At 44.8% G+C, this 144,179-nt stretch overlaps 2 protein-coding genes across 3 annotated transcripts in view; both read left to right on the forward strand.

The window, feature by feature from the left end:
* The first annotated feature begins 17,357 nt into the window (after positions 1–17,357).
* On the forward strand, positions 17,358–82,633 carry TRH (thyrotropin releasing hormone). 2 transcript variants are annotated; one of them, XM_082265471.1, is made up of 3 exons: positions 17,358–17,473; positions 73,508–73,705; positions 81,490–82,632. In XM_082265471.1, the coding sequence occupies exons 2-3, from the start codon at positions 73,513–73,515 to the stop codon at positions 82,029–82,031; spliced, it is 735 nt and encodes a 244-aa protein (XP_082121597.1). In that variant the 5' UTR covers positions 17,358–17,473; positions 73,508–73,512; the 3' UTR covers positions 82,032–82,632. The 2 variants fall into 2 exon arrangements, with proteins under 2 accessions (XP_082121597.1, XP_082121598.1); XM_082265472.1 differs by lacking the exon at positions 17,358–17,473 and adding an exon at positions 61,261–61,386 and having other exon boundaries at positions 81,490–82,633.
* A 48,378-nt stretch (positions 82,634–131,011) lies between these two features.
* RBSN (rabenosyn, RAB effector) overlaps positions 131,012–144,179 on the forward strand; it is a 38,070-nt gene continuing 24,902 nt past the window's right edge. Inside the window, exons 1-3 of the mRNA XM_082266643.1 lie at positions 131,012–131,075; positions 140,715–140,942; positions 143,322–143,465. Coding sequence (XP_082122769.1) covers positions 140,780–140,942; positions 143,322–143,465 — 307 coding nt within the window. The 5' untranslated portion in view covers positions 131,012–131,075; positions 140,715–140,779. The remainder of the gene's footprint in view (positions 131,076–140,714; positions 140,943–143,321; positions 143,466–144,179) is intronic.

Raw genomic sequence — 144,179 nt, forward strand, 5'->3', positions numbered from 1 at the left:
TTGTTTCCAGCAAATTGGAAGAATAAACCTGTAGCGGAGTAGCAGTATGATCCACGATATCTTCACTTGTAGTCAGACACAGCATACAATAATCCTGGTAGCGTATAATATTCCCAACCCTCCAATAACCAGACGACACATAGCTTGGTGGTCAAAACTAGACTGCTTTGTTTATTGAAAAACACAGGGATCTACACTCAGCCAAAACCCCTCCCTCTTCGAGACATTCCACACACAAAGCTGAACATCCCATAATAACCTTATTCTGCCAGACAGAAACAATAGGACAATAGAAGGCAAGTATTTAACAATAACAAACCCCCACCCATCTCCTGAGGGACACTGCTCAGACATATGATAGTCCCAAGTGAAAGAGTTCTCACTCTCTCCACATAAACCACACTCCAAACACTTGGTTCTTAAAGGTATACACATGCAATAAACATAATGCATATACGAAGGACAATATACAGTGGCTGTGTTTGCCACAAAACCATAGACCATTGTTTTCAACCACTCCTCGGCTGTCTCTCTGTGTAGCGAACCCACCCAAGGGGTCACCCACACCCGCTACCAAGCCAACCCCTTACAGTATATATATGAAATGTCCTTTATCCATGTACATATATGAACTAACTGATTTATATATACATGTATGTAGTTGCTAAAACCAAAGAAGTTATGTAATAAACATGTTATAATGTAATTTCTATTTACTTACTGGTCATTTGCTTCATGCAAAGTCCCAAATATCCCACCTCCTTCATTGTCCAGACCAGGGATGGAGGTACTTGTCTCACATGTATGTCATATAAAGTCCCACTAACCTTTTTCTACACATAAAATGCAGTGACCCGGCGATCGTCCCGATGGAATATATAATTACCACTATTACCACTTCCTCTTTAATTGATAGACTGTGTTTAGTTTGTTTTTTTTAATATAGAGCCAATCACAAATGAGCGCACTGTGCAGCCTCTTGTGACCCTCCTTTTCAGAGGAGACGTTACAAAACAAACAATGAGAAATTCAGGAGGATTCGGAGTCCTCCAAGGATTCTCCTCCTGTTTATGAATATTCTACAGATCCTCGCAGAGAGAGCGCAAAACCCGCCACAGTCCTCCAAATTGAGAAGCGTTCGCATTCCGCTCAGAGAGCCCCCCGGAGACGGACGCCACCTCATTACTACAAATAACGTTCGATGCACAGAAACCAGATTTGCAGATTTTCTATCTGGCTGGAATGTCATTAAAGAAATGCCTGTACATTGAATCACAGATCGGAGCCGCTCTCTCCTGCCATGAATACTCATGCCTGGGAGTCCCCCTAGTGTCACTGCGGGTTATTAAAGCTTCATATTGTAGGTGTGGGAGGGACGGGATTGACTTTGTTTTTGGTCTCCTGTCACCGGTCCCCACTGACTGGAGGGTGGCTTGGATACTTGGTTCTATAGCTATATGTGAGGAGAGAAGTACTGAGAGTCAGAGAGGGGGAGGGGAAGTCTGTGCGGCTCCCCTGTACACCTGGATAGGAGGGGCGGCGGGGGCAGCATGTAGAGAAATCACTGTCCTCCTTTTTCCTCCTGTAGCTCCAGGAGGAAAATGGAGGAGATTGGTTCCTCTGTATGCTGCCCCCGCCACTCCTCCTATCCAGTTCACTTGTGTTCTGCTGTCTATGGGCCCCTGTGTGCTCCCCTGCCCCCCCCCCCCACTGGGCTCCCTCCCCTCTGCTGCAGGGGATGTGTCACAATAGAGAACCAGGAAGGGGTCGGTAAATATGTAATTTACCAGCTCCTTCCTTTTCTGAATGGACAGAGTCATAGTCAGTGACATTGTAAAAAAATAAAATGATAAAAAATAATACAATTAAAATGCCAAAAAATAAAAACGACTGACACCAGTGGGTGAACTTCCAGGATCGCAAAGGTCACACTTGCAACCGGGCCCTGACATTCCACAACCGTGGGGAGGCCCCAAGATGGCAGAAAGGCGGCCCACTGCAGAACTTGTGAAAGGGTCCCGCTGCGGGACCATAATAAAGGGCCCCGCAACGAGATTATCACGTACCTGGTGGAGATCAAGCTGTAGAGGGGGCTTCTCTTGCACCTCCTGTCCAACACCCCTGGTAGAGATAGAGTGGCACGAGGGCCGGTATAGCAGGTGGTGCCTGGACAGGAGACTGATGGCTGTGGATCACCGGATGAGCACCTGGAACTGGAACTCTGTGATGCTGGATGAGAAGGCAGGAGCGAAGCCAGAACTCAAGCCAAGGAGTCATCAACAGCTGGGCAGCGCAGGTACAGGAACGTGAGACGGAAGCAGTGTCAGGATACAAGCCGAAGACGGTACACAATCTGGCAGCGAGGTACAAAGGCATAAAGACAGGAGCAGGGTCAAACACAGGCCGGGGTCACAGGTAGACAGGCAGAAATCCAAAGGAGAGTCAAGGGTAAGCCGGGTCAGTACGGGTAATCCAGAAGCAGGTCAGGGCACAGGTAAACAGGAACACGCTGAAAGACCACTCAGAAATGTGCTCCTGTCACTGCTCAGCTTAAATAGGCCGTTTGGCGCCAAATGCGTGCGCGCGTTCGTGTACGCCCATGCGCACACGCACATTTCTTCCAGTAATGTGCCTGGGCATGCGCACCAACGCCTGTTTGGGTCCAGCTGAACGTCTCTTACAGAGAGTAAAGGGCCCCATGATCAGCGGGAAGAGCTCCAGGCTTGAAGGGAAGGGGCCCCGGCCAGGGGACCGGGGGCCCTTCATGGTTTCTTGCACCAGGGCCCTGAAGGTTCTAGTTACAACCTCTGGGTAAATTACATAGATCTTTCTAATGGATTCAACAGCCTTTCATTGGAAACATGCATGCAACTTCCCTACATTGAAAGGTAATAGTTACCCGTCAGAGAACAATTTGCATTTTTTTTTTTTCAATGAATGGACGAGCCCTCTGATTGGATGAATGGGATGGCCAGGGAGGTGATTTCATAATCTCCAACTCATCTAATAGGAAAATGCTTTGCATTCATTGAGAAAAATGTTCTCCGGAGGGTGGCTGTGCTGAGTGGGCGACCCCTTGTGGTTACTATGCAGCAGGGAAGACACTGGGCACTGGACCCAGAAGACTGCAATGACCACAGTGATTCCACGCCTCCACAGCGGTCCCGCAGGTATGGAACATGACTGCTGACATTTATCCAAGCTGGTACAATGTAACTCTGCAATACAAACCATACCTGGAGTTCAGCTTTAATCTTTTGTGTGAAGGCAGCCACTTGTCAGAGATCCTTATCGTCTCCTCGATCAGGGCCAGATTTACACCTTGGGGGGCCCAGGGCACTTCAGGTCAGGGGGCACTTCATACACTGAGTCGGTTTACATTCTCAATGACAGTCTCGCATTTTCAAAATGAAACAATATACCAGTTCAGAGTAAAACCTTTTACAGATGACAGCTGGCAAAAGTATTACTTTCCAAGATACATTTAGTAAAAGAACATATTCTTTATGTTATTATTATTTTAATTCTTTATTTTTTAATATTTATATCATTTTTTTATATATTGTTTTTTTATTTTTTATTTTATAGAAAGGGGCCCCTTCTGTCAGAGGTCCCAGGGCAGTTGCCCCAAAGTAAATCTTTTTACAGATGACGGCTGGCAAAAGTATTACTCAAGTAATACTCAACACTCAATACTCAAGTATTACCCAATATACTTTTAGTAAAAGAACCTTTTTTTTTATAAATTATTATTTTTTTTATTTTATTTTTTTACCATTTCTACAATTTTTTATATTGTTTTATATATATTATTTTTTTGTATAGAAAGTGGCCCCTTCTGTCAAGGGAGCAAAGGGCAGTTGCCCCTTTTGTCCCCTTAAAATTCCAGCACAGTCCTCGATCTGACGTTTTATATTCATATATACGGGATGGAGACGGGGGGGGGGGGGGCAGAGGGAGAGGAAATTGAGATGGAGAGAGAGAAGCGAGAGCGATGGATGAGAGAGAGAAGGAGGGGAATATTGGGAAAGAAACTGACAAGGAGGGAAAGTAAGGTGGAAAGGGGAGAGAGGGGAAGGGAAAAAACTGGAGATATTAGTGAGATATTTAGAGAAACCAGTAATAGGGGGGATGGGAAAAAAAAAGGAGAGAGACAGGTAGGGAAACTAAACAGGAGGCTAAGGTGGAGACTAGAGAAAGAGAGAGAGTCAAGGGAAATAGAGAGATAGAAAGGAGAGAGCGAGTGAATGAGACTAATAGGGAGAGTTAAAGAGAGAGAGAGTGAAAGAGAGGGAGAGTGAAGGAGAGAGAGAGTGAAGGAGATGGAGAGTGAAGGAGAGGGAAAGTGAATGAGAGGGAGAGTGAAGGGGGGGGGGGAAGAGGAGGAGAGTAAAGGAGAGGGAGAGAGAAGGAGAAGAAGAGTGAAAGAGAGGGAGAGTGAAAGAGAGGGAGAGTGAAAGAGAGGAAGAGTGAAGGTGAGGGTGAGTGAAGGAGAGGGAGAGTGAAGGAGAGGGAAGAAGAGGAAGAGTAAAGGAGAGGAAGAGTAAAGGAGACGGAGAGTAAAGGAGAGGAGGGTTGAAGGAGAGGGAGAGTCCTGGAGAGGGAGAGAGAAGGAGAGGGAGAGTGAAAGAGAGGGATACTGAAGGAGAGAGAGAGTGAAAATGAGGGAGAGTGAAGGAGAGAGAGAGTGAAGGAAAGGGAGAGTGAAAGGGAGGGAGAGTGAAGGAGAGGGGGGAGTGAAAGGGAGGGAGAGTGAAGGAGGAGGAGAGTGAAAGAGAGGGGATTAAAGGTGAGGGGGGTGTGGGAGGGAGAGTGAAGAAGAGGGAGAATGAAAGAGGGATACTGAAGGAGAGGGAGAGTAAAAGTGAGGGAGAGTGAAAAAGAGGGAGAGTGAAGTAAAAGGAGAGAGGGAGAGTAAAGAAGAGGGGGGAGTAAAAGAGAGGGAGAGTGAAGGAGAGAGAGTGAAAAGGGGGAGAGTGAAGGAGAGAGAGAGAGAGTAAAGAAGAGGGAGAGTGAAGAAGGGGGGAGAGTGAAAGAGAGGGAGAGTGAAGGAGAGGGAGAGTGATAGAGAGGGAGCGTGAAGGACAGGGAGAGTGAAAGAGAGTGAGAGTGAAGGAGAGGGAGAGTGAGGGAGAGTAAAGGAAAGGGGGGGAAAGAGGGAGAGAATGAAGGGGAGGGAGAGTGAAAGAGATGGAGAGTGATTGAGAGAGAGAGTGAAAGAGAGGGGGAAGGAAGGAGAGGGAGAGTAAAAAGAGGAGGTGTGAAGGAGAGGGAGAGTGAAGAAAAAGGAGAGTGAAAGAGAGAGAGAGTGAAGTAGAGGGGGGGGGTGAAAGAGAGGGAAAGTGAAAAGGGGGAGAGTGAAGGAGAGGAGAGTGAAAGAGAGGGAGAGTGAAGGGGAGGGAGACTGAAAGAGAGGTAGAGTGAAACAGAGGGTAAGTGAAGGAGAGGGAGAGTGAAGGAGGGGGAGAGTGAAGGAGAGGGAGAGTGAAGAAGGGGAAGAGTAATGAGACGGAGAGTAAAGTACAGGGGGGTTTGAAGGAGAGGAGGAGTGCCGGAGAAGGAGAGAGAAGGAGAGGGAGAGTGAAAGAGAGGGATACTGAAGGAGGGGGAGAGTGAAAGTGAGGAAGAGTGAAAGTGAGGAAGAGTGAAAAAGAGGGAGAGTGAAGCAGAGTGAGAGTGAAGGAAAGGGAGAGTGAAGGGGAGGGAGACTGAAAGAGAGGGAGAGTGAAGGAGAGGGAGAGTGAAGGAGAGGGGGATTGAAGGAGAGGGAGAGTGAAGGAGAGTGAAGAAGGGGAAGAGTAAAGGAGAGGGAGAGTAAAGGAGACGGAGAGTAAAGGAGAGGGGGATTGAAGGAGAGGAGGAGTGCCAGAGATGGAGAGAGAAGGAGAGGGAGAGTGAAAGAGAGGGATACTGAAGGAGGGGGAGAGTGAAAGTGAAAGAGAGTGAAGGAGAGGGAGAGTGAAAGAGAGAATGAAGGAAAGGGAGAGTGAAAGAGAGGGAGAGTGAAGGAGAGGGGGATTGAAGGAGAGGGAGAGTGAAGGAGAGGGAGAGTGAAGGAGAGTGAAGAAGGGGAAGAGTAAAGGAGAGGGAGAGTAAAGGAGACGGAGAGTAAAGGAGAGGGCGATTGAAGGAGAGGGGGTGTGCCGGAGACAGAGAGAGAAGGAGACGAAGAGTGAAAGAGAGGGATACTGAAGGAGGGGGAGAGTGAAAGTGAGATTGAGTGAAAAAGAGGGAGAGTGAAGGAGAGGGAGAGTGAAAGAGAGAGAGAGTGAAGGAAAGGGAGAGTGAAAGAGAGGGAGAGTGAAGGAGAGGGGGGAGAGAAAGAGAGGGAAAGTGAAGGAGAGTGAAAAGGGGAAGAGTGAAGGAGAGGAGAGTGAAAGAGAGGGAGAGTGAAGGAGGGGGAAGTGAAGGAAAGGGAGCATGAGAGAGAGAGAGAGAGTGAAAGAGAGGGGGGAGTGAAGGGGAGGGTGGGCGAAAGATGAGGGAGAGTGAAGGAGAGGGAGAGTGAAAAGGGGGAGAGTGAAGGAGAGGAGAGTGAAGGAGGGGGGTGTGAAAAGGGGAAGAGTAAAGGAGAGGGAGAGTGAAAAGCGGGAGAGTGAAAGAGGGAGAAAGTGAAGGAGAGGGAGAGCGAAAGAGAGGGAGAGTAAAAGAGAGGGAGAGTGAAGGAGAGGGAGAGTGAAGGAGAGGGGGGGTGAAAGAGAAGGGAGTGAAGGGAGGGAAAGTGAAGGAGAGGGGGGGTGAAAGAGGGGGAGAATGAAGGGGAGGGAGAGTGAAAGAGAGGGGGGAGTGAAAGAGAGAGAGGGGGAGTGAAGGAGAGGCAGAGTGAAAGAGAGGGAGAGTGAAGGAAAGAGAGAGAGGGGGAGTGAAAGAGAGGGGGAGTGAAGGAGAGGGAGAGTGAAAGAGAGGCAGAGTGAAAGAGAGGTAGAGTGAAGGAAAGAGAGAGAGTGAAAGAGAGGGAGAGTGAAAAAAAGAGGGAGAGTGAAGGAGAGGGGGAGGGAAAAGGGGAAGAGTGAAGGAGAGGAGAGTGAAGGAGGGGGAGAGTGAAAGAGAGGGAGAGTGAAAGAGAGTGAAGGAGAGGGAGAGTGAAAGAGAGGAAGAATGAAGGAAGGAGAGGGAGGGAGAGAGAGAGAGAGAGAAAGAGAGTGAAAGAGAGGGGGAGTGGAGAAGAGGGAGAGTGAAAGAGAGGGAGAGTGAAGGAGAGGAGAGTGAAAGAGAAGGAGAGTAAAGGTGAGGGAGAGTAAAGGAGAGGGAGAGTGAAGGGAAGGGATAATGAAAGGGAGGGAGAGTGAAGGAGGGGGAGAGTGAGGCCGAGGGAGAGTGAAGGACAGGGAGAGTGAAAGAGAGGGAAATTGAAGGAGAGGGGGAGTGAATGAGATGGAGAGTGAAGGAGAGGGATGGTGAAAGAGAGGGAGAGTGAAAGAGAGGGAGAGTGAAAGATAGAGAGAGTGAAGGAGAGTAAAAGAGAGGGAAAGTAAACGAGAGGAAGAGTGAAATAGAGGGAGAGTGAACGAGAGGGAGAGTGAAAGAGAGGGAGAGTGAAGGAAAGGGAGAGTAATGAAGAGGGAGAGTGAAGGAGAGAGAGGGAAAAAGAAGAAGAGTGACGGAGAGGGAGAGTGAAAGAGAGGGAGAGTTAAACAAAGGGGGAGTGAAAGAGAGGGAGAGTGAAACAGAGGGGGAGTGAAGGAGAAGGGGAGTGAAGGAGAGTGGAAGTGAAGGAGAGGGAGAGTGAAGGAGAGGGGGATTGAAGGAGAGGGGGAGTGAAGGAGAGGGAGAGTGAAGGAAAGGGAGAGTAATGAACAGGGAGAGTGAAGGAGAGAGAGGGAAAAATAAGAAGAGTGAAGGAGAGGGAGGGAGAGTGAAACAGAGGGGGAGTGAAAGAGAGGGAGAGTGAAACAGAGGGGGAGTGAATGAGAAGGGGAGTGAAGGAGAGTGGAAGTGAAGTAGAGGGAGAGTGAAGGAGAGGGGGATTGAAGGAGAGGGGGGCTGAAGGAGAGGGAGAGTGAAGGAGAGTGAAGGAGGGAGAGAGGGAAGGAGAGGGAGAGTGAAGGAGAGGGAGAGTGAAGGAGGGGGAGAGTGAAGGAGAGTGAAGGAGAGGGAGCGTGAAGGAGAGTGAAGGAGGGGGGAGTGAAGGAGGAGGAGAGTGAAGGAAAGGGAGAGTGAAAGAGAGGGAGAGTGAAGAAGAGGGAGAGTGAAGAAGAGCGAGAGTGAAAAAGAGGGAGAGTGAAGGAGAGGAAGAGTGAGAGAGAGTAAAAAAGAGAGAGAGTGAAGGAGATGGAGCATGAAAGAGAGAGAGAGTGAAGGAAAGGGAGAGTTTAAGAGAGGTAGAGTGAAGGATAGGGAGAGAGTGAAAGAGAGGGAGAGTGAAGGAGAGGGGGGAGTGAAAGAGAGGGAGAGTGAAGGCGAGGGAGAGTGAAAGAGAGGGAGAGTAAAGAAGAGGGAGAGTGAAGAAGAGGGAGAGTGAAGGCAAGGGAAAGTGAAAAACGGAGAGTGAAGGAGGGGGAAAGTGAAGGAGAGGGAGATTAAAGGAGAGGGAGAGTGAAGGAGAGGGATGGTAAAGGAGAGGGGGAGTGAAGGAGAGGAAGAGTGAAAGAAAGGGATACTGAAGGAGAGGGAGAGTGAAAGAGAGGGAGAGTGAAGGAGAGGGGGGAGTGAAACAGAGGGAGAATGAAGGATAAGCAGAGTGAAAGAGAGGGAAAGTGAAGGAGAAGGAGAGGGGGAGTGAAGGAGAGGGGGAGTGAAGGAGAAGGAGAGTGAAGGAGAGCAGGGCCGGTGCTACACTATTTTACACCCTAGGCAAGACCAGCTACTTGCGCCCCCCTCCCCAAATAAATAAAAAGGGAAGGGGTTAAAAATTGTCATATCCAGTGACCCTGATCTGATGGTTCCTCCATGTAATGCTGTTATACCCAGGGACCCCCATATTCCTCCATGTCACACCTGGGGACCCTGATGTCCCCCTATATCACACCCTATATCACACCCAGGGACCCTAATGTTTTTCCATGTCACATCCTGGGACCCCAATATTCCTCCATGTAATGCTATCATACCCAATGACCCCGATGTTCCACCATGTCACACCCAGGGACCCCTGTGTTCCTCCATGTCATGCTGTCATACTCAGTGAACCCAATGTTCCTCTATGTCACACCAGGAGCCCCTGATGTTCCTCCATGTCACACCTGGGGACCCTGATATTCTTCCATGTCACACCTGGGGACCTCAATCCCCCATGGCACACCCAGGGATCCCAATTCCTCATTGCACACCTGGTGACCCCAAACCCCTGTTACACTCTTGACCCCTATCCCCCATGTCGCACCTGGTGACGCCGATTCCCCATGGCACACCTGGTGACCCTGATTCTCTTTCACACCAGGGATTCTCCATGTCACACCCAGGGACCCTGATCCCCTGTTCTGGGGACACTTACTGGGCAGTATGAAGAGAGTGGCCCGCACTATGCCCGCCTTGACCATGATCCTGCTGATTCCTTCTTGCAGGATGCTCCTCTCCTGGACCACAGTGCTCACCACAGCTTCAACCGGCTCCTGGTGGAGGGAGAAGCAGCAGTCAGAGAGCTCCACACATCCTTCATCACCAACCTCCTTAGACCATTCCGGTGCCTTGTCTCTTCTGCTCCAGTAAAGGTGCCGCCCTCCAGTGCCGAGCACCGGCTCAGGTTCAGCTGTCCTCAGCTCCCTGCTTAATACCGACCCAGGGAAATGAACAGCTGCCCACCAGCTCAGTGTAGAGAGTCACTTTCTGCCCAGGGTTTATGCCACTCAGCTCCAGACAAAAGGATCATCATGCAGGCAGCACTCCGGTGGGCTCCCTTCCCTTCTTCATGGATGCGCCCCTAGGTGGCAATGCGCCCTAGGCGGCTGCCTAGTTTGCCTAGTGGAAGCACCGGCCCTGAAGGAGAGGGAGAGTGAAGGAGAGAGGGATTGGAGGGGATAGTGAATGGAAGAGAAAGGTGGAGAGCGGAGAGGGTGCAAATGAGAAGAGTATTTATAGTTACAAAGTGAGGGAAATAGAGAGGTGAGTGTAAGAGAGTGAGATTGTCAGAATGCTGAATGGAAGAGACAGATGAAGAGAGGAGAGAGAGAGAGCTACGGAAAAAGTCTTTCTCTTCCAGCTACCTGACAGATCCAGCTTCAGGAGAACAGCATGTGCTTTTTGCCCTCCCTATCCCAGGGATTCGGCATGCCAAGCCTGTAGATGAACTCAGGGGCGGGTCTTTCTCTGCACTTTCGAAATCAGCAGGATTTATCCCTTGGGATCGTTAAGGAATTCCCTAGCACATGATGAGGTCAATGTTTTCTGTTATCAATTCAACTTGTACTTGTAATTCTTTATTGGTCCCAGCTACTGTACCTGTGTTATGACCACTTTCATTTTGATAGTCCTCCACATTCCCTGAGCGTCCCATACCTTAGCTATGAGGCTTACATTTGTTTTACTTTTAACTGTTATTTGTGTACTTTGCTGAAAACTTTAAATAAAGAATTAAAAAAAGAGAGCGGTAAGTGAAAGAGAGGGAGATTGGCAGGATACTGAATGGAAGATAAAGGTGGAGAGCAGAGAGAGGAAGATAAAGAGATATGGGAACGGAATGAAAGAGAGGAAGATTGGTAGGATACTGAATGGAAGAGAAAGGTGGAGAATGGAGATAGAGGAAAAGAGAGAAGTAGTTACATTGTTACATAGTAAGGAAAACAGAGAGGTGCAGGAAAGAGAGGGAGAAATGCGCAGGATACTGAATGGAGGAGAAGAATGGAGAGTGGAGACAGTGATAGAGAGAGGGATACAGAGAGAGAGAAAGAGAGAGGGATACGAAGAGAGAGGACGAGAGAGGGATATGGAGAGAGGGGAAGAGAGAGGGATACGGGGAGAGGGGAAGAGAGAGGGATACGGGGAGAGAGGAAGAGAGAGGGATACGAAGAGAGAGGACGAGAGAGGGATATGGAGAGAGGGGAAGAGAGAGGGATACGGGGAGAGAGGACGAGAGAGGGATATGGAGAGAGGGGAAGAGAGAGGGATAAGGGGAGAGAGGAAGAGAGAGGGATACGGAGAGAGAGAAAGAGCGAAGACATGGAAAGAGAGAGAGAAAAAGAGAGGGATATAGAGAGAGGGGAAGAGAGAGGGATATGGAGAGAGAGAAAGAGAAAGGGATTGGTAGAATGATAGAGAGAAAGGGACATGGAGAGAGAGAGAAAGAGAGAGGGATATGGATAGAGAGGAAGAGAGAGGGATACGGGGAGAGAGGAAGAGACAGGGATATGGAAAGAAAGAACGAGAGAGGGACATGGAGAGAGGGGAAGAGAGAGGGATATGGAGAGAGAGGCATACAGAGAGAGAGAAAGGGATACGGGGAGAGAGAGAAAGAGAGAGGGAACGGGGAGAGGGAAAGAGAGAGGGATACGGGGAGAGAGAAAAAGAAAGGGATATGGGGAGGGAGAAAGAGAGGGATATGGAGAGAGAAGGGATGAGAGAGATATGGAGAGAGAGGCATAGAGAGAGAGAGAGAAAGAGAGAGGGATATGGAGAGAGAGGAAGAGACAGCGATATAGAGAAAAGGAACAAGAGAGGGACATGGAGAGAGGGGAGGAGAGAGGGATGTGGAGAGAGGGGAAGAAAGAGGAATATAGAGAGAGGAAGAGAGAGGGATACTGAGAGAGAGAAATAGAGAGGAATATGGAGAGAGAGGAGAAGAGAGAAGGATACAGAGAGAGAGGCTTACAGAGAGAGGATACAGAGAGAAAAAAGAGAGAGGACGGAGAGAGAGGAAGAGACAGAGATATAGAGAGAAAGAACGAGAGAGGAATATGGAGAGAGGGGAAGAGAGAGGGATACAGAGAGAGACGGATAGAGAAAGAGATATGAAGAGAGGGATACAGAGAGAGGGGAAGAGAGGAATACAGAGAGAGAGAGAGGGATATGGAGAGAGGGCAAGAGAGGGATATGAAAAGAGGAGAAGAGAGAGGGATAAAGAGAGAGGGATACGGAGAGAGACGGAGAGAGGGATACCGAGAAAGGGAGAAGAGGAATACGGAGGGAGTGGAATACAGAGAGAGGGGAAGAGAGAGGGATACGGAGAGAGGGAAAGAGAGGGATATGGAGAATGGGGAAGAGAGAGGGATATGGGGAGAGAGGAAGACACAGGGATATAGAGAGAAAGAACGAGAGAGGTACACGGAGAGAGGGGAAGAGAGAGGGATACAGAGAGATAGAGAAAGAAAAAGGGATATGGGGAGAGAGAAAGAGAGAGGGATACGGAGAGAGAGGAAGAGAGAGGGATACAGAGAGAAAAAAAGAGAGAGGGATATGAGGAGAGAGAAAGAGAGAGGGATATAGGGAGGGAGAAAGAGAGAGGGATATGGAGAGAGAATGGACGAAAGAGGGATATGGAGAGAGAGAGAGGCATACAGAGAGAGAGATACAGAGAGAGAGGAAGAGACAGGGATATAGAGAGAAAAAACGAGAAAGGGATATGGAGAGAGGGAAAGAGAGAGGGATGTGGACAGAGGGGAAGAGAGAGGGATATAGAGAGAGAGGAAGAGAGGGATACGGAGAGAGAAAGAGAGAGGGATACAGAGAAAGAGGAAAAGAGAGGGATACGGAGAGAAAGGGGAAGAGAGAGGGATACGGAGAGAGAGGCATACATAGAGAGGGATACGGAGAGAGGTATACAGAGAGAGGGAAAGAGAGAGGGATACGGAGAGAGAAAGAGACCGGGATATAGAGAGGAAGAACGAGAGAGGGATATGGAGAGTGTGAAAGAGAGAGGGATATAGAGAGAGAGGCACATATAGAGAGAGGAAGAGAGAGAGAGATACGGAGAGAGACGGAAAGAGAGAGGGATACGGAGAGAGGGGAAGAGAGGAATACGGAGAGAGAGGGATACAGAGAGAGGGAAACGAAGAGAGGGATAAAGAGAGAGGGAAACGAAGAGAGGGCAAGAGAGGGATATGAAGAGAGAGGGATATAGAGAGAGAGGAAGAGAGAGGGATACGGAGAGAGATGGAAAGAGAGAGGGATACGAAGAGAGGGGAAGAGAGGAATATGGAGGGAGAGGAATACAGAGAGAGGGGAAGAGAGAGGGATACAGGGAGAGGGAAAGAGAGGGATTTGGAGATAGGGGAAGAGAGAGGAATATAGAGAGAGAGGAATAGAGAGGGATACAGGGAGATAGGAAGAGAGAGGGATACAGAGAGAGAGGCTTACAGAGAAAGGGATACAGGGAGAAAAAAGAGAGAGGGATACAGAGAGAGAGGAAGAGACTGAGATATAGAGAGAAAGAACAAGAGAGGGATTTGGAGAGAGGGGAAGAGAGAGGGATACAGAGAAAGAGGAAGAAAGAGGCATATGGAGAGAAAGGGGAAGAGAGAGGAATACGGAGAGAGAGGCATACATAAAGAGGGATACGGAGAGAGGCATACAGAGAGAGGGAAAGAGAGAGGGATACAGAGAGAGAAAGAGACAGGGATATAGAGAGGAAGAACGAGAGAGGGATATGGGGAGAGTGGAAGAGAGAGGAATATAGAGAGAGAGGGATACGGAGAGAGACGGAAAGAGAGAGGGATACGGAGAGAGGGGAAGAGAGGAATAAGGAGAGAGAGGTATACAGAGAGAGGGAAACGTAGAGAGGGCAAGAGAGGGATATGAAGAGAGGGAAAGAGAAAGGGATATAGAAAGAGGGGAAGAGAGAGGGATACAGAGAGAGGGAAAGAGAGGGATTTGGAGCTAGAGGAAGAGAAAGGGATATAGAGAGAGAGGAAGAGAGAGGGATACGGATAGAGAGGGTAAGAGAGGGATACGGAGAGAGAGGAAGAGAGGGATACAGAGAGAGGGGAATAGAGGGATAGAGAGAGAGAGGGATACAGAGAGAGGGGAAGAAAGAGGGATACAGGGAGAGGGGAAGATAGGGATATGGAGAAAGGGGAAGAGAGAGGGATATGGAGAGAGGGGAAGAGAGGGATATGGAGAGAGAGAAAGAGAGAGGGATACGGAGAGAGAGAAAGAGAGAATGATACGAAGAGAGAAAGAGAGAGTGATATGAAGAAAGGGGAAGAGAGAGGGATACGGAGAGAGACGGGAAGAGAGAGGGATATGGAGAGAGGGGAAGAGAGAGGGATATGGAGAGAGGGGAATAGAGAGGGATATGGACAGAGAGGGGAAGAGAGGGATACGGAGAGAGAGGGGAAGAGAGGGATATGGAGAGAGAGGGGAAGAGAGGGATACGGAGAGAGCGGGGAAGAGAGGGATACCGAGAGAGAGGGATACAGAAAGAGGGGAAGAAAGAGGGATACTAAGAGAGGGGAAGAGAGAGGGATATGGAGAGAGGGGAAGAGAGGGATATGGAGAGAGAAGTAGTTGCATTGTTACATAGGGGTTGATTTACTAAAACTTGAGAGAGCAAAATCTGGTGCCGCTCTGCATAGGATCCAATCAGCTTCCAGATTTTTTTGTCTAAACTTAACTGAACAAGCTGAAGTTAGAAGCTGATTGGCTACTATGCACAGATGCACCAGATTTTGCACTCTTCAGTTTTAGTAAATCAACCCCATAGTTAGGGAAACAGAGAGTTGCATGAAAGAGAGGGGAATTGGCAAGTATACTGAATGGAAGAGAAAGTTGGAGTGTGAAGAGGGTGGAAGCGAGAGAGATACAGAAACACAGAGGTGAGTGAGAAATGAAGGAGCAGAAAGAAGCAGAGAGTAAACAGGAGAGAAACAAATAGAGAAAAATAGAAGAGCTGAGTGAGAGAGGAAAAGAGAAGCAAGAATAGGGAGATATAAGCTACCCACAGACAGTCAGTTATGTAACAATATCCATATTGTATACAGCCCATTCCGCTGCTATGGGGCCAGGGGTAGGAGGGGGCCCCCCATTAGGGAGACTGTTCAGAAAAAATAAATTCTGATGTTTCTAGTGTAGAAGAGCTTTTAAACCTCAGATCTTACTTTTCTTGTGTGAAGTTGTAGCAATGTAGACCTTACAGGTCCATGGTGGGTCTACCTTCGGCGGCTAGAGAACTCACTTAAGCAGCAGAGGTTGGTGCTGTAGGAACACATTTCATCCTCCTCCATTCTTAATTCCTTTTCTTGCAAATTTATGGCATAAGGTCGAAGAGTACATAAACTCTAAGAAAAGGAGTGATTTTTCTCCCTTATGGGCTGTCAAATATACCATTATAAGTGTTTGTTATATCAGATTAACCACTTAAGCCCCGGAAGATTTTACCCCCATTCCGACCAGGGTTTTTTTTGCGATTCGGCACTGCGTGACTTTAACGGAAAATTGCGCGGTCATGCGACGCTGTACCTAAACTAATTTGACGTCCTTTTTTTCCCACAAACAGAGCTTTCTTTTGGTGGTATTTGATCACCTGTGCGATTTTTACTTTTTGCGCTATAAACAAAGATAGAGCGTCAATTTTGCAAAAATAACAATATTTTTCACATTTTTTTATATGAAATTCCCCAAAAAAATGTAAAAATCAAAATTTTTTTAACATTTTAGGCCAATTTGTTTTATGCTACATATGTTTGGTAAAAAAAAATCGCAAAAAGCGTATTTTGATTGGTTTGCGCAAAAGTTATTGCGTTTACTAACTAAGGGAAAGATTTCTGTCATTTTTGGTGTTTTTTTTTTTAACGCGTAATGGCTGCGATCTGCGATTTTTTTTGCGGTACTGCGACATTGGGGCAGACAGATCGGACCCTTGACTGACATTTTTGACACTTTTGGGGTTACCAGTGACATTACTGCAATAATCAGTGCTATATATATGCACTGTTACTGCAAAATGACACTGGCAGGGAAGGGGTTAACTTTATTGGGGAAGGAGTGGTTAAGTGTGTCCCTAGGGGCGTGCTTCTAACTGTGATTGGACATGGCTACTGGTGTAGGAACAGTGATCAACGGTCCTACATAGTAGAACCGTATGATCACTATTCCTACCCAGGGGAGAATGAGAGGTGGCTTGTTTACATTAGCCGCCTGCCTTTCTCCCTCTCCACCGACGATCGCCGGGTCCGCCGGTCACACGCACGGACTTCCTAGGGAACGAGCCGGGGTGGGCGCGCGCCTCCGCGGGCGCGCGCTCGCCCGCTATTGGCTGACAAGCAAGTGACAGGCAAGTGACGTACCCATACGTCACTTTGCCTGGCCGGGGCTGACCGCCGCAGTATATGTACTTGCGGCGGTCGGCAACCGGTTAACAAATGCAAAAAAAAACGTGTTGATCCTGCCAGAATTCTTGTGAGCTGATAACTTCCTGTGCTGTCCTCTTATGAGTTAGAAATAAGAAGCAGCCAAGATTACTTCCATGCAGTTTGCAAGTGTGAACAGGTATTAAAGTCTACTGTATGTGTACCAAATATTCCGGTTTGCTAGAAGTATCTTCTAGATTGTAAGCTCTAACGAGCAGGGCCCTCTAGTTCCTCCTGTATTGTAACTGTATTGTTTTCCCTCACATTGTAAAGCGCTGCGCAAACTGTTGGCGCTATATAAATCCTGTATAATAATAATAATAATGTAAGAGTGTATAGCAGAGTGCAGAGGGTTAATTCAGAGGTTTCAGCACTCTTATTATTTAGTATTATTCCCTGCTGTCTTTGTAGACTACAAAACACCTCCCCAATGTTACTGAGATGAGGTGAGAGGGGTACTCTATAGACTTGCCTTAGGGTGACAACATTACTTCTGCATTGATACACCACAGTGAGTGTTGTCACTCTAGGACAGGAAGTGTGTTACTCGCAGGATCACCAGGTGAAAATAAAGGGAAGAAAACTCAAAAAAGAAAACCCATGCAGCCACCACATCTAAGGTTTGGCAATATATTACATTTTTGTTCTTGGGTTTAGATTCCCTTTTAACAAACTACATTTAGATCCATATTGTACATAGAATATGTAAACTGAAATCTGATTGAATGGTTGCTATGAGTTATACTATTTTGCATATCTTCATTGTTCATTGCTTTGCCTCATTAAATAATCGTCCCATAGAAAAAGAAATATATAATTCATTACAGGGCGAGGGTCTTCTCTGCATTATGACTGAGATTTTATTAGGCGAGGCAGTAATAGAACCCAGTGTTCCCAATGTTCAATATTACTCTTATGAGCCCTTTATTAGCTCTGTCATTGGGTTGCGTCATTTTTTTAAGCAAAAAAACTCAGTTCAGATTTCTGGTTACCAAATATATAATCTGGAGCAGAAGAGGTTAATGTGGATTTATTTAGAGTCTGCTTTTCTGACATCAAACATATAGAGAAGAAAGATGAAGACGTACCCCAAATTACATCAGAGGCAGCTTCATCATTGGGCCAGCGGAGGTATAAATAGGGGAGGCAGGAGGCTGGAATAGCACAGAGGAGCCAGCATAGCCACCACTGCTCACAGCCTGTCCCTGACTACTGGAGCCAACTGTCTGCAGAAGAGCAGAGCCTGCACCACCCAGGTAATACCCCCCCCCCCCCACTATCTCCCTCACCCCCCACCTGACACAGCATCACCTGTCTGTGACTATTCCCTGCCTGCAGATAACAATACAAGAGACTCTGTACAAGCTGGGGAGGGGGAGACTGAGAGATCCGTACCAGATCACACGTTACAGTCAGGGGACTTGTCACTGTGTACTGGAGCCATGTATTCCTGTGTAGTGTGTGTGTGTGTGTGTGTGTGTTCCACTGGATCATAACTAGAGAAGATATTATACTGCAAGAAGAAAGAATGCAGGAAAGGCAAGAAGAGTGATTAAAGTGATAGAGATAGATAGATAGATGAGAAAGAAAGAAAGAAAGAAAGAAAGAAAGAAAGAAAGAAAGAAAGAAAGAAAGAAAGAAAGAAAGAAAGAAAGAAAGAAAGAAAGAAAGAAAGAAAGAAAGAAAAAGAAGACATTCTGTATTTATGTTTTTGCTAATGAAAAATGTGCTAACCAACAAAAATGAAGAAAGAAAGAAAGAAAGAAAGAAAGAAAGAAAGAAAGAAAGAAAGAAAGAAAGAAAGAAAGAAAGAAAGAAAGAAAGAAAGAAAGAAAGAAAGAAAGAAAGAAAGAAAGAAAGAAAGAAAATAAAAATAGATGACATTCTGTATTTATGATTTTGCTAAAGAAAAACGTGTTAACCAACAAAAATAGTAAGAAAGAAAGACAGAAAGAAAGAAAGAAAGAAAGAAAGAAAGAAAGAAAGAAAGAAAGAAAGAAAGAAAGAAAGAATGCAAGAAAAAGATGACATTCTGTATTTATGATTTTGCTAAAGAAAAATGTGTTAACCAACAAAAATAGAAAGAAAGAAAGAAAGAGAGAAAGAAAGAAAGAAAGAAAGAAAGAAAGAAAGAAAGAAAGAAAGAAAGAAAGAAAGAAAGAAAGAAAGAAAGAAAGAAAGAAAGAAAGAAAGAAAGATGACATTCTGTATTTATGATTTTGCTAAAGAAAAATCTGTTAACAAAGAAAGAAAGAAAGAAAGAAAGAAAGAAAGAAAGAAAGAAAGAAAGAAAGAAAGAAAGAAAGAAAGAAAGAAAAGATGACATTCTGTATTTATGATTTTTCTAAAGAAAAATGTGTTAACCAACAAAAATAGATAGATAGATAGATAGATAGATAGATAGATAGATAGATAGATAGATAGATAGATAGATAGATAGATAGATAGATAGATAGATAGATAGATAGATAGATAGATAGATAGATAGATAGATAGATAGATAGATAGATAGATAGATAGATAGATAGATAGATAAGGTTTGAAGATAGATAGATAGATAGATAGATAGATAGATAGATAGATAGATAGATAGATAGATAGATAGATAGATAGATAGATAGATAGATAGATAGATAGATAGATAGATAGATAGATAGATAGATAGATAGATAATGGATAGATAGATAGATAGATAGATAGATAGATAGATAGATAGATAGATAGATAGATAGATAGATAGATAGATAGATAGATAGAAGAATAAATAGATATAGATAAAGAGAGAGAGATGGATAGATAGAATGATGGAATCTTTTCAAAGGAAACTTGCTGAGAATTAATTACACTTAGAACGTTGTTGTCGATTAAAAATAAACATTCGATTCCAGAATTTCCTTAATCTGACAGTAAAATTCTAACTAGAGAAAAAGAAATGTTTCACTCTCTGTATAATTGGCATTCTGTACCCCGGGTATCACACAATTACATGGATTTATCATATATGAAAATCCTTCTTCATTTGTTTTGGATGAACTCTGTCGCTGTAACGCGGCTCCGCAGAACAATGCAGCGAGGGGGGATTATATAACCGTGTGGAGGGATTACTAACTTTCAGACATAGTTTGTTCAAAGAAATGACAGGACGATGCAGAAGTGATATAGATACATAGTTATTGGTATTCATATTATTATTATAATAAAGTGAAAACCTCCATATACAGAACTGATCCAGAGAAAGGCTAAAGAAACGCTAAATGCATGCTCCAATTTTCTTCACTTGGGAAAGAAAAATCCTTGGTGGTCACCAAAGGCAAACAAATATTCCCTAGATCTACAATGTCTGATGTTATTACTTATAAATGTTACTAGTCACTTATATTCTCTGCATTTAGAAACACATCCAACTTATTTTTTCAAAACAATCAACTGAGCCTGGCTAGAACTACCGGTAGTTCCTGAGGGCAGAACCTTAGTTGATCCAGAGCAAGCCATTACCACTAACCAGTCCAATCTGCTCTTATCATCCTAGCGTCCTTCTAAACCCCTATTGGCAGATGGAAACATCACTTAATTAACATTCTTCTATACAATATAAAGCTGTGTAACTAAGCGTCCAATGTTATCCTAAACGGCTAGAACTAGTTCTTGTAGAAGACAATTCCATATTTTCACAGCTCTTTTTATTGCTGGAGATCTAAGGTCATCATAATTTTTAGTAGCCTCTATATTTTGCAGTTTTGCTTTGACTCTTTTAGGTCACTTTGCAGTAAAGCAAGGAAGCAGAAACCCCTGCAGTATATTAATGTGCTTTACTAAACAAGAATGTACATACAAACTACTTACAATTATAGGAAAACAATACAACACATACAAGGGTTGACTTAATAAAGGTGAATAGACTGTGCACTTTTCAAAGTGCCGTTGCACTCTGCAAATGCAGTAGCTCCAAAGCTTAGTAAATTACCGTATATACTCGAGTATAAGCCAAGTTTTTCAGCATGTTTTTTCATGCTGAAAATGCCCCCCTCGGCTTATACTCGAGTCACTGGCTTCACTGTCTCCGACGTGTCACTGCGCATGTGCCGCATGCCCGGGAATACCTGAACGTGTTCGGGCTTTCCCGAGCATCGGCGGCGCATTTGCGGTGACGTATTGGCGCCGGGCGGCGCGATTTTTAAATCGAAGGCGCCTCTCCGTCAGGTAAGTGAGACTCCTCCACAGCCCCTGCATTTCCTCATGCAGTGCTGCGGGCATGGTACAGGACATTCTCCTGTACCATGCCCGCAGCACTGCATCTCCTGTGCCATGCCTGTACATACTGTGCCATGCCTGTACTTACTGTGCCATGCCTGTACATACTGTGCCATGCCTGTAGTTACTGTGCCATGCCTATACCATCACCTGTGCTATGCCTATACCATCACCTGTGCCATGCCTATACCATATCCTGTACCATGACCTGTGCCATGCCTGTACCATGACCTGTGCCATGCCTGTACCATGATCTGTGACATGCCTGTACCATGACCTGTGACATGCCTGTACCATGACCTGTGCCATGCCTATACCATCACCTGTACCATCACCTGTGCCATGCCCTTACCATCACCTGTGCAATGCCTATACTATGACCTGCGCCATCTCCTGTACCATGCCCGCAGCCCCTGTTTTGTGTCTCGTGGTGGTCCAGTTGGGTCCAGTAGCTGCTTCATTTCCCACCCTAGGCTTATACTCGAGTCAATACGTTTTCCCTCTTTTTCGTGGTAAAATTAGGGGTCTTGGCTTATATTCGGGTCGACTTATACTCGAGTATATACGGTATGTAAAGCTTCACTTTGCAAAGTATAGCTAACAGCTAGTAACAGTTTTTTGGCTTGCACATGAATGGATGATGGAAGTCAGCAGAGCTTCTGCCTATTTACTAAGCTATGGAGCAACTGCACCTGCAGAGTGCAACTGCACTTTGCAAAGTGCATAGTCTATTTGGCTTTAGTAAATCAACCCCACAGAGTACTACAAATATGCATGCAATACACATGCCCATGCTACCTAAACATTCCAGCAAATGAGCAATGATATTGGTCTGTATGCAATAGGGATACAGTAAAAAGTTACTTAGCTTGGGTTATAGTACACAATTTCCGTAACAAACAACACTCTAGGCTCTACTCAAGCGATTGCAGGAAACCAGGTGCTCTCATAGTGTAGATTTAGTGTCACCCCCAGGTGAAGTTCCTTCTTTGCTGAAGTCCCCTTTGGCACAGATGTTTCTTCTTAGTTCTTCTTATGACAATGGAGCCCCATTGGCTTACACTTAATGATTTTGACAAAACAGAAAGTAGAAATATGTAATATATAGAAACAGAGTAAGAAAAAGATTCTGCTCAGTTTGATGTTTTTTATACTTCATGTATACAGAGGGGCAAAAACAAGTTCTGATTTAAGTTAGTCTTTCTCAACCGTTCAAGTCAGCTAGTAATTACTATATCCACAGCTCAGAATTCACTAGCATGAACAGTGAGCTGACATAAGAAATAATAAAAGAATAAAGAAAGTGGCATACTTAGCATATTCGACAAGCCACCCTATATGACAAACGTATTTTCAGTAGTAACAATGAAACAAAAAAAGCAATCGCTTGCCCAAAAGAGAAATTAAAAAAAAATGCATTGTTCCCCTGGTTGTCATCGGAAAAATGCCCCCTTACATTAATGGTCAGTGGAGTGCCCCTTACATTTTCAATCATCACTGGAGAAGGACCCATGTAGCTTGGTTGTCAGTAGGAGAAAGACCACCTTAAATTGATGGTCATTTGGAGAAGGTCCCTCTTACACTGATGGTCAGTAAGAAAAGGATCCCTTTACATTGGTGGTCAACGTGAAGAATGTCCCTTAAATTGGTGGTCAGTGGAAAGAATGCTCTTTACATTGATGGTTAGTGCGAAGAAGACTCTTTACACTGATGATCAGTGGGAAGATTGTTCTTTACATTGGTGGTCAGTGGGAAGAATGCTCTCTACATTGGAGGTCAATGGGAAGAACAGCCCCCACATTAATGGTCTGGGGGAAGAATGTTGCTTACATTGGTGGTTAGTGGGAAGAATGCTCTTTGCAGTGGTGGTCAGCAGGAAGAATGCTCCTTACGATGATGATCAATGTGAAGAATGCCCACTACATTGATGGTCTTTAGCAAGAATGTCCCTTACATTGGAGGTCAACGGGAAGAACTCCCCCTACATTATTGGTCTGTGGGAAAAATGTTTCCTACATTGGTGGTTAGTGGGAGGAATGCTCCTTACATTGGTGGCCAGTGAAAAGAATGCATTCTTACATTGGTGGTCAATTGGAAAAATGCTTCCTTACATTGGTGGTCAGTGGAGAAGGGCCCCCTCTAGATTGGTGGTCAGTGGGAGAAAGACCACCATACATTTATGGCCAATGGGAAGAATGCCTTTTACACTGGTGGTCGGTGGCAAAGATGCTCCCTTTATGGAGAGCTAAAAAGAACATTAAATGCTATTGGCGAAAGGCAGAAACAGTTCATTGCTCAAGGAACCCCTAGCAACTTTGGAGGAACTTTAGGGTACCACAAATCCTTGGTTGAGAAAGGTTGTTCTAGGAGAAAGACCACCTTACATTAATGTTCATTGGGAGAAGGGCCCATTTACACTAATGGTCAGTGGGAAGAATGTTCCTTACATTGATGTTCAGTGGGAAGAATGCCTCTTACATTGGTGGTCAGTGGGAAGAATGCCTCTTAAATTGGTGGTTTGTGGTAAGAATGCCCCTTACATTGGTGGTCCAAGGGAAGGATGCTTTCTTTACAGATATCTAAAAAGAGCATTGGTTTCAGCCGTAGCATATCTAAAGAGAAAAAAGAAGTAATTGCTCAGGGAGTCCCAAACAACCTCTGGAAGAACTCCAGGTTGGGAAAAGTTGGTCGAGGAGAAAGACCACCTTAAATTGATGGTCAATGGGAGAAAAGCCCTTTTACACTAATAGTGAATGGCAAGAATGCCTCTTGCGTAGTAAGGATGCTTCCTTTGTTGTTCAGTCGCTTAGTCGTGTCCGACTCTTCGTGACCTCATGAACCATAGCGCACCAGGCTTTTCTGTCCTCCACTGCCTCCCGGAGCTTGCTTAACTTCATGTTCATTGTTTCGATGATGCTATCTATCCATCTTGTTTTCAGTCGTCCTCTTCTCCTTTTTCCTTCCATGTTTCCCAGCACCAGGGTCTTTTCCAATGAGTCCTCTCTTCGCATAGATATCTGCTTCCTTTACAGACATCTAAAAACATCATAAGAGTTGTGGTAACGTACCAGAAAGGCAAAAACAGATAATTGCTCAAGGAACCCTGAACAAATTTTGCAGGAAACCACAGAACCCTGGTTGGGAAAGGCTGGTCGGGGGATAGTTTTATTAGGTAGTTTTAGTTGACGAAGCTAATTTACTAAAGGAATAGAAATTGCCCAACAAGGAAAAGCTGATTTCACTCCAGTCATTCAATCACTAGCACACAAAAGTGCTGTTCTTTTTATTTCTCTTTCACGTGATTGGATTTATAGAGTGAACACAGCTTTATCTTTACTAAGCTAGGGGAACATACTGTATGCTGTTAAGTTAACAATCTCCATCTCTTTAGAAAATCAACCCGATGTCTGCCTACCCATTCCACTTTTATATTTTATAGATAAACATGACGGATGACACCACACATTGCCACGTGAATGAGCACGGGAACCTCTGCAACAATTGTTTTAATAATTTATTATGCACCTTATTGTGATCTATAGTTCTATATATCCAATATAAATTATATTCCTTTGCTTAATAGATACGATCATTAACCACTTGCCGACCGCCGCACGACTATTTACTGCGGTGGTCAGTCGCTCCTGGGCAAACCGACGTAGGACTACGTCGCTCGCCCAGGAGCTTGCAGGGGGCAAGCGCGCGCCACCGGAGGCGCGCTCCCACCCCGCTCATTCCCTGACATCCCCGCACGAGTGACCGGCGGCTCCGATGTCCATCGGCCACTCGCGATCTCCCGCTGGAGAGGGAGAAAGGCAGACGCCTAATGTAAACACAGCCGTCTGTCATTCTCCCTGAAGCAACTGCAGAGACTATACGATCCTGCTATGTAGGATCGTATGTCTCTGTGGTTACATCACAAGCCACGCCCCCCCACAGTTCGAATCACGCCCCTAGGGATACATTTAACCCACTGATCACCAATACAGTTAACCCCTTCCCTGCCAGTGTCATTTTTACAGTAACAGTGCATATTTATAGCACTGATTACTGTAGCAATGTCACTGGTACTCCCAAAAGTGTCAAAAATGTCAGTCAGGGGTCTGATCTGTCCGCCGCAATGTCGCAGTCCCGCAAAAAAAAATTGCAGATCGCCGCCATTACTACTAAAAAAAAAACAATAAAAATGACGTAAATCTTTCCCGTAGTAAGTAAACGCAATAACTTTTGCTCAAACCAATCAAAATACGCTTATTGCGATTTTTTTTTTACCAAAAATATTTAACAGAAAACAAATTGGCCTAAAATGTTAAAAAAAATTTCATTTTTACATTTTTTTTGAGAATTTCATATAAAAAAAATGTGAAACATATTGCTATTTTTTCAAAATTGTCGCTCTTTTTTTGTTTATAGCGCAAAAAATAAAAATCGCACAGGTGATCAAATACCACCAAAAGAAAGCTCTGTTTGTGGCCAAAAAAAGGACATCAATTTTATTTGGGTACAGCATCGCACGACCGCGCAATTGTCCGTTAAAATCACGCAGTGCCGAATCCCAAAATAGGCCCTGGTCTTTGAGCAGCCAAATCCTCCGGGGCTTAAGTGGTAAACCTAGAATAAATTTCCAAATTCACATGATCTATGCATGGCTCTATAAAAACAAATGACATGACAGATACGATTGGGTTTCGTAGAGGTGTGGGTTAAAGTATTTCTAGCTATGAGAAGGGAATATTTTTTGTATAAATATGTTAGAATATGTTCAAAATATCTGCGAACAACAACCATTGTTTTTAACATTTTTTGTGAAAAAATAATGAATGACAAAAAAATGGATGAAAGGACATATAGTTTTCAGTGCCTATTGTCCTGCTGGGAGGTTTTGGGTGTAGATCCACCAGAGTAAATGCACTGGAGATTGAGAAAATGTTTTTTTTTTATATACCTTTTTACTCAATTCGTTTAACATACTATTAAATCATCTGTGCTAAAAAATGAATGGCATGTACTTTGCCTTTAAACGCATGTGAGTGTCGCTGCCTTTAAATGCATGTGAGTGTCGCTGCCTTTAAACACATGTGAGTGTCGCTGCCTTTAAACGCATGTGAGTGTCGCTGCCTTTAAACACATGTGAGTGTCACTGCCTTTAAGCGCATGTGAGTGTCGCTGTTGTGCAAGTCTCAATCCTTCTGTTCCAATGAGATCAGATGTCGTCTGTATTTTCTGTGACAGTTGAGCAAGGCTGGGAACCCAGGTGGGAAAGATCAACAAATGGAGTCTGTGAGATCTAATGGGTGATTAATAGCGGTTCTCATCTACCCAAAAATTGAATAAAAGTTTTGGGTAAATTAACCCTTTTCACGCTGGATTAGAGTTCATCTGTCCTCTGCCTGCCCTAAATAAAAAGTCCTACATCTCCGAATGGTGCCCAGGCTTATTTGACCGCATGGTCCATACACAGAGATGAACAGAACATGCAGTAATGCTGCCATTGCTGATCTCCTTCTCAAAATGCATGTTGCTCCTCTGGCTTCCATGCAAGGCCAACAGAATAGGAGGCTATTGGCAAAAAAGTCGCACATCTCGGAATGGTGTCAGGGCTTATTTGATCTCATGGTCCATAGACTGGACAGAGATGGAGAGAACATGCAGTAATGCTGCCATTGCTGATCTCCTTCTCAAAATTCATGTTGCTCCTCTGGCTTCCATACAAGGCCAGCAGAATAGGAGGCTATTGACAAAAAGTACCACATCTCTGAATGGTGTCAGGGCCTATTTGACCTCATGGTCCATACACTGGACAGAGATTGAGAGAACATGCAGTAATGCTGCCATTGCTGATCTCCTATTTAAAATGCATGTTGCTCCTCTGGCTTCCATGCAAGGCCAACAGAATAGGAGGCTATTGGCAAAAAAGTCACACATCTCGGAATGGTGTCAGGGCTTATTTGACCTCATGGTCCATACACTGGACAGAGATGGAGAGAACATGCAGTAATGCTGCCATTGCTGATCTCCTTCTCAAAATGCATGTTGCTCCTCTGGCTTCCATACAAGACCAGCAGAATAGGAGGAAAAGGAAAAAGGAAAAGAAAAGCTGTGCAAACAGTAAGAACTCAATACAATTATACCTATGAAGGTTCCTATTTATCCAGGTCATGAAACACATAGTAGTAGTTTGGCACATTGGGCTGGACTTAGTGCAGGGACAAGGTCATCTAGAGCCCAGGGCAGTGCTGTATCTTTGCCTAGGCCAACAAGGCCCAGGCCTAGGGCAGTACTTTGCAGGGGGGCAGAAAAAAAGCTGCACCACGCACAAGGAAAAAAAAAACAGCCTCCTTCCGCCTCACGCACTTAAAAGGGTCCCTGCCGGCTTGCGATACACATTTAGTACAGTGCCAGTCTTACAGGGCGAATTGGGCTGGAGGGCAGGGTCCAGGAGGCAAATCAGTCTGGCACCCCCATAAAGTGGTCACACTGTTACCTCCTGGTATGATATGGTATGGTATGATGATGGGCACTGATGAGGCTGACCTTATGGGAACTGATGAAGCTACACTGATGGGCACTGATAGACTTTGGTTGTGGTCTGTGGTTTACAGATGACAGGGCGGGTCATAAAAAGGAAGAGGTGTGGCCTTTACAGGAAGGGGTGCATCATATTTAAATTAGGGGGTGCACAAGTTTAGTCAGGCCTAGGGCAGCCCAAAACCTAAATACACCACTGGCCCAGGGCAAACATGAAATTGCGCCCCCCGCCCCACCCCTCACAAGATTCATGCTTACCCCCTAAGCATAAATTGCTTACCCCCTAGGCATAAATTGCCCCCAGTACAAATCCGGCCCCCTACTGAAAATACCTCCTTCCCAAATCTTTGCCCCCCCAGCTAAAATACTCTTTCCCTATATGCCCCCAGCACATATTCCCTCCCCCCAAAACAAAATGTCCCCCTCCTAGAACAAACACCCCAAATGTTCTCTCTGAGTACGATTCATCTCCCCCCCCACTCCAAATCCCCCCTCAGCACAAATCCCCCCCCCAATTCCTAATCCTAGCACGAATCCCTCCCCCTAAAAGTTTCCCTCCTGGCACAGATACCCCCCAATCATGCATAATTACACAAATCCCCCACCCACCCAAAAAAAAAATTCCCCTCCTAGCACAAATATCTTCCCCACTCTACCATGTCACCGTTTCTAGCACAAATCCCCCAAATCCCCCCTCCTAGAACAAACCCTGTTCCCCCCTCCCAACACCAATTCCCCCAAATCACCACTCCTACCAAACTTTCCTATATTTCCCCTCTTAGGACCAATATTACTCTCAATTTCCTCCTCCTAACCCAAATCCCCTCCCCACTATCTCCTCGTGGTGCCCCCCATCTCACATGACACCACAGTGCCCAGGGCAACCGACCCCCCTGCCCACCCCTTGTCCCGGCCCTGGCTGGATTTGTTCTGTAATGTTGCTCCCCTAAGCCACTTCCCCAGTTCCAATAAGTGTTAGAAACATACCCCTGCAAGGCAGAAGAGGCACTCACCTTGGGCGCCGTGCTGCCAAAAATTTTAGCCAGGGTAGGAGCCTCTTCTGCTTTTGTGTCACATGGCCATCTCCTGCACTCTGCAGGACTAAGGGGTCAAACTCATAGCTGAGTCCTGCAGATTACGCGGGGAGATCTCCTTGCATAACCAACACCCCTCCTCTGTCATTTTGACATTTGCCAGCTCAGTATCAGGAATGATAAACTGAACACAGGAACGCATGAGCAATAAACTGTCACAGAGCTCCAAAGAGTACACAGGTGGAGCCAGGACCAGGACAAGGGTTGGGCAGGAGGGGCGGCTGCCCTGGGCACAATTTTTTATTGCACGGATGTGGGTGCTCTAACACTTACCCTAAGGAAAGGGTGGGTGCAGTTTGGCATCTTTGCCCTGGGCGCTGGATGGCCTTGTCCCGGCACTGGGTGGAGCCGCAATATCCCTGTATCCTCCAGTCCACTTTGTGACATAAATGTGGCAAGATTCCTCTCCACCGTGGTATGTATGAGGTTGGGTAACTTACCAAAAAAGAGTGGGTCTTGTATGCCTTATTCCAGACTAATGCGTTTCGTCACTTCTGGTGACGTCATCTCTGATCTCCACAAAGTGGACTGGATAATACCTACACTGAGCACCCGCGCCTTGAATATATTGGATGAGCTTATTTGCACAAGGAATATCTCTTTGAACTTTGTCACTACAGTCACTTTATTTGGACTTGATTTAACCATTTGAGTCACGTGCACTTTTTCATTAAGGCTTCACAGTTGGTATATTATTTCTTATTATTTTGCACTATTATATTGGAGTATTTTACCTATTGAGGGAATTGATGTGCATATATTAACCCACCATCACGCACAATTTTATAATTTTATACAGCCACAACTATTGTTTACACTGCATAGGTTTTAAGGGTTGTATTAACATTTAGCAAGCGCTGTAGGTAGCTTTGATAGAAGGTTACTATTGATATTTCTCCATTACCATTCTATAGCTGCTGCTTCTCAATTTTAATTTTAATTACCCTATTTTATACTATTATATTATCACCTCCACATACCATCAGGCGCGGGGAATATACCTTTTGGCATATTTTTAAAGTCTTATTTGCATTGTCTATTATTGCTTACCTTAGTCGAAGTCCACCCAACTCATGTATGTTCCTTCAGAGCTACTGACAGTATCTAGTTATATGATTGATTTTGTTCTTTACCACATTATCTGTATAATATTGCTCATCTGTTTCTTTTTATGTTTAAAAATTCAATAAAAACATTGATAGAGAAATTTCTGGTCTCGGGGAACCCCTGCTAAAAATTAAAAATCTACAACTCATGACACATTAGTGTGACAGTCAGTGGGAAGAATGCTCCTTACTCTTCTCATCATTGGGAAGAATTACCCCCTTACAGATAGCTAAAAGGAAAAATGGTGTCATTGGAAACTTATCTGAGAGGCAGAAAGTGTCCATTGCTCAAGGAACCCCTAGCAACCTCAGGAGGAACCCTAAGGTTCAATGGAACCCTGGTTGAGAAACCCTACTCCAGAGGTTGGTAGGGGTTCCTTGAGCAATGAGAAATTTCTGCCCCTGAGATAAGTTCCCACTGACCCCATTCATTTTAGCTATCTGTAAGGGGGTAATTCTTCCCAATGACCACAAGTGTAAGGAGCATTCTTCCCACTGACCATCACACATTTCTGGTCTCTGGGAACCCCTGTTAAAAATTACAAATCTACAACTCATGACACATTAGTGTGACAGTTAGTGGGAAGAATGCTCCTTACTCTTGTCATTATTGGGAAGAATTACCCCCTTACAGATAGCTAAAAGGAACAATGGGGGTCATTGGAAACTTATCTGAGAGGCAGAAATTGCCCATTGCTCAAGGAACCCCTAGCAACCTCAGGAGGAACCCTAGAGTTCCACGTAACCCTGGTAGGGAATCCATGCTCCAGAGGTTGGTAGGGGTTCCTTCAGCAATGAGCAATTTCTGCCCCTCAGATAAGTTCCCACTGACCCCATTCATTTTAGCTATCTGTAAGGGGGTAATTCTTCCCAATGACCACAAGTGTAAGGAGCATTCTTCCCACTGACCATCACACATTTCTGGTCTCGGGGGAACCCCTGCCAAAAATTACAAATCTACAACTCATGACACATTAGTGTGACAGTTAGTGGGAAGAATGCTCCTTACTCTTGTCATCATTGGGAATAAATACCCCCCTTACAGATAGCTAAAATGAACAATGGGGGTCATTGGAAACTTATCTGAGAGGCAGAAATTGCCCATTGCTCAAGGAACCCTAGCAACCTCAGGAAGAACCCTGGTTAAGAAACCCTGCTCCAGAGGTTTGTAGGGGTTCCTTGAGCAATGAGCAATTTCTGCCCCTCGGATAAGTTCCCACTGACCCCATTCATTTTAGCTATGTGTAAGGGGGTAATTCTTCCCAATGACCATAAGTGTAAGGAGCATTCTTCCCACTGACAATCACGCTAATGTACCAAGAGATGTAGATATAGTCATTTTCAGCAGGGGTTCCCTGAGACTAGAAAGTTATTTCAAAGGTTCCTCTGTGTTGAAAAGGTCATGGGCTGACTGGCAACTTTTGGCCCAGGGGGCAAGTACAAACCGGAGGCCCATGGTGCAGGTACAAACCCGAAGCCCCACCCCCCCCCCACTATCCCACTTCCCGGCCTCCTCCTGACCCCCATTCCATGCTTTAATTCCCTTCACCAGGAATATTTTAGGCATATCTGTGGCAGAATCGGTGCAGCCTTTTTATGGGGCACCAGAGCAGCCTGGGGGGCAATTGCCCCCCTGCCTCCTGGCCCAGTCCTCCCCTGGAAAAGGTTGAGAAAGGCTGGATTAGACATATAGGAAATGTGAATGTTAATAGAAGGGAAAGGTCAAGAATAGATTGGGAAGGAAAAGGAGAGGGGAGAGGCAGGTTATGGGAAGGGTAGGGTGCAAAGATGGGAGGAAAAGAAGAAAGGACCATATGTCTTCTCTGGCTGAATGCCAGGTTTACCTTGTCTATTGTAGATCTTACTCATCATGGGCACTTCTATTTGATGTATATGGCCTTTTGTTTATTGTATATATACATATTTTTTGGATCAGGGGACCTTGTTTGGGGCACTTTTCCTTGGAAACTGCAACCCCTGCTTTGATATCTAGGATTGGTTCCTCTCTCCATGGAGGTTTTTTTCCTATGTTCTATTTCCATTTTATTCAGCTATTCCCACTTTAAATTTCAAGATGTTTTCACCTTTTCATAATATTGGTTGAGCCAATATTATGTATACTATATACTAAGGGTTCTCTGTATGTGGATATGTTTGGATCCCGAAGAAGCTCAACGGTTTTGAGCGAAACGCGTCAATCCAGATCCACTAACCAGATGACGATGTGTAGCATTAGAATCCACCGTGACATGTTTAAACTGACTGACATTTTTACTTTTTTATATTATCAATAAATGTTTATTTTTTATTTTTGTTGGATTAATATATATATATATATATATATATTTTTTTTTTTTTTTTGGGGGGGGGTACATTTAAATTCCCATTTCCAGGACTACCAGACCTGGGTTTTATTGTACACTTTTGTTTTTTCCGGGGACGGTGCCAGAATTGTATTGACAGAGACTCACTCTCCACCCAATTTGCAAGAAAGGAAACTCCTCATCGGCAATCGTGAACATAGTGTGGGGAAAGCACGTTACCCTGACTGATAACCCAAAAAGGTACAGTGAGACAAACCTATTGAAGTAGCGAGCAATTGTTTGAATTATTCTGTGCAGGAATATTCTGTCCAATTTAACCCTGTGGTCCGAAATTTTGGAGTGTTTGTTTTTTTAAGGAGCTGGTAAGGCTTTCCACCACTCTGATGTCTTAAGCCTGATTTAGCCACCGTTGGATTGTCAACTATTAGAAGGTTTTCCACAGTATGCGGTAGCGTGCAGCATTGACCATATGGCACAATTAATTAATAAATAAATATGTAAATCAATTAATAAACTTATGTTTAAATACTTTTAGAAATGAATGAGTAAATAAATTCAGAAATTAACGTGTAAATAAATTCAGAAATTAATATGTACAAAAACTCCTAAATGTATGTGCAATTCAATTTATAAAATGAATGTGTAAATACATGAATAGATAAATGTATAAATAAATTAAAAGATAAACGCGTAAATAAATTATTCAATTAATATGTAACTACATTTAAAAAAATAATGTGCTAATACACTTATAAATTAATTTGCAAAAAAGTTCTTAAATAAATGTGTAAATACATTTATTACTTAATGCGTAAATAAATTAATAAATTTAAGTGCAAATAAAAAAGTAAACAAATATTTTTTTAAGTGTGTTATACGCTTATTAACCCTTAGTAAACCCTTTTCATTTTTATTAACTTCATTGCATTCTTCCTATAGAATTTTTTACTATTTTGTTTTAATTGTTTCCATTTAAATTTACGATTGTTTGTGCTTTTAGCTCCAAATTATTAAAGATGCTTTGCACTAGAAACATGATTCTAGTGCCTTTACAAAAGGGACAGAATGAAATTTGCAGTTAACCCTAAGTAGTTTTTTTAATCATATAATAAATAGTTAAAATTGTATTTAACCTTTTAAAATTATTATTGTATTTTATTATATTATTATATTATATTAATGCATAAATACATTAATACATTTAAGTGCAAATTAAAAAAATAAGCAAATATTTTTTTTAAGTGTTTTATACCCTTATTAACCCTTAGTAAACCCTTTATCATTTTTATTAACTTCATTGCATTCTTCCTATAGAATTTTTTACTATTTTGTTTTAATTGTTTCCATTTAAATTTGCGATTGTTGGTGGTTTTAGCTCCAAATTATTAAAGATGCTTTGCACTAGAAACATGATTCTAGTGCCTTTACAAAAGGGACAGAATGAAATTTGCAGTTAACCCCAAGTAGTTTTTTTAATCATATAATATATAGTTAAAATTGTATTTAACCTTTTAAAATTATTATTATATTATATTATTATATTATATTAATGCATAAATAAATTAATACATTTAAGTGTAAATGAAAAAAATAAACAAATATTTTTTTTAAGTGTTTTATACCCTTATTAACCCTTAGTAAACCCTTTTTCATTTTTATTAACTTCATTGCATTCTTCTTATAGCATTTTTTTTTTTTTAATTGTTTCCATGTAAATTTCTTAAATTTGCGATTGTTTGTGCTTTTAGCTCCAAATTATTAAAGATGCTTTGTACTAGAAACGTGATTCTATTGCCTTCACAAAAGGGACAGATTGAAATTTGCAGTTAACCCTAAGTAGTTTATTAACCATAAAATATATAGTTCAAATTGTATTTAACCATTTAAAATTATTATTATATTATATTATATTATATTAATGCATAGATACATTAATAAATTTAAGTGCAAATAAAAACATAAACAAATATTTTTTTAAGTATTTTATACCCTTATTAACCCTTAGTAAACCCTTTTTCATTTTTATTAACTTCATTGCATTCTTCCTATAGCATTTTTTACTTTTTTTTTTATTTTAATTGTTTCTATCTAAATTTCTTAAATTTGTGATTGTTTGTGCTTTTAGCTCCAAATTATTTAAGATGCTTTGGACTAGAAACATGATTCTAGTGCCTTTACAAAAGGGACAGAATGAAATTTGCAGTTAACTCTAAGTAGTTTTTTAACCATATAATATATAGTTAAAATTTTATTTAACCTTTTAAAATTATTATTATATTATATTATATCATATCATATTATATTAAATTATTCTATATTATATTATTATTTTGTTTACTCCTTCATTCCCTTCCATTTTTTTACTCTTTGTATATAAATGTTTAAAATGTGTGGTAATTTTTATAATGTTGAATTAAAGAGTATAGGGGGGGAGTAGTCAGCAATTTGGCATCCTTACCGTCGGTGCCAGAGAAATTTGTTGGGCACTGTACTGCTGTATATAAGGTGCACAAAAAATCCCCCCAAAAAATCTGGCAATAATTTACTTATTAGCAAACTACTCAGTTATATTCAGTATTCAGTAATTTTAGAAATAAGCTTTAGTTGATTCCATGCAAAATTGTCACACAGCTACTTTGTCTTAATTTGAAATTTGAATATATTTTAATTATGGTCTAGAAGTTCACTGCCAAAAAATGTTTTAATTTGAGCCATTACAACTCCCGTTGTCTATATGAAAAATGTTAAATATTCAACCAATATTCTCTTTTCAGCTAATCAAAAATCTTAAAGTGGTACTAAACCCAAAAACAAAAATGTAATATATTGCAGCTTACGAATCCTTAGATGTGGTGGTTCCATTCGATTTTTTTAGGCTTTCTTCTCCCGATTTTCACCTGGTGATCTGACCAGTAACACATTTTCTGTCTTAGAGTCGGTTCACACTAGTCGCGCTCCCTCGTGGTCCATTGATTAGCACAGGACCCGTTCTAATAGGAGCAACACAAGTCGCTCCGACTTAGAAAAAGGGTCCTGTACTACTTCGGGGCGACCTCGGAACGACTTGCATAGATTTCCATTATGTGAAGTCCCTGCAAGTCGCTCCAAAGTCGTGGTGCATGGGAATGCACAAGTCGCCCCCGAAGTAGTAAGGAGTCGTGTCGCCTCAGTGTGAACCGACTCTTAGGGTGTCTCCACTCTGGATGGAAGAGAAATGGAGACACCTGAGGACCATAAAGTCTATCTAAATCCAAAACCTTTAATTATTTTGGATAATCCCTTTCAACTTTTTTTCCTTTTCTGTCCCATTCAAGAGATTTTCCTTCACTTCTTGTCCTGTACACACAAAATGTGAGAGGAGATTTATCTAACGTGAAGGGAAATCCCCTCCTAGATTAGAAGTTTAACCCTCTATTGGCAACCCAAAAGTTCAGATTCTCTCTTTACTTTTTTAGTCCAGATACTCAATGATCGTATACAGTTATGTGAACAATAAGTACCCCCCCCCCCCCCCCTATGGAATTTGCTGACAGTTTCAACATGAACTAAATTACCAAAAGTATTGGGACGCCTGGCTTTACATGTAATGGAACTTTATTAGCATCCCAGTCTTAGTCTGTAGGGTTTAATATTGAGTTGGCCCACCCTTTGAAGCTATAACAGCTTCAACTCTTCTGGGAAGGCTGTCCACAAGGTTTAGGAGTGTGTTTATGGGAATGTTTGACCATTCTTCCAGAAGCGTATTTGTGAGGTCAGGCATTGGTGTTGGACGAGAAGGCCTGGCTCACAGTCAGCGCTCTAATTAATTCCAAAGGTGTTCTATCAGGTTGAGGTCAGGACTCTGTGCAGGCCAGTCAAGTTCCTCCAACCCAAACTCGCTCATCCATGTCTTTTATGGACCTTGCTTTGTGCACTGGTCTATATCATTTGGTGGGGGGAGGATTATAGCATGGGGTTTGTTTTCATAGTTTGGGCTTGACCCCTTAGTTCCAGTGAAGGGAACACCTAAGGCAGTGATGGAGAACCTTGGCACCCCAGATGTTTTGGAAGTACATTTCCCAAGATGCTCATGCACTTTGCAGTGTAGTTGAGCATCACAGGAAATGTAGTTCCAAAATATCAGGGGTGCCAAGGTTGGCAATCACTGACCTAAGGCATCAGCATACCAAGACATTTTGGACAATTTCATGCTCCCAACTTTGTGGGAACAGTTTGGGGATGGCCCCTTCCTGTTCCAACATAACTGCGCACCAGTGCACAAAGCAAGGTCCATAAAGACATGGATGAGTGAGTTTGGGGTGGAGGAACTTGACTGACCTACACAGAGTCCTGACCTCAACCCATAAAACACCTTTGGGATGAATTAGAGCGGAGACTGCGAGCCATCGAGCCATTCCCATAGACACACTCATAACCCTTGTGGACAGCCTTTCCAGAAGAGTTGAAGCTGTTATAGCTGCAAAGGGTGGGCCAACTCAATATTGAACCCTACGGACTAAGACTGGGATGCTATTAGTTCATCATGTGCATGTAAAGGCAGGTGTCCCAATACTTTTGACAATATAGTGCGTATGAACAGGCAAACATTAGATCAGTGATGGCAAACCTTGGCACCCCAGATGTTTTGGAACTACATTTCCCATGGTGCTCATGCACTCTGCAGGTGTAGTTGAGCATCATGGGAAATGTGGTTCCAAAACATCTGAGGTGCCAAGGTTCGCCATCACTGCATTAGATCTTCATTCAAACACTGCCTACAGATCCGCTTTAACAAAAACACTAAAAATGTTTGTTCTTTTAATAATTTATTCAGCTAAATCAGCCTTTTACAACCAGTGTGCCCAAGCACCATGGGGTGCCTTGAGGTTTCTTCAGGGGTGCCTTGGCGAAATGGCAAAAAATTGCCCAAAAATTGTTTTTTTAAAAAAAAGGTTTTTATTGTGCACAATTACAACCTTCTAACTCCTGGCGTCCTAACGACCATTGGCATAATCAGTTTATAGGGAGGATGTCATTCGCCTGCATAGCATCCTTGTTTGACCCTCCCCTGCCGCCCCCCACGTTAGCTGAATGATTGAGAAAAACTGAGTGAGAAGAGAAACATTGGCATACTAGTCAGTACCAGTTTACAAAAGTGTATTTGCTTTGGAAGAATAAATCACCGCTAACGTTGGGTGTCCTACTTGGACTTGTGGATGTTGCTGCACTATGTGAGACTATTAGAATAGTTTTTACATTTTTGAATGGGGTGCCTTGGGACTGTCCATAATTTTTAAAGGGTGCCTTGACTGAAAAAAGGTTGAGAAACACTGAGCTAAATTATTAACAGATGTAAGTAAGCCCATGGCATCAAAAGCTGCTATTGCCCCCATTAGTAGAAATGACTTCTTGTAGGGATTTTGTATATTTCCCACCAGTCTGTGACTATTCCTCCATGCAAAATTGCTTCATGTGCAAGATGTTAGTCCCTGCATGAGCTGCCTGTTTTAATTTCCCCTTACACCATTTTAGTGGAAATCAAGTCAGGGCTTTGACTGGGGAAGCCTATGACACTCTATTTCTCTCTTTTTTTTTTTTTTTTTTTTGGAGTCATTATTTGGTTAGTATGATTCAGATCATTATGTTCTGCAGCCTCACGCGTTACCTCAAACACCATTTACTATTAAAAATAATACAAACCCAATTCCAAAAAAGTTGGGGCACTGTACAAAATGTGAGTAAAAAAGGAATGGACTAATTTACAAATCTCATAAACTTATATTTTATTCACAATATAATATAGATTACATATCAAATGTTGAAAGTGAGACATATTGAAATGTCATGCGACATGAGAGCTACACATTCCAAAAAAGTTGGGACAGGCAGCAATAGGAGGCTGGAAAAGTTAAATGTACATATAAGGAACACCTGGAGGACCAATTTGCAACTTATTAGGTCAATTGGCAACATGATTGGATATAAAAAGAGCCTCTCAGGCAGTGTCTCTCAGAAGTCAAGATGGGCAGAGGATCACCAATTCCCCCAATGCTGCGAAGAAAAATAGTGGAACAATATTAGAAAGGAGTTTCTCAGAGAAAAATCACAAAGAGTTTGAAGTTATCATCATCTGCAGTGCATAATATCATCCAAAGATTCGGAGAATCTGGAACAATCTCTGTGTGTAAGGGTCAAGGCCGGAAAACCATACTGGATGGCGGTGATCTTCGGACCCTTAGACGGCACTGCATCACATACAGGAATGCTACTGTAATGGAAATCACAACATGGGCTCAGGAATACTTCCAGAAAACATTGTCGGTGAACACAATCCACCGTGCCATTCACCGTTGCCAGCTAAAACTCTATAGGCCAAAAAAGAAGCCATATCTAAACATGATCCAGAAGCGCAGGCATTTTCACTGGGCCAAGGCTCATTTAAAATGGTCTGTGGCAAAGTGGAAAACTGTTCTGTGGTCAAAAAAATCAAGATTTGAAGTTATTTTTGGAAAACTGGGACGCCATGTCATCCGGACTAAAGAGGACAAGGACAACCCAAGTTGTTATCAGCGCTCAGTTCAGAAGCCTGAATCTCTGATGGTATGGGGTTGCATGAGTGCGTATGACATGGGCAGCTTACACATCTGGAAAGGCACCATCAATGCTGAAATGTATATCCAAGTTCTAGAACAACATATGCTCCCATCCAGACATCGTCTCTTTCAGGGAAGACCTTGCATTTTCCAACATGACAATGCCAGACCACATACTGCATCAATTACAACATCATGGCTGCGTAGAAGAAGGATGAAATGGCCAGCCTGCAGTCCAGACCTTTCACCCATACAAAACATTTGGCGAATCATAAAGAGGAAGATGCGACAAAGAAGACCTAAAATAGTTGAGCAACTAGAAGCCTGGATTAGACAAGAATGCGACAACATTCCTATTCCTAAACTTCAGCAACTTGTCTCTTCAGTCCCCAGACGTTTGCAGACTGTTATAAAAAGAAGAGGGGAGGCCACACAGTGGTAAACATGGCCTTGTCCCAACTTTTTTGAGATGTGTTGATGCCATGAAATTTAAAATCAACTTATTTTTCCCTTAAAATTATAAATTTTCTCAGTTTAAACATTTGATATATCATCTATGTTGTATTCTGAATAAAATATTGAAATTTGAAACCTCAACATCATAGCATTCTGTTTTTATTCACAATTTGTACAACTTTTTCGGAATCGGGTTTGTATAAATATACTCACAAAGGTCATATGACTGCATGTAGTGTGAGTATATTTGTATTCTTTTTATTAATAAATGGTGCTTGAGGCAATGCACAAGGTTGGTGCACCCTTCTTGTTGGGCACTGAAATGAGAATATTGGCTTCATCATCAGGCCTGATGAAGGAGGAGGTCCTCCGAAACGACGTTGCAGCCCGCCCTCCACTCTCAGTTCAGTGTACGTTCCTGTCGGCTTCCGTGGAGGAACCGACAGACTTGTCCTTCTATTTCCGGTTCCGGGTTATTACCTTCCTGCTGTACGGCAGACAGCGGTGAGGCTGCCCAGCCAGGGAGCCCACGCCATTTGCAGCATCACCCGGCATTGCCGGTATTCAGGACTTCCTTCACCACTACACAGGACGCGCCACACAGGACCCAGATGTGACTGTCCTTCATTTGCATCTTCCATCGGATCTACTGTGGGGACTGTCTTTTTACACCATGCATGCTGTTTCATTGGAATACCTGTTTTTAACATGTAAGTTACTACATTAAATTACACAGCTGTTCATCTACCTTTATGACTTGGCGCCCTTGTTTCTTTTCTCTGTTACATGTTTGGAGGGTATCCCTACCTCTTGAGGAGCTGCCTGTCCAATCTTCACCCCAGTACCCTGATTTGGACTTTTTGTACTCTTTCATCAGCAAGGATCCATCCGGGATCATCGCATGATTGATTAGGACTTCTACACACTTGAGGTTCTTGTATCTTGTTTGCCCTGCAATTTTCATTGTTACCCAATCTAATTTAATTATTTATCCATTTATATTTTTAAATTTTGTGTTTTTTTTTTTTTTTTTTTATATTGGTGATTCATCTGTGGTACCACTGGTCATGTGGTCCCCTCCAAAATGGTCCAGTGAGCGCTGATTCACTGACCTAGGTCAGTGTGTGTCTTTTTATTCCTTCTCCAATACTGTTCATATTATTTTATCTTGTCTTACATCATTTTTTTACAGATGAAAAGTTTTATTGAGAATACTTAACTGAAAAGATAAACAAATGCAGCATACAATATATAAGAATATAAGTATCAGGAGAAACATGAGTACATTCCAGTGCAGTGGTCTTTAAACTGCTGCCCCTTTGCTTGACTTTATCTGGCCCTTGGGCACTATTCCTCCTACTGACACCAAACTATGGGGGCAAAATTGTTGCCACTGACACCAACAGTAGAGGAGAATTCTTCCCACTGACACCAACAATGGGGCACTGTTCCTCCCACTTACACCAATGATGTGGCACTTATACTCCCAGTGACATCAATGATTGGACACTATTCCCCCCTGTTACACCAAGGATGGGGCAATATTCCTCCGACTTACACCAGTGATGTGGCACTTATACTCCCAGTGACATCAATGATGGGGCACTATCCCCCCCCCTCCGTGACACCAACAATGGGGCACTATTCCTCCCACTTACACCAATGATGGGGCACTATTCCTCCTACTGACACCGATGATGGGGCACTATTCCTCCTACTGACACTGATGATGGGGCACTATTCCTCCCACTGACACCAATGATGGGGCACTATTCCTCCCACTGAATCGATGATGGGACACTATTCCTCCTACTGACACTGATGATGGGACACTATTCCTCCCACTGACACCAATGTTGGGACACTATTCCTCCCACTGAATCGATGATGGGGCACTATTCCTCCTACTGACACTGATGATGGGACACTATTCCTCCCACTGACACCAATGATGGGGCACTATTCCTCCCACTGAATCGATGATGGGACACTATTCCTCCCACTGAATCGATGATGGGACACTATTCCTCCCACTGACACCAATGATGGGACACTATTCCTCCCACTGACACCAATGATGGGACACTATTCCTCCTACTGACACCAATGTTGGGACACTATTCCTCCTACTGAATCGATGATGGGACACTATTCCTCCCACTGAATCGATGATGGGACACTATTCCTCCCACTGACACCAATGATGGGACACTATTCCTCCCAGTGTCACCAATGATGGAGCACTATTCCTCACTGACACCAAGGATAGGACACTATTCCTCCTACTGACACCAAGGATGGGAGACTGTTTCTCCCACTTACACCAATGATGGGGCATTAATCCTCCCACTGACACCAGTGACGGAGCACTATTCCTCACTGACACCAAGGATGGGACACTATTCCTCCCACTTACACCAATTATGTGGCACTACCCATATGGAAGAAAAATGTATTTTGAGAGAGAGAGAGAGAGAGAGAGAGAGAGAGAAAGAAAGAAAGGAATGGAGAGAGATGGAGGAAGGAAGGAAGGGTGCACCTTACATCAGAGTACTCGCTGGAAGGAGAAGCGCATGGATGGATGGATCAGGCACCATCTTTCTGGTTGCTGGTCTGCAATCTTTCCGCCCACACCTCATCTTCTCTGAGGAGAAAACTGTCGGGGGGGGTGGAGAGGGCGGGAGGAGGAGCAGAAGCAGCTCTCTCTCCTCCCCGTCTGTGGACTGTGGGGGAGGGGGAAGTGTCAATGCAGCGGCTCTAGTATCTGGCTGTGATCTGGCGGTGTCGGGGAGCTCCCATTCCCCAGTGAGCTGCTCCTGATCGCAGCCCCGAATCGTAGCGGATTGTACCGTTTACAGACCGGCCGGGACTCAAGAATGTGCTGATGGCATGGAAATCCCTGCTGCCAGCCTCAAAAGCGGCTCTATAACTTGGCAAATTAGGCACCTGCGAGGCCCCTGTGAGCGTGAGGCCTTAGGCGATCGCCTAATTTGCCTAATTAAAGAGCCGCCTCTGGTGCCCAGAGTTGGGGATCCAGTATGCCTCTTAGGTGGGGAAGGGTGGTATTTTGTTCTGGCATTTTACTGTTTCCATCAAACAGGTCACTTCAGGGTCCCCAAAAAACTAGGTTACTGAGGGTTTCATAAGAACCCAACAGAGCTGCTTCCAAAGTAACTGCTAGGTTGTCTACTGGCTGAGAAAACCACCAACGCACCGTAACAAATAGTACAGCTGAAAGATCTGAAGGGATAAACCACCTTGTGTAAGAGGGAGCTGCAAGGTCATTTAGGAAGGATAAGGGGTCTTCCCAGCCCATACAAATGAAAAATTAATACCACATAATCTAGTCAAAAAAAAGATGTCAGCAAGGAGATACAGTTGTGTTTCTGAAGAGGTATAAAAATTTTGGTAGGGAACCCATTTCAATTAGATTGACCCTGCCGACTGGAGTAAATCCCAAAGGTGTTCTATCAGAGGCGTAACTATAACCTTCAGGGCCCCAGTGCAAGAAACCATGAAGGGCCCCCCCAGGCCCCTGGCCGAGGCCCTTCTCTTCAAGCCTGGGGCTCTTCCCACTGATCCTGGAGCCCTTTACTCTCGTTGCGGGGCCCTTTATTACAGTCCTGCAGTGGGACCCTTTCACAAGTTCTGCAGTGCGCCCCCTTCCTGCCATCTTGGGGCCTCCCCACGGGGGTGGAATGCCAGGGCCCGGTCACAAGTGACCTTTGTGATCCTGGAAGTTCACCCACTGGTGTCAGTAGTTTTTATTTTTTGGTAATTTAATTGTATTATTTTTTATCATTTTATTTTATTTTTTTACAATGTCACTGACTATGACTCTGTCCATTCAGAAAAGGAAGGAGCTAGTAAATAACATATTTACTGACCCCTTCCTGGTTCTCTATTGTGACACATCCCCTGCAGCAGCTGGCAGGAGAGGGGAGGGAGCACAGTAGGGGGGGGGGGGACCAGGGGAGCACACAGGGGCCCAGAGACAGCAGAACACAAGTGAACTGGATAGGAGGAGTGACGGGGGCAGCATACAGAGGGACCAATCTCCTCCATTTTCCTCCTGCAGCTACAGGAGGAAAAAGGAGGACAGTGATTTCTATACATGCTGCCCCCGCCCCCCCTCCTATCCAGGTGTACAGGGGAGCCGCACAGTCCCCCCTGAAGCATGGGGCCCGGTTGCAATTGCAACCTCTGCAACCCCTATAGTTACGCCCCTGTGTTCTATCAGGTTGAGGTCAGGACTCTGTGCAGGCCAGTCAAGTTCCTCCACCCCAAAACTCGCTCATCCATGTCTTTATGGACTTCGCTTTGTGCACTGGTCCAAACAATTTGGTGGAGGGGGGATTATGGTGTGGGGGTGTTTTTCAGGGGTTGGGCTTGGCCCCCTAGTTCCAGTGAAGGGAACTCTTAAGGCGTCGGCACACCAAGATGTTTTGGACAATTTTATGCTCCTAACTTTGTGGGAAGAGTTTGGGGATGGCCCCTTCCTGTTCCAACATGACAGCGCACCAGTGCACAAAGCAAGGTCCATAAAGACATGGATGAGCGAGTTTGGGGTGGAGGAACATGACTGGCCAGCACAGAGTCCTGACCTCAACCTGATAGAACACCCTTGGGATGAATTAGAGGGGAGACTACGAGCCAGGCCTTCTCCTCCATCATCAGTGCCTGACCTCACAAATGGGCTTCTGGAAGAATGGTCAAACATTCCCATAGACACACTCCTAAACCTTGTGGACAGCCTTCCCAGAAGAGTTGAAGCTGTTATAGCTGCAAAGGGTGGGCCAACTCTATATTGAACCCTACAAACTAAGACTGGGATGCCAGTAAACGGTTATATCCCCTGTGTAAAAAAAAAAAAAAAAACCTGCAGGACAATGGCATAATGTGCTAGTATGCATCGCATACTAGCACATTATGAAATACTTACCTTAGAGGGAAGCCCCCACACAATTGCCCGGACATCGCTGAGGGAGCTGACATGCTCCCTCTTCTGGGTTTGGCGGCTCCGGCGCTGTGAGTGGCCGGAGCCGCGATGACGTCACTCCCGCGCACGCGCGTGGGAGTTCACTTTCCGGCGAGGAGCCGGGAAGGAGCTCTGAAGGTTCGGCAAGATACGCCAGACCTTCAGAGCGCATGCGCCGCTGATGTCAGCGGCTGCATGCAGGGCGAATATCTCCTAAACCATGCAGGTTTAGGAGATATTAATTTTACCTACAGGTAAGTCTTATTATAGGCCTTATTATAGGCTTACCTGTAGGTAAAAATAAAAAAGCGCAGTATACTACTGCTTTAAAGTTCATGTGCGTGTAAAGGCAGGTGTCCCAATACTTTTGACAACATACTGTATAAATATATATATATATATATATATACATATTCATACCTTCTAACTTTTTGAGATAGGAATGAGGGAAACCTATTAGCAAAAGGGTGTAGACATAGGACACACCCCCTGCTACGCCCCCTTAAATGAGAATTATCAAAAAAAAAAAAAAGATAAGTTAAACCCACAAGTGCTTTTTTTTTTTTTTAACCACTGTTATTCCTTTATATCGGCTTTTGAAATTTACAAATGTAGCAATTTAGAAATTGGATGAAAGTTTAGCACAAACATTTTTTGAAAGATAAAAAGTGCATTTTTTATAAACAGTTGGGAGCTATGGTATATTGACAGTTCTGAGGTTGCATTTATTCAGCTTTGCATTGCACTTTGCAACAAGTCCTATTGTAAGGTGACCAGATTTTTCAAATTAAATCGGGGAACATATTTCTTTTTATTGGCAAATGGTAAACTATTTTATAAGCATATTTTCCTTGAAATTATATGTGCAGTGTATGTGGTATGTGTTTATGGAATGATTGTATGATATATATATGTTATTTCTCACATTTCATCCATGAGATTAAAAAAAGATACTTCTTCGATGCAGCCTCACCAGTGCCCATCAATGCAGCCTCACCAGTGCCCATCAATGCAGCCTCACCAGTGCCCATCACTGCAGCCTGATCAGTGCCCATCACTGCAGCCTGATCAGTGCCCATCAATGCAGCCTCACCAGTGCCCATCACTGCAGCCTCACCAGTGCCCATCACTGCAGCCTGATCAGTGCCCATCACTGCAGCCTGATCAGTGCCCATCAACTCAGCCTCACCAGTGCCCATCAATGCAACCCCACTAGTGCCCATCAATGCAGCCTCACCAGTGCCCATCAATGCAGCCTCACCAGTGCCCATCAATGAAGCCTGATCAGTGCCCATCAACTCAGCCTCACCAGTGCCCATCAATGCATCCTCACTAGAGCCCATCAATGCAGCCTCAACAGTGCCCATCAATGAAGCCTGATCAGTGCCCATCAACTCAGCCTCACCAGTGCCCATCAATGCAGCCTCACCAGTGCCCATCAATGAAGCCTGATCAGTGCCCATCAACTCAGCCTCACCAGTGCCCATCAATGCATCCTCACTAGAGCCCATCAATGCAGCCTCAACAGTGCCCATCAATGAAGCCTGATCAGTGCCCATCAACTCAGCCTCACCAGTGCCCATCAATGCATCCTCACTAGAGTCCATCAATGCAGCCTCACCAGTGCCCATCAATGCATCCTCACTAGAGCCCATCAATGCAGCCTCACCAGTGCTCATCAATGCAGCCTCACCAGTGCCCATCAATGCAGCCTCACCAGTGCCCATCAGCGCAGCCTGAACAGTGTCCTTCAATGCAGTCGGATCAGTGTCCATCAATGCAGCCTGATCAGTGCCCATCAATGCAACCTGATCAGTGCCCATCAATGCAGCCTGTTCATTGCCCATCAATGCAGTCGTTTAAGTGCATGGGGATTAGAGAGAGGAGCGCCTCGGAATACACAGAGCGGAGATCTCCCGCTTACCCGGCACAGCCACTGTCATACAAAGTCATACGAAGCCCCGCCTCCTGTACCAGCTTGTATGATAGACATCACCAGTGTTCCAGGTAAGCGGGAGATACCCGCTCTGTGTAATCCAGCAGCGCTCAGCCCCCCCCCCCCCCGCTCCACTCAAGGCAGCCCAGCGGAAAGCGGAATTGTGGTAGGGCCGGCAATGGGTGCCTACCCTCTGCCCCCCGTTCACGGTGCACCCACCCAGGGTCAAAACCGGGTACATACTTGGTCCAGGGACAGTGTCCTCATTCCGGGGACTGTCCCCGCAAACCGAGGATGTCTGGTCACCCTATCCTATTGGGATGCGTTGGCATTGCAGGCAGTTCAGACAGCCTTTTTCCTACATTTTTCATTTGAACATGAGTTTGAGCAGCGCTGCATTAAACGCAAAAATAAAGGCAGTGTTGGGCAAGGAGCCCCTCTACATCACCCTTTATGGTCGGATTGGAAGGTAAATGGGTGACCAAACACAACGTAAAGTTTTAAAAATCTTGCGCACGTGCAAATCTCATCTTCCTGCAATTTCCGCACCCTCCAGTCAATCTTACTGAGGTTTAGCAGATTGTCCAATTAGGGGGGATTGTGTGATTCTTAGTAAGATCAATGCGTTCAGGACATCGGCTGTGATGAGCCTGATGAATGGCCCAGCACGTTATCTATCCTTATTGATCCATGAAGAGCTAAACAAAAAATCTATAGACGAATCTTCGCTCAGCCAGGTTCTCCCCATTACACCATTTGCTGTTCCATGGAGGGTATCGAAAAAACATCTCCACCGTATTAACTTCCAGAAATCAGTTCATTAAGTAAGAGCTCAGCTCAGCTCCATTACCATTTAAAGTGAACCTGTGCAAGCTGCAAGTGGAGACTTATTTTTTTTAAAGAGGAAGTAAACTCTTCCTTTTTTTTTTTTATTCCCTCCAAAATAAATGCATAATGTGCTAGTATGCATCCTAGCACGTTATGTGACACTTACCTCCAAACGAAACCCTCGTCGTCCCCGCTGGCAGCCGCACCCATCTTCGCCCATCTTCCTTCCAGGTCTGCGGACTCCAGCTATGCTACTGGCCGGGAGACGCGGGACATCACTCCCGCGCATGCGCACGGGAGCCGTTGGTCACGGCACAGGGCTCTGAAGAAACGGCACGGGCGGCCATTCCTTCAGAGCGCATGCGCTGATGACGTCATCGGCTGCACGAAATGTAAATATCTCCTAAACGGTGCAAGTTTAGGAGATATTTACAGCACCTATAGGTAAGTCCTATTATAGGATCACCTATAGGTAAAAGTTATTAAAGTGGGTTTACAACCACTTTAACCACTTAAAGACCGCCCGCTTGCCGCAGATGTACTGCGGCAGGCTGGCCTTCCTGTGTGAACCGATGTAGCCCTATGTCAGTTGCGCGCCTGCAGCTAGGGGGCAAAAGGGAGAAAATCACTCCTTTTCTTAAAGTTTATGTAATCTTTAACTAGTTCCGATTTACTGCGGCAGGCTGGCCCTCCTGCGCGAACCGACGTAGATTTCCGTCGGTCGCGCACCTGCAGCTATATCAATTAGTAAATCTTGCCGATATTTTTGTGACGTCATCGCGTATGTTGCGCCACGCACCTCTGCACACTGGACAGCTCTTAGGCCGCCTCCCTCTGCCTCCTACAGTGTCTTACCTGCCGCTGCCACACTGGAGTCTGCATGGTCGGTTGGGAGAGTCGGGAGAAGAACAATTCTGCTACATCTAGTGAGTGCAGTGCCAGTGCCCAACAGCCTGACACACGTTCTGTATTCTATCTGTTCTGTGATAAATGATAACAGTGAGCAACAAACACTCTGACACATGTTCTATATCTCTCTGTTCTGTGACACAGCCGCTGCGGTCACCCACCCACCCAATCACCAACCACCCACAGCTGCCCAGTGCCAGCCAGCAACCCAGTCCCACCAGCCAGCCAGCCACAGGCCCTGCCTGAGTCCTCCTCCTGAGTCCTGAGTGTACCAGCTCTCCAGCCATAGGCCCTGGGCCTGTACGTGCCAAGCCAGCCACCACACAGGGTGCCAGCCAGCCATCACAGGGTGCCAGCCAGCCACCCACCACACGGTGCCAGCCAGCCACCCACCACACGGTGCCTGCCAGCCAGACAGCCACCCACCCACAACAGGGTGCCAGCCACTACAGGGTGCCAGCCAGCCACCCTCCCACCACACGGTGCCTGCCAGCCAGACAGCCACCCACCCACAACAGGGTGCCAGCCACTACAGGGTGCCAGCCACGCACCCACCACACGGTGCCTGCCAGCCAGACAGCCACCCACAACAGGGTGCCAGCCACCCACCACAGGGTGCCAGGCAGCCAGCCAGTCACCACAGGGTGCCAGCCATTTTTTGTAAGCCTAAATTAGTGCCTGCCTCTGCTTGACTCTATCTTTTTTTCAATGGAAATGGATTGAGATAGAAAAATTTTAAGTGTGGTCTGGGAGTTTTTCTCTTCTCCAGCAGCAGGAAAATCAGTAGCACTGTGCAACACATGCAAAAACAATGTGAGCATGGGATCAATAACTGCAAAGACCAAAAATACGTCTAATCTTTGGGCCCATCTAAGAGTTCATCATTTTGAATTGTATCATGCAGGACAGAAAAAACAAAATGAATCACAGGGTGAATCATCCCTATCCCAGGCAACAATAACAGATATGTTTCAGAAAAAAAAACAGGTGGCAAAAATCTGATGGAAGATCACAACTGCTGGACAGAGTAATCACTGAGATGATGGTGACTGATAACCAGCCATTTACAATAGTGTCTGACTCTGGATTTAAGCGGTTGATGTCCATAGTTGAGCCAAGATACACACTGAAGAGTGACAAGTTTTATCAAACTGAAATGCTGCAAAAGATTCACCAAAAGGTCGTTGACAAAGTAAAGACTATGCTGCAACCAGAGAATACTGGCAACTCACTGTCATTCACGACGGACTGCTGGTCAGGACAAACAGAATCACTAATGAGTCTTACATGCCACTTCATTGACATTGGATGGACAAGAAGGCATTTGGTATTGAATACAAAAGTGATGCGAGGATCCCACACTGGGGAGTACATTAAAGAAAATTTTCTAGGCATGCTAGAAGAATGGGGAATCAGCAAAGACCGGGTGATGCTTGTGCTGCGAGACAGTGGAGCGAACATGGTTAAAGGTATGAGACTTGCTGAAGTGTCAGACCTCAGTTGCATGGCGCACACCCTCCAACTGGTGGTAAATGATGGTCTGTCACACCAGAAAGCTTTGCTGGATATTATTACCATGCTGAAGTGCGTAGGCCATTTCCACCATTATATTCTTGCCAAGCAGCAACTGGGGTGCATTCAGGAAGACCTTGGCCTACCCAAAACAACTTGATACAGGCTGTTCCAACACGATGGAACTCAACGCTACACATGTTACAAAGGATGCTGGAGCAGAAGCGAGCTCTCACCATATATTCTGGTGAATATGGACTTGGAGGACATTCTTGCCCTACTGCAGATCAGTGGGACATAGTAGGCAACATTATAGAGACGCTCCTACCCATTGAGGAAGTGACACTGGAGGTGAGTCATTACAACTCATCTGTTTCCTCTGTGATCCCATGTGTGAGAGTCCTGAAGATGCTTCTTCAACAGAATGAAGGACCCAACACACGTGGCATCAAAGCATGTAGGCAGGCCATGAGGGACAGCCTCGCCAAAAGGTTTGAGAAGCATAAGGAGAATAAAACTGTTGTGCTTGCATGTCTTTTGTATCCTCGATACAAGAACCATCCTTTCTCCTCTGAAGATGTATTGGCCAAGGCAAAGCAAAGGCTGACAGAAGATATTCAACAGAAGGTGCAGGAGGTTCCTCCTGATGAAAAGAAAAGTCAAGGACAAGAAGAGCAGGTTTCTGATGTGGAAGAGCAGGATGCAGGAGAAAAATGTCTCAAAAGATAATGGACAGAAGAGAAAATTCATTGTGATCAAATAGATGCAATGTTCAGCGTTTTATTGGGGCCTCATGCAGAGGATTCATCAGAATCTGCAATAATGAGCCTGGATGATGAACTTTATCTCTATTTGAAGGAACCAGTAGCTGACAGAAGAAGTGATCCTCTTCAGTGGTGGAAAGAAAATGAGGCACGCTACAAAAGACTTGCTTCTCATGCTAGAAGATACCTTTCTGCTCCTCCTTCCTCAGTACCAAGTGAGCATGTTTTTAGTGAAGTGGCAGCAATTTATGAAAAGAAGCCGTTTAACCACTTAAGCCCCGGAAGATTTTACCCCCTTCCTGACCAGGGCCTATTTTGCGATTCGGCGCTGCGTGACTTTAACGGACAATTGAGAGGTCGTGCGACGCTGTACCTAAACAAATTTGACATCCTTTTTTTCCCACAGAGCTTTCTTTTGGTGGTATTTGATCACCTGTGCGATTTTTTGATCATGCGCTATAAACAAAAAAGAGCGACAATTTTGCAAAAATAACAATATTTTTCACATTTTTTTTAAATGAAATTCCCCAAAAAAAAATGTGAAAAAAAAAAAATTTAACATTTTTGGCAAATTTGTTTTCTGCTACATATGCTTTGTAAAAAAAATCACAATAAGCGTATTTTGATTGGTTTGCGCAAAAGTTATTGCGTTTACTAACTAAGGGAAAGATTTTTGTCATTTTTGTTGTTTTTTTTTTTAACGAGTAATGGCGGCAATCTTCGATTTTTTTTGCGGGACTGCGACATTGCGGCAGACAGATCGGACCCTTGACTGACATTTTTGACACTTTTGGGGGTCCCAGTGGCATTACTACAGTAATCAGTGCTATAAATATGCACTGTTACTGTAAAAATGACACTGGCAGGGAAGGGGTTAACTTTATTGGGGAAGGAGGGATTAAGTATGTCCCTAGGGGCGTGTTTCTAACTGTGATGGGACATGGCTACTGGTGTAAGAACAGAGATCAACGGTCCTACATAGTAGAACCGTCTGATCTCCATTTTTACACAGGGGAGAATGACAGGCGGCTTTGTTTACATTAGCCGCCTGCCTCTCTCCCTTCACGGCGAACGATCGCGAGCGACCAGCGGACATCGGGTCATTGTTAGGGAACGAGCCGGGCCGGGCGCGCGCCTCGCCCGCTATTGGCTCACAAGCTAGTGACAGGCTAGTGACGTACCGGTACGTCACTTTGCCTGGCCGGGGCTGACCGCCGCAGTATATGTACTTGCGGCGGTCGGCAACCGGTTAACTGGTGAACATGCTGAAATGTTCTGCTTTCTGCACTATAATATTGTTCTACTTAACTGGGAGTATTGATTTGAAAGTGTAGCTAGTCTATACTGTAGTGTCTGTCCACCACCAGTCCAGTCTGTCTAATCCACTGTCTAGCTTGTGTCTTTCTATTTTTTTCTAACAGTTTTGCACTGACTGCACTCAAAAAAATAGAGTGCCCTACTGCAGAGGTAGTACACACAGTCCAATCCACTGTGTAGCTGTTGCCTTGCTTTTCTTCTAGCAGTATTGCACTGGCTATTGCCTTGCTCTTTTTATAGCAGTTGTGCGGTGTGTATTTTATTTTGTAGCTGTTGTTGTTGCCTAGTTTTTTTTCCTAGCAGTTTTGCGCTGACTGCACTGCAGTAGTGAATTAAAATGTTTATATTGCAGCGAGTGAATCCACTAACTGCAGCACTTTATTATACATGAATGCACAATCAGATGATGTGAAATGCTAATGTCCAACTCCTTGCAATTGAAGTTTTCCTTCATGCAGTTAAGGCGTGAAGAACGAGCACTTAATGTTAAAAATGTTAATAAATAATGATTAACATGTTTGTTAAGAGTCAGTTCACACTATGGCGACACGACTTCGGGGGCGACTAGTGAAGTCGCCATGCTCCGCGACTTCGGCGCGACTTGCACGGACTTCACATAATGGAAGTCAATGCAAGTCGCTCCGACTTCGGTCAAAAGTAGTACAGGAACCTTTTTCTAAGTCGGAGCGACTTGAGTCGCTCCTATTAGAACGGTTCCCATAGCACAGAATGGAGCACGACTTGTCAGGTAGTGTGAACCAGCAGTAAGAGATTTGTGTCGAATTTTGTGTTTTTTTGGGGTAATTTTTACATGTGTGAAAATATCAGCCAATATCGGCCGATACCGATATGCGATAGGCAAAATATTGGTATCGACATCGAAAAAAGATATTGGTCGATCACTAGTATTAATGATACTATAGGTAAAGCACAATATGCCCCAGGAGTACTTATTATCCATGTTAATTCACTGATGTGCATTTAGGGGCATCATTTAACCTCCCCCCGCCTGTGCTATAGCCGAAAGACGGCCACAGCGTGGACCTAAATTGCCGGGAGGGCGTACATTGAAGTCCTCCCGTGCACGAGCGGCCTGCGCGCTCCCTGCGGAGCGCGCCCGGCTTGCTCTGTGATCAGTGAGTCCATGAGACTCGGCTGATCACAGATTGGAGGAAGGGGGCAATCCCGCCCCTTTACACGTAATCAGCTGTCAGCCAATGACAGCTGTTCATGTGAAGTAAACAGCAGCCGACGATCAGCTGTTTTTTTCTCCTCACAGTATCAGTGTGAGGAGAAAAATAAAAACATTCGCCAGCTGCTGTCAGAGAGACATCAATCCCGAAGAGGAGAGGGCAAATTGTGCCCACCAGTGCCACCTACCAGTGCCCACCAGGGCCATCTGCCAGTGCCCACTAGTGCCACCTACCAATGCCCACCAGTGTCCACCAGCGCCACCTACCAGTGCTCTGTACCGATTGCTCTTGTGTTCATTCTTAACTGAAGCATAGGAAACTATGGGTGTGGTCACACTTGAAGTTGCTGCTACTATTTGCCATTCACCCATACAAATTTATGAATATCCATATACGTCTGGAATTTGTCCAGACGTTTAGGAGGGGCAAATTTCAAACCCTTATCCAAAATCGATTTTTCTGAGTCAGTCAGTTCCCCCCAGGTTTCAAACAACTCCAGTTACCCTGGTTGGGGTTTTCCCAGGGTCATGCAAGGGCTAAAACGCCCGGCCGACCCACAAGAGGAACTATAGGAGGTAGGCGTTCTCAGCTCAAAAAAAGCAAAAAGTTAGCAGGTGCGGGGATATTCAAATTGAGCAAGGTGGAACTGACTGACGTATATGGATATTCATAAATTTGTCCGTAAGGTAAATATTAAGAGGTATGTTTTGAGTAACCCTGTTAAGGATAACCGCGTTGTCAGTACTGAGTTTCATCACTCCGGACTTTCCAACGCATCATTATTCAATCCTCCCGGTTCTCTGGCCCCATCCTTAAGGGTATTCAAGGATGTTATGTTGAGGGATTTGGACAAAATCCGGATACATAAGACCTCCTTGTCTGCTGACCTACAAAAGGGACTGGATTATTTGTGTGCAAACAAGAATTTGGTCATTAGGCCGGCAGACAAGGGGGGTGGTATTGCTGTTTTGGATAGGAAGGACTATGAGGCAGAGATGCAGCGGATTCTAGGGGATAAACACACGTATACCTTGTTATCTAGAGGTCCTAAGTCCTCCTATAAAAAGACTTTAGAAGGCATTGTGGATAGAGGTTACAACTCTAGTATTCTCAATAGCAAGGAGAGGGCATTTTTGGTACCTAAATGCCCCCGCACCCCCGTAATTTATTACCTCCCCAAATTACATAAGAGTCTGGTTTCCCCCCGGGTCGTCCCATAGTCAGTGGTATAGACTCTGTGACGTCCCGGGTGGGGAAATACATAGACTCTTATCTACAGCCTTTATTTCAGGCCACCCTATCTTTTATCAAAGACACTAGACATGTCATTAATCTTTTGTCAGGATTACCACCTACAGATCATCTTTGGCTGGTTACAGCAGATGTTTCCTCCCTTTATACCGTAATACCACATGAAGTTGGTCTCAATGCCGTCAATATGTTCTTGGAACGGGATTCTGATTTACATGAGGCCCAGATTTCTTTCATTATGGAACTACTTGATTACGCGACTCAACACAACTACTTCTGGTATAATGGTCAATTTTTTAGACAGATCACCGGTGTGGCCATGGGGGCCAAATATGCTCCATCTTTGGCCAATCTGTTCATGGGCCAGTGGGAGGAGGACGTCATCTATGCCCGCCGCAGGTCACAGATCTTGCTGTGGGCTAGGTATATAGATGACGTCCTCCTCCTGTGGGATGGCACACACAGTGATTTGACCATGTTTTTGGAGGAACTTAACTCCAATGATAGGGGCATACACCTCAATTATGAATGTAGCCAAACACATATCAACTTTCTGGATCTCAACATATCTATTAAGGATGGTCAGTTTGTTACTTCCACCTTCTTTAAACCAACCGACAGGAATTCTTATATTCCTGTCGATAGTTGTCATCATGCCACTTGGCTGCGGGCTATCCCCAAGGGACAGTATCTCCGCATCAGGTGGAATTGTTCTGATCCTCAAGATTTTGAAACACAAGCACATATATTGACCACTAGGTTCCTTGACAAAGGATATAGCAGTGGTTTCCTGCAACATGCCTTGTCTGAAGTAAGGTCAACGGACAGACTTCACTTATTAAATAATTCAAAAAATACAGAGAAAGTTTGTTCTTTTTATTTACCATTTGTTACATCCTTTTCTAGCCAGCATATGATAATTAAAAACCTCATAGGACGCCACTGGCACATTCTTAACAATGACTCCATCCTTCGGGACAACTTGCCTGCTAAGCCGAGGGTTGTTTTTAGGGGTGCCCCATCCTTGAGAGACAAGGTCTCCCCAAACATCTTGGAGCCCCCTGCCCCCAAACCAAGTTTTCTGCAGCATCTCACGGGCTATTATAGATGTAATAGATGTCAGATCTGTAGCTTGAACTCTAATAAACGAAGAAGGATACAAGACTTTGTCTCTCAAAGTACAAGGAGGAGACACAACATAGAACCCTTTATATCCTGTACGACCACTGGGGTGGTTTATTTACTCCAGTGTCTGTGTGGACACCAATATATAGGGAGGACTAAGCGCCCCCTTAACGTGAGACCGAATGAACATGTGGCAAATATTCGAAAAGGTTTTGCCAATCATTCAGTCTCCAAACATTACGCTGAGGCCCACAACAAGGATCCTAGACATACCCTCTTTTTGGGCATTGATAGGTTTGTGCCTCATTGGAGGGGTGAACCCCTGGTAAGGGGCATCTCTAGACTTGAAATGGCATGGATCTAGCGAGTAAAAACATATGTGCCATGTGGTTTAAATGTGGATGTGGAACTGAATGCGTTTATAGACAATGCCTAGTCAGTCCTGTGTCCGGGTTCTATTTATCTGACTCCATAACAATAGCTTTTAGCTGCAGATCTTTATAAATTTGGATATAGTATCTTGAGTTCCAGCTACAAATTTGCTTTTTTTCTATGTAGAAGCATTTTTATTTATATTTTTATTTAACATATTTACCGACAGGTTTGGAGGGCGGGTGTTGTTGTGTCTTTTTTCCATTTATGCATTGTTGGTAACATTCCAATTATCTGTGGGTTATATATATATACATTTGTTGGTTTTTTTAGTTTTTAATTTTTAATTTAAGGGACTTGGTGTCCTTGAGGGCGATGGGTCTACTTATGGCGTCTGATTTCTTGTGGCGGACCATAAGTTGGTACTTACGAGAATGCTCTAGGTAGACACAAAGTATCTTATAACTAAGACATAAATTCACAGATGCGATATTTAGTGAGATATGGTTTTTTAACATATTTCATTTTAATTTAATCTCATTTAGTGAATTCTAATGGGATATAACAACTGTTGTTTGATATAATTTTTATATTAATATTCTATTGCATTGGGCATCCATGTCTGTTGAGTGTTACTCATTTGAATTTATTGCGCTTTCATCGGTTTTGACCAATAGATGGAGCCTGCCACAGTGGAATCATCCACTGTACTATAAACCTTAGACTGCTGGCACATTTAGGAATTTATGATGTAAAAGTGCCTATTCCACACTTAAAATCTGGTCTAGGTCATGTTCACAATATCTTGCACAACCTTTATTATACATTTGTTTTCAGTCCATTGATTTACACTGAATTCCTTCATTGATATGGGGGAATAGGCTTCGTAATTGCTGTTCATTTGAACCTATTGTGTTTTTTCATCTGGCCACTAGATGGAGCCCACTGCAATGGAGCCATTTAAAACAATAGGTTAAATTATACATTTTTCGCAACTTAGGGACTTATGGTGTTACGATGCTTATGCCCCATGTATCATATGACTCACGTTATGTTGATATAATCATTTGAAATTCGTTTTATTGTGACTTGGCTTCAGGCTGAATAGTCTATTGGTCTGTATTGCTTCCCTCTAGCAATATGGCGGAACAAGCCTCCCTTATTACCGGATATCCGGTTGAGCGGGGCTTAAGAGATGGCGTCAGCACGCCGTCCGCACCTTTGAAAATGTCTTCTAGGACGAAACGTCGTTAGGTCACGGCGTGCTGACGTCATCCCTGGAAGCATTCCAAGCGAGCGGATGTGCCTTGCCGTCCGGCCGGCGGCTTTACATGCTCTTTGATTTTAACAGAATGTAAGTGTGTTTCCTTTACTTAATAAAACAGTGTTTACGTTTTTACACTATTGGCGCTTTTTCTTTGTATTTGGGAATGGCTTTTGCCCATCTACTGGGAATATTGGCTCATCTGTTGGGATCATTATCAACTTTGACCCTGCTGAGTGAGGTTTATCTATCGGTGATTAATGTCGGTGGACTGGATCTGTTCTGATACCATACATTGAGCAATCGCTACCTGAGTCTGGTAAGGGGCCCTTATTGTCAGTGTTGGTGGTCCTGGTACACTTGGGAATTTGTCTCTATCTGCCTTGTCCATCTTCAATCTGGTAAGCAGCTTAGAAATCGGTGGTGGTTTTCTTTCACTTTTTCCATTATCCATCTCTGTTGTTCACTCATTTGGGGAGTGTCATTTATGCCTGCATACAAGTTTTTCTCTGGTAAGCAGTTCCACAACTGGTGACGGATACACACACTTCCTGCATGGTGCACTTTTAGGGTGTCTTAAGGATTAATACATATTGTTATGGTATTATGCTATGGCGGTTTCTTTTTTTCCATGACTCTGTGACTTCATTTCTTTGGAGTTCATCACATGTGTCTCTACAATCAAGTCCACTTCTCGTGATTTATTTCTGCAATCACTTATTGTTTGTTCGGTAAGCGCATCACCTATACGTTTCTGGATTCCTAAAGTGTGGATCTTAGTAGTCACATCAATTTGAAGATTATCCATTGTCATTAGGATCTACCTTCACACTAGGACTTGTTTTATTTTGGACATTGATTTTGTTCAATACACTTGAAGTTGCTGCTACTATTTGCCATTCACCTATAGCGCAGTTAATTCCACCCTTTTTTGTATTAAATGTATGAGATCCCTGTGCTCCCTATGTCACCTGCTACACATAGGTTGTGGGTCACACCCATTAAAAAAAAGTTTTAGGGGGTGTAGTAAGCAGGGGTTCCCACCATTCTGGCTCGATTTTGTATTTATTTTGGTAGCTGCTTTAGGATTATCTGGGAAAATTATTTTTCCAAAATTGTTAAGCCTTGGGGAAGTACCCAATTATGTTAATTTTCTGATCTGACTGTAATCCAGCGTTCTTTGGTTGACAACAGAAGAGAAAGTCACCCTTAACTTCTACAAACAACAAAGGAAAAATATAAATGTTACAACACTGCACAAAGAAGTAATAGAAATTGTATAATTCTGTAACAGGTAACGGCCGAGTGGTCAGAGGGCAGCTTTATCTTGAACTTTGCTAAACAGGTGCAGGGTAAAATGAATAATGCAGACAAGGTCAAAATGGCAACAGTGTGCATACAGTGCAGAATGATATTTACCCTGCCACCAGGTGGCGGGAAAGATCAGCTGATCAATATTGGCTGTCACAGTGGTCAGTTGATCAGCAGTCGGTCAGACCGGCTACCAATCATAAGCAGGGACCAAGAGCTAACTTTCACAGCTCAGTGCGGGGTACGCACAGTGACCAGGCTCTCAACAGAGAAATATCAGCCGCCGAGTGATGCATATGTGCGGCGTGTGAGTGTAAAGCCCACCTTTTTGCCTCTGGACATATGTGTTAGGTGGTCGTAAAGGGGTTAAATATAACTTGGGAATCACTGTTTCTTTAACTCAGCTTACTAACAATCGCAGTATTGATGACAAATCCTCTTCCACACATCTGCTAGCTGTTTACGAACTAGTCACACTGACAGGATTATAGTAAATGGCTGCTGGCGTCTCTCACCGACTAAGCCAGCCGCAGGGGAGAAAGGAATCGTTCAGGCGGTACAAGGCAGTTCATCCTTAACGTGCAAAAACTCCTTCTGACATGTTTCATTTAACTGGACGTCATTAAAGGACTTTACCTTAATAATGTCCAGGTGCACAAAACATGTTGGGAATGTCCCTTGATAATGTCCTTTTGGAAGAAACATGTTGGGAATGTCCCTCGATAATGTTTTCTTGGAAGGGACATGTCAGGACTGTCCCTTTGTAACGTCCAGTTGGATAAAACGTGTCGGGACTGTTCCTTGAAAAAGTCTAGTTGGAAGAAACAGGTTGGGACTGTTCCTTGATAACATCCAGTTGGATGAAAAACCTATCAGGACTGTCCCTTGATAATGTCAAGTTCGAAGAAACATGTGTGGACTGACACTTGATAAAGTCCAGTTGGATGAAACACAGAGGCGTAACTAGAACCTTCAGGGCCCCGATGCAAGAAACCATAAAGGGCCCCCCAGACCCCTGGCCGGGGCCCTTCCCTTCAAGCCCGGGGCTCTTCCCACTAATCCTGGGGCTCTTTACTCTCATTGCATGGCCTTTTATTATGGTCCCGCATCAGGATCCTTTCACAAGTTCTGCAGTGGGCCCCCTTCCTGCAATCTTGGGGCCTCCCCACAGTGGTGAAATGCCAGGGCCCGGTCGCAAGTGTGACCTTTGAGATCCTAGAGGTTCACCCACTGTTTTGCTACCGGGCCCCCTGGAGCATGGGGCCCGGTAGCGATTGCAACCCCTGAAACCCCAGTAGTTACGCCCCTGATGAAACATGTAGGGACAGCCCCTTGATAATATCCAGTTGGGCAAAACATGGTGGGACCGACCCTTGGTAACATCCAGTTGGATTAAATATTTCAGGCCAGTCCCTTGATAACTTCCAGTTGGATGAAACATGTCAGGACAGTCCCTTGATAACGTCCAGTTGAATGAAACATGTCAGGACAGTCCCTTGATAACATCCAGTTGGATGAAAAATGTCAACGTCCAGTTTCACTAAACATGTCACGACTGTACCTTAAAAACCTCAAATTGAACAAAACATGTCGGGACTGTCCCTTGATAATCTCCAGTTTGTCAGGACTATCAGTTGATATTGTTCAGTTGGGAAAAACATGTCAGGGCTGTCCCTCAATAACATCCAGTTGAATTACACATGTCAGGACTGTCCCTTGATAACGTCCAGTTGGATGAAAAATGTTTTACTAAACATGTCAGGACTGCACCTTGATAATGTCCAGCTGGACAAAACCTGTTGGGACTGTCCATTGATAACATCCAGTTGGACTAAACATGTCAGGACTGTTCCTTGATAATGTCCAGTTGGACAAAACATGTCGGGACTGTCCCTTGATAGCGTCCAGTTTAAAGAACATGTTGGACTGTCCCTTGGTAACGTCCAGTTTGAAGAAACATGTCAGGACTGTTCCTTTGGTAGCGTCTAGTTTGAAAAGGCATGTTGGGACTGTCCCTTGGTCACGTCCAGTTTGAAGAAACATGTCAGGACTGTGCCCTGGTAATGTCCAGTTTGAAGAAACATGTTGGGACTGTCCCTTTGGTAGCGTCAAGCTTGAAGAAACATGTCGGGACTGTCCCTTTGTAGCGTTCAGTTTTAAGAAACATGTCAGGGCTGTCCCTTGGTAATGTCCACTTTGAAGAAACATTTCATATTTGTCCCTTGGTAACGTCCAGTTTAAAAAAACATGTCAGGACCGTCCCTTGGTAACGTCCAGTTTGAAGGAACATGTCGAGTGTTCTGTTCTCACTACACGTATGCCCCAGGTGTGTACAGCTCAACATACAGCTAAACCTTTAATCCTATAGTAACCAGTCCTTTTGTAAATTCCAGTGAAAGAATGGTGGTCACATGAAACAGGTTACAAGTCAGATGGATATGCAAATAGGATTGTGAATAGGTGAAACTGTAAATAAAACAGATAAAGCATACAATCAGTATACAAACATAAACAATATATGCACTGAGTATATACTAACAGTTCTGAGCATACCAGCGATGCTTCCAAGGGGGGTTCAGGAATCTCCCACAGCAACCTCAGATGCTGTCTGGCTGTGTCCATGAGGTAAATCTAAAATGGAGATTTTCACAGAGAGGGTGGAACTAATATCCAGCAATAGAGAGCAAGAGATACCATAAAGTACTGTCCAACAATTGTATTTGTCACAGTGGCATCTTGTGGACAATATTGGTATTACAAGTTCCAATAACATTAATTACTTCTAAGCTGAAGGCATGACATTGGGACTATCCCTTGGTAATGTCCAGTTTGAAGAAACATGTCAGAACTGTCCCTTGGTAACGTCCATTTGGAAGAAAGATGTCATATTTGCCCCTTAGTAAGGTCCAGTTTAAAGAAACATGTCGGGACTGTCCCTTGGTAACGTCCAGTTGGAAAAAACATGTCAGGACTGTCCCTTGGTAATGTCCAGCTTGAAGAAACATGTTGGGACTGTCCCTTGGTAACGTCCAGTTTGAAGAAACATGTCGGGACTGTCCCTTGGTAATGTCCAGTTTGAAGGAACATGTCGGGACTGTCCCTTGGTAACGTCCAGTTTGAATGTACATGTCAGGACTGTCCCTTGGTAACGTCCATTTTGAAGAAACATGTCATAATTGTCCCTTGTTAATGTCCAGTTTAAAGAAACATGTCGGGACTATCCCTTGGTAATGTCCAGTTTGAAGAAACATGTCGGGACTGTCCTTTGGTAACGTCCAGTTTGAAAAAACATGTCGGGACTGTCCCTTGGTAACGCATGTCAGGACTGTCCCTTAGTAACATCCAGTTTGAGGGAACATGTCAGGACTGTCCCTTGGTAACGTCCAGTTTGAAGGAACATGTCAGGACTGTCTCTTAGTAACATCCAGTTTGAAGAAACATGTCAGGACTGTCTCTTGGTAATGTCCAGTTTGAAGGAACATGTCAGGACTGTCCCTTAGTAACATCCAGTTTGAAGGAACATGTCAGGACTGTCTCTTGGTAATGTCCAGTTTGAAGGAACATGTCAGGACTGTCCCTTAGTAACATCCAGTTTGAAGGAACATGTCAGGACTGTCTCTTGGTAATGTCCAGTTTGAAGGAACGTGTCAGGACTGTCTCTTGGTAATGTCCAGTTTGAAGGAACATGTCGGGATTGCCCTTTGATAGCGTCCAGTTGGATGAAACATGTTAGGAGTGGCTCCTGCATGTTAAGAGCGAACTGCCTTGCACGGCCTGAGCATTTGCTTTTTCCCGTGTGATTGGCTTAGCGTGTGAGAGTTGTTAGCGGTTATTTACTATAATCCCATCAGCATGACTGTCTTGCACCACCTGAACACACCATTTCTCCCCTGAGGCTGGCTCAGTGGGTGAGAGGCGCTAGCAGATGTTTACTATAACTCTGTCAGCATGACTAGTTGGCAAGTCGCTAATAGATGGGAGGGAGAGGGATTGTCAATATCGTGGTCGTTAAGAAGCAGGGGTAATGGAACGGTGATCTCCAACTGATATTTGAAGTGGGGATTGAGAACAACTAAAGGTGAGTGCATTGATTTTAAAATGTTATAACATGTAATTACTATTATTACACTACTTGGAGTATCTTTTCTCTCTTTCTGAAGAGTTTACTACCGAAAAAAAGCCTTGTAGACCTCATTGCATTGAAGGTCAATGAGTTCTGGTGAGTGACCCTGCGGGGATGTACACGTGTCACAGCGGTGGACACTCTAAAGATGGGAAGGATACATTGTCCCTTGATTTGGGATATGTTGCGATTCTGCCCGCAATCTCAAATCGCCTTTTAGGTGCCATTATTCCTTACCGGCACCTCAAAAGGGATGCGATTCTCCCGCGATTGTGTCATGGCAATTGCTGCAAACCATGCCTTTAACCAGTTCTGGACCAGAAGGATTTTCCCCCTTAACCACTTAAGCCCCGGAGGATTTGGCTGCTGAAAGACCAGGGGGTATTTTGCAATTCGGCACTGCGTTACTTTAACGGAAAATTGCGCGGTCGTGCGAAGCTGTACCCAAATAAAATTGATGCCCCTTTTTTCCCACAAATAGAGCTTTCTTTTGGTGGTATTTGATCACCTGTGCGATTTTTATTTATTGAAGGTATAAACTCCGCGCAAAAGTCTCTATTTGGATGTGCAAAAGCAAAGATGTGCAAATATAGGTGACAATATGAAAATATAAATGTATAAAATACAGGTGTGTGGTAAATAAGAGATATATATAAAAAATATATATAAAAAAATATATATATATATATATATATAAAGGTAGTTGTAAGGCTGCAGCCTCCCAGAATATTAGTCCGGAGACTAAAGATAAAATGAATAAAAGATGGGTGTTGGCGCTACCTTAAGTAAATTGGAAATCAATGTGCAATGTAAACATATGAAGTGGTAACGCAATAAAGTGACAAGTGCAGAATTTGAAATATCACAACATATAAAGTGCACACTTAGAGTGATTATCGAATAAAGTGCTATCGTGCACGTGCAAAAAGTCCTCAACTGTACCAAACAGTATGGTATAAGTGCTATAGGTGCTAGTAGAAAGCCAATAAACTCTAGGATATAAAAAAAGTATGGAGACCCAGTCCAGATTGGCAGTGGTGTGCAACAAAAAGTTCAGCAGTCCGATATAGTGAAGTCTCTAGAGTCCAATGGCCATGTATAACGTGAAAGGTGTAAACCAAGGTGGGTAATCAGGTGGCAAAACACACTACCGAAAAGGTAAGGAGTGACCCCGTGCTGGGCGGTGAGGTGCTAGGTGATCCCTTCTGGTAGAAAAACTTACTCACCAGAAGCACCCGCCCCACGCAGGGGTATAAGGCGGGTGTATATCGATCAAAAGATCCCAATAGCTTCCCGCCTCCTGGGTCGGTAGGTCCTGGAAATGGTCTCGGCGGTCCTAACTGCGGGTATCCCTAGAATGGCAGAGGGTCCTAATATTCTCTTATGGGCCGGGGTTAGTCCGAGATGTCCACCAAAAAGGTCTCACAGCCGTATGCCAAGGGACAACAGATAGACAGGGCACATAGCGTAATAACATCTCAACAGGTTTATTTAATACATAAAGTGGAGAGGTACTCACATATAGAGCAGGTACATAAGCATGGATACGAGTGTGGAGCGGTGTACGGTCCAAGCCTCTTTCTCGATTCCACAACCGGAAGTGACGCGACACGCCGTACGCGTTTCGTAATCAATACGTCATCGGCAGCGTCGCTACACCTCCGCTGTAGTCCCTTATAACTACATGCGGTAGCTAGGCAACAGATTGTAAACAGGTCGGTAGGCAGTGACGTAGCCCGGAAGAAGACTCCGGGTTATGAACTACAATAGTATGGCGGATGTCTTGATTGTATAAATGGGCTGTATGTCTGCAATAGCGCCAAAGCAATATATTAAATAGCTAAATGCCTATATATTAACCCGAACCTGTTTGGAAGATCAAGGAATGTAATATATTATATCTCCCGCTACTCGCATGTAGGTAATCTGGGAGGAGACATATATGATATAAATTCTAAACGATAAATGTATCATTTAAATACTAAAAACATGTAAACTTTAATCAGAAGACAGATTAAAACAAACTTATGAAGAAAAGGGGAATATATAAAATTGCGCGGTCGTGCGAAGCTGTACCCAAATAAAATTGATGCCCCTTTTTTCCTACAAATAGAGCTTTCTTTTGGTGGTATTTGATCACCTGTGCGATTTTTATTTATTGCCCTATAAACAAAAAAGAGCGACAATTCTGAAAAAAATAAACAATATTTTTCACATCCTGCTTTATAGCATTCCCAATAAAAAACAATTTAAAATCAAATTGTTTCATCATTTTAGGCCAATTTGTATTCTGCTACATATTTTTGGTACAAAAAAAAAAAAAAATTGCAATAAGCGGATTTTGATTGGTTTGCGCAAAAGTTATCGCGTCTACAAACTAGGGAAAGTTTATGTTAGTTTTATTTTATTTATTCTTTACTAGTAATGGCGGTGATCAGCGATTTTTAGCGGGATTGCGACATTGCAGTGGACAGATCGGACCCCCTGACTGACATTTTTGACACTTTTGGGGGGACCAGTGACATTACTACAGTAATCAGTGCTAAAAATATGCACTGTTACTGTAATAATGACACTGGCAAGGAAGAGGTTAACATTGTGGGTGATCAAGGGGTTAAATGTGTACCTAGGGGCATGTTTATAACTGGGGGGGGCGTGGCTTGTGAAATGACCATAGAGGCATGTGTTCCTATATAGAAGGATCACAGGCGCTCTGTGATCATTCCAGGGAGAAGAACGGTCAGCTGTGTTTAAAACAGCTGACCGTCCTCTCTCAGCGGGAAACAATCGCGGGTGTCAGGGGGTATCGGAGCCACCTGCCCTGTACATCGGCTTCCCGCTCCCAGCGGCACGCGCTCGCCCGCTAGCTGCAGACACGCGACGGACGTATACCTACGGCGGTTTGCGCAGGAGCGTAAAGTGGTTAAGGCCTGGTTCACACTGTAGCGATGTCAGACATTGCATGTGATTTGCACCGCACTGCTCTGCAAATCACATTGCAATGCCTGTGCAATGCAATTTCAGCAATACGGGTTGGCTGTATGGCTGAATTTGCATCGCATTTGGACCAAAGTCGCACAGGACCCTTTTTTTTGGTCCGCACCAGAATCGGAATTGCATGGGTGTTCACACCTATGTGCAGTGGCGGCCGGTCTGTAGAGGGCGCAGCCGCCCCCCCAATCTGTGGGAAAAAAAAAAAGATTGAAAAAAAAAAATTCAATTTCAGCCCACTAGGGGCGCTGGACCTATTGGTTGCTACGGGGGGGGGGGGGTTTCACCCCACATGGGGCGGGCAGAGGCGCCAATTGGCGGCCTTCTGGGGGTCATCGGGGGGCAGAGCAATGCGCCCCGACACTTCCCACATTAGAGATGTCCTGGCTGTGATTGGTCCAGACTCCAGCCTAGACCAATCACACAGGAGGACATCCCGGGTTACGTGAAGCGTGGGGGCGGTGCGTGCGTCAGTCACTCACCTTCCCGGCGTTACGTCCTCACCTTCCCGCCCGCCGGCGCCGTCAGACCAGAGAGAGTCGGCGGGCGAGAGAAGAAGAGGGAGTCGTTTGTCTCGGTCGGAGTGTTCTTCTCGTCTGACTCGTCCAACTCAGAGGAAGCAGCACGCAGGTCACCGTGAGTGAGATAAGTGATGCCTCGGGGGGGGCCCCGGCCCACACACTGTCTGCTTTGAAGGGGGCACACACGCACGCTGGTCTCTGCACTGATGGGGGTGGGGAACGGTGGGCACGGTCACTCACTCACTGCAAATTGATGATGGGGGCAGACAAGCTGGTCACTGCAAATTGATGATGGGGGCAGACAAGCTGGTCACTGCATTGATGATGGGGGCAGACAAGCTGGTCACTGCATTGATGATGGGGGCAGACAAGCTGGTCACTGCATTTAAGATGGGGGCACGGCAAGCTGGTCACTGCATTGATGGGGGCACGGCAAGCTGGTCACTGCATTGATGGGGGCACGGCAAGCTGGTCACTGCATTGATGGGGGCAAGGCAAGCTGGTCACTGCATTATTGGGGGCACAGCGTTTTTTGCCGCAAATTTTTCTTTTTGCGCCCCCCCAAAAATTTTGAGCACCAGCCGCCACTGCCTATGCGATCCGATTCATGTCCAAACTGACAGTTGAGGCCATTGGGAAGAAGCAACGTATGACGTCGCTCCGGTCCTCCAAGGCCCAAGCAGGAAGTCGAGTGAGGGCAGGATGGCCCCCACTCGGACCATAGAGTCGAGTAGGGGGGCCATCCTGCCCTCACTCGACTTCCTGCTTGGGACATGGATGGACCAGATAGTTTTCCTCGCTACCAACGGCTCCGGTAAGCAGGAAAGATGACCGTAAAGCAGCGGGGGGGGGGGGGGGGCACCTCTCCCACCACCCATAAAAAGTGATCCCACGGCGAATCTGCCGCTGGGACCACTTTTATGTGAAAGAGGACCGCCCGCCCTGTAAGAAAATACTGGGGTCATGGTAGCTCTCTGCTGCCATAACATCAGTATTTAGGGGCAAAATAACTACAGAAAACTGCGGCGGGCGGTCTGGAAGTGGTTAAGTGTTTAATTTGTGTTTTTTTATTTTTTATATCAGTATGGAGTTTACCTTTAAGGTTACTCTGCCTTAAACAATGGTTCTGCTGTCACCGTGATTTGGGATTTTCGGGTGATCTCTACAGATAAAATTACAGTGTGCGGCGGTGCGCTGTGGAGGCAGGTTTAAGAGCCGCGTGTAATTGGGATGATGTGTAATAATTATATGCAAATCAGGCTCCGTTCTTTATACAGCGATAACCGGCAGTATCTGGGTACCGAAAGGTTTAATTATTGCCATTTCAGTAATAATTTATACAGAGATGTGCTGATCTGCAACACCGAGAGGGCAGCTTATGAATTACCACTGAAAACACAAAAAGTAGTCCGGCGCTAAATTACCAGGACCTGCACCCCCTTCATAATGGGGGACATTTGGCCTACGGGGGGTCATAGAGCATAGAGATCGACTGATCATCGGCAAAGCCGACATATCGAGGGCCGATATGCACTTTCCCCGATATATCGGAATCGGCCCAGGAGGTTACCGATATTGCCGATATCTCGGAAAGTGCTGTACCGGAATAATGCCTGCAGCTAGAGGCATCACCCCGGTACCGGCGTCCATAGCCGACAGTCGGCTGTCTTGTAATGACAATCGATGCGGCTGAGACTCCCCCCCCCCCCCGCCCCCGCCCGGGTCTCCCGTCTCTCCCGCAGGAGAGGGAGAAAGGCAGGCGGCTGATGTAAACAAAGCCGTCTGTCATTCTCCCTGATGTAAGTACAGTGACTATACAATCCTGCTATGTAGGATCGTATGTCTCTGTGTTTATATCACAAGCCACGCCCCCCCACAGTTAGAAACACGCCCCTAGGGATACATTTAACCCACTGATCACCAATAAAGTTAACCCCTTCCCTGCCAGTGTCATTTTTACAGTAACAGTGCATATTTATAGCACTGATTACTGTAGTAATGTCACTGGTCCTCCCAAAAGTGTCAAAAATGTCAGTCAGGGGTCCGATCTGTCCGCCGCAATGTCGCAGTCCCGCAAAAAAAAAAAAAAAAATCGCAGATCGCCGCCATACTAGTTAAAAAAAAAAAAAACAATAAAAATGACATAGTAGTTAGTAAATGCAAAAACTTTTGCGCAAACCAATCAAAATACGCTTATTGTGATTTTTTTTAACAAAATATGTAGCAGGAAACAAATTGCGTTAAAATGTTAAAAATTTTGATTTTTACATTTTTTTTTTTTGAGAATTTCATATATTTCATATAAAAAAATGTGAAAAATATTGTTATTTTTTTTAAATTGTCGCTCTTTTTTCGTTTATAGCACAGGTGATCAAATACCACCAAAAGAAAGCTCTATTTGTGGGAAAAAAAGGACATCAATTTCATTTGGGTACAGCGTCGCACGACCGTGCAATTGTCCGTATAATTCACACAGTGCCGAATCGCAAAATAGGGCCTGGTCTTTGAGCAGCCAAATCCTCTGGGGCTTAAGTGGTTAAATGTACAAAAGTATCGGCCAATATTGGCAGATACCGATATGCATTGACCAAAATATCGGTATCGGCAACGAAAAACCGATATCAGTCAATTACTAATACAGCAGCTATGGGGGAATGGGGCCCCAGGATGGGTGCTCAATAAGTAAAGTCAATAATAACCACATGTAAGGGCTGAATGAACCCAACGGGCGATGACTGCAACAGTTCTCATAAATGGTGCAACACTCTTTTTGTAGATATGGTATAAAAAAGTTTATTACCGGCTTATATACTGCGGCAGGCTGGCTTGGCTGCGTGAATTGCCGTACCTGTACGGCGATCCGCAGGAGCAATTAGCCAGTGGGGAAGCTGATTCAGATATCATTATTTTCTGCCGGCGATTCCCTGTCATGTAAAAAAGAATCACAGCAGCTGTTCAGCCGCTTGATTGTTTTTACAGGCGGCGGGAGGGGGCAACCCTCCCCCACTCTCTGGTGCTTTTACCGGCTCGCCTGTGTGATCGAGGACCCGGAGAATGAATCGTCCATCGGCGGACGTTTGCCACGGAGCTGACCGAGGACCAGATGACCTTCAGGGGCCAGGCGCGACGTTATGACGTCACGTCCGGCCTCGGCAGATCTAAACACTGCCGTTTCCTCGTCTGGGAAACAGAGATTTTTTTTGTTTTTTTTTAATCTCAGGCTTTCCAGCCTAGAGCAGAGATGTGGGGACTTATAGACCCCAGATCTCGCTGTAAAGAGGACCTGTCATGCCCTATTCCTATTACAAGGGATGTTTACATTCCTTGTACTGGGAATAAAAGTAATCGAAAAAAAAAATGTAAAGGGAAAGTGTTAAAATATAAAAATAAAAGTAAAATAAACAATAAAAAAAAACATTTAAAATGCCCCTGTCCCGGCGTGCTTGCACGCTGAAGCGAACGCATATGTACGTCGTGCCCGCATATGTAAACGACGTTCGAAACACACATGTGAGGTATCGCCATAAACGTTAGACTGAGAGCAATAATTCTAGCCCACGACCTCCTCTGTAACTCTAAACTGGTAACCTCTAGCATTTTTTAAAGTGTCGCCTATGGAGATTTTTAAGTGCTTTTTTTAAGTTTGGCACCATTCCCCGAATGTGCGCAATTTTAAAGCGTGACATGTTGGGTATCTATTTATTCGGCAGAACATACAAAAAAATCAGGCTAACTTTAGTGTTTTGTTTTTTTTATTCACTAAACTTTTTTTTTTTTTTAAATGCGTTTGAAAAATTGTTGCGCAAATACCGTGTGATATAAAAATTTGCAATGACCACCATTTTATTTCCATGGGTCTCTGCTAAAAAAAAAACATATATAATGTTTGGGGGTTCGGAGTAATTTTCTAGCAAAAAAATGATGATTCTTACATGTAGAACAGGGTGGCAAGGCGGTGTAGTGGTTAACACTTTCGCCTAGGAGCAAAAGAGTCACTGGTTTGAATCCCAACCACAGCACTACCTGCCTGGAGTTTGCATGTTCTGCCTGCATGGATTTCCTCTGGGTACTCCAGTTTCCTCCCACCCACCAAAGTTACATGCTGGTAGGTAAATTGGCCCTAGTATTGGTATGTATGAATATGAGTTAGGGACCTTAAATTGTAAGCTCCTTGAGGGTAGAGACTGATGTACAAATGTATATGTGAAGCACTTGGTAAATTGACAGTGCTTGAAATAAATAAAAATAAATGTAGGAGAGAAGTGTCCAAATTGACTTGGGTAGCAAGTGGTTAAACTAGACGTAAACCCAATCACTAAAATGTCATATATATATATATATATATATATATATATATATATATATATTTTAACCACTTTACGACCAGCGACGTAGACCTACGTCGGCTGGTTTTGCGTGGTTATACTGGGGTGATGCCTCTAGCTAGAGGCATCATCCCAGTACCGTTTTTAAGAGCCGGCGGTCGGCTTTCCGGCGGTAATGACCGATGCGGCTCGGGAGCCGCTCGATCGTTACCCCGGCGAGCGGGAGGGGACGCCCCCCCTCCCGCCGCCCTCTGCGGCTTTGCCCGGGTCTCCCGTCCCACCGGAAGCAGATTCGATCTGGTCTCCGATAACGTAACCCGGAGGCGGCGTCCATGACGTCACGTCCGGGTTACTCTGCTGCTAAAGGCGGCAGATTTAAAAAGTGACAGTATTCAAAAATGCAGTTTTCGTCGTTTTGAATACATTGAAGTGCAGTGGAGGGGTTTGGGGTCTTTTAGACCCTCGATCCCTCCATAAAGAGTACCTGTCACTGCCTATTACTGTCACAAGGGATGTTTACATTGCTTGTGACAGAAATAAAAGTGATCAGATTTTTTTTTTTTTTAAAACCTGTGTTAAAATTAAAAAAAAAAAAATAAATAGGAAAAAAAAAAATTTAGACGCCCCCGTCGCCGTTAGCTCGCACATAAAAGAAAATGTATATGGAAGTCGCGCCGCAAATTAAATCGCTGTTCAAACCACACATGTGAGGTATCGCCACAATCGCCAGAGAGTGAGCAATAATTTTAAAAAAAGAGCTACACTCTAACTCTAAACTGGTAACCGTTAAAAAATTTAAAAGCGGCGCCTATGGAGATTTTTATTGACCGTAGTTTGTCGCCATTCCGCGGGTATGCGCAATTTTAAGACGTAACATGTTAGGTATCTATTTACTCGGCGTGACATCATCTTTCACAATATACAAAACAAATGGGCTAACTTTACTGTTTAGTTTTTTTTAAATGCAGTGAAATGTGATTTTTTGTAATTTTTCCCAAAAAAATGGCGTTTGAAAAACCACTGCGCAAATACCGCATGACAAAAAATATTGCAATGACCGCCATTTTAATCTCCAGAGTCTTTGCTAAAAAAAAATATATATATATAATGTTTGGGGTTTTTAAGTAGTTTTCTAGCAAAAAATACTGATTTAAACTTGTAAACAAAAAGTGTCAAAAATAGGCTTGGTGGTAAAGTGGTTAAAGGGTAACTCCACTTTCCTGCAAAACGGTATAGCACTTACAATTGCTACACAAGTTGTAATCACAGCTCCCAACTGTCCCTGATTTCGAGGGACTGTCTCTGATTTGGAACCAAGTCCCTCTGTCCCTCGTTTTGGTCCGATCTATATAGTTATATATAAAATGCACTATTTATCTATCAGAAAGTGTTTCCCAGTGCTAAACCTTTCATCCAATTTCTAAATTGCTGCATTTGTAAATTTCAAAATCTAGTATAAAGGAATAATAGTAGTTAAAAAAAAAAAAAGTACTTGTGGGTTTTACTAAACATTATTATTTTTTTTGCATAATCCTCCTACCACTTCTCGATTGGAAGGTTTTACCCCCTTAATAACCAGGCCATTTTTTGTAATATGGCACTGCGTTACCTTAAAGAGGAAGTAAACCCTTTTTGTTGACATTTACCTATAGGTAAGCCTACATTAAGGCTTACCTATAGGTGCTACAAATATCTCCTAAACTTGCACCGTTTAGGAGATATTTACATTGCATGCAGCCGATGACGTCATCGGCGCATGCGCTCTGAAGCAACGGCCACCCGTGCAGTTCCTTCAGATCCCAGTGCCGTGTACGGCGGCTGCCGTGCGCATGCGCGGGAGTGATGTAATCGCGCCCCCGGCCAATCAGATGGTCGGAGGACGCGCTCCAGGAAGCAGGACGGCCGGACATGTTAGCCGTCCTGTCGGCACTGAGGGGGCTTCGTTTTTGGGTAAGTACTTCATAATGAGCTAGTATGCGATGCATACTAGCTCACTATGCCTTTCTCTTTACAGGTTTTTTTTTTTTTTTTTTTCACAGGTTTACTTCCTCTTTAAATGACAATTGGGTGGTCGTGCGACGCTGTACCCAAATAAAATGTATGTCTTTTTTTTTTTTTGCACAACTAGAGCTTTCTTTTGGTGGTATTTGATCACCTTTGTTCTCTTAAAATTCTAATTTTCATTGATCACCCAGAGGAGTTCATTTTTTTTTTCAGCAAAACTGTATTTATTCTATAACATGCCTTCATACTTATAATTTCATAGTTGGTAAGGTTGAATAAAGACAACAGTCAATCTAGTTGATTTTCTACTCGAAGATCCTTGTTTAGGCACTTCCTGTTCTAAGGTGACAACGCTCTAACCCTGTCTTCCTTTTGCATACCTCCCAGCGGTCCCTGATTCACCGGGATCATCCTGGAATTTGTTCTATGTCCCAGGGTCCCAGCGAATCAGGGCTGAGTCCCGAAAGAACCGCGGCTTGTGCTACACTGTCTTTGCATGGCAGCCGGCATCTCTCCCTGCCTGCCCCTGACACACAGACAGCGCAGAGGAGAGTGAGCTGAACCCGCTATTCCTCCTCCTGTGTTTTCCTGTCCACAGAGGAGGAGGCAGGGAGCAGCACACCACTCAGCCTGAACGCGGCTATCTGAGGTCTGTGATGATTTCTATCTACACTAAACTTGCCAGGGAGAGAGGCATGGGGAAGAGGGTGAGGCGGGAAAGGATGGAGCCGGGATGAGATCAGGGTGAAGGATGGATCCCGGATGGGGTCAGGGGGAAGGATGGAGTCGGGATGGGATCAGGGGGAAGGATGGAGCCGGAATGGGATCAGGGGAATGGATACAGTTGGCATGAGATCAGGGGATGGATAGAGTTGTGATTGAATCAAGGTATGCATGGAGCCTGGATTGAATCAGGGGAAAGATGGAGCTGGGATGGGATCAGGGGGGAATGGATTGAAACGGGATGGGATTAGGGGGATGGATAGAGTTGGAATGGGATTAGGGGAAGGATGGAGCTGGGATGGGATCAGGGAATGGATAGAGTTGGGATGGGATCAGGGGGAATGGATGGAGCCGGAATGGGATCGGGGCAATGGATAGTGCTGGAATGGGATCAGGGGACTAGATGGAGTTAGGATGGGATCAGGGGAATGGGTGGAGCTGAGAGGGGATTGGAGGAATGGATGGAGCCTGGATGAAATTGGCAGAATGGATGGAGACGGGATGAGATTGGGGTGGTGGATGGAGCTGGGATGGAGTAAGTTGGAGTTGAGATGGGAACAGGGGAATAGATGGAGCCTGGGTCGGGATTGGGGGAATGGATGGAGCCAGAATGGGATCGGAGGAATGGATGGAGCAGGGATGGGATCAGGGGAAAGGATGGAACTGGGATGGGGGGATTGGGGGGAATGGATGGAGCTGGGATGGGATCGGAGGAATGGATGGAGCCGGGGAAGAATTGGGGAAATGGATAGAGCTGGGATGGGATCAGGGGAATGGATGGAGCCAGGATGGGATAGGGGGAATGGATGGAGCCGGAATGGGTTCAGGGGAATAGATGGAGCTGGGAGGGATGGGATCAGGGGAAATTATGGAGCTGGGATGAGACTGGGGGAATGGATGGAGCTGGAATGGGATCAGGGGAAAAGATGGAGGGGGGATGGGATCAGGGAAATGGATGGAGCTGGAATGGGATCAGGGGAATGGATGAAGCCAGAATGGGATCGGGGGAATGGATGGAGCTGGGATGGGATCGGGGAAATAGATAGAGCTGGGATGAAAATGGGGGAATAGGTTTTGTTTAACCACATCCCTTAAGCCTCTCCCACTGCTAAGTGCTTGGCCACGCCCACATTTTACAGCGCACCGCAGGTTTTGCCCCTCCTCCAGTGTCCCTCATTCTGAAGTTCAAATGGTGGGAGGTATGCGATTGCTTTCCTGCATTGTCATTTTGTCAGATTGGCTTTTAGTGACGACTATAAGCAACCATGCTGACTCTTATTGCATGGCCATTCTCAGATGTGGTCACCATCAGAAAGTGAGCCTTGAGCAATGGCACGCAGAAACACGCGTGTGTAGGTAGAAAGTGACTACAATAAAGCTGGAGGAGATCTGCAGCACTGAGTTGGGAAAAGAATGGAAAAAGATATAAAAATATTTTTTTACAAGAACAAAAATATGGGAATTGAGAGTATTTTCCAGTAAAAAGTTTGCCTTTTTCTTTGTGTCTTGCAGCTGTAATGACGTCCACTTGGTGGCTGCTACTTCTAGGAACTGCTTTGTCACACATGACGGTGGCACAGGAGCAGCCTTTGCCTGACGATGAAGACTCGTTTCCTGATGATGGCGATCTTAGTAGTACCCTGAAGAAGACACACGGGGCGCTAATCCGCAGTATTCTCCGCAGGATTGAAGAGGAACAGACTGAGAAAGGTGAGCAAAGCTTTGTTTACATGGCTATGGGCAGGCTTTCTTTATAAAGTCCAATACACAAAGTATTTGGGAAGGGGGGGGGGGGGTGCCATTTTTTTAATTATCATAAAGATTTATATAGGCTATCCCTGCTGATTTCTCTTTTGAAAATGCTAGGGTTCTATCTTTGCTTGCTGAATACTCATTTTCGGTCGGTGACCCAAAAGATTAACGCGAGAGATAGCCATGAAAATAACATTTCTTTATAGTCCATAAAAAGACACGGTTCAATAAAGTTCCATAGGGTAAATAGCACCACCTGCAGGAGGGATAGACACTCCCTCAATGCAAAATGGATTTTGTAGTATGTGTAACGGATCAACTGGCACCCTGACTGGGTACCTCCATTGACGGATCCTCCTAATGCTTCCCGAGGGCTCCAAGCACTCCACCAGACACCGTAACCACCTCAGACCCCACGAACCGCCGCAGCATGGTTGGGGTCTCGCCGTCTCCTACCCACCCTGGACCTACGACAAGGCTCCAGGTTCCAGTGGGGGAACCTTTCTTTTCCCAGAGGTGAAGCATGAAAAAGCTTGTGATTATTCAATGGAGTATGAAGAGCATAGCAATCCCTTGTAGCAGATCCCCCCCCAATAAGAGACAGGACTCTAGATTGAGGGTGAAGTAGAACTCTTTATTGAACAGTCACACAGAATTTATATACAGCATGGGCCTCCCCCTCCTGATCATATTACCACACACATGTGATGGGTTGCCTGATTACATTATCATATGCAGATGAAATTGTATACAGGAACAGAATATACCTGAACTAATTAGCTAGCCATCTGGACAGAACAATGTGAGGTCATTAACATTTAACAGTGGAACAGGCAGACTTAACACAATACACAAAAAATAGGGAAGGCCTGTCTGACATTGAAGGACATGGAAAAGAAGACAATGTGATTAGCTCTTTCAATGAACATGTTCAGAATCAAAACAGCTGACAAATATTACTGTCCCACTTGAAGCAATTCAAACCATTAAGTATCTGTCTTTCACTACCAGTGACCTACCAGTGACGGTGAACACCATCACAGTATGAAATCCCATTTTCTTGATCCTCCATTGAGGGACACAGAAACCAGTACAGTACCCAGTTTAGCTTAGTGTCCATTTCTTCTGTAGGCAGTACTATATACCAGGGCCAGGACAGGGGTGGGCAGAAGGGTTGGCTGCCCTGGGCACTGTGGTATCATGTGAGGGTGCGGGGGGCACGATAAGGAAATTTCAGGGGGGAATTTGGGGGGGCGGCAAGAGGTATAAATTGTTCTAGGAGGGGAAATTTGGCAGTCGTGCTGGGAGTGCTGATTTGGGGGGGGGGGGAGTTGTGTTGAGAGGAGGGACAAGGGAAGAGGACTTTTGCTAGGAGGGGGGATTTGGGGGGTTTGTGCTACATAAAGGAGGGGGAGGGTATTTGTGCTAGGAGGGGAAATTTTTGGGGGAGGGGGATTTGTGCTAGTAGGGATGTATGGGGGGCGCAGAAGGGAAAATCGGAGGGGGGGGGGGTTGTCCTAGGTTGAAGGATATGGGGGAGGGGGATTTGTGCTAGTAGAGATATATGGGGGACACATCATTTGTGCTAGAAGGGGAAATCAGGGGGGGGGGATCGTCTTAGGTTGAATGATATGGGGGGAGGGGATTTTGTGCTGGGAGGGGGGATTTGGAGTGGGGGGGGGGAGGATTTGTGCTTGAAGGGAAAATTTGAGGGGTAGAGAAGTTGTGCTAGGAAGAGGGAATTTCTTTTTTTTTTTTACTAGTAATGGCGGGGATCAGTGATTTTTAGCTGTCTGCATCATTGCGGTGGACAAATTGGACACCTGACAGACACTTTTGACACTTTTTTGGGGACCAATGCCACTAATACAGTGATTAGTGCTAAAAAAAATGCACTGTCAGTGCACTAATGACACTGGCAGGGAAGGGGTTAACACCAGGGGCAATCAAAGGGTTAAGTGTGCTCCTAGGGAGTGCTTTCTAACTGTGTGTGTGGAGGGGGCTAACTAGAGGAAGACAGAGATCCATGTTCCTGCTTAGCAGAAACACAAGATCTCCATCTTTCTCTCTGACAGAATGGCGGTCTGCCTTGTATACATAGACAGACCGCTGTTCTGCCTCTCCTGTGAACGATCGGCGGGTCTTGGCGGACATCACATCTGTCAGACCCGCTGATTGGCTCCCGCTGTCTCCAATCACACTGAGAGTGGGCCGCCGGCGCTGTGTGTGTGCATGCTCCAGATCCTGTGCGCGAAATCACGTACACGTGCTGGAATTCGCGCAGGAGGGCCGCCCTGCCACAGTATATCAGCATGGGGGGGGGGGGGGGGTTCATAAGAGGTTAATACACTCAGAAAAAGGGATTTTATAGTAAGTATTAAAATAGGACTATAGGCATTTTTTTCATTTTGAAATAAAGCAAGGGAGGCTTTTCAGAGAGCTGTGGTGTGTGTGTCTAAGGATGCACACAGCCCGGCTCAGGAGCACACCTGCATGAGTGCCCTCATAGCACAGGGCTTGCTATGTGGGCACTCGGAAGAATAAGCAGTGGACAGCACTGGATGGGGACCAGTGAAGAAGAGGTAAGGGACCGCTCTGTGCAATACCACTGCACAGAGCGGGTACATTTTATATCTTTTTTATTTAAGCAAAAAATAAATAAAAAATTGTGACTTACCACCACTTGTGACTTAACCACTTCATATGACATGCTTGGGTTCAGGTAATTATTTGCAGCTGCAGGCATCATCCCGGTATCAAACTTTTTAGCTGGTGATGGATCTTTATGTAGAAGTGTTTGGAGTGATTATAGAGCCACCTGATCCCTTCTACAGGTGGCAGAATTTTAAAGCGAGACATGTTTGATATCTATTTATATTGTGTCTGCATTTGAAAAACTGCTGTGCAAATACAGCATGACAGAAAAAAATTGCAACACCCATCATTTTGTTCTCTAGGGTCTCTGTAGAAAAAAAAAATGTAATTAATTAATTAATTAAATAAAAAAACATAAAAAAATGTAATTAATTAATTAAATAAAAAAATTATATATATATGTGTGTGTGTGTGTATATACAGTGGGTACGGAAAGTATTCAGACCCCCTTAAATTTTTCACTCTTTGTTATATTGCAGCCATTTGCTAAAATCATTTAGGTTCATTCTTCTTCCTCATGAATGTACACATAGCACCCCATACTGACAGAAAAACACAGAATTGTTGACATTGTTGCAGATTTATTAAAAAAGAAAAACTGAAATATCACATGGTCCTAAGTATTCAGACCCTTTGCTGTGTCACTCATATATTTAACTCAGGTGCTTTCCATTTCTTCTGATCATCCTTGAGATGGTTCTACACCTTCATTTGAGTCCAGCTGTGTTTGATTATACTGATTGGACTTGATTAGGAAAGCCACACACCTGTCTATATAAGACCTTCCAGATCACAATGCATGTCAGAGCAAATGAGAATCATGAGGTCAAAGGAACTGCCTGAAGAGCTCAGAGACAGAATTGTGGCAAGGCACAGATCTGTATATTAAAAAAGAATAGCGCGCAAATGCAAAAGAAATAACTACCAAATATGAAGACAATCCATAAATAAAAATGGGGGTTTGGTCCCACCATATGGCCATATCGTGCTCAAGCCCACTACTGCGTCAAAGTACCCCATTATCAGTGGGTCCTACACTATCCATGAAAAAGAGATGAATCCAGCCTTTCTAACCCTTGGAGACAATACTCCTTGCTGGGAAGGATGTGCAAATGCACTACAGGGGACTCCTCCTATATCCACCCGACGGTGGACACCGATTGAGTACAGGTGTGTGTGGGGGGGTGGGGAGGGTTGCTCAACCTCGATAGTCTGGTCAGACCGAGTACATAATAAACAGGCAAAAAATTTGGGGGAGCATACCCATGTATTTCTAAAGCTGCTGCAGCTATGAACCAAAAGACATGTATATTAAAAAAGAATAGCGCGCAAATGCAAAAGAAATAACTGAGGGTACTTTGACGCAGTAGTGGGCTTGAGCACGATATGGCCATATGGTGGGACCAAACCCCCATTTTTATTTATGGATTGTCTTCAAATTTGGTAGTTATTTCTTTTGCATTTGCGCGCTATTCTTTTTTAAGGCACAGATCTGGCCAAGGTTACAAAAAGATTTCTGCTGCACTTAAGGTTCCTAAGAGCACAGTGGCCTCCATAATCCTCAAATGGAAGACGTTTGGGACGACCAGAACCCTTCCTAGAGCTGGCCGTCCGGCCAAACTGAGCTATCGGGGGAGAAGAGCCTTGGTGAGAGAGGTAAAGAAGAACCCAAAGATCACTGTGGCTGAGCTCCAGAGATGCAGTCAGGAGATGGGAGAAAGTTGTAGAAAGTCAACCATCACTGCAGCCCTCCACCAGTCGGGGCTTTATGGCAGAGTGGCCCGACGGAAGCCTCTCCTCAGTGTAAGACACATGAAAGCCCGCATGGAGTTTGCTAAAAAACACCTGAAGGACTCCCAAGATGGTGAGAAATAAGATTCTCTGGTCTGATGAGACCAAAATAGAACTTTTTGGCCTTAATTCTAAGCGGTATGTGTGGAGAAAACCAGGCACTGCTCATCACCTGTCCAATACAGTCCCAACAGTGAAGCATGGTGGTGGCAGCATCATGCTGTGGGGGTGTTTTTCAGCTGCAGGGACAGGACGACTGGTTGCAATCGAGGGAAAGATGAATGCGGCCAAGTACAGGGATATCCTGGATAAAAACCTTCTCCAGAGTGCTCTGGACCTCAGACTGGGCCGAAGGTTTACCTTCCAACAAGACAATGACCCTAAGCACACAGCTAAAATAACGAAGGAGTGGCTTCACAACAACTCCGTGACTGTTCTTGAATGGCCCAGCCAGAGCCCTGACTTAAACCCAATTAAGCATCTCCGGAGAGACCTAAAAATGGCTGTCCACCAACGTTTACCATCCAACCTGACAGAACTGGAGAGGATCTGCAAGGAGGAATGGCAGAGGATCCCCAAATCCAGGTGTGAAAGACTTGTTGCATCTTTCCCAGAAAGACTCCTGGCTGTATTAGATCAAAAGGGGGCTTCTACTAAATACTGAGCAAAGGGTCTGAATACTTAGGACCATGTGATATTTCAGTTTTTCTTTTTTAATAAATCTGCAACAATGTCAACAATTCTGTGTTTTTCTGTCAGTATGGGGTGCTATGTGTACATTCATGAGGAAGAAGAATGAACCTAAATGATTTTAGCAAATGGCTGCAATATAACAAAGAGTGAAAAATTAAAGGGGGTCTGAATACATTCCGTACCCACTGTATATATATATATATATATATATACACACACACACACACACTATATATTACCAAAAGTATTGGGACGCCTGCCTTTACACACACATGAACTTTAATGGCATCCCAGTCTTAGTCCGTAGGGTTCAATATTGAGGTGGCCCACCCTTTGCAGCTATAACAGCTTCAACTCTTCTGGGAAGGCTGTCCACGAGGTTTAGGAGTGTGTCTATGGGAATGTTTGACCATTCTTCCAGAAGCGCATTCGTGAGGTTAGGCACTGATGTTGGATGAGAAGGCCTGGCTCACAGTCTCCGCTCCTATTCATCCCAAAGGTGTTCTGTTGGGTTGAGGTCAGGACTCTGTGCAGGCCAGTCAAGTTCCTCCACCCCAAACTCACTCATCCATGTCTTTATGGACCTTGCTTTGTGCACTGGTGCACAGTCATGTTGGAACAGGAAGGGGCCATCCCCAAACTGTTCCCATAAAGTTGAGGGGCAGGAAATCATCCAAAATGTCTTGGTCCCCTTCACTGGAAATAAAGGGCCAAGCCCAACCCCTGAAAAACAACCTTACACCATAATCCCCCCCTCCACCAAATGATTTGGACCAGTGCACAAAGCAAAGTCCATAAAGACATGGAGGAGTGAGTTTGGGGTGGAGGATCTTGACTGGCCTGCACAGTTGTCCTAACCTCAAACCAATAGAACACCTTTGGGATGAATTAGAGTGGACACCGCAAGCCAGGCCTTCCCATCCAACATCATTGCCTGACCTCACAAATGCGCTTCTGGAAGAATGGTCAAACATTCCCATAGACACTCCTAAACCTTGTGGAAGCTGTTATAGCTGCATAGGGTGGGCTAACTCAATATTGAACCCTACGGACTAAGACTGGGATGACACGTGGGTGTAAAGGTAGGCGTCCCAATACTTTTGGTGATACAGTGTATATATATATATATATATATATATATATGTATAATGTTTGGGGGTTATAAGTAATTTTCTAGCAAAAAAAAAAAATGCAGACTTTTACAAGTATGTGAGAATGGCCCAGTAGGCAGGTGGTTAATATCATAATATATAATGTCTACCTTGTTTAAATTATACATTATTTAATTTCTCCATCAATTGGGAATGTGCACCAGATCCATTGAATACAAAATATGAAAAATCAGTTGATCTAGATCTAGAAAGTACAAGTCAACTGTTTGTGTAAATCAGAGGTCTCCATACTATTCAAACAAAAGGCCAGTTTACTGTCCTTCAGACTTTAGGGGGGCTGGACTGTGGCCATTGGGAGTTGATAATGCCTAATGCTTGGTGGTCAGTGAGAGTAAACAAAATGCATAGCACCCTTGTGGTTAGGAGGAGGAATAGTGCCCCATCATTGGTGTCAGTGGAAGGAATAGTGTCCCAGCATTGGTGTCAGTGGAAGGAATAGTGCCCCATCATTAGTATCAGTGGGAGGAATAGTGCCCCATCATTGGTATCAGTGGGAGGAATAATGCCCCATCATTAGTATCAGTGGGAGGAATAGTGCCCCATCATTGGTGTCAGTGGAAGGAATAGTGTCCCATCATTGGTATCAGTGGGAGGAATAATGCCCCATCATTGGTGTCAGTGGAAGGAATAGTGTCCCATCATTGGTATCAGTGGAAGGAATAGTGTCCCCTTGTTGTTGTCAGTCAAAGCAATAGGGCTCCATTGTTGGTGTCAGTTGGAGAAATAGTGCCCCGTCATTGGTGTCAGTGGGAGTAATAGAATAGTGCCCCATTGTTGGTGTCATTGGGAGTAATAGTGCCCCATTGTTGGTGTCAGTTGGAACAATAGTTCCCCATCATTGGTGTTGGTGGAAGGAATAGTGCCCTATCATTGGTGTCAGTATATAAAATAGGGCCCCATCGATGGTGTCAATGGAAGAAATAGGGCCCCATCACTGGTGTCAGTGGGAGGAATAGTGCCCCATCACTGGTATCATTGGGAGGAACAATACCCCATTGTTAGAGTCAGAGGGAGGAATTATGCCCCACTATTGATGTCAGTTGGGGTGAATAGTGCCCCAAGGGCCAGATGGAGGCAAACAAAGGGCCACGGTTTGGAGATCAATGGTGTAAAGGATTTAGTAATTGTAATATTATACTGTTATGATACAATATATATACAGTACAGGGATTCCCAAACGATTGCCCTCCAGTTGTTCAGGAACTACAATTCCCATCATGCCTAGTCATGTATGTGAATGTCAGAGTTTTACGATGCCTCATGGGATGTGTAGTTCCACAACAGCTGCAGGGCCGTATAATATTATATAATATTATATTGTTATGATACAATATATAAATACAGTATAATGTATAATATTTTACAAGTTACCTGTTGTGCAAAGGATTCAGTAAATACAATATTGTACTGATTTGGCCTTCACCTTTGCAGACTCTGACTCGCCTGCTCTGGAATGGATCTCCAAGCGGCAGCACCCGGGGAAAAGGTTCCTGGAGGAGGTGGAGAAGAGACAACACCCAGGCAAACGGGAGGAAGGAGACTTGTATATGGAACTGCCCAAGAGGCAACATCCCGGAAGGAGATCCCTTTTCGGTGATCAGCTGCTCGATAATTCCAACCCTTCTTTAGGCCTCCTGACTGATATTTCCAAGAGGCAGCACCCAGGCAAACGCGGACTGGCCTACGCCAAGCGCCAACATCCAGGCAAAAGAAGTTGGGATGAGGAGGAAGATATGGATTTTGGAGACTTCCAAGAGGTAGACAAACGCCAACACCCAGGTAAGAGGTACGCGGAGCCAGAGAACTTTGACTACGTGCCGCCGTGTGAAGGACCCGACCCATTCAACTGCAGCAAAGGAAGTCTTTTGTTGGAGCTTCTAGACAATGTCAACAGGGGCCGACTGGAGGAAAAGCGGCAGCATCCCGGACGGAGGTCAACTTGGGAAGCAGAAGTCCCTGTAGCTCAGGAATGACTTGCCTCTACAGGTCCTCCAACCAGGCAAAGAAACACCTCCACTGATCCCTTCACTATTGGAAAACTGACACTTCCTTCGACCGTAGCTCCAAATGTACTATCCCGTGACTCTTCATAAATTTACTACCAACTCTGTGTCCACCAAAACACGCCAACATGTCTCACAGTGTTCTGGTGGAAGATGGTGTAACCCAACTCCAAAAAAATGTAACCCAAACCAGTCCGCCCCCCATCAGGGTCCAAATAGATATTGCTATTTAAAGTGCTGTTTCACTTTATTACCCATAAATATTTGTTTCTGGTTCCCTTTTAATGGTTTGAGGGTCTGGATCCATTTTCTTTTTTTTTTTTTTTTTTTGTGTCGAATTGTTTCACATCAGATCTTTAACAGATGTGCAATAAATGGTATTTGAACCTCTGAGCGCAATTTATAAATTCATGTTCATTCTGTTATTTATTAATATTTCCATGGAATTCTCTTTGATCTAAAAATGGGTCAATTGATTGCTGATCTAAGTTGATAGCCAGCCAATGGTATGTTTCCATTGATGCAATGTAAGTAAAGTTACAATTTCACTGTCGCACCCGATTTCCTGATTTTGTCATTTTTGCTCCATTTTTTTTTTACAGGTTTCCCCACTTAACCACTTAAGCCCCGGAAGATTTTACCCCCTTCCTGACCAGGGGTTTTTTTGCGATTTTTTACTGCGTGACTTTAACGGACAATTGCGCCGTCGTGCGACGCTGTACCTAAACGAATTTGACGTCCTTTTTTTTCCCACAAACAGAGCTTTCTTTTGGTGGTATTTGATCACTTCTGCGATTTTTTGATCATGCGCTATAAACAAAAAAGAGCGTAAATTTTGCAAAAATAACAATATTTTTCCCTTTTTTTTATATGAAATTCCCCCCAAAAAAATGTAAAAATCAAAATTTTTTAACATTTTCGGCCAATTTGTTTTATGCTACCTATGTTTGGTAAAAAAAATCACAATAAGTGTATTTTGATTGGTTTGCGTAAAAGTTATCGCGTTTACTAACAAAGGGAAAGATTTTTGTCATTTTTGGTGTAATGGCGGCGATCTGCAATTTTCTTTGCGGGACTGCGACATTGCGGCGGACAGATCGGACCCTTGACTGACATTTTTGACACTTTTAGGGTTACCAGTGACATTACTGCAGTAATCAGTGCTATACATATGCACTGTTACTGTAAAATTACACTGGCAGTGAAGGGGGTAACTGTATTGGAGAGGAAGGGGTTAAGTGTGTCCTAGGGGCGTGCTTCTAACTGTGATTGGCTGTGGCTACTACTGTAAAAACAGAGATCAATGGTCCTACATAGTAAAACCGTCTGATCTCCATTTTTACACAGGGGAGAATGACAGGCGGCTTGTTTACATTAGCCGTCTGCCTTTCTCTCTCTCTCTACCGACGATCGCAGTGTGACACTCACGGACTCCTCAGTGAACGAGCCAGGGCGGGTGCGCGCCTCAGCGGGTGCGCACTCGCCCGCTATTGGCTCACAAGCCGGTCACAGGCTAGTGACGTATATATACGTCACTTTGCCTGGCCGGGGCTGATCGCCGCAGTATATCTACTTGCGGCGGTCGGCAAGCGGTTAAGGTGTTTGTAAACCTCAGACATGAAATATGAACAAAGCATATCCCTCTATAGCAGTGATGGTGAACCTTGGCACCCCAGATGTTTCTGAACTACATTCCCCATGATGCTCCCCTACACTTCAGATTGCATGAGCATCATGGGAAATGTAGTTCCAAAACATCTGGGGTGCCAAGGTTCACCATCACTGCTCTATAGTGTGTACTTGTCTCAATTAGGAGCACTAAGGGTCATTTCTATCTGCTGCTTCCTTCCTCTGCTACCTGCATGAATCGCTTCTGACAAGTTTTCCTGACACCAAGAGCAAAAAGGTGACAGGGGAGGGACCTCCAGGTGATTGACAGCATCAGCTCTGCTCCTGTGTGCTGTGTGAAGGGGGGTGTGTCTCTTCCCTCCAATCAGCTCCCAGAACTCACCGCATGGAGCTCTGCAGAGTGTAATTTCATCTCTCCGTCCCTTTTTTCTGGAACTCTCAGACAAACTTTTAAACTCTGAATGGATGTAAAGAAGAGAAGGTTGCAGATGAACAGGTACAACTTATGTAGGAGGATTTGTTCAATCTCTATGTATCACGTGAGGATAGCCCCTTCACTGTGTATATGGAAGGGTTAACAACCACTTTAGGGCCAGTTCACACCATAGAAATGCAGTCCGGATGCGTTCCAAATGCATTTCTGCATGAGTATTTTTAAAGCATTCCAGTGCGTTTTTGATGCATTTTTTGTGCGTTTTTGATCCAGTCCAGTGCATTTTCCCCCCTCTTTGTTTTTTTTTTTTTTTTTTTAACCCTAAATAGGGTAATGTGTGTTCCAGTGCATTTTTGGTGCATTTCGGTGCGTTCCAGTGGGTTTTTAAAGCTATTTATAGCGTTCCAGTACTGTCCAGTGCAGGAAAAATGCAGCATGCGCACCAATGCTTGCAGTTCCAGTGCGTTCCAGTTGCATTTTCCCCCCTCTTTTTTTTTAACTCTAAATAGGAAAATGTGTGTTCCAGTGTATTTTTGGTGCTTTAGGTACATTTTGGTGCGTTCCAGTGCGTCTTTGATGCATTTTACAGCGTTCCAGTACAGTCCAGTGCAGGAAAAATGCAGCATGCGCACCAGTGCTTGCAGTTCCTGTGCGTTCCAGTTCCATTTTTCCCCCTCTTTTTTTTTAACCCCAAATAGGGAAATGTGTGTTCCAGTGCGTTGTTGGTACATTTAGGTGCGTTACGGTGCATTCCAGTGTGTTTTTGATGCGTTTTACAGCGTTCCAGTACAGTCCAGTGCAGGAAAAATGCAGCATGTGCACCAGTGCTTACAGTTCCAGTGCATTCCAGTTGCATTTTTCCCCCTCTTTTTTTAACCCTAAATAGGGAAATATGTGTTCCAGTGCGTTTTTGGTGCATTTAGGTGTGTTCCAGTGCGTTTCAGTGGGTTTTTGATGCAATTTACAGTGTTCCAGTACAGTCCAATGCAGGAAAAATGCAGCATGTGCACCAGTGCTTGCGGTTCCAGTTGCATTTTTCCCCCCTCATTTTGTTAACCCTAAATAGGGAAATGTGTGTTCCAGTGCGTTTAGGTAAGTTCCAGTGCGTCTGTGATGCATTTTACAGTGTTCCAGTACAGTTCAGTGCAGGAAAAAGGCAGCATGTGCACCAGTGCATTCCAGTTCTAGAAAAAAAAAAAGTACATACTGCATTTTTTCTGCACTGGACTGGAATGCTGTAAAACGCACCTAAATACACTAAAAACGTACTGGAACACACATGTCCCTATTTAAGGTTAAAGAGGAGTCCCCCCCCCCCCCCAGGAAAAAAATTAAAAGTCAGCAGCTACAAATCCTGTTACTGCTGACTTTTAAATATTAGAACTTTCCTGTCCAGGGATCCCGCAATGTCGGCACCCGAAGCCGTTTTTCGTATCGGCTCTCGGGTGCTGCCGCCGCCATTCAGGGTAAGGGAACCCAGCAGTGAAGCCTTTCGGCTTCACAGCTGGTTCCCTACTGCCCACGCGCTTTCTAATTGGCACGGCGGGGGAGGAAGAAGGAAGGAGGGGGGCCGAACTTCTGAGGGATGGCACCGCGCAGGGTGAGGGACAAGGGGTGGGAAGGAGGGTCGGTTGCCCTGGGCGCAATAGTTTATTGCAGGGATGGAGGGGGGCGACTTGACCCTAAACCTAGGGATGGGGGGGCGACTTGACCCTAAACCTAAGGGAAGGGGGGGCGCAGTTTGGCACCCTTGCCCTGGGCAAGCACTGGCGCAGCGGCGCTGTCTCCCAGAAGTGGGGAAGGGTACCTGTCAAAAACAGGTACCTGTTCCCCCCTCCTCCCTGAAAGGTGCCAAATGTGGCACCAGAGGGGGGGAGGGAGCATATAAGCGGAAATTCTGCTTTTGGGTGGAACTCCTGCTTTAGGAAAAAAGAGGGGGGGTGGGGTATGCACTGGACTGCATCAAAAACGCACTGGAACGCCTCAAAAACGCACGTGCAGAAAAGCATCCGGACTGCGTTTCTATAGTGTGAACTGGCCCTGAAACCAACCTGTCTGCAAAAATCCTCATTGTCAGGAGTCTGCCTTTGGCTTTTTTTTTTTGGTTTCCACCATCTTTTTTGATCTTTTCTAAGAACAAACAAAGAAAAACCCTTGAATGGGACTTTGAAGGGCATAACACTGAGATATATATATATATATATATATATATATATATATATATATATATATACGTATAATGTAAAAATCTCTAATTTTATTATACAAAAAATGGTAGAAAAAAAACAACACAATCACATATTAAAAAATGTAGCGACTATTAGGACATGACCCTGTTGGTTACACAGAGGTTCCCTACTGGACTGCAGAGACCCAACGCGTTTCAATGTATTTCAATTAATTTATCTTCTTCAGGGGTTTTTAAACAAAAAAACAAAGAAGGTATCTGAGATGAAAACATATATTAAAAGTAACAACCGTCTTCAAAACATTAGTATTGAAATCATGGCATATCAAAGAACAACATACCTAGATATGTTCAGGTTCATATATATAGTCGCGTATTTAAAAAAAAAAAAAAAAAAGCTGTCCAAGACCGTCAGAGAGATTGCCGAAATTTCCCAAGAACATTACCAAACATGCGTAACCCGGGGGGGGGGGGGAGTCCTGGAGAGGTTGCCACATGTCTGCAACAATCAGAGGTAACCGATAATATCTCTATAAATACAACGAGACGCGTTGGGTCTCTGCAGTCCAGTAGGGAACCTCTGTGTCCCAACAGGGTCATGTCCTAATAGTCGCTACATTTTTTAATATGTGTTTTTTTTTCTACCATTTTTGTTTAATAAAATTTGAATTTTACATTATATATTATGTATATACATGTATATATATATATACAGTGGGTACGGAAAGTATTCAGACCCCCTTAAATTTTTCACTCTTTGTTATATTGCAGCCATTTGCTAAAATCATTTAAGTTCATTCTTCTTCCTCATGAATGTACACATAGCACCCCATACTGACAGAAAAACACAGAATTGTTGACATTGTTGCAGATTTATTAAAAAAGAAAAACTGAAATATCACATGGTCCTAAGTATTCAGACCCTTTGCTCAGTATTTAGTAGAAGCCCCCTTTTGATCTAATACAGCCAGGAGTCTTTTTGGGAAAGATGCAACAAGTCTTTCACACCTGGATTTGGGGATCCTCTGCCATTCCTCCTTGCAGATCCTCTCCAGTTCTGTCAGGTTGGATGGTAAACGTTGGTGGACAGCCATTTTTAGGTCTCTCCAGAGATGCTCAATTGGGTTTAAGTCAGGGCTCTGGCTGGGCCATTCAAGAACAGTCACGGAGTTGTTGTGAAGCCACTCCTTCGTTATTTTAGCTGTGTGCTTAGGGTCATTGTCTTGTTGGAAGGTAAACCTTCGGCCCAGTCTGAGGTCCAGAGCACTCTGGAGAAGGTTTTTGTCCAGGATATCCCTGTACTTGGCCGCATTCATCTTTCCCTCGATTGCAACCAGTCGTCCTGTCCCTGCAGCTGAAAAACACCCCCACAGCATGATGCTGCCACCACCATGCTTCACTGTTGGGACTGTATTGGACAAGTGATGAGCAGTGCCTGGTTTTCTCCATACATACCGCTTAGAACTAAGGCCAAAAAGTTCTATTTTGGTCTCATCAGACCAGAGAATCTTATTTCTCACCATCTTGAAGTCCTTCAGGTGTTTTTTAGCAAACTCCATGCGGGCTTTCATGTGTCTTACACTGAGGAGAGGCTTCCGTCGGGCCACTCTGCCATAAAGCCCCGACTGGTGGAGGGCTGCAGTGATGGTTGACTTTCTACAACTTTCTCCCATCTCCTGACTGCATCTCTGGAGCTCAGCCACAGTGATCTTTGGGTTCTTCTTTACCTCTCTCACCAAGGCTCTTCTCCCCCGATAGCTCAGTTTGGCCGGACGGCCAGCTATAGGAAGGGTTCTGGTCGTCCCAAACGTCTTCCATTTGAGGATTATGGAGGCCACTGTGCTCTTAGGAACCTTAAGTGCAGCAGAAATCTTTTTGTAACCTTGGCCAGATCTGTGCCTTGCCACAATTCTGTCTCTGAGCTCTTCAGGCAGTTCCTTTGACCTCATGATTCTCATTTGCTCTGACATGCATTGTGATCTGGAAGGTCTTATATAGACAGGTGTGTGGCTTTCCTAATCAAGTCCAATCAGTATAATCAAACACAGCTGGACTCAAATGAAGGTGTAGAACCATCTCAAGGATGATCAGAAGAAATGGAAAGCACCTGAGTTAAATATATGAGTGTCACAGCAAAGGGTCTGAATACTTAGGACCATGTGATATTTCAGTTTTTCTTTTTTAATAAATCTGCAACAATGTCAACAATTCTGTGTTTTCTGTCAGTATGGGGTGCTATGTGTACATTCATGAGGAAGAAGAATGAACTTAAATGATTTTAGCAAATGGCTGCAATATAACAAAGAGTGAAAAATTTAAGGGGGTCTGAATACTTTCCGTACCCACTGTATATATATATATATATATATATATATACACATTATATATATAATGTATATATACTATAATATATTATTATAGTGTTATGCCCTTCAAAGTCCCATTAGAGGGTTTTTCTTGTGTCAATTAGGGATGTGGGCATTCCATGAGATGCTCCCCTTTATGACCTAACTATTTGCCCTTTATCTAGTCTAATTTCGGTAGTTATTGCCATTTCAATCATTTTTGGGAAGTTCATGATTTTTTGCCCTAGTCACTGGTGTATCAAAATGAGGGAAAATATCTCCAAACAGGGAAACCGACATAAATAAAACCATGATAGTAGTTCATGCGCCACCTTACTATCTATAAAAAAAAAAATATATATATTATTCGTTCGGAGTTCTACTTTAACTGTCACTAAGAGTTACGCAACCCAGGATGTATAAAGAAATGTTCCCTGGATTATGCAAGAATTAGAATTATTGTAAGGACAGTACTGGCTTACTTGGCTTACTAGAAAAGATTTATATGCACCGGCTGGTGCTCCATGGGCCAGGGGGGGGGGGGGGGCGGAAGACCGATCGCACCATACCCCCCCCCCGAACCACACCAGGCCGCACACCATCCCCCCCCCCGGACCACAGCTCTACGCCCCAAGCCCACCCTTTTTTTTAGCCTGTGAGAGCCTCTGGCTCTAATCACATGGTTAAAAAAAAAAAATCCCCATTGAACTCCATGTGTCCGGCACCCGCATGTAGATTAGGGGACCGGACGCATGGATAGGGGGGACAGCGCCCCTGCGCCCCATATGACCAGCCACCACTGGCACCGACCTATTCAGAGTTGCTTAAAGCGTAACTCCACTTTTGTTGAGAAAATAAACATTCCCCTCTCGGTGATCTCTGTACATTGCAGGGATTGTAACAAACTTTGTTGCAGATTTCTATCTTTTGCTCTTCTGAAGAAATCATTGTTTGTTCCTCTGTGCTGAGTTTGTCTAATGGGAGGGGTTTCATAATTATCTATCAGCTGTGGCAGCTGCAGAGCACTAATGAGGAAATCTACTGGACCTGCATCCCTTTAGCCGTGTTCCTATTGGGAGAATCTCACCAAAAATGACATTTATGTTGCAGGGGATGCCAGAAATCTGACTTGTATCTTAGTGCAGACTTCTGGGAAGATTGGTGAGCCAATCACACAAGCAGGAAATGATGTTTCTGGGGGTGTGGTCAGTATACATTCTGTGTACAGAATAGCTCCAGGCGGCCATATTGTATTGCATTTTCAGAAAATTACAACAGCTGCAGATTGAAAAGGAAAGGACATTTTTAATAACATTCAATTACAACATGATTTGTGTCACAATTGTATATGCTATATTGTTTTTTCTGTATTTTATATATTTTTTCCCCACGAAAGTGGAATTACCCTATAAAGGGTAACTCCCCTTTCATGGAATGATTCTATAAAAAATAAAATAAAATAATAAAAATATATACAATTGCTACACACGCCATTTTGTAATTTAATGTTATTAAAAAAAAAAAAATTCCCTTTCCTTTTCAATCTGTAATGGGTTATGGTAAGAAGGGACTAAAGAATTCCAACTAACGGAACCCAACAAATCCAAATTTGACCAATCATTGAGTTTGGATTTTTTTCCATTAACTGGTCCAATTTTTTTTAGCTACAAGTACAGCATATGCATCTGAATAACAGCTAAGACATGTGAAAAAGTAATGCAATGATTTAATTGAATGCATTTAAATTTTTAAGTTATAGTTATAATAATATTAATTAATAATTACCTAATTATATATTTATTTAATTTTATTTTAACTTATTAAGTGGTAGTAATAATAATAATAATAATAATAAAAAAAAAATGATCAGGCAAACCAATTTAGGTTAATTAAAGTCTAATATTATATCCAACATTTATTTTAGCTTTGGTTGAAGTGAAGAAGAGTTTTGAAAGGCTTTTTTTTATTGCTGCCCGGGTAAATATGAGAGGGGAAATCTCTCCAACTGGGACTCCGAAGACAATAACACTCAACAGAGCCTCTAACCCATCCTCAGTCCATATAAAAATATGTTTTATTTGGAGGGATATGATAATAATTGTGAGCAGAGGTCGGTAACACAACAGAGCAACCAAATTTTACCTTACACTCACTGTCAGTCGGGACGATAAAAGATTAATTCTGATTGGCTCGGCTTTGCCTCTTTAAACTCTTTCTTTAGCTTGTCATCTAATAATCACAATAATATTCATCTGACCGGTCTTTCTCCTCCTGTCCATTATTTCACCATTTCACAAGATTTGCGCTCAGACACTTGCGGTTTCCTGAGGCCGGTGGATGCTGTGTGTAAAATTCTCTAATGTGTAAACAAAAAGAAAAAAAAATTAAAATTTAATTTAAAAAATTAAAAATTTGAAATTAAATTTAAATCCGTCTCAGCAGTCACCACTCCCCTGGGTATAACAAAAAAAAAATTTCATTGAATGTGAAAAATTATTTTTATAGAGAAAGGATCTTTTGTGTGTTGTCGGTGTATACCTGTGTATTCTGTACATAATTATTTTAATATGGATATTGGAAGCCTGTACATATGACGCATGGTCCTTTTACCACCTGTATATGACTCAATAAAGGATGCATCTGAATCGACGTCTCCATGTTATATTTTTCACCGTAGGCAGACAAGGTGGATTTTTTTTTTCCCAGAAAAAAAAATTATTAATAAAAAAAAAAAAGGTAAAAGAACGCCATTGGAAGCTGAAGATTTGAAGGATTACTTTCTATAGTTGCATTTTTTTGCACATATATATAAAAAAAAAACATTATAAAAAAAAAAAAAGAAAAGTAAAGGAACGCCATTGGAAGCTGAAATTTAGGTATGGACTACTTTCTATAGTTGCATTTTTTTGCACATATATAAAAAAATAAAAAAAATATATAAAAAAAAAAAAGTAAAAGGAACACCATTGGAAGCTGAAGTTTAGGTATGAACTACTTTCTATAGTTGCATTTTTTTGCACATATATAAAAAAAAAAAAATAAAAAAAAACTATAAAAAAAAAAAAGAAAAGTAAAGGAACGCCATTGGAAGCTGAAATTTAGGTATGGACTACTTTCTATAGTTGCATTTTTTTGCACATATATATATATTTTATATATCCTATATCCTATTTTTGCTATTTTATTCAAATGAGGATTTATTTTATTTAGCACTTTCTATTATAGCAAGTAGCAAATTATTTATGTATTTTCAATTATTTAGCAAGCGCTGTGATTATTTATCCTTTTCTAGTTTATTTCCCTATTGGGTGAACAGCAGCTACTTATTGTTTTCCAATAATTAAACAAGCGCTGGGTTTTTTTGTACTACTTCTTTCTATAGTTACATTGTTCCAGCTTGGACCAATGTAAGTACACTATATTGTCAAAAGTATTGGGACGCCTGCCTTTACACACACATGAACTTTAATGGCATCCCAGTCTTAGTCCGTAGGGTTCAATATTGAGTTGGCCCACCCTTTGCAGCTATAATATGGGTGCCCCCAAGTTTCCAATTCTTATTATATTTCTATATTCCTTAGTTCTCTATTAAAGCTGAACTCCAGGATAAGCAAATATTATCTAAATCTATTCATCATAATGTGTTTTTTTTTTTTTATTAGTACATAGGGTCTTCATCGCAAATAGGCGGTGCCGGGTTTAACAGATTCTCCTCTCCATAAACCATCACTTACAGATCCAAGAGATTGCCTCTTCCTCTTCCCACTGATTCGATTGTTTTACTGTGCATATTTATTTATTTTTATGATGCCACTGTTATTGAATTGAGATCAAACTGTTTTGACATTTTTTATTATTAGCTATATTGCTTTGTAATTTAATTGGATTTACCGCCACACCATTCACTCTAATTTATGGCACATACATATTTACATAGGCCCAAGCCAGACCATCTATGTAAATATTGCCATACCTGGAATTCAGTTTATTTATTTTATTTTTTTATAGTTTTATATAGATTTGAGAAAGATCAGAAGCCCTGTCAGGTTTAAACTGCTATTCATGGCTCCCGAAGGATTTCCCTCCAGTTCAAGTCCCGCTGATAATGGTTTCACCAGACTGTAAAGCTGGATACACACTATACAACTTTTTTTGATAGATTTCCATTAGATTTACCTTCAACCATGTAGTGCAAGGGCCAGCCTGATTGCATACAAATTGAAAGAGTTTAGGTTTGACCTCATATTATATGGTTTTGGTAAATCTAAAGGAAAAATCTAAAGAAATTTGTATAGTGTGTATAGCCCATAAGTGAGGGGAAGTCTGCAAAATCAACACTAATAGTAAGCTGGATGGGGCCCCTACATGTAGCGTTTCCCCCGCAGGAGCCAATGGTTACTAGTTCCTCCTATTCCTGCCCAGCAGGGCAAAATGCATTTCCAACTTGCATCCAGACCTCAAAAAATTAGTCCATGGACTTGTTTTTGTTGTGTAATTGGGGATAAAAACTTGGATAGGGTATAGGGATTATGTGATGCCCAACTTGATTTGAAGAACAGAGATGAGGACAACTTCCTTCCTTTGTACAGAGGATAGATCCTGGACTTCTCTCCTTTGCTAGAAACACCCTGGAGCAGATTTACTAAAACTGTGCTATGCATAGTAACCAATTAGCTTCTTACTTCAATTTGTTCAATTAGGCTTTGCCACTAAACCTGGAAGCTGATTGGTTAATATCCAGATTCTGTGTGCACCAGTTTTAGTAAATCCCCCTCCAGTCTCTTTGGATAAGTGGCAAAGTCCCTTATAGGCCAGGAGCTCTCAGCCCCCTTTGGAAAATTGCACAAAATGTTGCAAAATTGCATGCAGAAGTATCTCCTCTCCTCTTGTAGAACTGCTCCCAGCTCCACCGCCTGCAGGAAATACCAGCCCTCCTGGCTGCTCCTCTACCAGCCCACTTGGCTGCTCTGAAGATCTCCTAGAACAAGGGATAAAAGGGTTAAGCACATCTCTGTCCTTTAAAAGCTTTCTACATGTGGCAGTCTCTCCCCTTGTGAATCCCTGGGTGTGCTGATTTACTCACTATGTCCTCCCTGCTGCTCTGTGGCAAGATTCCTTCTAAAACCAGGATGCTGAAAGGATTCTTCCAAGCCAACCTGAGTCTTAGCCTGGAGGAAGAGCCCCCCCCCCCCCCTCCTAGACCACAGGGGTCTCCTCTTAGGTCACCAACAGACTCCTCAGCGCTCCATCTGGCTAGGCTCCACCATATTTAAGGGCTGACACAGCTACCCTACCAGGCCTTTTGCCTGGGGATTGATCAGATTTCTTCAATTATGCAGATCAGGACCTTCTGGCTTCCGCCCATTAACTTCCAGATTTTCTCCAAACTTCTAGATCCAGGGGAGAGGTACCAGAGACCCGCCCTGCAGAGCCACCCAGCCTGACCTGCAGTAACCTGTCCCAATTACAGACTCACATAACCTACCATGAGTCATAAACTTAAATTTACTTACATTAATACTAGTAGCACACTAGAGTCTGCAACATCATCTTCCCCTACTCTGGTTATTTGTCTGTGTTGCTGGTCGAGATTTCCCTTCACTTCCTGTCTGGCCAACAGAGCAGGAAGTATGGGGAAATCTCTCTAGCAGAGCATTGGATAGCAGGTAAAGCCAGGAAGAGGTTCTAATTCTCCTTCATGCTATCCAACACTTTAAAAAAAATATTTTGAATAGATATACACTTTAACCACTTATGGATGGCCGTCCACAATGTGCTGTGGATGGGCGGTCCGCAAACGCACAGCGAACTACCCCTATATCGCTGTACAATACCCCTGCCGGCACTTTCTGTACACAGCAGGAGCCTGTCAGCAAGTCTCGACCAGTCCTAATTCACGAGCAGGAACTGCTGATCGGCTGTGTCCAATCACAGCCCAGAGCTCTGTGTTGACAATCAACATAGAGCTTTGTACAGAGAGAATGATCTCTGTTTCTCATCTCTGCAAAGTAGGGATGAGAAACTTAGAGATCTCTTAGTAAAAGCAGCACACATTACACATATTAAACATAGTTAGGCACACATTTAACCTCTTGATCACCCTAAATGTTATCCCCTTCCAAGCCAGTGTCATTAGTACAGTGTATAGTATTATCACTGATCACTGTATTCGTGTCACTGGTGATGTCAGTGGCAGTTAGTGTTCCCAAAAGCGTTAGTGTCAGATTGCCGCACTATCGCAGTCCCATTCATTCAGTCCCATCACTGCCATTAGTAGTTTAAAATACAAATCCAGTATATATACCATAGTTTGTAGACATTAAGGTCCATAAAGACACGGACGAGAGAGTTTGGAGTGGAGGAAATTGTCCTAACCTCAACTCCATAGAACACCTTTGGGATGAATTAGAGTGGAGACAACCCCCCCCCCCCCCCCCCACCAAATGATTTGGACCAGTTCACGAAGCAAGGTTCATAAAGACATGGATGAGCGAGTTTGGGATAGAGGAACTTGACTGCTCTGAAAAGAGTCCTGACTTTAAACCAACAGAATTCCTTTGGGATGAATTAGAGAGCAGACTGCGAGCAAGGCCTTCTCGCCCAACATCAGTGCCTGACCTCACAAATGCGCTTCTGGAAGAATGGTCAAACATTTTCATAGACACACTCCTAAACCTTGTGGACAGCCTTCCCAGAAGAGTTGAAGCTGTTATAGCTGTAAAGGGTGGGCCAACCCAATATTGAACCCTACGAACTAAGACTGGGATGCCATTAAAGTTCATGTGTGTGTAAAGGCAGGTGTCCCAATACTTTTGACAATATAATGTATGTATGTATCATACCTGTGCTATCCCTGTGGAAACTGGAAATCACTGTAGTAGTCACCACCAGTGCCGGGACAAGGTCATCCAGCTCCCAGGGCAAGGATGCCAAACTGCGCCCCCCCCCCCTCCCCTTCTCATAGGGTTAAGTTCAGGGTGCCCCCACCCCTGCAATAAACCCAATATTGAACCCTACGAACTTTGACTGGGATGCCATCAAAGTTCATGTGCGTGTAAAAGCAGGTGTCCCAATACTTCTGACAATATAGTGTATGCAGTAGAATACATATTGGACAAAGTTTATTAAGAAATCACATTCAGAAAAAAATATATATATATACATATATATATATATATATTCATCCAGCTCCCAGGGCAAGGATGCCAAACTGCGCCCCCCCCCCCTCCCCTTCTCATAGGGTTAAGTTCAGGGTGCCCCCACCCCTGCAATAAACCCAATATTGAACCCTACAAACTTTGACTGGGATGCCATCAAAGTTCATGTGCGTGTAAAAGCAGGTGTCCCAATACTTCTGACAATATAGTGTATGCAGTAGAATACATATTGGACAAAGTTTATTAAGAAATCACATTCAGAAAAAAATATATATATATACATATATATATATATATATATATATATATATATATATATATATATATATATATATATATATATATATATATATTTATTTTTCTGGATGTGATTTATTAATAAACTTTGTCCAAAATGTATTCTATTGCATACACTATATATATATATATATATATATATATATATATATATATATATATATATATATATATATATATATATATATTTTTTTTTTTTTTTTATGTGATTTCTTAATAAACTTTGTCCAAAATATATATATATATATATATATATATATATATTATATTATTTTTTTCTGTATATGTTTTGTAGCAGAAAGTAAAAAATATTGAGTTTTTTTCAAAAGTTTTTTTCTTTTTTTCGTTTATATCGTAAAAAAATAAAAAACCCAGTGGTGATCAAATGCCACCAAAAGAAAGCTCTAAGTGTGTGAAAAAATTATATAAACTTTGTTTGGGTACAGCGGTGCATGACTGCACAATTGCCAGCTAAAGTAGTGCAGTGCTGAATAGCAAAAAATGGCCTAGTCATGAAGGGGGTAAAATCTTCCGGAGCTCAAGTGGTTAAGAAATTATTTGGAGTTTCATTTTTGCATCTCTTAACATGCAAATGTCCACTTTAGTGCCTAAGAAAGTATAAAAACCTATATTGCCTATTGTACCCTATTCAGTCCCACCACTGATAACGCCCCCCCCCCCCCCCTCCACCCCCCATACCCAAACTCTGCACTTAATAGAGCATCTGCACTCCCCTTCACCACTACAGATTTAGCCAATAGAGTTTCAAAGCTTAAAAAATCCACTTAGCATTTGCTGACCTTTTTCCTAAAAATGTAAAAACTTTTATTAATTATATTTTTTAATAAAATGACCTTTTCATTTCACCGGCCACGATTTTGTATAATAGTGGAAAAAAATTGAATTTCTCTTTCTGGCAGATGTGACAACAATCGAATATTTGCAGGCATCATTTCTAAAAAAAAACCTGCCCCTGTCAAAGGGTATCTGTAGCCAAAACATTTATTTTAGCATTAACCACTTCATCTCCGGAAGGTTTACCCCCCTTCTAACCAGGCCATTTTTTGCAATACGGCACTGCGTTATTTTAACTGACAATTGCGCGTTCGTGTGACGCTGTACCCAAATATAATGTATATCTTTTTTTCTCCACCAATAGATCTTTCTTTTGGTGGTATTTGTTTACCTCGGCAGTTTTTATTTTTTGCGCTATAAACAAAAGAAAAACAGACAATTAAAAAAAAAACGATATTTTTTATTTTCTGCTATAAAACATATCCAATAAAAAAAAAAAAAAATTAAAAAATCGAATTTCTTTATCAATTCACAGTATATCACAAAAGTGAGTACACCCCTCACATTTTTGTAATTTTTTTTATTTTTTTATTTTTTATTATTTTTTATCTTTTCATGTGACAACACTGAAGAAATGACACTTTGCTACAATGTAAAGTAGTGAGTGTACAGCTTGTATAACAGTGTAAATTTGCTGTCCCCTCAAAATAACTCAACACACAGCCATTAATGTCTAAACCACTGGCAACAAAAGTTAGTACACCCCTAAGCAAAAATGTCCAAATTGGGCCCAATTAGCCATTTTCCCTCCCCGGTGTCATGTGACTCGTTAGTGTTACAAGGTTTCAGGTGTGAATGGGGATAAGGTGTGTTAAATTTGGTGTTATCGCTCTCACTCTCTTATACTGGTCACTGGAAATTCAAGATGGCACCTCATGGCAAAGAACTCTCTGAGGATCTGAAAAAAAAGAATTGTTGCTCTACATAAAGATGGCCTAGGCTATAAGAAGATTGCCAAGACCCTGAAACTGAGCTGCAGCATGGTGGCCAAGACCATACGCTCAGATTAGGCCCCGCCATGGTCGACCAAAGAAGTTGAGTGCACGTGCTCAGAGTCATATCCAGAGGTTGTCTTTAGGAAATAGACGTATGAGTGCTGCCAGCATTGCTGCAGAGGTTGAAGGGGTGGGGGGTCAGCCTGTCAATGCTCAGACCATACGCCGCACACTGCATCAAATTGGTCTGCATGGCTGTCGTCCCAGAAGGAAGCCTCTTCTAAAGATGATGCACAAGAAAGCCTGCAAACAGTTTGCTGAAGACAAGCAGACTAAGGACATGGATTACTGGAACCATCTCCTGTGGTCTCATGAGACCAAGATACACTTATTTGGTTCAGATGGTGTCAACCGTGTGTGGCGGCAACCAGGTGAGGAGTACAGAGACAAGTGTGTCTTGCCTACAGTCAAGCATGGTGGTGGGAGTGTCATGGTCTGGGGCTGCATGAGTGCTGCCAGCACTGGGGAGCTACAGTTCATTGAGGAAACCATGAATGCCAACATGTACTGTGACATACTGAAGCAGAGCATGATCCCCTCCCTTCGGAGACTGGGCCGCAGGGCAGTATTCCAACATGATAACCACCCCAAACACACCTCCAAGATGACCACTGCCTTGCTAAAGAAGCTGAGGGTAAAGGTGATGGACTGGCCAAGCATGTCTCCAGACCTAAACCCTATTGAGCATCTGTGGGGTATCCTCAAACGGAAGGTGGAGGAGCGCAAGGTCTCTAACATCCACCAGCTCCGTGATGTCATCATGGAGGAGTGGAAGAGGACTCCAGTGACAACCTGTGAGGCTCTGGTGAACTCCATGCCCAAGAGGGTTAAGGCAGTGCTGGAAAATAATGGTGGCCACACAAAATATTGACACTTTGGGCCCAATTTGGACATTTTCACTTAGGGGTGTACTCACTTTTGTTGCCAGCGGTTTAGACATTAATGGCTGTGTGTTGAGTTATTTTGAGGGGACAGCAAATTTACACTGTTATACAAGCTGTACACTCACTACTTTACATTGTAGCAAAGTGTCATTTCTTCAGTGTTGTCACATGAAAAGATAGAATAAAATATTTGCAAAAATGTGAGGGGTGTACTCATGAAATTGATGAATTAAAACAAAACATTTTTTTTTTCATTCTGCACATGTCTGGAACTGCCTCAGTAACACAAGGGTTTAAACAGCAAAACAGTCCCTAGGATCCCACATCCCTCATGGTGTCTCCAGATACTTTTTCAACTTATTGGTTGAACTGGATGGACTTGTCTCTTTTTTTAATCAGACTAACTATGAAACTATGGGGTTTATTTACTAAAGGCAAATCAACTGTGCACTTCAAGTGCACTACAAGTGCACCTGGAAGTAGATCTGAGGGGAACGTGCAAGGAAAATAAAAAAACACCATCTTTGCTTGCACATGATTGGATGATAGAAATCAGCAGAGCTTCGCCTCAGATCTACAGCGACTACACTTGCAGTGCACAGTGGATTTGCATTCAGTAAATAAACCCCATTGCTCTGTGAAACTCCAGGCCAGATCCTCAGTGCACCCCCTTACTTAGCTCTGAACTGCGTCCCCCCCCCCCAGCTCTAAAATAGCTGTGACCTCAATTAATTCTCTGCAGGCTTCATTTGACTTGCCCAGAGGGACACCAGCCCTTCCATGCTGGAATCTCTTCCTTCAGTGCAAGAACCTTGCTACTCCAGGTCTCACCCTATTTATGGTCTCTCTCTCCACCTTCTGGGCACACCTCCCCAGGGATTGGTTAGAGTTCCATAAATATTCAAGTTCAGAACTGCCTCTTGCAGCCCTCTACATTCTATAATAACTAGAAGGTATGGAGAAGTAGTGGAACCTGCAACCTGTGAGACCCAGAACAGCCAAAACAAATCACATACCGCTCCTCTGACTACAGAGGAGCCAAAATGACTCAATTTACCTTAACCTCTCTAGAAACCTAATCTAAGAGGGTGCTACATCTGTTACCTGGCCAAGTTATTCCTGTGTCCACACCTGCACATTGCAAACCCCAGGAGCCGTGCACCTGTTTTTCACTCCTCCAGGTCATGATCTAAAGAAATCCCCGATCCCCTCTGTACCGATCTCAGGCTCTCTCCTTCCAGTCACATTGCTTTTTTAGAGGGTATTTGTGGTGTTATATTGCCTCCTTACCTCGTAATTTAATTTTATAATTGCCACACTGCAATCAAGGATTGACACAGGCGTAACTGAACTCCAACCACTGATCTGGATCTGCAAAACAACGTTATTTGCAGTGATGGGAAAAGAACCCACAGTTGAGAATCCACATATATACACATTCCAGTGGCAGCTGGTGTTCCATGGGCCGGAGGGAGGCAGCAGACGGACCACACCAGCTCCAGCCCGCACACCATACCCCCCGATCGCCAGTTCACTCACCATGGACTGACATGTGGAGGGCAGGCAGCGGCGTTGACGGCTTCCCCATCAGTCTCCTCTGTGGGTTGGGCTTCGCCTGCGTCTCCTCCCTCCTCCTTGGCCAATAGCATGGCTTCTCCTTTAGGCCAATCAGGAAACGGGTCTCAGGACCCGCTTCCTGATTGGCCAGGAGGAGAATCTGTGTGACAATAGCGAATATTTATTCGCTATTGTCACACAACTGGGTGGACTCAGGGCGCAGTGTTATGCGCCCCGAGCCCACCCTTTTTTGAAGCCTATTAGAGCCTCTGGCTCTAATCATGTGCTTCAAAAAAAAAAAACCCCATTGGAATCAATGCGTCCGGCGCCCTGCATGTAGATTAGGGGGCCGGACGCATTGGAAGGGGGTGCAGCGCCCCTGCGCCCCAATGGACGGGCCGCCACTGACACATTCCAATGTAGAGCGCCAAAGAAACGCCCAAGAGTCCAAAATCTTTAAGGGCTCATATACACTTGCTTCATCTTTAGCACACATTAAAGCACCTTTACTGAAGCTTGGCAAATGCCCTGTTTATTGATTTTCTATTTGATTTAAAGGGGCCAGGTAGGACCCCAGCTCAGTATCACTCCCACTCAGCAGATCCCCAGCTCATTAGTACCCCTGTTCAACAGATCCCCAGCTCATTAGTACCCTCCTTAGCAGATCCCCTGCTCAGTAGTACCCCCAGTTTTGCTGATGCCCCATTGAGTATAAAACCCCAAGCTCTGCTGATCCCCCAGCTCTGGTGATTCTGCACTCAGTAGTAACCCCCTAGCTCTGCTGATGCCCCGCTCAGTAGTTGTAACAGAATCACGATCCCACAATGTGTTTGTGTGCTTTAAAGTAATCCAAACCATAGTCTCAGTGTCCACTAAGTAGCTGTCCATCATTTTATTGGTCACCCTGTGCCCCTAATAGACAGAGGGTGACTTACACATACGAGGGGCCTAGGGAGCTGAGAGAGGGATTTCTCAACCTCTCTAAGGTAAGCTGTGTTCCACGGGTCCCCCAACCAGAGTGACTCCTGTCACAGTAGTACCCCTATCTCTGCAGATCCCCACTCAGTAGTAACCCCCAGCTCTGCTGATTCCCCACTCAGTGGCAACCTCCAGCTCTGCTGATCCCCCACTCAGTGGTAACCCCCAGCTCTGCTGATCCCCCACTCAGAAGTAACACCCAGCTCTGCTGATGCCCCACCCAGTAGTAACCCCGAGCTCTGCTGATCTCCCACTCAGCAGTAAACCCCAGCTCTGCTAATCCCCCACTCAGTAGTAAACCCCAGCTCTGCTGATCCCCACTCAGAAGTAACACCCAGCTCTGCTGATGCCCCACCCAGAAGTAACCCAGAGCTCTGCTGGCTGATCTCCCACTCAGTAATAACCCCCAGCTCTGCTGATCCCCCACACAGAAGTAACACCCAGCTCTGCTGATGCCCCACCCAGTAGTAACCCCGAGCTCTGCTGATCTCCCACTCAGCAATAACCCCCAGCTCTGCTAATCCCCCACTCAGTAGTAACCCCAGCTCTGGTGATCTTCCTCTTCTACAGTCCCCGCTCACCTCTTGTTATGTTGCTCCCACGCTATGCACCAAGTGTGACATCTGCTAAGTCTGCTTTTCTGGTCCCCCTTTTATGGACATCAAAGTCGCATTACAAGTCATTCCCTATGTTTTCCAAAAATAACCATTGATATATGTGCAACTTAAAGTTGCAGCAACTTCAAAGTAGTTTATGTACAACTTTGGTCCAACTTTAATGCAACTTGAGGGCCATAGACTTCAATGTTAATCCTCAAAAGTTGCATGAAAGTTGTACCTGGATGTTTTACATGCAACAGTTGTCCATCACTGGTCAAAGCCAAAGTTGTATCCAAGTCGCACCCATCCAAAGCTGCCTCAAAGTTCTGTCAAAGTTGCTTTAAAGTTGCACCAAAGTTGCACTCCAAAGTCGGTGCAACTTTGGAGTCACCAAGTGTGAATGGTGCCTAAAACTGCAGCCAGCAGTATAAGATATTTTGATTGTTTCTGGTACAAAGAATTGCTGCGCTAATTTAACTGTTAGCCAACTCCCATGCAGAAAGAAGAAAAGAGCTACTCAGTAGTAACCCCCCAACTCTGCTGATCCCCCACTCAGAAGTAACAACCAGCTCCGCTGATGCCCCACTCAGTAGTAATCCCCAGCTCCACTGATCCCCCACTCAGTAGTAGTCCCCAGCTCTGCTGATCCCCCGCTCAGTAGTAACTCCCAGCTCTGCTGATCCCCCACTCAGTAGTAATCCCTAGCTCTGCTGATCCCCCGCTCAGTAGTAATCCCCAGCTCTGCTGATCCCCCGCTCAGTAGTAACCCCCAGCTCTGGTACAAAGAATTGTTGCGCTGGTTAAGCTATCAGCTCACTCCCATGCAGGAAGACGGAAAGCGTTAAATGCGATCCTTTATCTCTCAAGGTTATCTGCACTGTGCAGTATAGTGGGAAATTATTAGGACAAGAGATAAATTGGATAAGTATAGAGAAAAAAAACGAAATGTTCTTTTTAACACCTGTTGTCCCCCACTTATCGAGACCCCGAATATACTTTTTTTTTTTTAATTTAAGTGTTTCCATGGTGACAATCAATCAATCCTGTTGTAGAGGTCTGATCCACTTGGGATTATTAGTCATGGATGTCTCCCTCGTTCTACCCCCTAATTAGTAGCCCAATCAATTAATGGCAGTCTCTGCAATTAGAGCGCTAGAGATGGAAATCTTCAAACGCTGCTAGTTAAACCTTTGTCTGCAGACTGGTTGGTGAGCAGGTACTTCTAAGCTGCAGGCTGATCAAAGCCAGAGGGGCTGGCTGGCCCTCCCGGGGGCGCTGTACCCCCTCGTGTTTTAATTAATTTTCCATCTCCAATCCTAATGAGGGCGGAAAAAAAAAAGTCGGGAGCGTGTGAGCGGCGCGGATGAGGGAGGGCGGCGGTGGGAGGCATTACACAGTATAGCGCTTTGGCAAACATCCCCGTTTAACACAAGAGGTGCTTGCGTTGAACAGATTTATTTTCGGCAGGTTCAAGTCAATGTAAATTCAGAAAAAGGTCACCTGAATACATTTATTAAAGTAGAACTCCAGCCAATTAAAGACTGGGTACAAATATCTTGTTAATAAAAAAAAAAATGTAATTACAAACTCAGCTTTTGCTGCAAAATTCACCCTAATTTCAGAAATTTCCGCTGCAGTACTTTTTTCTGCCACTAGATGGCCAGCATCAGTCAAGCCACTTCCTCTGAGTACTGGACCTGCCACCAGCCTGCGACTGGACAGTGAAAGGAGAAGCAGCACAGTGACAAGCTCATCTCTCTGTCACTCTGTGCACAAAAAAACAGAGAAAGGAAAAGGAGAACACAACTGGAGTTGTAAACCCAAGCAGGCAATAAGTTTACCTTTTCATGACCCCGCTATAGCTGATTGATGGCTGCAGCGTGGTCACACTGTGCCAGGAGGCCGTCATATGACGTCCTCCCGTGCTCGCGCTGCCTGCTCCCTGTGATCGGATTGGGGTAGAGAGCCAATCACGACGGCTCTTTACCACGTGATTAGCTGTGTCCAGTCACAGCTGATCACAATGTAAACAGGATTTGCCGGTTATCGGCAATCCTTTCCTAACCCTGACAGCGCATGAGGAGCAGAGCCGATAACAGACAAATCCACACACTCAGTGACCTAATGATCAGTGCAGCCCCAACAGTGCCCACCAGTGCTTACAATAGCCAATCAGTGCCCACCAGTGCTGCCAATAGCGAATCACTGCCTACCAGTGTTTCCAATCAGTGCCCAACAGGGCTGCCAATCAGTGCCCAACAGTAATGGCTGTCAGTGCCTATCAGTGCCATCTATCAGTGATGCCTATCAGTGCCCATCAGTGCTGCCTATCAGTGCTGCCTATCAGTGCCCATCAGTGTCACCTCATCAGTGCCCATCAGTGTCACCTCATCAGTGCCCATCTGTGTCACCTCATCAGTGCCCAACAGTGTCACCTCATCAGTGCCCATCAGTGCAGTCTATCAGTGCACATCAGTGTAGCATATCAGTGCCTATCAGTGCAGAATCATCAGCGCACATCAGTGAAGGAGAAAAACAAATTATTTACAACATTTTATTATAGAAACTAAGAAAACTTTTCTTTTTCTCAGATTTTTATTTTTTTTCCATTGTGCCCATCAGTGCAGCCTATCAGTGCCCATCAGTGCTGCCTATCATTGCCCATCAGTGCTGCCTCATCAGTGCCCATCAGTGTCACCTCATCAGTGCCCATCAGTGTCATCTCATCAGTGCCCAACAGTGTCACCTCATCAGTGCCCATCAGTGTCACCTCATTAGTGCCCATCAGTGTCACCTCATCAGTGCCCAACAGCGTCACCTCATTAGTGCCCATCAGTGCAGCCTATCCGTGTAGCATATCAGTGCCCATCAGTGCAGCCTCATCAGCACACATCAGTGTCACCTCATCAGTGCCCATCAGTATCACCTCATCAGTGCCCATCAGTGTCACCTCATCAGTGCCCAACAGTGTCACCTCATCAGTGCCCATCAGTGCCCATCCGTGTCACCTCATTAGTGCCCATCAGTGTCACCTCATCAGTGCCCAACAGCGTCACCTCATTAGTGCCCATCAGTGCAGCCTATCCGTGTAGCATATCAGTGCCCATCAGTGCAGCCTCATCAGCACACATCAGTGAAGGAGAAAAACAAATTATTTACATTTTATTACAGAAACTAAGAAAACTTTTTTTTTTCTGTATTTTTTTCCATTTCTTTAGCAAATATCGGTGCCGCCTCATGAGTGCCCATCAGTGTGACCTCATGAGTGCCCAACAGTGTCACCTCATAAGTGTCCATCAGTGTAGCCTATCAGTGTCCATCAGTGTAGCATATCAGTGCCCATCAGTGCCGCCTCATCAGCACACATCATTGAAGGAGAAAATTTAATTATTCACAACATTTTATTACAGAAACTAAGAAAACTTCCTCTTTTATTTTGAGATTTTTGGTCTTTTTTCCATTTGTTTAGCAAAAAAAAAAAAAACCCAGTAGTGATGAAATACTACCAAAAGAAAGCTCTGTCTGTCTTGAAAAAATTAAAAAAATTTAGTTTGGGTACAGCGTAGCATGACTGCGCAATTGTCAATCAAAGTCTGACAGCGCTGAAAGCTGAAAATTGGCTTGGACAGGAAGAGGGTAAAAGTCCTCGGTAGACAAGTGGTTAAAGCTGCACTCCAGCCAAAAATAAAAAGACGAAAAACAATACCCCAATAAAAGATAAAATAAACCAACAACTGCTGCAATATTCACACTCAATCCAGAGATTTTCCTTACAGTACTTTTTTCTGCCACTAGATGTCATCAGACTGATGTTCAGAATCATTTAACCCAATTTCTCTCAGCCCAGGTCATCTTAGACCTGGCCCAGCCTGTGACTGGACAGTAAAAGCAGCATGGTGATGAACTCCATCCATCCCAGTGTGGTCAGTTTTCTGGCTGTGCTGGGATCTCAGCCTGCCTGTTTTCCAATAGCTAAGACTTGTGCTGATACGCTCCCCCCCCCCCCCCCCCCCTGACGCACAGCCATTCACTGGCAAAATTGGTGTACTGCTGTTTCTCTTCCCCCAATTCTCTGACCCACTTATGCAGCTGAGAACATAGGGAATGTGATCAGACATAAAAATGGGGGTAACAAAAGGTATTTATAATGTTTTTTTTATATTTATACGATCATTTTTTGTCTTTCATTTATATTTTAAACTGAATGGGTTGTTTTACGAGGTGCAAGTTCACATATCTGAGCTGGAGAAAAGTTATTAGATCACACAGACACAGACGCAGACACAGACACAGGCGCAAGTATAACACAGGGTTGGGTGCCAACAAAAGTATCAATGATAAAGACTGGTTCAATAAAACCACTTAGAATGGAATGTTCTGTCTCCACCTGGTGTTTAGATACGGTAATGCATAAATGAAGGATGCATTATACTGCAATGAAGCTTCTGCTGCCTTGGTTAGGGAATCATTTATTTACTAGTTTGTCTCTAAAATAAAATTAAAAACCAGGGTAAAATAACATTTATATTCTCTGAGTCTAATTAGGTATTTGATCATCATAAAAATCAATCTGCTTGCAGGCAAAAAAAAGGCATTTCCTCAGCCCCCTCCCCAAGGGTCAGACTGCAACATTGTAGCTTTGTAGCAAAATCGCAAAGTGAGAGGCTGCAGCAGTTATATCACATAATTTCATATCCTCATACACACAGGGATTTTATAGATACAGGCTCCGTAAACTAGGCTATAATGCAGTGGTCTCCAAATTGTGGCCTGGGGGCCCGATGCAGCCCCTTGCTTACCTTAATCTGGCCCTTGGGACACTTTTTCTCCAATTGACACCAATGATGGGACACTATTCCTCCCATTCATACCAACAATGAGGCACTTACCCTCCCACTGACACAAATGATGGACACCATTCCTCCCACTGACACCAATGATGGGGCACTATTCCTCCCACTGACACCAATGATGGGGCACCATTCCTCCTACTGACACCAATGATGGGGCACTATTCCTCCCACTGACACAAATGATGGGGCACTATTCCTCCCACTGACACCAGTGATGGGGGACTATTCCTTCCACTGATAACAATGATGGGGCACTATTCCTCCCACTGAAACCAATGATGGGGCATTATTCCTCCCACTGACACCAATGATGGGGCACTATTACTCCCACTGATATCAATGATGGGACACTCTTCCTCCCACTGACACCAATGATGGGGCATTATTCCTCCCACTCATGCCAACAATGAGGCACTATTCCTCCCACTGACACAAATGATGGACACCATTCCTCCCACTGACACCAATGATGGACACCATTCCTCCCACTGACACCAGTGATGGGGCACTATTCCTCCTACTGACACCAATGATGGGGCACTATTTCTCCCACTGACACCAATGATGGGGAACTATTCCTCCCACTGACACCAATGATGGGGCACTATTCCTCCCACTGACACCAATGATGGGACACTTTTCCTCCCAATGACACCAATGATGGGGCACAATTCCTCCTACTAAAACCAATGATGGGGCCTTGTTTAGTCCCACTGGTGCTGGGAAATGTTCTACTTTCACTGGTCACAGTCTGACCCTCCTAAAGCCTGAAGGACAGTAAACTGGCCATTTGTTTAGAAAGTTTGGAAGACCCCCTGCTATAATGCATGCAAAACTTTTAAAATGTTGTCACTAAGCTCACATCAGTGACTTTGCCAAGACGGAAATAGTTTCTCCACCCTAAACTCGCTCATCCATGTCTTTATGGACATTGCTTGATGCACAGGTGCGCAGTCATGCTGGAACAGAAAGGGGCCATCCCCAAACTGTTCCCACAAAGATGGGAGCATGAAATTGTGAAAAACTTCTTGGTATGCTGACGCCTTAAGAGTTCCCTTCACTGGAACTAAGGGGCCAAACCCAACCCCTGAAAAACAACCCCACACCATAATCCCCCCCTCCACCAAATGATTTGGACCAGTGCACAAAGCAATATCCATAAAGACATGGATGAGGGAGTTTGGGGTGGAGGAACTTGACTGGCCTGCACAGAGTCCTGACCTCAACCCGATAGAACACCATTGGGATGAATTAGAGTGGAGCCTGCGAGACAGACCTTCTCGTCCAACATCAGTGCTTGACCTCACAAAGGCGCTTCTGAAAAAATGGTCAAACATTCCCATAGACACACTCCTAAATCTTGTGGACAGCCTTCCCAGAAGATATATATACAGTATCTCACAAAAGTGAGTACACCCCTCACATTTTTGTAATTATTTTATTCTATCTTTTCATGTGACAACACTGAAGAAATGACACTTTGCTACAATGTAAAGTAGTGAGTGTACAGCTTGTATAACAGTGTAAATTTGCTGTCCCCTCAAAATAACTCAACACACAGCCATTAATGTCTAAACCGCTGGCAACAAAAGTGAGTACACCCCTAAGTGGAAATGTCCAAATTGGGCCCAAAGTGTCAAAATTTTGTGTGGCCGCCATTATTTTCCAGCACTGCCTTAACCCTCTTGGGCATGGAGTTCACCAGAGCTTCACAGGTTGCCACTGGAGTCCTCTTCCCCTCCTCCATGATGACATCACAGAGCTGATGAATGTTAGAGACTTTGCGCTCCTCCACCTTCTGTTTGAGGATGTCCCACAGATGCTCAATAGGGTTTAGGTCTGGAGACATGCTTGGCCAGTCCATCACCTTTACCCTCAGCTTCTTTAGCAAGGCAATGGTCATCTTGGAGGTGTGTTTGGGGTCGTTATCGTGTTGGAATACTTCCCTGCGGCCCAGTCTCTGAAGGGAGGGGATCATGCTCTGCTTCAGTATGTCACAGTACATGTTGGCATTCATGGTTCCCTCAATGAACTGTAGCTCCCCAGTGCTGGCAGCACTCATGCAGCCCCAGACAATGACACTCCCACCACCATGCTTGACTGTAGACAAGACACACTTGTCTTTGTACTCCTCATCACGGTTGACACAATCTGAACCAAATACCTTTATCTTGGTCTCGTCAGACCACAGCATGGGCGTCCGCAGAACTTTTTTCACGGGGGGGGGGATAATTTTAAGGTCACCCATGCTCCGCCCCTTTTCAACAATGTCATGAAGGGGAGGGGCTTAGTCATTATACTTATTTTGAGTATATTCCCTTAAAGCATGTTATACAGCACAGTGCTTTGCTGTGTATTTTGGCCACTTCTTTCACCTAAAATACCTGGCTGATCCTGCCTGGCTATGTCCTCCCCTCTGTAAACTGACCACGGTATACCATGGCTGCTGAGCCCTGACACTGTGGTCAGTTTACGTGCCTCCATCATCAGCAGCCCTCCTGTCCTCCTCTGTCCTCTCTCCCCCCCCCCCCTCCCTCCCTGCCTGTCTGCTCCTGTGTTAGTGACCACCCCCCCCCCCTCTCCTGCTGCTGTAGTTTCATTTAAAGTTTCATATCCTGTCTACAGTCTGTTTAATAATCCTGTGTGCCCCTGTGTCTGTTTTATTATAAAAATAAGCCATTCTTTACAAGTATAGAGTGCCACTCGCCGCTCACGTGACCCGCCACCTCTCTCCTCCTCTCCTCTTCCCCTCCTCCTCCCCTCTCAACTGACATCAGTGAGGAATCCTTGACCTCGCCTGCTGCTGGCAGCTGTCAGCCGGAGAGAGGAGAGAGCCGACAGGTCACGTGAGCGGCGCTCGGCCCTCTGAAAACTGGTAAAGAACAGCTTATTTTTTTAAAACACAGACACACATGATTAATAAACAGAACAGACAGGATGGTGTAAAGTGGCTTAACAACCACTTAAAAGAGGAAGTTGAGATTCCAAGGGGGGGCATTTGCCCCCCCTTGCCCCTACCTGCGGATGCCCATGGACCACAGGACAGGCTTCCAGTAATCCATGTCCTTAGTCTGCTTGTCTTCAGAAAACTGTTTGCGGGCTTTCTTGTGCATCATCTTTAGAAGAGGCTTCCTTCTGGGATGACAGCCATGCAGATCAATTTGATGCAGTGTGCGGCGTATGGTCTGAGCACTGACAGGCTGACCCCCCACCCCTTCAACCTCTGCAGCAATGCTGGCAGCACTCATACGTCTATTTCCCAAAGACAACCCCTGCATATGACGCTGAGCACGGGCACTCAACTTCTTTGGTCGACCATGGCGAGGCCTGTTCTGAGTGGAACCTGTACTGTTAAACCACTCTATGGATTTGGCCACCGTGCTGCAGCTCAGTTTCAGGGTCTTGACAATCTTCTTATAGCCTAGGCCATCTTTATGTAGAGCGACAATTCTTTTTTTCAGATCTTCAGAGAGTTTTAAAGGAGAAGTACAACCAAAGCTTGTTTGGCTACACTTCTCCTGTGGATCACAGGAGTTCATTTCCTTCTGCATTTCTGTGACCCATTTTCAGCAGAAAGCAGGCTGAAGCCCGCTGTCGGCTGACGTCACAGAGCCGGTCCAAGCTCAGGCAAGATTGCAACTATATGGTTGGGATCTGCCCACAAGCCTGGACTGGCACCCAGCCATCGCTGGACTGGCCTACTGGGATAGCGGGAAATTTCTAGGTAGGCTGCCTGCCCTGGAGCCGCTGTCAGCTAGGAGCTTTGGGACTTCTTTTTTGTTTTGTACAAGAACAGCTCAGAGAGAAGCGGCAGCTTTGCTGTGAACAGGAGTTTGGGCTGTCCCTGGAGCCCAGGCTGCTCTACCAGCCTCTTTGCAGCCACCCACCTGGGCTGTCCCTGGAGCCTGTGGCCGCCCAGCTGGGCTGTTCCTAGAGCATGTGGCCATCCAGCTAGGCTGTTCCCGGAGCCTGCGGCCACCCAGCTGGGCTGTTCCTGGAGCCTGCGGCCACCCAGCTGGACTGTTCCTGGAGCCTGAGGCCGCCCAGCTGGTCTATTCCTGGAGCCTGCGGCCGCCCAGCTAGGATGTTCCTGGAGCCTGTGGCCGCCCAGCTGGACTGTTCCTGGAGCCTGTGGTTGCCCAGCTGGGCTGTTCCTGGAGCCTGCGGCCGCCCAGCTAGGATGTTCCTGGAGCCTGTGGCCGCCCAGCTGGACTGTTCCTGGAGCCTGTGGTTGCCCAGCTGGGCTGTTCCTGTAGCCTGCGGCCGCCCAGCTAGGATGTTCCTGGAGCCTGTGGTTGCCCAGCTGGGCTGTTCCTGTAGCCTGCGGCCGCCCAGCTAGGATGTTCCTGGAGCCTGTGGTTGCCCAGCTGGACTGTTCCTGGAGCCTGCGGCCGCCCAGTTGGGCTGTTCCTGGAGCCTGCGGCCGCCCAGTTGGGCTGTCCCTGGAGCCTGTAGCCACCTAGCTGGGCTGTTCCTGGAGGCTGTGGCCACCCAGCTGGGCTGTTCCTGGAGGCTGTGGCCACCTAGCTGGGCTGTTCCTGGAGCCTGTGGCTACCCAGCTGGACTGTGACTAGCGGTCAGCTCAGCTGACTGGTGAGCAACATGAAGTGGAAGGGGTTGGAGGAGACCCTATCTCCTGATTTTGGCATCTATATGAGTGGAAGGGACTCAGAGAGCGCTAAATGTCCGCGAGTTAGGGGCGCAAATTACTTGCCTTGGGTGCTGACAACCCATGCTACGCCACTCGGGCTGGTATAAAATTATTTCCAGGGCTGGTTTTATTTCCCAGTCCTGCACCCAGCTCAGCCTTTCAACGAGCTGCTGAGAGCCTGAGCCGGCCACTCCGACCCCTCCACAGCCCAGTGCTCCAGTTAGCACGGGGGGCAGAGGCGGTGTTTGATCGCTCGCATTCTCAGTGTTAGAGCTGGCAGGGGACCGATGCAGCATCCATCTATGTAAGTATGATTAAAAAAAAAAAACGATTCCCATTCTTCTCTTTCAAAATAAAGTTTTTGGACCCAGAGTTCATCCTGATACTCTGCATGACTGCTGCCCTCCCTGTAACAACATTCACTCTCCAGGAAGACTATCTCTGATTCTGATATTTTGATTGCTATAAAACACACATGTCATTGTTCATATACTGAGATCAGGGATTGCACATCTGCTCGGAATTATGCCGGAACATTCCATGGGAGGGTTGGGCAATCCCAGTGTGAAAATAAAGATGCCGCTCCAATTTATTTCAGAGACTCCAGCAGAGAATAAAAACAAAAAACTCTTAAGCCTGGTACACGCTATTAGTTTTTTTTTTTTTTTCGTTCATCCAAAAAAAAACTGTCAGCTCCGGTCTGAGCAGCTGTACTAACCATGTGAGGTTAGTACAGGGATCCCCCCCCCCCCCCGCTGAGCTTTTGTGTTCTGACAGGGGGACTGCAGCCCCCCCAAAAAAAACCTCCGATCGGCGCTCTCTGCCATTGGCTGAGAACACTGATTGGGAGTCGGTCAGATGCTGGTTTTCCAGCATGAAGGTCCGACAGAAACTGGGGCAAACTGCAACACATAATGGCCAAATGTTGGTCTATTTAACTGGCAGTTGTCTCCCGATATTTGGCCCCTGCTTACCCGGCTTTAACGTCAAAAAACAATTTTCCACTGCAGTGTGTAGCAGTATTAACATGTTACTGCAATGTATGTATTGTGCGTTCCAGCCATAGGCGTGGGCACGGGGTGTGCCTAAGCACACCCTAATCACCCCCTGCACATTAGCATTATCATCACTGGCAGCGCTTCGGGGGTAAGGAGTCCTGTGCAGCTTCCCTGTCACATTAGGTTTTGTGAGGGGGGGGGGGGGGGTCAATTACAAGAACTGATCCCCTATATGACTCGCCATGCAGTAGCTGAAAGCCTAAAACTTTTGCACAGTACTGTATATGTGCTGTGTATAGTGGGGGGAAATAATTCCATGATCCCCTGCAGATTTTGTAAGTTTGCCCACTTACAAAGTAATTAAGGGTCTATCATTTTTTGACATAAGTGTATATTAATTACTTCCATACCGGGCACTTTCACCCCCTTCCTGCCCAGGCCAATTTTCAGCTTTTAGTGCTGTTGCATTTTGAATGACAATTGCGCGGTCATGCAACACTGTACCTACACCAAATTTATGTCATTTCCCCCCCACAAATAGAGCTTTCTTTTGGTGGTATTTGATCACCGCAAGGTTTTTTCTTTTTTGCTAAACAAATAAAAAAAGACCGAAAAGTTTGAAAAAAAAACATTTTTTTTTGTTTATGTTAAACAATTTTGTAAATAAATGTTTTTTCCTGCACTGATGAGGCTGCACTGACAGGCACTGATGAGGAGGCACTGATGGGGTGGCACTGATATGTGGCACTGATAGGCGGCACTGATGGGCACTGATATGTGGCACTGATAAGTAGAACTGATATGCAGCATTGGTGGGCACTGATATGCGGCACTGCTGGGCACTGATAGGCGGCATTAATGGGCACTGACAGGTGGCATTGATGGGCACTGATAGGCGGCACTAGTGGGCAGTAATGAGCACTGATAGGCGGCACTGGTGGGCACTGATGGGCACTGATAGGCGGCACTGATCGGCACTGACGGGCGGCACTGATGGGCACTAATGGGCACTGATGGGTGGCCCTGGTGGGCAATAATGGGCACTGGTGGGCGGCACTGATAGATGGCAATGATTGGCACTGGTGGGCAGCACTGATGGGGAGGGCACTGGCGGGTAGCACTGATGGGGAGGGCACTGGCGGGCTCCCTGAGCCCTGATTGCCATCCCTGGGGTCATGGATGGGCATCCCTGGGGTCCGGTCAGGATAATGCAATCACTTTCCCGCCGTCAATCTGCTATAGGGCGGGCGGGAAGTGGTTAAACAATAGAGACAGAATATCAACCAAACATTCAGAAAAAACACATGATACAAATGTTATAAGTTGAGTTGCAGTTCAGTGAGTAAAATAAGTATTTGATCCCCTACCAACCAACAATAATTCTGGCTCCCTCAGACTGGCTATAGTAGGTGCTCATGTGGTACTCAGATTAGTCCTGTCAATGTAAGAAGGCGCTCCTAATGACAACTCGTTATGCGTATAAAAGTCACCTGTCCACAGAATCTCTTTCTTCCATTCAGCCCACGTTCACATTGGTCCAATTCGACATGTGATTTGACATGTCAAATCGGAATCAATTGCTAGCAAGTGCACCGTCCAAATTGGTGCGACACCGACTTTTCAGGGCCGCTCCGATTACTAAAAGTAGTTTCTGTACTACGTTTGTTGACTTCGGGGGGCGATTTCCATAGACATCTGTGCAGGAACCCTCACAGATATCTGTGAAATCGCCCCTGAAGTCGGACTGAAATATCGGCTTGAAATCTATTTCAAAACGGCCTCGGTGTGAACCTCGGCTCAAACCCACCGTCATGGGCAAGACCAAAGAGCTGCCAAAGGACATCAGGGACAAGATTGAAGACCTGCACAAGGCTGGACTTGGCACAAGCTCAATCATCCTCAGTCTGGACTCTGGAGCTCCATGCAAGGTTTCGCCTCATGGGGTAAGGATGATCATGAGAAAAGTGAGGGATCAGCCCAGAACTACACTGGAGAAGCTTGTAAATGATCTCTAGGCAGTTGGGACCACAGTCAGCGAACAAACCATTGGTAACAAAATACGACCCCATGGATTGAAATCCCGCAGCCCCGGTCCTCCTCCTAAAGAAGGCCATGTACAGTAGGGTTGCCACCTCATCCCTTTAAACCAGGACACATATTAATTACACAGGTTCTGAGGCTGATATAATGCACATAAGGCACTAAGTGAGTTTAATAACCACCTTAATCAGCCACAGAACCTGTGTAATTAATGTGTGTCCCAGTTTAAAGGGATGAGGTGGCAACCCTAATGTACAGGTCCATCTGAAGTTTGCCAATTAACATCTAAATCAGGGTTTCTCAACCAGGGTTCCTCCTGAGGTTGGTAGGGGTTCCTTGAGCAATGGGCAATTTCTGCCTCTCAGATAAGTTCCCAAAGACACCATTGTTCCTTTTAGCTATCTGTAATGGGGTAATTCTTCCCAATGATGACACGAATAAGGAGCATTCTTCCCACTGACCGTCACACTAATGTGTCATGAGTTGTAGATTTTCTATTTTTAGCAGGGGTTCCCCGAGACCAGAAATGTATTTCAAGGGTTCCTCTGTATTGAAATGGTTGAGAAAGGCTGATCTAAATGATTTAGATAAGAATTGGGGGAAAGTGCTGTGGTCAGATGAGACCAAAATTGATTTTTTGGAAATAACTCAACTTGCCATGTTTGGATAAAGAAAAATGCTTTTTATAACCCTAAGAATACCGTCCCTACAGTCAAGCACGGTGCTGGAAACATTATGCTTTGGGGTTGTTTCTCTGCTAAAGGTGCAGGCCGACTTTGCCGCATTGAGGGGCCAATGGACGAGGCCTTGTATTGTAAAATCCTGGATGAGACCCTTCTTCCCTCAGCCAGAACTCTGAAGACAGGTCGTAGATGAGTCTTCCAGCACGTTAATGACCCAAAACATACCACCAAGGCAACAAAGGAGTGGTTCAAGAAGAAGCACATTACATAGTTACATAGTTAGTCCATCCGGTTCAACCATAAAAAAAAAAAAAAAAAACAGTATTGAAAACCCAACCATACAATCCCATATACACAATCCTATACCCGCAGTTGATCCAGAGGAAGGCGAAAATAAACCCCAGCAAAGCATGATCCAATTTGCTACAGCAGGGGAAAAAAAATACTTCCTGATCCCCCGAGAGGCAATCGGATATTCCCTGGATCAACTTTACCTAAAAAAATTTTAGTACCCATTTATATTATGTACACCTAGGAAAGAATCCAGGCCTTTTTTTAAAGCAATCTAGTGAGCTGGCCAGAACCACCTCTGGAGGGAGTCTATTCCACATTATCACAGCTCTTTCGGTAAAGAAACCTTTCCGTATTTGGAGACAAAATCTGTTTTACTCTGGATGTAAGGAGTGCCCCCTTGTCCTCTGTGATGACCTTAAAGTGAACAACTCAACACCAAGTTCACTATATGGACCCCTTATGTATTTATACATATTGATCACATTCCAATTTAATCTCCTCTTCTCAAGATAGAATAAATTCATTTCCTCTAATCTTTTCTCATAGCTGAGGTCCTCCATGCCTCTTTTCAGTTTGGTTGCCCTTCTCTGCACTTTCTCCAGTTCCCCGATATCCTTTTTAAGAACTGGTGCCCAAAACTGAACTGCATATTCCAGATGAGGTCTTACTAATGATTTGTACAAGGGCAAAATGATATCTCTCTCTCTGGCGTCCATGCTTCTGGTAATACAAGAAAGGACTTTGCTTGCTTTGGAAACTGCAGCTTGGCATTGCATGCTATTATTAAGCTTATGATCTCCCAGAACACTCAGATCCTTCTCCGCTATGGATTGCCCCAGATCCTTCTCCGCTATGGATTCCCCCAGATCCTTCTCCACTCTGGATTCCCCCAGATCCTTCTCTGCTATGGATTCCCCCAGATCCTTCTCCGCTATGGATTCCCCCAGATCCTTCTCCGTAATGGATTCCCCCAGATCCTTCTCCGCTATGGATTCCCCCAGATCCTTCTCTGCTATGGATTCCCCCAGATCCTTCTCCGCTATGGATTCCCCCAGATCCTTCTCCGCTATGGATTCCCCCAGATCCTTCTCTGCTATGGATTCCCCCAGATCCTTCTCCGCTATGGATTCCCCCAGATCCTTCTCTGCTATGGATTCACCCAGATCCTTCTCCGCTATGGATTCCCCCAGATCCTTCTCTGCTATGGATTCCCCCAGATCCTTCTCCGCTATGGATTCCCCCAGATACTTCTCCGCTATGGATTCACCCAGATCCTTCTCCACTATGGATTCCCCCAGTTATACTCCACCTAGTATGTATGATGCATGCATATTCTTAGCCCCCAAGTGCATAACTTTACATTTATCAACATTAAACCTCATTTGCCACATAGTTGCCCAATGAAACAGTGCACTGAGGTCAGATTGTAAGTTGGAGACATCCTGTAAGGAAGTTATTCCACTACAAAGCTTGGTGTCATCTGCAAAAACTGAAATGGTACTTTTAATCCCAGAGCCCATATCATTTATAAAGATATTGAGTAAGGGTCCCAACACTGAACCTTGGGGTACACCACTGATAACCTTAGACCATTCAGAGTAAGAATCATTAACCAATGCTCTCTGAATTCTATCTTTTAGCCAATTTTTTGTCCAATTACAAACCAATCTTTCCAAGAAAATGTATGGAGGGAGCTAAAACTTCGATTTGCCAAGCGAGAGCCAAGAAACCTTAAGGATTTAGAGAAGATCTGTAAAGAAGAGTGGACCAAAATCCCCCCTGAGATGTGTGCAAACCTGGTCACCAACTACAAGAAACATCTGACCTCTGTGCTTGCCAACAAGGGTTTCTCCACCAAGTACTAAGTCATGTTTTGCTTAGGGATCAAATACTTATTTTACTCCCTGAACTGTAACTCAATTCATAACATTTGTTTTTTCTGGATTTTTGGTTATTCTGTCTCTATCATTTAAAATACACCTATGATAAAAAATTTTTTAGACCTTTCATTTCTTTGTAAGTGGGCAAACTTACAAAATCTGCAGGGGATCAAATCATTATTTTCCCCATGTGTTTGAGCTTTGGGGTGCACACTCGAATACAACAGGCCTATGGTTAGAGCATTGCAGTGGGATTCATTTTGATGCAGCTCACCACAAAGCACCGCAAGGCACTACTATGCGCTGTGTTGCCAAAAATAGTGCATGTCAGACAATTGTTTTCTATGTGCCCCATTCACACCACAACACTGGTGCGATGTATGGTAGACACATGCAACTCATTTTGTTAAGAATCCAAATTCGCATTAAATTAGCGTGATTGAGAGATTCTGATGTATCTAAATCAAAATAGTAACAAATTTAAACAAATCCGAAATAAATTATAAGGAAAACAACAAAATAACAAAATCATTTGTTATTCATTTGTTTCATTGAGGATGACATGATGCGATAGTTTGGGCCTTTTGATAATATTTAAAGCATCGAAAATAATGTAACGACATAACGAATGATCCGAATTTATTCGTTTTTATACCAGTGCACGTAGTGTGATAATTCTACTAAGATTCTTTGTATCTGGGTTGAACTTGAGACCATTCATTTTATTTGTATGTGCACGGCCCCACAAACAAAGTCAGTTGGGAATTGGGAAATCAATTTAACTTAATGACTTAACGTATAAATACGTTTTAATTTGAATTTGTTTGTTTTATTCAGATGAGAGCGGCGTGGTAGACTTTGTTTCTTGGATAATCAGCCAATTATTTTTGCATTAACAAAACGCAGTGGCGTTTCTGTGAGGGTGTGGACTGCACCCAGGTGACACCCACCAGAGGGAGCAAAACATCCTTGTAACAGCAATAAGCATGTGACAGATACTCTTCATGGAGAGATCTGGGTTCTATAGGACCCCAGATCCCTCCTCTGCACTGCCAAGATCCGTGTTTTTGAATGCTTTAGATTTTTAAAAACTGGTGCTGATGGTTGCTGAGTAAACTGGAACTGATATCATGTCATCGCTTCCGGTTTAATGTTACAAACAGCCGAGAAAAGCCAGTGGGACGAGAGAGCTGGAGCGACTGACACTGAGAACAGGTGAGTGCCAATGTCACCATCCCATCCCCCTCACCATCCCTCTGCCACTGATCCCATCCCTCCCACCATCTCATCCCCCCCCACCATCCCTCTGCCACTGATCCCATCCCTCCATCCCACCCCCCTCACCATCCCTCTGCCACTGATCCCATCCCTCCATCCCATCCCCCCCACCATCCCTCTGCCCCTTATCCCATCCCTGCATCCCTCTGCCACTGATCCCATCTCTCTACCCCCCCCCCACTATCCCTCTGCCACTGATCCCATCCCTCCATCCCATCCCCCCCACAATCCCTCTGCCCCTGATCCCATCCCTCCACCACCATCCCTCTGCCACTGATCCCATCTCTCCACCCCCCCCCCCACTATCCCTCTGCCACTGATCCCATCCCGCCCACCATCCCTCTGCCACTGATCCCATCCCTCCACCACCATCCCTCTGCCAATGATACCATCCCTCCACCACCATCCCATGCCATCCACCAACCCTCTGCCACTGATCCCATCCCTCCATCCCATCCCCCCCACCATCCCTCTGCCACTGATCCCATCCCTCCACCACCACCATCCCTCTGCCACTGATCCCATCTATCCACCACCATCCCTCTGCCACTGATACCATCCCTCCACCACCATCCCATGCCATCCACCAACCCTCTGCCACTGATCCCATCCCATCCCTCCATCCCATCCCCCCCCCACCATCCCTCTGCCACTGATCCCATCCCTCCACCACCACCATCCCTCTGCCTCTTATCCCATCCCCCACCATCCCTCTGCCACTGATCCCATCCCCCACCATCCCTCTGCCATGGATCCCATCCCTCTGCCACCATCCTTCTGCCACTGATCCCATCCCCCCACCACTATCCCCATTTCTCCCACCACTATCCCTCTGCCACTGATCCCATCCCTCCACCACCATCCCACTGCCACTGATTCCATTCCCCCACCACTGCCACTGATCCCATCCCCCCACCACTATCCCCATTTCTCCCACCACTATCCCTCTGCCACTGATCCCATCCCTCCACCACCATCCCACTGCCACTGATTCCATTCCCCCACCACTGCCACTGATCCCATCCCTCCCTCCCTCCCTCCATCCCACCACCACCACCACTGATCTCCCCCCCCCCCCACAACCACTACTGTCACTGATCCCAAGGGAGCACTCAGGAGGATGTAAGGGGGCACTCTGCAGGTACTGTTTGAGTACCGCCAGACTGCCCCCTTATATTTTCCAGAGTGCTGCCTTACATCCTCCAAAATGCCCGCTAGTAATAGTAAGGCCAGTGGCAGAACTATCAGTGTCTTAAAGGCTGCACCTGCAACTGGGCCCTGGAGTTCCACCACCATGTGGGGGCCTCAAGACAGAAGGAGGGGGGCCAGCTGTAAAACATGAGAAAGGGCCCCGGGATAGGGTTGGCGGGGCCCATTATGGTTTCTTGCACCGGGACCCTTAAGGTTGTAGTTACGCCTCTGCTAGAAACTATAAGTTGATTAAACAACAAGCCACCTGGACACTCTCATTCCAGGTCAGACCTGCCGGCACAACCCCACAGTAGTTTGCTAGCAGACAATAGGTGTGTTAATTAGCACAATTAACAATACAAACAGCAATCCCCCCCTCCTCAGACTAGTAGGCAACAAACTATAGCAGGAGGCCTACTTACAATAAACACATTACAGCAGGGGACCCCAGTGGTTTGAGCGGATTACATTAAAATCTACAGTCATTGTTGGTTTGAGGCATAGAGGCCCCAAATATGGATATGGAACCTCCAGTTCCCAGAGTCTGTGTGCTTTGGGGAGACATGAACTTGAATCAGAAAGAAGACCACTCCATGGATCTCCAAGGCTTACACCTTCCAAAGAGTAGTGTTCCCTTAAATGCCAGGGCCCATAGTCAGTAATTAAGAGGCTTTCTCCCAGTCCTCTCCAAAAGCCCCTGTCCCGGCTAGGTCTGTCGCAATGCCTATGGTACCTCTGACCCCTTCGTCTCTTCACCTAAAGCAGGAGCCCTCTTTATTCTACTGGAGTGGATCCTGGTTGGTGAGGTGTCCTCCTTTCAGGGAACCAGAGATGGTGATTGCAGCGACACGTACAGCAGTCTTGACTGACACCTCTTCAACTTGGATCCACTCCAGTAGGGTAAAAAGGGTTCCTGCTTTGGGAGAAGAGACAAAGGTAACACAAGTATCAAAGGCATCACTTATCAACTGTCTACATAAAGACTATTGCAGATAAGACAATCAGTCGTCTTGTAGTTAGTCGATCAGTGATGCCTATGGTACTTCTGGTGCCTTTGTCTCTTCTCCTGAAGCAGAAGCCTTCTTTATCTCACCAAAAGGTTGTATTAACCAACTACTGTATGTCCAGACTCCCCAACCCTACCAAAGTCCTTTCAAGGTCCTTCAGACAGTCTTTGGAGCATCCCCTATGAGTATCTTTCCAAACTATTAAAGATCTTCTAAAGTTATATTGTCCTGAGGATGACCATTACATGCTGCTCTACACTGACAACTGCTACAAAATCTTCTAGCTGACGTAAAATAAATCAGAATCAGACTCCAGAGGTAGAGCGCCCCCCTGTGACCCAATTATAACAGAATATTTTAGAAAACTTCCCGCTTATGAGAAATTATTTGTCATATGAGAGTCTACATACATTACTTTTAATTTTTTTTAATTCACTGTCAACATTTTTGAAAACCCTTTTCCCTAACCGTGTCGGTAATTCAATTCAGAAGTGTCGTGCGGCATCAAAAGTCTCCTTATTAGTGGAAATAACTGTATTTGCTTTGAATTCTGAAACCTCTAGGGCAGCCCTCAAAATTTCCACTTGCCTGCTCGCATTTGGCCAATGGAGTGGAGGGCAAATGTGGAGCAGGGGCTGACAGTTTCCTGGCTAATAGCTTCTGGCAAAAGAAATGCGGCCATCCGAGTGGGCCGGAGGTGGAGAGGGGAATGTTCCGGGGGCTCCCTGCCCCCTGGGCAACTTTGATGTCCTGTAAAAAAGGCTGCAGGAAGCGATCAGCCAAGAAACTGTCAGGATGATCTGGTGGCCGGATCGCACAGAGGATCTCCCGCTGTTACACAGATTCTATATGAATAGCTGGCAACTGTCAAACGAAGTCCGCCCTCCTGGACCGGCTACTCTAATAGACAGCACACTGGTCCAATGCTATTCATAACGAAGCTGTGTAACAGCGGGAGATCCCTGCTCTGTGTGATCCATTAGCCAGATCCTTCTGACAGTTTCCTCCCGATCCTCATGATCCCTCCCTGCTGCACTTATGGGCAATGATAGGCTGCATTGATGGGTACTGATAAGGCTGCACTGATAGTCACTGATATGCTACACTTATTGGCAATTAGAGTCTGCATTGATGGGCAATGATATGCTGCAGTGATGGGTAATGATATGCTGCACTTATGGGCAATGATATGCTGCACTGATGGGGAATGAAATGCTGCACTGATGGGCAACGATAGGCTGCACTGATGAGGCTGCACTGATTGCCACCAATGAGGCAGCACTAATAAGCTGCACTGATGGAGCTGTACTGATAAGGCAGCACTAATATGCTGCACTGATATGCTGCACTGATGGGCACTAATAGGCTGCACTGATGTCCACTGATGAGGCTGCACTGATGGCCACTGATGATGCTGCACTGATGGCCACTGATGGGGCTGCACTGATAAGGCAGCACTGATATGCTGCACTGATGGGCACTAATCGGCTGCACTGATGGGCACTAATCAACTGCACCGATGGGCACTAATAATCTGCACTGGTGGCCACTAATGAGGCTGCAATGATGGCCACTGATGATGCTGCACTGGTAAGCTGCACTGATAAGGCTGCACTGATAAGGCAGCAATGATATGCTGTACTAATAAGCACTGATAAGCACTAATCGGCTGTACTGATGGGCACTAATCTGCTGCACTGATGGGCACTAATCAGCTGCACTTATGGGCACTAATCAGCTGCACTGATGGGCACTGATGAGGCTGCACTAATAGCTACTGATGAGGCTACACTGAGGGCCACTGATGAGGCTGCACTGATGGGCAATGATAGGCTGCATTGATGGGCAATGATAGGCGCGCTTCCTGATTGGCCGCAAGGCAAACTTCATGCAATTGGCCGAGGAGGAGGCGGGAGCGGAAGGACTAGAGGAGACGCGCCGCCGGTCACCGGGACTGAGGAGAAGCCGCCCGCCGCCGCTGCTGCTCCAGGTAAGTAAGGGGGCACGCACGCTGATCTCTGCATTATGTATGCTGGTCACTACATTGGGGGCATGCACGCTGATCTCTGCATTGTGGGCATGTATGCTTGGTCACTAAATTGGGGGCATGTATGCTGGTCACTACATTGGGGGCATGTATGCTGGTCACTACATTGGGGGCACGCACGCTGATCTCTACATTGGGGGCATGTATGCTGGTCACTGCATTGGGGGCATGTATGCTGGTCACTGCATTGGGGGGCATGTACGCTGATCACTGCATTGGGGGCATGTACGCTGATCTCTGCATTGGGGGCATGTACGCTGATCTCTGCATTGGGGGGCATGTACGCTGATCACTGCATTGGGGACATGTACGCTGATCACTGCATTGGGGGCATGTACGCTGATCTCTGCATTGGGGGCATGTACGCTGATCTCTGCATTGGGGGCGTGTATGCTGGGCACTGCATTGGTACAGATGGGCTGTGATTGGCCCTGTCTGTACCATGTGATCACTGTGATCAATCACAGAGACCAACACAATAGTACACAATGAATGGAAGCCATCCATTGTGTACAATTGTCATGTGATCTGCAGTGACTGGTCGTAGCAATCACATGGTACCGGCCGCGGTCCAGAGGACAAATTGGGTGACAGATTGTGCTGCAGCATGGCCCGTGGGGCGCGTGGAGTTCTAGGGAGGACATCATATGACGTCTTCCCAGAATGAAAGAGCTCAAATGACACCCGGGCGGGAAGGTGTTAATTATGAGTGATGGCCCTAAAATTATTCCTCTCATTTAGACGTTTGCAGGTGATTTTTATTTACATTTTTTCCCCTTTAATTTTTATTTACATTTTTTTTTTTAATTTAACTTTAGTGCTATCACAAAGGGGAGGGATTCCCTCTTGTGATAGGGAATTACCGGAAGTGACAAAATCCTCATCCCTTCGGGGTTCATTCATCTCAGAGAAGATGGGGGAACAGATGTTCCTCCATCTCCTTTATAGGCAGCCCCCCCCCCCCCGACAGCTTACTGCAGTCCCAGGAGGAAAAGGAGACCCTGGGAACCACCACTGGTGATGACATGGGTGGGGGGGGGGGGGCGCTTTAGAGGGCCGTAAAAGTGCAAGTGTAAAGGAGCCCTTAGTGCATTGCCATTTATTGCCCATTGCGTGCCAACGCACTGTAGCACACTACTGTATGTTGTGGTGTGCTGCAATGGAAAACAATGGTGTATGTACAAGGTTTTTCCCGCTGGTACATTGGCAGCCCCATTTTTTTTGAACAATCTGCCTTAATGCAATGCTGATTTGGCAGGGGACCCCCTTTCAGACTTGGGATGCCTTGAGATTTCCCATACTTTTAAAGGTTGCTGTGATTGAAGAAAATCTGAGAAACACCAGGATAGAGCATGGTCACCTTTAACGAGACGGCCACCAAAATTCTACGCCTGTTCCGAGGTGCGTGGACACAGAAATCTGTACAGCTTTGGAATCAGTAATGCAATTGTGCTGTAATAGATACAAAGTATCTCAATGTTTTAATCTTCCAAATGTAAATCTCCCATTACTGGCTCAGAAATAAAACGGTCCCCTCCCCTCCACTTCCTGAATTAATTTATTTGGCTTTCCCTGAAATTCCCATTATACCACCCACTGCTGTTGTTCATTGGCTATTAATATTTTGAACTTTGATGTGTTTATTTTCGCCTATCGCCATCCACACGACTATATTATGGAGATGATGCATTCTGATTCTCGTCGAGTAACTTAAAAAAGAAGGTGCAAATTAATATTTAAATTAGACAATTTGCATAATCCCGGGCTCATACTCAGCAGGTTCATCGATAAGGATCAGCAGTTTGGGATGACCTTGTGAAAGCTTCACACAAATGTCATGGCTTAAAGGTGAACTCTGGACCTTCCCTTCAGCCTTGCACAGTTGTACAGGCTCTTCTCCTGGACTGCAATTACTCACTCTGATTTCACTGCAAACTGTGAGCTTCTCACAATGTGCATTAGAAGCTGCAGCAAGTCAGATAGAGCACACCTCTCTGTCCCAGTCTGTCTGTTCCTGGCCCTGCTCCTTATGCTTTTTGGATTTTAGCTTTGTCAATCACATGTGGGCGTTACCAAGGCAGTCTGCATGCAAACACAGTCTACTAAGGAACACCCCCTCACCCAGACTGACCTCCACCTGTGGGTTGGGCTTGATGAGCCAGAGTTGGGAACTTGGCGCAAACTCTCACTAGTGTAAAGGCAAGAGATGACCAGCGCTATGGAGTGTGCGGTGAAGCGTGAGAGACTGACAGGTGTAAGCAGCCAACAACCAAACCCCAAAAAGGGGTCAGGATATGTGTAAAGTGCAAAGAGAGGTTGTAAACGGCGCTACCTTTGTGCAATTAAAAGAGGTAAAGTGCATACATTCACTGTTAAAGAATTATAAGAAGGGGAGTGTCCCATAAAATTGAAAAAATATATGTGCTATATATCAAGTGGGTTCTGGTCATAAAAGATCAAGATATCCTAGTCTGTGATAAAATAAAACCCAAAAAGTGCTGAAGTGCAATAAATAAATTTAATACCATAGACAGTGTTTTTATTGTGATGTACAAATAATAAAAATCAATCCAGTGTGGAAATAAAATCAGATGTTAGTGATATTTCGGGCACTGTTTATTGCTGAAAGTGCACCATGCCCGCAGAAAAACAAATCAGTGAAGTGAAAGTGATAAGGGTTACCGGGGAAAAAATCCCTAAAGATAAAAAGGAAATAATGAAATGAAAAAACCAGCTGCAATCACCCGTGTGACCACTAGGTGTCGCGCTGTAAATACAACCTGCCCTGCACGGAAGCTTTAGGCAAGGATGGATCTCCAGGGGTCCCCCTCTCACTAGTGTCTACATGTGGTGGGCAGAGGATGTGGCCAGTAGTGTATTTTGGTTTTGTGCTGCCCTAGGCAAGACTAAAGTCGGGCGCCCCCCTCGCATCTAAATTTTGTCCCACCTTTTCATCTGTGTGGGTGTGAGAGAGCAAGAGGGGGAGTGAGAAAGAGAGGGGGATGAGAGGGAGGGAGAAAGAAGTGGGGAGAGAGAGTGGGGTTAGAGGGAGAGGGGGGTGAGAGAGGGATGGGGAAAGAGGTGGGGAGAGGGAGAGAGACAGAGGGAGGGGAGAAAGAGGTGGAAGAGAGAGAGGGGGGTGAGAGAGGGAGCGGGGAAAGAGGTGGGGAGCGAGAGAGGGAGGGGGGAAAGAGGTGGGGGAGAGACAATGAGGGGGGAAGAGGTGGGGAAGAGAGAGGGGGAAAGAGAGAGGTGGGGGGTGCAACGGAACCGATCCACACTGCTTGAGTGCTTCTGTCAGTATACCGCTTCCTTGAGTCTTCAGAACTTCAGTATTAAGCCTATCAGATATTATAGCCGCATATTGCAACCAAGAACTAGGCAGAACTTGTTTTAGCTGCAAAACTGGAACTCTTTATTGAACAAGAATACAGGCTTTTTATACACTTGAAAAGTATGTCAGTGACCACCCAAATATTTACCCAAAACATCACACAATCGTTTAGATATTGAGGTAGGGCTGACTCATGGCTAATCCCCCTCTAGAAACGACTTTATTAATTATGTGATTAACATGTTAATTAACTCAGCACTTAAACCAGCCTAGGTTGAGTACGCAGAATGCTAGCAGGCAAACAATAGGTGACACAATTAACAATTAACCAGCTGAACAATCAGGATCTCATTCCAGGTCAGACTGTCCGGCATCGAGCTCCCACAGTACAATACACATTATTATAAGTGTAAACACCCCCCCCCCCCCCATAGTTTGCTAGCAGACAATAGGTGTGTTAATTAGCACAATTAACAATGTGTGAAAGACAAGTGGTTTAGGCTGATGAGATTACAATCTGCTTTTAGTTTCTCAGTGTTGAGCAGTCATGGGTGGTAATATGCCATCTAGGCTTTTAACATGGATCCCGGGCCTAGACTCCCAGAGTCTGTGTGTTCTGGGAGGACACAAACCCGATTCAGAAAAAAGACCACTCCAAAGGTCCCCCAGGCACCCACCTCCAAAACAGATGTGTTCCCTTAAACGCCAGGGCCCATAGTCAGTAGGCAAGAGGCTAGTGTGCAGTCCCCTCCAAAAGCTTCTGTCCTGGGTAAGTCATTCACATTTCTCCCCCATCAAAAGTCGACTAATAAGGTCCTAGACCTTCACCTGGTCTGGACATGCGTTAGTCGGGCTGAGCAAACTCACATAGTTCGTCCGCATGATCTCCATTCTTGGCTGCAGGGAATAGTTGGCATCAGTAGTTGTGGGGCAGAGGTCATTGACTCTCTGTCTGGTTGTCAGCGCTTCAGCTTGGTGGTTTTTACCATTCCAGGTCTTGGTCTGCTGCTGGGGAAAGGGGCAGATCGCTCCAGCTCCCTGAAGCTGCAGAGACACTGTAGGTGCTAGGCAGAGGCTAGCCTTGTTGCCAGCAATATAGCTGGGAGTAGAAGCTTCACTACAACATCAGCGTGTCACTGGGGAGAGGGGCAGGCTGCCCCGGCTCCCTGGAACTCCGCAGTTGTTGCCAGCACTTCTCTTCTCTGTTCTCTTCCAAACTGTGTGGAAGGAGAGGAGATGAGCTGGTTGCTCTATCTCCCAGACTCCTGGACTCCCGATGCGGAGCAAGGACGACTTCTTCACTCCTAAGTCACTACACTGCCATTGGGGATGGAAGCCGAACACTTCCTCTCCCTTCTCCCCCTGGATCCTGATCTGCTGCTGGAGAGTGACCGCCACCTTCTCATTCCCCATGCTGTCGGGGGGCCTTTACCTGTAAAACAATTCCTATTTTGGAGGTTGTCTCGCTGTTGCCCATCTAGTTCACCTGTTGTTAATTTCATTAACACCAAAGCAGCTGAAACTGATTTTAAACAACCCCCTCTGCAACTCAACTGACCATATCAATATCCCAGGAGCTTAACTGACTTAATGCTACACTCTGATTAAAAAAGTGTTACCAGTCATAACATACAAGAGTACTGTATAGGGCTAAAAAAGCAACAAACAGGTATGAGATTTCCATGGGCTTCAATGATCCCAGCCCTTTCTGGTTTAATTATTGCAATTAAAAGAGCAACTGCTCCTAGCCTACTCCTTTTGCCTTGGAAATGACCCAAATGTATTTAGTATTACTAATAATGATAACAATAAAAAATATTCCTATAATTATTAAAAATAAGATTATTATTATTTTCAATGTTATTATTATTGCTATAAAACTGTTAATAGCAGTAATAAATTATTATTGTTATTAGTTTCGATAATAATGATAATAATAATAATATTAAAAGTAACTTATTACTCCTTTTACCATGGACGTGACCTAAATGTATTTAGTATTACTAATAATGATAACTATAAAAAATATTCCTATTATTATGAAAAATAAGATCATTATTATTTTCAGTGTTATTATTATTGCTATAATACTGATAATAATAGTAATAAATTATTATTGTTATTATTATTTGTGTTAATAATGATAATAATAATAATAAAAGTAACTTACTACTCCTTTTACCTTGGAAGTGACCCAAATGTATTTATTGTTAATATTATTGATAACTTTAAAAATATTCCTAATATTATTAAAAATAAAAAATACTATTATAATATTAATAATTTAAAAAGCAAATTAATACTCCTTTTACCTTGGCAATGACCCAGATTTATTTAGTATTAATATTGATCATAACTATAAAAATATTCATATTATTATTAAAAATAAATAATGGTTGCTGTTATTATTATTATTATGTTCAATGTTATTTTTATTTATTCTATTATTATTGTTATTATTATTTTTTTTAATAATGATAATAATAATAATAAAAGTAACTTACTACTCCTTTTAACTTGGAAGTGACCCAAATGTATTTACTGTTAATATTATTGATAACTTTACAAATATTCCTAATATTATTAAAAATAAAAATACTATTATTATTATTGCTATAATATAAAAAAATGTAATATTTTATTATTATTATTTAATTAATAATAATAATAATAATAATAATAATGGTAGAAATAATATTAATACTTTAAAAAGCAAATTAATACTCCTTTTACTTTGGCAATGACCCAGATTTATTTAGTATTAATATTAATCATAACTTATTATTTTCAATGTTATTAGTATTGCTATATAATAACTGATAATAATAGTAATAAATTATTATTGTTATTATTATTTCTGTTAATAATGATAATAGAAATAATAAAAGTAACTTAATACTCCTTTTAACTTGGAAGTGACCCAAATGTATTTACTGTTAATATTAATTATAACTTTCAAAATATTCCTAATATTAATAAAAATAAAAATACTATTATTATTATTATTATTATTATTATTAATATTGCTATAATGTAAAAAAAATGTAATATTTTATTATTGCTATTTTCAACAATAAAAATGGTAGAAATAATATTAATAATTTAAAAAGCAAATAATACTCCTTTTACCTTGGCAATGACCCAGATTTATTTAGTATTAATATTAATCATAACTATAAAAATATTCATATTATTATTAAAAATAAGATTATTATTATTTTCAATGTTATTATTATTGCTATAATACTGATAATACTTGTAATAAATTATTATTGTTATTATTATTTTTGTTAATAATGATAATAATTATAATAAAAGTAACTTACTACTCCTTTTAACTTAGAAGTGACCCAAATGTATTTACTGTTAATATTATTGATAAATTTAAAAATATTCCTAATATTATTAAAAATAAAAATACTATTATTATTATTATTATTGCTATAATATAAAAAATGTAATATTTTAATATTATTACTTTCATTAATATTAATGGTAGAAATAATATTAATAATTTCAAAAGCAAATTAATACTCCTTTTACCTTGGCAATGACCCAGATTTTTTTGTATTAATATTAATTATAACTATAAAAATATTGATATTATTATTAAAAAAAAGATTATTATTATTTTCAATGTTATTATTATTGCTATAATACTGATAATAATAGTAATAAATTATTATTGCTATTATTATTTTTGTTAATAATGATAATAATAATAAAAATAAAAGTAACTTACTACTCCTTTTAACTTAGAAGTGACCCAAATGTATTAACTTTTAATATTATTGATAACTTTAAAAATATTCCTAATATTATTAAAAATAAAAATACTATTATTATTATTATTATTATTATTATTATTGCTATAATATAAAAATGTAATATTTTATTATTATTACTTTCATTAATAATAATGGTAGAAATAATATTAAGAATTTCAAAAGCAAATTAATACTCCTTTTACCTTGGCAATGACCCAGATTTATTTAGTATTAATATTAATCATAACTATAAAAATATTCATATTATTATTAAAAATAAATGATGGTTGCTGTTATAATTATTATTATGTTCAATGTTATTTTTATTATTGCTAAAATATTTCTAATAATAGTGAAATATTGTTATTTTCATTAATAAAAATGATGATAATAGTAATAGTAACAACTATAATAAAAACATTTTATTACTAGCAGTAAGAGTAAAAGTATTAAGAAAAATAGATTATACAATATTTTTTATTATTATTATTATTCTTGTATTATTTCTATTATTTCTATTATGAGAATAATAATATTATAATTAATATTAATAATTTAACTATCATTACAAAACTAAGAACATCATTATTATTATTGCTATCATTATTGCTATTATTATTAATAATAATTCAAAAAATATTTTTATTATTACTACTCTCACTGCTATTATTATTAGGATTATTATTATATGATTTATATGGGGGTATGATGTTGTTTGTTAGCCAGTTCTTCAGAAATCTCCGGGAACGCCCATTTCCTCCTCCGCCCCTCCTCTCTAATAATAGCTCCATGTCTGATTCATCCTCCATCCCTGCCCCTTTCCTCCTTCGTCCCCGCCCCTTTCCTCCTCTGTCCCCGCCCCTCTCTTCCTCTCGCCTTCATCCACCCGCAGCGATCTTACTCGTAGGCTCCTCCCCCTTCCCCTCCCCTTTCCCCAGAGCTGTCAATCGATCTCTCGGCGCTCCGTTCTCAGCCTGGGTCAGGTGGCCGGGGATCGCCGATCTGTGGATTCGGGAGTGACAGCCATGGCGTCCAGGAGAGAAGGAGGAGGAGGGAGGGACGCCGGGCAGCGGGGTATGACAGCACCGGGAGCTCTGACACTGCGCTTTCTTCTATGGGAGCACCGAAAAGGGCAGACAGGAAGAGGGGCCCAGAATGTGTGTGCGGGGGAGGGGTGTAACAATTATTATGGGGGTTATGGAGGGTGCTCTGAGGATGGGGAGGGGTGATAGCAAGCACAAGGAGCAACATGGAGGGTGTAGAGGGTACACTGAGGATGGGGTAGTATGGAGGGTGTAGAGAGTACACTGAGGATGGGTAGTATGGAGGGTGTAGAGGGTACACTGAGGATGGGTAGTATGGAGGGTGTAGAGGGTACACTGAGGATGGGTAGTATGGAGGGTGTAGAGAGTACACTGAGGATGGGTAGTATGGAGGGTGTAGAGGGTACACTGAGGATGGGTAGTATGGAGGGTGTAGAGGGTACACTGAGGATGGGTAGTATGGAGGGTGTAGAGAGTACACTGAGGATGGGTAGTATGGAGGGTGTAGAGAGTACACTGAGGATGGGTAGTATGGAGGGTGTAGAGGGTACACTGAGGATGGGTAGTATGGAGGGTGTAGAGGGTACACTGAGGATGGGTAGTATGGAGGGTGTAGAGGGTACACTGAGGATGGGTAGTATGGAGGGTGTAGAGGGTACACTGAGGATGGGTAGTATGGAGGGTGTAGAGGGTACACTGAGGATGGGTAGTATGGAGGGTGTAGAGGGTACACTGAGGATGGGTAGTATGGAGGGTGTAGAGAGTACACTGAGGATGGGTAGTATGGAGGGTGTAGAGGGTACACTGAGGATGGGTAGTATGGAGGGTGTAGAGGGTACACTGAGGATGGGTAGTATGGAGGGTGTAGAGTACACTGAGGATGGGTAGTATGGAGGGTGTAGAGGGTACACTGAGGATGGGTAGTATGGAGGGTGTAGAGGGTACACTGAGGATGGGTAGTATGGAGGGTGTAGAGGGTACACTGAGGATGGGTAGTATGGAGGGTGTAGAGGGTACACTGAGGATGGGTAGTATGGAGGGTGTAGAGTACACTGAGGATGGGTAGTATGGAGGGTGTAGAGGGTACACTGAGGATGGGTAGTATGGAGGGTGTAGAGGGTACACTGAGGATGGGTAGTATGGAGGGTGTAGAGGGTACACTGAGGATGGGTAGTATGGAGGGTGTAGAGGGTACACTGAGGATGGGTAGTATGGAGGGTGTAGAGTACACTGAGGATGGGTAGTATGGAGGGTGTAGAGGGTACACTGAGGATGGGTAGTATGGAGGGTGTAGAGGGTACACTGAGGATGGGTAGTATGGAGGGTGTAGAGAGTACACTGAGGATGGGTAGTATGGAGGGTGTAGAGGGTACACTGAGGATGGGTAGTATGGAGGGTGTAGAGAGTACACTGAGGATGGGTAGTATGGAGGGTGTAGAGGGTACACTGAGGATGGGGTAGTATGGAGGGTGTAGAGGGTACACTGAGGATGGGTAGTATGGAGGGTGTAGAGAGTACACTGAGGATGGGTAGTATGGAGGGTGTAGAGGGTACACTGAGGATGGGTAGTATGGAGGGTGTAGAGAGTACACTGAGGATGGGTAGTATGGAGGGTGTAGAGAGTACACTGAGGATGGGTAGTATGGAGGGTGTAGAGGGTACACTGAGGATGGGTAGTATGGAGGGTGTAGAGGGTACACTGAGGATGGGTAGTATGGAGGGTGTAGAGTACACTGAGGATGGGTAGTATGGAGGGTGTAGAGGGTACACTGAGGATGGGGTAGTATGGAGGGTGTAGAGAGTACACTGAGGATGGGTAGTATGGAGGGTGTAGAGGGTACACTGAGGATGGGGTAGTATGGAGGGTGTAGAGAGTACACTGAGGATGGGTAGTATGGAGGGTGTAGAGGGTACACTGAGGATGGGTAGTATGGAGGGTGTAGAGGGTACACTGAGGATGGGTAGTATGGAGGGTGTAGAGGGTACACTGAGGATGGGTAGTATGGAGGGTGTAGAGAGTACACTGAGGATGGGTAGTATGGAGGGTGTAGAGTACACTGAGGATGGGTAGTATGGAGGGTGTAGAGGGTACACTGAGGATGGGTAGTATGGAGGGTGTAGAGTACACTGAGGATGGGTAGTATGGAGGGTGTAGAGGGTACACTGAGGATGGGGTAGTATGGAGGGTGTAGAGAGTACACTGAGGATGGGTAGTATGGAGGGTGTAGAGGGTACACTGAGGATGGGGTAGTATGGAGGGTGTAGAGAGTACACTGAGGATGAGTAGTATGGAGGGTGAAGAGGGTACACTGAGGATGGGGTAGTATGGAGGGTGTAGAGGGTACACTGAGGATGGGGTAGTATGGAGGGTGTAGAGGGTACACTGAGGATGGGGTAGTATGGAGGGTGTAGAGGGTACACTGAGGATGGGTAGTATGGAGGGTGTAGAGGGTACACTGAGGATGGGTAGTATGGAGGGTGTAGAGAGTACACTGAGGATGGGTAGTATGGAGGGTGTAGAGGGTACACTGAGGATGGGTAGTATGGAGGGTGTAGAGGGTACACTGAGGATGGGTAGTATGGAGGGTGTAGAGGGTACACTGAGGATGGGTAGTATGGAGGGTGTAGAGGGTACACTGAGGATGGGGTAGTATGGAGGGTGTAGAGGGTACACTGAGGATGGGTAGTATGGAGGGTGTAGAGTACACTGAGGATGGGTAGTATGGAGGGTGTAGAGGGTACACTGAGGATGGGTAGTATGGAGGGTGTAGAGGGTACACTGAGGATGGGTAGTATGGAGGGTGTAGAGGGTACACTGAGGATGGGTAGTATGGAGGGTGTAGAGGGTACACTGAGGATGGGTAGTATGGAGGGTGTAGAGGGTACACTGAGGATGGGTAGTATGGAGGGTGTAGAGGGTACACTGAGGATGGGTAGTATGGAGGGTGTAGAGGGTACACTGAGGATGGGTAGTATGGAGGGTGTAGAGGGTACACTGAGGATGGGTAGTATGGAGGGTGTAGAGGGTACACTGAGGATGGGTAGTATGGAGGGTGTAGAGAGTACACTGAGGATGGGTAATATGGAGGGTGTAGAGGGTACACTGAGGATGGGTAGTATGGAGGGTGTAGAGGGTACACTGAGGATGGGTAGTATGGAGGGTGTAGAGGGTACACTGAGGATGGGTAGTATGGAGGGTGTAGAGGGTACACTGAGGATGGGGTAGTATGGAGGGTGTAGAGGGTACACTGAGGATGGGTAGTATGGAGGGTGTAGAGAGTACACTGAGGATGGGTAGTATGGAGGGTGTAGAGGGTACACTGAGGATGGGTAGTATGGAGGGTGTAGAGGGTACACTGAGGATGGGTAGTATGGAGGGTGTAGAGGGTACACTGAGGATGGGTAGTATGGAGGGTGTAGAGGGTACACTGAGGATGGGTAGTATGGAGGGTGTAGAGGGTACACTGAGGATGGGTAGTATGGAGGGTGTAGAGGGTACACTGAGGATGGGTAGTATGGAGGGTGTAGAGGGTACACTGAGGATGGGGTAGTATGGAGGGTGTAGAGGGTACACTGAGGATGGGTAGTATGGAGGGTGTAGAGGGTACACTGAGGATGGGTAGTATGGAGGGTGTAGAGGGTACACTGAGGATGGGTAGTATGGAGGGTGTAGAGGGTACACTGAGGATGGGTAGTATGGAGGGTGTAGAGAGTACACTGAGGATGGGGTAGTATGGAGGGTGTAGAGAGTACACTGAGGATGGGTAGAATGGAGGGTGTAGAGAGTACACTGAGGATGGGTAGTATGGAGGGTGTAGAGGGTACACTGAGGATGGGGTAGTATGGAGGGTGTAGAGAGTACACTGAGGATGGGTAGTATGGAGGGTGTAGAGGGTACACTGAGGATGGGTAGTATGGAGGGTGTAGAGGATACACTGAGGATGGGTAGTATGGAGGGTGTAGAGGGTACACTGAGGATGGGTAGTATGGAGGGTGTAGAGGGTACACTGAGGATGGGTAGTATGGAGGGTGTAGAGGGTACACTGAGGATGGGTAGTATGGAGGGTGTAGAGGGTACACTGAGGATGGGTAGTATGGAGGGTGTAGAGAGTACACTGAGGATGGGTAGTATGGAGGGTGTAGAGAGTACACTGAGGATGGGTAGTATGGAGGGTGTAGAGAGTACACTGAGGATGGGTAGTATGGAGGGTGTAGAGGGTACACTGAGGATGGGTAGTATGGAGGGTGTAGAGGGTACACTGAGGATGGGTAGAATGGAGGGTGTAGAGGGTATACTGAGGATGGGTAGTATGGAGGGTGTAGAGAGTACACTGAGGATGGGTAGTATGGAGGGTGTAGAGGGTACACTGAGGATGGGTAATATGGAGGGTGTAGAGGGTACACTGAGGATGGGTAATATGGAGGGTGTAGAGGGTACACTGAGGATGGGTAGTATGGAGGGTGTAGAGGGTACACTGAGGATGGGTAGTATGGAGGGTGTAGAGGGTACACTGAGGATGGGTAGTATGGAGGGTGTAGAGGGTACACTGAGGATGGGTAGTATGGAGGGTGTAGAGGGTACACTGAGGATGGGTAGTATGGAGGGTGTAGAGGGTACACTGAGGATGGGCAGTATGGAGGGTGTAGAGGGTACACTGAGGATGGGTAGTATGGAGGGTGTAGAGAGTACACTGAGGATGGGTAGTATGGAGGGTGTAGAGAGTACACTGAGGATGGGTAGCATGGAGGGTGTAGAGGGTACACTGAGGATGGGTAGTATGGAGGGTGTAGAGGGTACACTGAGGATGGGGTAGTATGGAGGGTGTAGAGAGTACACTGAGGATGGGTAGTATGGAGGGTGTAGAGAGTACACTGAGGATGGGTAGAATGGAGGGTGTAGAGAGTACACTGAGGATGGGTAGTATGGAGGGTGTAGAGAGTACACTGAGGATGGGTAGTATGGAGGGTGTAGAGGATACACTGAGGATGGGTAGTATGGAGGGTGTAGAGAGTACACTGAGGATGGGTAGAATGGAGGGTGTAGAGAGTACACTGAGGATGGGTAGTATGGAGGGTGTAGAGAGTACACTGAGGATGGGTAGTATGGAGGGTGTAGAGGATACACTGAGGATGGGTAGTATGGAGGGTGTAGAGGGTACATTGAGGATGGGTAGTATGGAGGGTGTAGAGTACACTGAGGATGGGGTAGTATGGAGGGTGTAGAGAGTACACTGAGGATGGGTAGTATGGAGGGTGTAGAGGGTACACTGAGGATGGGTAGTATGGAGGGTGTAGAGTACACTGAGGATGGGTAGTATGGAGGGTGTAGAGAGTACACTGAGGATGGGTAGTATGGAGGGTGTAGAGTACACTGAGGATGGGTAGTATGGAGGGTGTAGAGGGTACACTGAGGATGGGTAGTATGGAGGGTGTAGAGGGTACACTGAGGATGGGTAGTATGGAGGGTGTAGAGGGTACACTGAGGATGGGTAGTATGGAGGGTGTAGAGGGTACACTGAGGATGGGGTAGTATGGAGGCTGTAGAGAGTACACTGAGGATGGGTAGTATGGAGGGTGTAGAGAGTACACTGAGGATGGGTAGAATGGAGGGTGTAGAGAGTACACTGAGGATGGGGTAGTATGGAGGGTGTAGAGGGTACACTGAGGATGGGTAGTATGGAGGGTGTAGAGGGTACACTGAGGATGGGTAGTATGGAGGGTGTAGAGGGTACACTGAGGATGGGTAGTATGGAGGGTGTAGAGAGTACACTGAGGATGGGGTAGTATGGAGGGTGTAGAGAGTACACTGAGGATGGGGTAGTATGGAGGGTGTAGAGGGTACACTGAGGATGGGTAGTATGGAGGGTGTAGAGTACACTGAGGATGGGTAGTATGGAGGGTGTAGAGGATACACTGAGGATGGGTAGTATGGAGGGTGTAGAGGGTACACTGAGGATGGGTAGTATGGAGGGTGTAGAGGGTACACTGAGGATGGGTAGTATGGAGGGTGTAGAGAGTACACTGAGGATGGGTAGTATGGAGGGTGTAGAGAGTACACTGAGGATGGGTAGTATGGAGGGTGTAGAGGGTACACTGAGGATGGGTAGTATGGAGGGTGTAGAGGGTACACTGAGGATGGGTAGTATGGAGGGTGTAGAGAGTACACTGAGGATGGGTAGTATGGAGGGTGTAGAGGGTACACTGAGGATGGGTAGTATGGAGGGTGTAGAGGGTACACTGAGGATGGGTAGTATGGAGGGTGTAGAGGGTACACTGAGGATGGGCAGTATGGAGGGTGTAGAGGGTACACTGAGGATGGGTAGTATGGAAGGTGTAGAGAGTACACTGAGGATGGGTAGTATGGAGGGTGTAGAGGGTACACTGAGGATGGGTAGTATGGAGGGTGTAGAGGGTACACTGAGGATGGGGTAGTATGGAGGGTGTAGAGGGTACACTGAGGATGGGTAGTATGGAGGGTGTAGAGGGTACACTGAGGATGGGTAATATGGAGGGTGTAGAGGGTACACTGAGGATGGGTAGTATGGAGGGTGTAGAGGGTACACTGAGGATGGGTAGTATGGAGGGTGTAGAGGGTACACTGAGGATGGGTAGTATGGAGGGTGTAGAGGGTACACTGAGGATGGGTAGTATGGAGGGTGTAGAGGGTACACTGAGGATGGGGTAGTATGGAGGGTGTAGAGGGTACACTGAGGATGGGTAATATGGAGGGTGTAGAGGGTACACTGAGGATGGGTAGTATGGAGGGTGTAGAGGGTACACTGAGGATGGGTAGTATGGAGGGTGTAGAGGGTACACTGAGGATGGGGTAGTATGGAGGGTGTAGAGGGTACACTGAGGATGGGTAGTATGGAGGGTGTAGAGGGTACACTGAGGATGGGTAGTATGGAGGGTGTAGAGGGTACACTGAGGATGGGGTAGTATGGAGGGTGTAGAGGGTACACTGAGGTATTAAAGGGATAACACAATGGGCATTGAAAATGAGGTACAGGGTGCGCTAAGTACATGGCAGAAGGTACAGCATACATAGAGCACGGGGTAGAGGATACTAGATATGCTTTGGAAGGTGGATAAAGGGTACACAGAGGACAGGGCAGAGGGTACAGGACATGATGGGGTAGTGAGTACAAAATATGCTGAGAACAGGCAGAGGATAAAGTATACACTGAGAATGGCAGAGAGGATACATGGTTTGCGGAGTATGTAGTAGTAGAGTACAGGATACACTGAGGATGGTGCAGAGCGCACAGAGTATTCTGAGCTCCAGGCAGAGGGTACAGGGAGGACGGGTAGAGTCTACAATGAGGATGCGGCAGAGGGTACAGTGTTCTTGGAGGATGGTGCAGAGGGTACAGTAAGGATGCGGCAGAGGGTACAGGATACATTGAGGACGGGACAGAGGGTACAGTGAGGATGGTGCAGAGGGTTCAGGATGCACTGAGGATTGTGCAGAGGGTGCAGATTACATTGAGGACGGGGCAGAGGGTACAGGGTACGCGGTGGAGGGGCAGAGGGTACAGGGTACGCGGTGGAGGGGCAGAGGGTACAGGGTACGCGGTGGAGGGGGCATGGGGTACAGGGTTCGTGGAGGACGGGGCAGGGGGTACAGGGTACGCGGGGGATGGGCCAGAGGGTATAGGGTTCGCAGAGGACGGGGCAGGGGGTACAGGGTACGCGGAGGTCAGGGCAGAGGGTACAGGATACACTGAGGTCAGGGCAGAGGGTACAGGGTACACTGAGGTCAGGGCAGAGGGTACAGGGTGCCCTGAGGTCAGGGCAGAGGGTACATGGTACACTGAGGAGGGGCAGAGGGTACAGGTTACACTGAGAATGGGGCAGGGGATACAGGATACAATGATGGTGCAGGGGGTACAGGATACACTGAGGATAGGGCAGAGGGTACAGGGTACACTTAGGAGGGGCAGAGGGTACATGGTACACTGAGAATGGGGCAGGGGATACAGGATACACAGATGTCAGGGCAGAGGGTACAGGGTACACTGAGAATGGGGCAGAGGGTACAGGGTACACTTAGGAGGGGCAGAGGGTACAGGGTACACTGAGAATGGGGCAGGGGATACAGGGTACAATGATGGAGCAGGGGGTACAGGATACACTGAGGACATGACAGAGGATACACTGAGGTCAGGGCAGAGAGTACAGGGATAGCAACCAATCAGCATCCGGGTTTTATTGCCAAAGCTTAATTGAACAAGCTGAAGTTAGAAGCTGATTGGCTACCAGATTCTGCGTGCTCCAGTTTTAGTAAATCTCCCCCTAAGGGTCCTTTCCACCCGACAAACTCAGTTTTGCTCAGCGGGGGGGGGGGGGGTCAATCGTCCGATCCCTGCTGAGCAGGCGGATGACAGCTCTGTCTCCCCTCACTGTGCAGAGACGGACCTATCAGAGCCCTGCTCTCCTCTATGGGAGATTGGATGAAAACAAACCGCCTGTCCAGTTTTCATCCGATCCGCCGGATGGATTGAAAATCGGGTTACCATCCGTCTGGATTTCACGTTTTGGATCGGGTGGCAGCGGGCATCGCACCACTGACATCCTCTGCTCCATAGGGGTGCATGGAGCATCCGATCAGGTCTGCCTGAAAAACTGACAGGGACCGGATCAGGAAATCCCATCTAAAAGGGGTCTTTGGTATTATGATGTCAATCTTGAGGTCCGACTTGAGTTTCTGGAATTCTTGTCCTTGTGAAGGAGGACTCAGTCCCCTATCCCCGCAGGAGGGCTCAGTCCCCTATCCCCGCAGGAGGGCTCAGTCCCCTATCCCCGCAGGAGGGCTCAGTGCCCTATCCCCGCAGGAGGACTCAGTCCCCTATCCCCGCAGGAGGGCTCAGTCCCCTATCCCCGCAGGAGGACTCGGTCCCCTATCCCCGCAGGAGGACTCGGTCCCCTATCCCCGGAGGAGGGCTCAGTCCCCTATCCCCGCAGGAGGGCTCAGTCCCCTATCCCCGCAGGAGGGCTCAGTCCCCTATCCCCGCAGGAGGGCTCAGTCCCCTATCCCCGCAGGAGGACTCAGTCCCCTATCCCCGCAGGAGGGCTCAGTCCCCTATCCCCGCAGGAGGGCTCAGTCCCCTATCCCCGCAGGAGGACTCGGTCCCCTATCCCCGCAGGAGGACTCGGTCCCCTATCCCCGCAGGAGGACTCGGTCCCCTATCCCCGCAGGAGGGCTCAGTCCCCTATCCCCGCAGGAGGGCTCAGTCCCCTATCCCCGCAGCAGGACTCAGTCCCCTATCCCCGCAGGATTGCTTGGTCCCCTATCCCCGCAGCAGGACTCAGTCCCCTATCCCCGCAGGATTGCTTGGTCCCCTATCCCCGCAGCAGGACTCAGTCCCCTATCCCCGCAGCAGGACTCAGTCCCCTATCCCCGCAGCGGGGCTCGGTCGCCTATCCCCGCAGCGGGGCTCGGTCGCCTATCCCCGCAGCGGGGCTCGGTCGCCTATCCCCGCAGCAGGACTCGGTCCCCTATCCCCGCAGCAGGGCTCGGTCCCCTATCCCCGCAGGAGGGCTCAGGGCTCAGTCCCCTATCCCCACTCTTTGCCGCTCTCCACTGAGCAATGCAACGCAGAAATAAATTCTTTCAGAGGAATTTCAGGTTCTCATAAAATTATCTTTGGTTCCTCAGCTCCGTCTGCAGCCCTGTAAGGTGCGGCGTGTCCAGATGTCACTCCGAGCGATCCCCAGCCACCCACAGCGTCAGTCATGGCATCGCACTACAACGCCCCATTCGATGAGCAGGGAGAGGTGAGAGAGGGCTTCCTGTGCCCCTTGTGCCGGAAGGATCTCCAGTCTTTCTACCAGCTGCAGTCCCACTATGAAGAGGAACACTCCAGTGAGGACCGAGACGTCAAGGGGCAGCTAAAAAGTGAGTACTGTGCCTAACCCCCACCTCAATACCGGCCACTTTACCCCCCCCCCCCTCCTGCCCAGGCCAATTTTCCGCTTTCAGCGCTGTCACACTTTGAATAAAAATTGCGCGGTCATGCAACACTGTATCCACATGACATTTTTATCATTTTTTTCACACACAGAGAACTTTCTTTTGGTGGTATTTAACCACTTACGCCCCGGAAGATTTTACCCCCTTCCTGACCAGGCCCTATTTTACGATTCGGCACTGCGTGACTTTAACGGACAATTGCGCGGTCGTGCGACGCTGTACCCAAATGAAATTGACGTCCTTTTTTTTCTAACAAACAGAGCTTTCTTTTGGTGGTATTTGATCACCTGTGCGATTTTGTATTTTTTGAGCTATAAACAAAAGAGCGTAAATTTTGCAAAAATAACAATATTTTTCACATTTTTTTTTTTTTATATGAAATTCCCCCAAAAAAATGTAAAAATCAAAATTTTTTAACATTTTAGGCCAATTTGTTTTCTGCTACATATGTTTGGTAAAAAAAAAATCGCAATAAGCGTATTTTGATTGGTTTGCGCAAAAGTTATTGCGTTTACTAACTAAGGGAAAGATTTTTGTCATTTTTATTTATTTATTTATTTTTTTTTTTTTAACGCGTAATGGCGACGATCTGGAATTTTTTTTGCGCCACTGTGACATTGCGGCGGACAGATCGGACCCCTGACTGACATTTTTGACACTTTTGGGGTTACCAGTGACATTACTACAGTAGTCAGTGCTATAAATATGCACTGTTACTGTAAAAATGACACTGGGAGGGAAGCGATTAACTTTATTGGTGATCAAGGGGTTGAGTGTGTCCCTAGGGGCGTGATTCTAACTGTAAAGGGGCGTGGCTTGTGATGTAACCACAGAGCCTACATAGCAGGATCGTATGATCTCTGTTCTTACACCAGGGAGAATGACAGGCGGCTGTGTTTACATCGGAGCCGCCGGTCACTCGCACGGGGATGTCAGGGAACGAGTGGGGGTGGGAATGCGCCCCCGGCGGCCCGCGCTCGTCCCCTAGAGGCTTTCAGGCGAGCATTGTAGTACTATGTCACTTTGCCTGTGAGGGGCTAACTGCCGCAGTAAATAGTCGTGCGGCGGTCGGCAAGCGGTCGGATGCACAAAACGACATCAGCTCGTGGGAGCGGTCCTGGGGGCGTGTGCTTGCCCCCCACCTAGCAGTGGGGATAACGATGCACAGGAGCGCTGGCACTGATTTGCCGCCAGGCACCCGCGATCGCTCCCCGTTGAGAGAGAAGAATGGTCAGATGTTGTAAACACAGCCGACCGTCCTTCTCCCTGAAATGATCACAGAGCGCCTGTGATCCTCCTATTTAGGATCACAGGTCTCTGTGATCATTTCACAAGCCCCTCCTCCATACAGTTAGTAAACACCCCCTAGGCTCACACTTAACCCTTTGATCACCTCTGGGTTAACCCCTTCCCTGCCAGTGTCATTATTACAGTAACAGTGCATATTTTTAGCACTGAGTGATTACTGTAGTAATGTCACTGGTACCCCCAAAAGTGTCAAAAATGTCAGTTAGGGGTCCGATCTGTCCGCCGTAATCTTGCAGTCCCGCTAAAAATCGCACATCACCACCATTACTAGTAAGAAAGAAAAAAAATGACAAATCTTTCCCCTACTTTGTAGACGCGATAATCAAAATACAATTATTGGGATTTTTTTTTACCAAAACTATGTAGCAGAAAACAAATTGGCCTAAAAAGGAATGTTTGGGGAATGTTATAAAGCAGAAGGTGAAAAATATATATATTTTTTTTTTTTAGAATTGTCATTCTTTTTGTTTTGTTCTGCTCATAGCGCAAACCAATCAAAATATGCTTATTGCGATTTTTTTTTTTTTTTTTTTTTTTTTTCTTTTTACTTTAACAAAAATATGTAGCAGAATATAAATTGGCCTAAAAGGATGAAAAAATGTAGATTTTTTTTTTTCTTTTTCTTCTTTTTTTTTTTTTTTTTTATTGGGAATGTTCTATAGCAGAAAGTAAAAAATATTGTGTTTTTTTTTTTTTTGTTAAAATTGTCGCTCTTTTTTTTTGTTTATAGCGGAAAATCTAAAAATCGCAGAGGTGATCAAATACCACCAAAAGAAATCTATTTGTGGGGGGAAAAAGAACATCAATTTTATTTGGGTACAGCGTCGCACGACCACGCAATTGTCAGTTAAAGTAACGCAGTGCCGAATTGCAATAAATGGCCTGGGGGAAAACCTTCCGGAGCTGAAGTGGTTAAAATCTCCTTCTCCTCTGTAAATCTAAGAAGGGTCCTAAATGAATTTCCTGCTGCAATCCTTCATCTGTTCATATTTCTAGATCTGGTTCACATCGCCAAGAAGGCGAAGAATAAGCTGCTGAAGAAAGATGGAGGGGAGAAGGCTGAAGGTGGATCCCAGGAGCGCTATGAGGCGTACAGTTATGGGGGGGTGGATCCCTGTATGTGGGACCCCCAGGAGATCGGTAAGGAGACCCTTTCACTTGTTCAATTAAGCTTTTCAATTAGGTTTTTGTAAAAAAAAAAAAAAACCAAAAAAAAAAACCACTGTAATAATTTGATCAGCTATATAGGACGTCCCCCAGAGTCCTCCAGCAGAGCAGAGTATTTCAGGAAAGGAGAGTTATAGAGGGAGGAGCAGAGTCCTCCAGCAGAGCAGAGTATTTCAGGAAAGGAGAGTTATAGAGGGAGGAGCAGAGTCCTCCAGCAGAGCAGAGTATTTCAGGAGAGGAGAGTTATAGAGGAAGGAGCAGAGTCCTCCAGCAGTGCAGAGTATTTCAGGAAAGGAGAGTTGTAGAGGAAGGAGCAGAGTCTTCCAGCAGTGCAGAGTATTTCAGGAGAGGAGAGTTATAGAGGAAGAAGCAGAGTCCTCCAGCAGTGCAGGGTATTTCAGGAGAGGAGAGTTATAGAGGAAGGAGCAGAGTCCTCCAGCAGTGCAGAGTATTTCAGGAGAGGAGAGTAAGAGGAAGAAGCAGAGTCTTCCAGCAGTGCAGAGTATTTCAGGAGAGGAGAGTTATAGAGGAAGGAGCAGAGTCCTCCAGCAGTGCAGGGTATTTCAGGAGAGGAGAGTTATAGAGGAAGGAGCAGAGTCCTCCAGCAGTGCAGAGTATTTCAGGAGAGGAGAGTTATAGAGGAAGGAGCAGAGTCCTCCAGCAGTGCAGAGTATTTCAGGAGAGGAG

The sequence above is a fragment of the Pelophylax lessonae genome, assembly GCF_965119305.1.
Source record: "Pelophylax lessonae genome assembly, chromosome: 8".
NCBI classification, from domain to species: domain Eukaryota; kingdom Metazoa; phylum Chordata; class Amphibia; order Anura; family Ranidae; genus Pelophylax; species Pelophylax lessonae.

What these genes read in the sequence shown, in the direction of transcription:
- TRH (XM_082265471.1), top strand. Translation starts at nt 73,513, where the DNA reads ATGACGTCCACTTGGTGGCTGCTACTTCTAGGAACTGCTTTGTCACAC. An exon ending in AGAGGAACAGACTGAGAAAG is followed by an intron (nt 73,706 to 81,489) that starts GTGAGCAAAGCT and finishes TCACCTTTGCAG; the next exon opens with ACTCTGACTCGCCTGCTCTG.